At 55.1% G+C, this 136607-nt stretch overlaps 6 protein-coding genes across 12 annotated transcripts; 3 read left to right on the top strand and 3 right to left on the bottom strand.

Annotated features, from left to right (window-relative positions):
- The first annotated feature begins 53405 nt into the window (after positions 1-53405).
- On the top strand, positions 53406-59087 carry LOC128978057 (polymeric immunoglobulin receptor-like). Its single transcript, XM_054395805.1, has 8 exons — positions 53406-53448; positions 53841-54206; positions 54790-55280; positions 55430-55712; positions 57041-57113; positions 57854-57969; positions 58340-58389; positions 58881-59087. Exons 1-8 carry the CDS (start codon positions 53406-53408, stop codon positions 59085-59087), a joined length of 1629 nt encoding a protein of 542 aa, XP_054251780.1.
- Positions 59088-60208: 1121 nt separating this feature from the next.
- On the top strand, positions 60209-63209 carry LOC128978056 (triggering receptor expressed on myeloid cells 2-like). The gene is made up of 5 exons (XM_054395804.1): positions 60209-60251; positions 61516-61857; positions 62156-62210; positions 62525-62669; positions 63168-63209. The coding sequence occupies exons 1-5, from the start codon at positions 60209-60211 to the stop codon at positions 63207-63209; spliced, it is 627 nt and encodes a 208-aa protein (XP_054251779.1).
- A 2457-nt stretch (positions 63210-65666) lies between these two features.
- NFYA (nuclear transcription factor Y subunit alpha) lies at positions 65667-79424 on the bottom strand. Of its 7 annotated transcripts, none has more exons than XM_054396003.1 (10): positions 79401-79424; positions 77441-77549; positions 75682-75768; positions 73325-73471; positions 71879-72010; positions 71126-71231; positions 70224-70390; positions 68936-69109; positions 68236-68337; positions 65667-67983 (listed from the first exon to the last, which is right to left on the bottom strand). In XM_054396003.1, exons 2-10 carry the CDS (start codon positions 77513-77515, stop codon positions 67930-67932), a joined length of 1044 nt encoding a protein of 347 aa, XP_054251978.1. In that variant the 5' UTR covers positions 77516-77549; positions 79401-79424; the 3' UTR covers positions 65667-67929. The 7 variants fall into 7 exon arrangements, with proteins under 7 accessions (XP_054251978.1, XP_054251977.1, XP_054251979.1 ...); XM_054396002.1 differs by having other exon boundaries at positions 75682-75765; XM_054396004.1 differs by having other exon boundaries at positions 70224-70372; positions 75682-75765.
- A 448-nt stretch (positions 79425-79872) lies between these two features.
- OARD1 (O-acyl-ADP-ribose deacylase 1) lies at positions 79873-83886 on the top strand. Its single transcript, XM_054395829.1, has 6 exons — positions 79873-79982; positions 80287-80354; positions 80854-80998; positions 81157-81215; positions 82002-82114; positions 82473-83886. The coding sequence occupies exons 1-6, from the start codon at positions 79907-79909 to the stop codon at positions 82573-82575; spliced, it is 564 nt and encodes a 187-aa protein (XP_054251804.1). The 5' UTR covers positions 79873-79906; the 3' UTR covers positions 82576-83886.
- A 920-nt stretch (positions 83887-84806) lies between these two features.
- On the bottom strand, positions 84807-100350 carry APOBEC2 (apolipoprotein B mRNA editing enzyme catalytic subunit 2). The gene is made up of 6 exons (XM_054395757.1): positions 100299-100350; positions 98235-98441; positions 97044-97182; positions 88615-88775; positions 86630-87177; positions 84807-85725 (listed from the first exon to the last, which is right to left on the bottom strand). The coding sequence occupies exons 1-5, from the start codon at positions 100343-100345 to the stop codon at positions 86637-86639; spliced, it is 1095 nt and encodes a 364-aa protein (XP_054251732.1). The 5' UTR covers positions 100346-100350; the 3' UTR covers positions 84807-85725; positions 86630-86636.
- Positions 100351-110321: 9971 nt separating this feature from the next.
- On the bottom strand, positions 110322-120313 carry BAK1 (BCL2 antagonist/killer 1). The gene is made up of 5 exons (XM_054395935.1): positions 120226-120313; positions 113699-113837; positions 113480-113623; positions 110796-110976; positions 110322-110502 (listed from the first exon to the last, which is right to left on the bottom strand). Exons 1-5 carry the CDS (start codon positions 120311-120313, stop codon positions 110398-110400), a joined length of 657 nt encoding a protein of 218 aa, XP_054251910.1. The 3' UTR covers positions 110322-110397.
- Positions 120314-136607: the final 16294 nt, after the last annotated feature.

Raw genomic sequence — 136607 nt, 5'->3', positions numbered from 1 at the left:
AGAAGCTCCAATTAACTGCCTCAGCTCTCACAGAGCGAGAGCAGGCGGTAGTGGGAGAGAGGAGATGCCTTTTTGGGGGAAAAAAAGAGAGAGAGAGCAAGAAAGAGGAAAGAAGAACGAATTAGGAGACAGAAAGAAAGGAAGAAAGAAAAGCACAACCAACACGAACAGGAGTCCTGCACCACTCAGCCCATGGCAGATGACTTCCAAGGCCATGGAGTCCCAGCCCTGCCTCCTCCCACCCTTTAGATATTGATGAGAACCAGGGAGCTCCCCAGCCATAGAATCAGAGAATTGTTTTGGTTGGAAAAGACCTTTCAGAGTCCATCCCTTAATCCAGCACTGCCAGCTCACTGCTAACCTTCACCACCACATCTCCACAACTCTGAAACCTCTCCAAGGATGGGGACTCCACCACTGCCCTGGGCAGCCTGGGCCAGGAATTGACAACTCTGGGGGAAGAAATTGTGGCTCAAAATGAAGTAGTTTCTGCCTGCAGCCTGCAGAGCTGCTCCTCTGCCACTGCCACCCTTTGCTTTGCAGGTGCTGTGTTTGAACCCAACACTTCCAAGCTGATCCCTGAGGATCAGCCCTGAGGGTCAGAGGCTGCAGCAGTGCCCTGGACCAGGTGCTCCTCCCAGAAGGACAAGTTTTGACTTGCCAGGGAGCTTTGGGAGATGCAACTGGGGGATTTCTCAGCAGAGCCCGGGCTATGCCCCGGCCGGCTGGGTGAGAGGGTCAGATCCTGCCCCCAGGGCTCACGTTACACGGAGCTGAAGACAGGAAGATTTAGGAGTGGAGATGCCACACAGTGCAGAGCCTTGTTTGTCTGCCTTTGAAATCGGAGTTAGTGAGAGTGGGGAGGAGGGAGGCAGGGAGGGGGGCGCCAGCCTGTTCCCCTGCCCTGCAGTTCCTTTCTGGCATGGAGGGGATTTACATCGACTCTCTCCTGCCTCTGTTGCTTCAGGTGCAGCTCTGTTTTCTTACATGTTAATTTTTTCCTGTTTTATTATCCTGTCCCCCAGCTGCTACCAGAAACCCTCCACCAGCTCGGGGAGCGTTTCCCTCAGCCAGCAGCTGGGATGCATTTGGCCAGGGAGAGCCCTGGGTGCTCCTGGGGGTACAGGGCTGGGTGGTTCCTGCTCTCACCAGCCCTGAGACAAAGCAGATCCCTTCCCTGAGACGATCTGGCTTGGCTCTGCCCCCAGAGCACTGCTGTGAGGAGGGATTTCCCCTGAAGCCTGTGGTGCTCTCTGAGATGAGACCATCCCTTGGTGAGATGCCCTCCATGCTGGTGACCTGGCCAAGCTGCCACCAACCACAAGCAGGATGCTGCCACCTTGGGAGAGCCCTCACACCCTCAGGTATTTGTCCTGTCAGCTGCTTTGCACTGCCAGAACAGGTTGGGAGCTGTGCTTGGGGGAAGAGCTGGATGAGGCAGGAGCAGGTCCACTTGGGCTGCCCCTGCGTCCAGCCACTGACACAGCCAGGATGTCATTGTCCCCTAGACCCTCCATGTCACCCCTCTCCTGGCCCCCTGGGTGCTCTGCATTGCCTTTGGATAAAACCACCTCTCCCTGTTCATTGACTGCAGCAGGATCATAAGCAGATTAAAGTTGAGTGCTACCAATATCCCCCAGCGGGAACCTCCCTGCAATTTATTCCTTCCCTGCATGGCTCAGCTTCCCGGGAAGCAGGAGCCCTTTCCTTCCCCTCAGCCTTTCCTTCCCCTCAGCCTTTCCTTCCCCTCAGCCTTTCCTTCCCCTCAGCCTTTCCTTCCCCTCAGCCTTTCCTTCCCCTCAGCCTTTCCTTCCCCTCAGCCTTTCCTTCCCCTCAGCCTTTCCTTCCCCTCAGCCTTTCCTTCCCCTCAGCCTTTCCTTCCCCTCAGCCTTTCCTTCCCCTCAGCCTTTCCTTCCCCTCAGCCTTTCCTGCCCAGGCCACCAGCTTTCCAGGGCAGAGTCTCTGGGAGCAGATGGGGTAGCACAGGAAGGTGCTGTGGAGGAAGAGACAGATTGGGGGCAATTCCCAGAGGCAGGGCTGGATCTCTACCTGCTGCCACACAGGGATCCAGCTGGAGGCAGAGCTGGAGCGTGAGACAAATCTTCTGTTTACATTTTTATTTCAATAAAATTGTTTTATTTTGTGTTTTATTAGAGGGCTGCTGCCATAAAAGCATCCATTAGCCCCAGGGAGCCTCTCTTTACACTGGGAGGATTCTCAGTCAGGGTTGGGGCAGGACAGCCACACAGCCTCCTGCTTTATCACCCAACCTGCTCAGCACTCCTCAGGAGAGAGGTCTCCTTGGTGTGCACCCAGTGCATGAGGGCAGCTGCAAGCCCTGAAAGGCAGCTTGGGTTCCTTTATTTAAATAAACCACAAGGCTAAACCTCCTGCAGGTAAGCACTGGGTGTTCCCTGCCTGGTACAGCTCCCTGCCCTCCCTTAAGCATCCAAACCCATGAGTCAGATCCAGCCCAAACCCAGGCACTGTCTGTTGTAAAGTCTGAGCTGTTGATTCTGTAGGGTTTTTCTTTTTAATGTTCTCCTTTTTTTTTTCTTTTTAATAATGGGAAACTTCTGGCTGCACTTTTTCAAGCTTTCCTCTCTATTTTCATGGAAGATGTTCTCCTCCTGAGTCAATAAAGGCACCCAGGACACAGATTAGCATTTGGCCCTCTGCTTGTCTGCTGGATTAATTTCAACTAAATTACAGGTAAAGAATGATTGATTATTGTGATGATTAAGAATTTATCCTCATCTAATACCTTTCATCTGCAAGGCACACCAGGCATTACAGCAATAGGTGCAGGGGAAATTCAAGTGTTGATTCAAATCACAAGCCGTGGGGAAGGACATCATGGTTCTGCTTCAGAGGGGGCAAAGCCAGGGGCAGAGGACAAAGTGGTGGAAGGAGAAATGAATTTAGTAGGACTCAGTATCAAGGCAGCAATGCAGCAGGCACCACAGTCCCAACCAAGTCTTGGAGTCAGTTCTGAAGGTGTATAAAACCTCAACTTGATCATGCTCAGAGATAAAAGCTGTGATTCCTCCATGCTGCCCTTGCACACTCACCTTTGCCCAGCTGGGCCACGCACCCACACACCCCCAGACTACCCTTGCAGCCCCTCCAGACACAAATGGACCAAGCCATGGGATGGGTGAGGCAAGGAGCAGCTGATCTCTGGCCCTCCCTGGAGTGAGCTCTCTGGTGATGCCTGTCCTGGAAGGAGCCCACATGTGGACAGCTCTGATGGGTCCTGGCTATGCCTGCAACATTTCAATTCCTCCTCAGCATCTCTGCTGCCCACCTGGGGTCTGGCAGGGTTTTGGGAGGGGGGGGGTGGGGGGGGATAGTCCATCTTCCCCCCTCCCCTTTCTCATGCCTCCCCTTCCCGAGGTGATGGATTCGTCTCCCCAGCAGAGCAGGCTCCCAGTTTCCAGCTGGGCTTTCACAGACGCCTCTGAGAGCGGTGCAGTAGGACAGGAAGATCCCACCCGTGGGGCCACACTGCTCCCCGCAGCCCCCCCGAGCCACCCCCCCTATCCATCCCCAGCCCACCACCACCCCTTCCCCGGCCTCAGACAGTCCTCAAACAACAACTGTCTGCCTGCCCGGCTAATCCCTCACAGGTGACCTCAAGACAGCCGACGCCTCTCGCTAAACTCTCACATTCCTGCGCTCCGCGTTAACCCCTCCGGCACCGCAGCCTGAGCCCCGCAGCGCTGCTTCTGCTGGGGTCTCCTGCGGGGGACCCTTCCCCACTCTCTCGCCTTGCTCACAGAGCTGGGAGCTGCCCAGCGCTGCCTGGATCAGCCCCTTTGCAGAGCTGCTGGTCAGAGGTTAAAAGCCTAATGTAAGATGATAAAGCCCAAAAGAAAAAGCTGCGCCTTCTGCCCTATAAATCTTCCTAACAGACTCGGCACATGTGGGAGCCAGACGATGCCCCAGCCTCTCCCCACGACTTTGCTCCTGTACCCCCCCCCGTTGTGCTTCAGTTCATCACTGCAGCCCTGGGGCGGGAGTGAGGGGTGGGAGTGAGGGGTGGGAGTGAGGCATGGTCCCACCAGCACAGCAGGCACGGCTCTGCCCTCTGCCACCCTACTCCGTCCCCCACTGACAGAGAATCACAGAATGGTGAGGGGTGGAAGGAACCTCCGGAGAGCATCCAGTCCAACCCCCTGCCAGAGCAGGATCACCCAGGGCAGGGCACACAGGAACACATCCAGGTGGGTCTTGAAAGTCTCCAGAGAAGGAGGCTCTACAACCTCCCTGGGCAGCCTGTCCTCACATCTGCTCTTTGCCCCTCACCATGGAGAAGGGAATGAAGCTTTCACCTCTTTGACCACCACTGGGTCTCCCTCTGTGTCCTCAGCAGGATGTCCCAGGCCAGGCAGGTCCCTTGGCACAGGATGTCCCAGTGCCAGGGCAGTGGTGCTGTGGGAGTTGCCAGGCCGGGGACAACAAGGAAGCTGGATATTTTTGGGGTACCCACAGAGGAGGAAGCAGGGCAGGTACCTCCCAGGACCTCCCAGCACTGCACAGAGCTGCAGCCCTGCTCACAGCCTTCAGCCTGCCTGGCCAAAGCTGTCCTGGGCCAGGCCAGGTCCCCCCATGCTATCTGTGTGGGGACAGCATCTCTTCCATCTCTGCTTCCTGTCACTTTATGCTTTTATTTGATTTCTCTTTAACTCAGGCAAGACCTCAGGAACCAAATTATTTCTGGTGCAAATAACCAGGCTGCAGCAGGGCTGCACCGGTGCCGCCAGACCACCGGCTGCTGGATCAATGGTGAGCATTTAATACCTGTGTGGAGATCTGCTGCAGCATGACAACAGCTGTGGGGAACAAAGGCTCAGCTTTGCTCTTCTTCTCCTTTCTTCCCTCCCTTTCCCCCCCCCCCCCCCCCCCTTTTTTTTTCCTCATACACACATACAGTTTTTAGGAGTGATGCCAAAGTTTCCCGAGATCAAAGTGAACCCAGTGTCCAGAGATGATGGAGACAATAAAACGGAAGAAAGAGAAGGGGGAAGAGGAGAGCGTTGAGTCTGGAGAGCTGAGCTGGGAGCTGGGATGCTGCAGGCTGTACCGTGCCCTCTGCTGGCTGAGGGGATGGGGCCCGATCCGGATCTGACCCCATGGATCCTGGGGAAAGGGCCTCAGCCAGACCTCAGCACCCTGCACCTCATCCTGGTTTGGGTGGGAAGTGACCTTTAAAGCTCCTCCAGTCCAATCTCCCTGCAGTCAGCAGGGACAGATGCAGCTAGAGCAGGTTGCTCAGAGCCCCAACCAACCTGACCTGCAGTGGTTCCATAGATAGGGCATCTCCCACCTCTCTGGGCAACTTGGGCCAGGCTCTCCCCACCCTCAGATTAAAAGATATCTTCCTTCTCCAGTCTAAATCTCCCTCTTCTAGTTTCAAACCTGACTGTGTGGGCAAGGAGGATGAGGAACCTGGGAAGTTCACCTTGCAGCTGGGGACAGCCAGTGCTTTACAAGCTGCTGCCATGTCTATACTCAAAGCTAACCAAGCTTCCCAGGTGGCTTCCTGGGCAGCAATGCAGAGCAATGCTCCTTCCACCTGTGTGGGCAGCTTTCTAGGGTGGGGAGGAAAACAGCACCAAGAGTCAGTCCTGACACCCAGGGACCCCATAAAGGACCCACAGATGGAGCACATGGCTCTTGTCTAAACATCTCCATGGGTTTCAGACAGCTGGGGATTGGGTTTTCCTTTCCTTGGTTGCATCCTTCATGTCTCCCCCCAGACATCAAGCAAGCCTGAAACTCCAACTGCACAGAGCTGATAAATCATGGCCATTTCCCAAGCTTCTGCATCCTAGCCAAGAGAAGCCATTGATTTATTCTTATTTATGAAGCAAACCAATCCATGGGCCAACATTTGCTGGGAAGATGGGACAGACGCAGAGCAGAACAAACTGCTGTCACCCCCTTCAATGCCCAAACTCCAGATCCAAGAATCTGCCCTGGGTCATATTTTTGAGTGTCTAAGAGAGCAGGTGAAGACCTGGGGCGTGGATGGGGCTTTTACTCCACCACCCTGTTTGTGCTGGGGCTGCTCCATCATTACCTGAAGGAGCAATTTGCACCTTTTGCCTTTGCAAGCCCTATGGAAACAGCCCCTCCCGAGCCAAAGGGAGATGAGAGGAACCCTTCTTGTTCCAGCTCGGCTCTCCCCCTCCATCAGCTCTGCCTTTGACTCCCCAGCTTTAAATGCCCAGGGTGGTGTGAAAGCAGCTTTCTCACCTGGAGATGCTGAGCAGGCTCTTTGTGAGAAGAAAGGCCCCCAACAAACAAGCCAGCAGGATTTGTCTGTGAACAAACTGTGAACCGCGACGGGGATGGCTTTCAATCTCCAAATCCACCTAAGCACAGAGCGCCTGCTGCGGATCGATCAGCCTGATCAAAACCCTGGAACATTTGTTTCAAGGGCTCCCCAGCCAGCACCAAGACACTGGTTATTTGGTAACTTATTCTGTAAACATCCAAGGGTGGCTCACTCAACTTTCACAAGGTATTTGCTCTTGGCTCTGCTTTCTTAAAGCTGTTTTTGAGCATCGCCGTCCAGCTCTTTGCTCCCTGCCTTTGGCTTAGCTGAGCTCAGTGGCTGCAGCAGAGCAGATATTTGGGTTGGGACAGAGGTTTTTGTCCTGCCTGCTTGATCTGGGCAGAAGGAGGGCTTTAATCCTGACCACGAGGAAATCACAGCTCATGTCTCCCCCACCTGAGGCAGCCATCTTAAAAATCATCACGAAAACCCAGTGTTTATTTTCTGGGTTTCACGTTGCTCCGGTTCATAGTTTTGAGCTTTATCTCAGCCACAAGGACAAGAAAATATTTTTTTAAGGGGAAAAAAAAAAGGCAAGCAAGGAGATTTTCACATAACCACATGATTCCTGAGGCTTTAAACAGCTCCAGATTTTGGGAGCCTCACAATCTCAATCCCAAGGATTGGTAAAGTGGTGAGCTGCTTAGCTTGGCTGGTCCCTGTGGCCAGAGCTGCAAAAAGGCCACACGGAAAGGTCTGAGGCCAGGTTTGATCCAAGGCACAGGAGGTGTTTGCAGCTGGGGCTTTGGTGTTGGCTTGTTTCTCAGAAGAGCCAAACCCCACTGCTGCAGCAGCTCTGGGTTGGAGAAAAGCAATGCCCCAAGCTTTTGCTTAAACCATCTCAGGGCCTCTGAGGTTTTCCCTCCCAGCTCTTTCACATTGCGCCAAGCAGCACCCAGCGCACTGGAACCCCAGAAAGCAGGTCCCCAGCAGGTCAGGACAGCCTTGCCTGGGTGTCTGGGCTCCTGGTACCTGAGCTGGACTGCTCAAAGGCCCGGTGTAAGTGGGATCTTCAGCTCCAGAGACTCAAGCTCAGGCACATCTCCTTGCTTTTCCTCCTTGGCCTGCTGCTGCAAATGAGAGGTGATGGAAAGAAGTGATGCCTATGAGCTGCTCACCATCGGCTGCCAGCTGCCAAGCCACAGAATCACAGAATTGCCCAAAAGGCCTTTAAGATCATCAGCTCAAATCATTAACCCAACGCTGACAAGTCCTTGACTAAACCATGTCCCTAAGCACCACATCTACACCTCTGGGGATGGGGTCTCCACCACCTCCCTGGGCAAACCACTTCAATGGCTGGCACTGGTTTTGAGGGTCTGTGCATGACTCCTCTCGTCCCTTCAGCCACAGTGCCCAAGGGCAAAAGGCTTATTGCCCTGCAAGCCTGGCACCAGATCCATCGATATCAGTGTCTTGCCTTAGCCAATCTTGGGAGATAAGTGAATCCCCCGCGCCGTCTGACAGCCGGGTAGACATTAATAATTATGTACTATTTAAGGCTGATTGAAAATGAAGAGGTGGAGGTGTTGGGACAGATGTGGCAGTGCCAGATGGATTGTGATTAGATTAGCACCGTTCCATTTGACGGGATCTGAACCATGCTTTAATCATTTATTGTGAGAGCTCAGCTCCGTGCCGGCACGCGGCGCCCTCCCTGTGGCTCCCCTCCTGCACCGTTTGTTGGTTTGGATCACCCTGCTCCGAGTTGTCTTCCCTTGAAACGTGTTGTGTTTACAGCTGGTACTCCCAAGCCCAGTCCCTCCCCTCTGCCTCTCATCTCCTTGTTTGTACAAAGCCTCCTGCAATCGCCGAGCTGAGCCTCTTAGTCACCTCCGGCAAATAAACACCAGGGGCTCACAGGCAGCTCCTCTGCCACGGCACCAGGCACACAAGTGAGGAGTGGGACCCTGACCAAAGAAGGGCCCAGCAGGCAAGCCTCAAAGCAGAGCTGGATGTGCTCCTACAGCAGCGTTTTCAACCTTTGTTCTGCTTCTGCTCCTGACTGGGTTCACATCCCCAATGCCACCCAACAGCACTTGGCCTGTGGTGGGGATCCAGCTCCTCTGTGGCTGCTCCAGGGGCACCAAATCAATTCATAAACTGGTTTGGATGGGAAGGGATCTTCAAAGCTCATCCAGTCTAACCCCCTGCAGTCAGCAGGGACATCTGTAACTGGAGCAGGCTGCTCAGAGCCCCAAACAGCCTGAGTTGGAATGGTTCCAGGGATGGGGCATCTCCCACCTCTCTGGGCACAGTGCTTGTCCAGACCGTGCTGCGGGCCAGAAGCTGCCACCTGTGTTACAGAACAGCTCAGCAGTCCAGGAGGACAAGGGGAAAATAAAATAAAATGCCAGTATCCACTTGAGATCCCTGGAGCAATAAAGGGAGGCAGAGCAGGATTACCTGGGTAACTGGAAACTAGCTCAAGACCCTCACTGGCAGTGTCATGCAATTTTAATTATCATAAGTGGTCTGGATCTCAATGGATGGAAAAACTTATTATTGTTATTATTCCCTTCAAACATGATAGGTTTGAGTTAAACACACATCCCTATCTATTAATCATGCCACATTTAAGATGGAGCCAAAGTAATTAGCCAAGATTTAGACTGCAGGGATCACCTTAAAATAAAACATAATGCAGTTGCCTCCCTGTAGTCCTCAAGCAGCCATTCCTTTTAAGATTCCAGTGCTCCCTGGATGCTAAACTTGGGGGCAGGAGCCCTTCAGATCCTGAAGTCCAGCTTCCCTGCACCCTGGCAGGGACTTCTGGGTGGATGCTGCCCTGCTGATCCAAACAGAGATGCAACAGAGGTGGCTGCATCTCAATGGTGGTGAAAGAGAATTGTGCATCTCTGGGAGGTTTGTGAAGCACGTCCAGATGAAAGGCAGGCTCACTGCAGGCTGTTATTATGCTGTCTAATGCAGTTTAATGTGTGTGCATGACTTGCTACAGAGAGCAGCACAATCAAATCCACATCACTGCTCCGTGTGGGTACTTTGCCTGCACTTGACTTGTTTCCAAAACAGATGTGAATTCTTAGTGAGGTCTCCCCTCCCCTCTCCTTAAAGAGGATAAAATGTCATCTTTGCTTGTGCGTGCAAAACCCAAAGGCCCACAGGAACACCAACTTGCCCTTTCCAAGTAGGTCAGGGGCTTGTGCAGCCCAGGGTCCCACCCCAAAACCTCAGCTGTTCCCAAAATGGCTACAAAGAAGTCTCCTAATGAGAATGGGATCATTCATCCAGCTGATTGCCCTAACCTCAGCCCCTCAGGGCTGATGCATGCCCCAGGGTCAGAGCTAGAACTTGGTGTCCTCTCTAATGCTAGCTGAGAAGTTGTGAGGGCGTTTGGTAATGATTTCTGTGGCTTTCTAAGACCTCTTCCTAGCCTTGACCTCGAAACCTCAAATCCTGGCCGGCTCTGGGAGCTCTGGTCAAACAACCAGGATCCCTTTCAGAGCCACCCAGCATTTTCCATGGTTTGGAGACCATCACCCTGCCAGTCCTGCCCTGAGACACTCAGGTTAGGCTAAAGAGCCTTCCCCTGAAGGCTTAGGGCTGGTGTCCTGGTTTGGGACATCCCTCATCACACCCTGCTTCTTGCAGTGCCCACAGATGACTGCAACCATCCACAAAACATCACCAGAGCCCCCTGCCACTGGGGTCTGTGCCAGCCCCAAGGGGGCTCACTGGGTTGCTGTGCCTCATTTCAGCTGTGTCAGGGGAGGTGGGAAGCTGGGACAGCTCCAGCCTTGCCCCACTGTGGCTAACTGGCGCTTTTTCCCCTACCACCATCCCTGTGTGCCCTGGGATCAGGGTGGGACCCAGGAGGGCAGCTTTGCCAAGCAACCCAGCCCAAACCCACCACACATCCTCTATGGATGCTTCTGTTTCCACGCAGCCTGCAAGGGAATCTCCAGCAGGAAACGGCTGAGTTTCCGTCTAAGGGACACTCCCCTAAGGCTTCCAGGCTGGGTTGCTGTATGGCAGGTGAGGACTGGGCAGATCCTTGCGTAAGATTAGAGCGTCCCAAGACCTGAGCAGCTTCTGTGAGCTAGGAGTCAGCAGCAGGGCAAGCTGGGTTCGGAGAGCGGTGCCACAGAGGGAGGAGCTGGGACAACAGCAGTGGAAGACGTCGGCTGCTTTGGGAGAGGACAAGGGGATAGCCAAGCCCCGCATCTCCCCTTCCCAGCTCCCTCGGAGCAGGGAGGAGTCCAGCTAGGGGCAGGACTCGGCGGCTGCACCTTGCACCCGAGCTCCGTCCAGCTTCCCGGAGAGCCCCGCCGCGGGCGTGCTCCCCGCCGCACGCTGGCTGCCAGCCCGGCCCGGCGGCTGCGAGCGCTGCGCCTCGCTGCTCTCACTCCTGTTCACAGAGAGAGGGGAATTTGCATGATGAAAATAACCTGGGACGGATTTTGATTTTTTTACTGCCCTTGGCAGAAGGCTCGGAAAAAAACGGTGCATAGTCGATTACTGGAATTTTTAAACACAAATAATATTTTATGTGATCAGCAGGCTGGCGGAGGGCCCTGGGCACCGCGCTCCGCCGGCACTTGGGGAAGGAACAAGTCACCAATTGTGCTGCCGCGCTCCGGAGCCCGTGGGCAGGTGCAGTCTGTGTTGACCTTAGCGCACACGCAGCCCTCTCGGCTGCCTTAACCCGTGAGGGAAGGAACGGAGGTCCTCGAGGCTCACACTTGGCTCTCGTTGCCTTCGGCTGTCTGGAATTCTCTTCTTTCTCTCCCTTTCCTCGCCACATGCCCATCACCCTTGGGTACCCATGGAGAGGAGGGATGCACACGGCTGAGATACTCACTCCCGGCAGTGCAGAGCGAGGTGTCAAGCACTGCACTTCCCCACAGCCATCGTGGCGAGCTGAGAGCCATCCCTGTAGTGCCGCCGGAACCTGTCGCTGGTGGGGAAAGGGTTAACGAAAGCAGGGCCCCCTCCATTTCCCCCAAATCCCCACCATCCTGGCAGGCTCCCCAAACCAACAGCCCTGGGACCTCATTCCCAGAAACACTCGAGCCGGGAAGGCAGGTTCCGGGAAGGACCTGCAGAAGCCAGTGGAGCCATAACTTGGTGCAGGAACCTCCCTGGCAGCCACAGCCCCTCCCGGGACGTGTTACTGGGATCAAGGGAATTAGGGGAATTACACTCCTCTGGCTGTGAGGCAGCTGGGGTGAGGAGAAACAGAGAGGTAGCATCAGCCAGGCTGAGAGCTGTGTTTATCCACTGAGGCACTTCCATGGCTTCTGTCCCCAGCGAGATGACTTAGGGAGGCAGAACAATATTAATTCATTAATTTATCACAAATACTTTTTCTTTTAAGGCACTGGGCAGGGAAAGGGCTTTAAATTTCCAGGACGTTTGCCAGTTTCCTCCTCCTCTGCCGTCCCGGCTTTAAAATGTTGCCCCATGGGTCCCTTTGGCAAACACTTGCTGCGTGGTGCATTCAGAGAAACTGCCCAGAGCTCCAGAGCTCCACAGCCTGTAGGAGCTGCTGGCAGAGGCTGGAAGGTGCCATCCCTTGGCGAAGTGACCACTTCCGACTTCAAACAGCTGTAGGCAGTGATGATGAGGATGATGAGGGTGATAATTGGCTGCCTGCTTTGTTCAGAAATAGGCTTCAAGGGGAAAAAAAACCCCAACCAATTCTGCTATTGTTGTTGTTCCAGGGCCAAGGAGAAGAAAAATTCCTTCCCCGTTTAAGGATCTCTAACACCTGGGTAAAGTTTCACTTCTCTCAGCTGCCTGCTTCAAGGCTTGATAGCTGCTTCCTAATAACCCCGGGCTGGATCCAAAGCTCACTAAGTCAGCCGGATTCTTTCCATTCATCTCACGCTGACCAGACCTCTCTTGGCCAGCTCCAAACCATTTGACACCCTGAAGTGTGTGCGTGCATGTTAAAGCAAGAGAGTTTTGCAAGAGGCTTCTTGAATGGCTTTTTCATCTGCACTTAGCTGGGACAAAAACCGATCACAAAAACCTCCCTGGGAGCTTCCTTGCCTCAGTGGCACCCTGCAGGGGCCGTGGTGTTTGCCTCTCCCAGCAGAAGGCACACAGGAGCTTTCCCTGCCTGGCACAAGGGTGCTGCTTGCCCAGTCCCTGCCCTTGGGAAGCCTCTGCCATCAGCTGTCCGGGCTGTGGGGAGGAGGAGGAGGCTTTCTGGCACATCAGATGGGCTGTGCAATGCACTCATGGCCTCTCTCCAGCAGATTTCAGCTGTTTGTTCTCAGCTGGTGCAGGTGAAAGCTGCTGGGACTGAGAAGACAACTGGAGGCTCTGCAGGAAGTGGTCTGGGTGGCTGAGCTGGAAGCTCTTTGAGCCAGGGCCATCCCTGATGCACTCTGACCCTGCAAGCCCTGAGCTCACTGTGGCTTTCTCCACCCCAGCTGTGCTGAACCCATCCAAGTGTCACTGTTCCTTGGATGGGATCTCTTGGCTGGCTTCTGCTATTGCAGAAGCTGGAGAAGCATTTCAGGAAGAGCTGTGTGAGCCCCCTGGCCTGGCTGAAGCTTCATTCCTCTCTGTCCCTCCACCAAATTGTTATGCCTGGTTGCTATGAGCTGCTAAACAGATGCTGCAGTGCCCTCAGCAAGGGCTGCATCTCATTAGGGGAAGAAACGAACCCTTTCAACAGTGGTCACAATCTGCACAGGCTTTGGGATCCATCCAGACCTTGGTGGTGGTCAGCAAGGGCTGACTCTCCACCCATAAAAGAGGCTTTGGGTCCCAGAAATTCTACACAAGGCAGTCTTTGAGGGAGTATGGTGACATCTGAGCTGGGTTGGGAAAAACAGCTGGGAAGGAAGAAGGCTGAACAACAGGTCACAGCCAGCCCCTGCCCACCCCAGCAAGAGTCCAGGCCAAAGTGTGAGCCCTGCAGTGACTCTCCCAGCCTTGTTGAACTTTCAAACTGCAGATTAGGAAGGAATTCTTGACAGTGAGGGTGGGGAGACACTGGAACAGGTTGCCCAGGAAGGCTGCGGATGCCTCCTCCCTTGAAGTGTTCAGCGCCAGGCTGGATGAGGCCTTGAGCAACCTGGGCTGGTGTGAGGTGTCCCTGCCCATGGCAGGGAGGTGGAACTGGATGATCTTGAAGGTCCCTTCCACCCAACCCATTCTTGCATTCCAGGAATTGTCCACAGCACAACAGAGGTGACTACAGTCCCTGTGTGGCTGCCCTGTGCTGGGAGGAGAACATCAGCAGCCAAGGCTGTGATCAGTTATGTGCCTGACACACCTGATGAGTGTGCAAGGCCTTGGGTCCAGAGGGGCACAAACCACTGAGTGGCATTTGTCTCCTGCACCTTGGCAAGGTTTGGCATGAGCAGACCTGGCTGTGGCATGTAGAGTGCAGTGCCCATGCTGTGACAGTGCTGGCAGGGGCCTGTGCCTCCCTGTTGGGCACAGGGAGCAAGGTGCCACCTCTGTGTGCAGGCTGCCAAGCTCGTGCCCCCTGTGCGCAGGCTGTGCCTGAGGGCTGCCGGTGCCCACAGGTGTGTGTGTGCAGAGCCTCCCTGTGTAAACACAGCAGCAGGCAGAGCTCCTGCAGCCCCCAAACTTGGCGTTCCCACTGCAGTGCAGTTGCAAGGTTAAGTAAATAGCTGCCTGCAAGCTGAGGAAATGAGTCAAAAAACATTGAGAAAGAAGAAACCCAGATCCCTGGGGAGACAAACTCCATGCACAGCCCTGTCCTTGCTGGGACTGCCTCTTCCTGCCCTTCCTTCTCCCAACCAAACCTCCTTGACTCGCTGCTTTTCAAACCGCCACCACCTCTCCCTGCAAAGAGGGCAAGCAGAAGAGAAGAGCCCAGCCAGCTCCCTGGCCTTCTCTGCACCCAACCCACCAAAGCCCTGCCTGCTTCTTGCAGCCTCATGCACCAAACCTCCCTGCCCGGGTACAACGAGGGGGCTGCATCTCTTCCCTGAGCTGCACTTTCATCTGGAACATGTTACAGCACGAGGAGTTCCCTGCTTTACCTGGGGAAATCCCAGAGCTAGGAAAACGTGCCCAGGTGATGACAACCCCCCTCACACTCTCTGACAGCCCAACGGGAAGCTGGTGAGCACCGTTTGAATGGCATCCAGGAAACGAGATGCGGCGGCTCCAAGACAGGGGAAAAAAAAGGCTGAGAATAAAACAAAAACAGCAATCACGCCTGATAGGAGAGGAATTGGATTCTGGCCTCCCCTCTGCTTCTTCCCTCCTCCCCCAGCCTTCTGGAGGAGCAAGTTGAATGCAGCTGGCTTAGTTTGGCTAATTGGCTCTGTCAATCATGTGTCAATCAGGTGGCTCCTGCCCAAGCGAGAGAAGTGTTAAATGGGAGGGATGCAGGCTGGGGAAGCAAAGGTGACCTGCGGCTTCTGCTGGGTTTTTGGAGCAAAGCTGGTCCCCAGCACTGCTTTGCTGTATGATCCCAGACCATTTGGTGCCTCAGTTTCCCCTTTCCTAAGAGGGACCCCAGGGAAGCAGAGCTGGCTACCAAAGCTTGAAACACAGAGCTGAAGAGCTCCGGCTTTGCCTAGCCACACAGATTAAAGATTTCAGTCTTTGTTCCATGCAAGGTCCTGGGTTCACTGCCCCCTCCTCTGGCAATGTGTACTTAGACATTAGGTACCAGACAAGAAGGAAAGTTCCCCTTTCCCCTCTGGCCCAGCGAGTGAAGGGTTAATATGAGGAAGTTTTTCAGGAGGAGATGGCAAAGGTTGGCAGAGTTCCCCCTCCTGTGTCACAGGAAGGAAGCGGTTAAGCCGGAGATGCCACCTGGGAAGCAGAGACAGGTCTGAAGATGCTTTGCTGGTTACTTCACTGCATAACAGCTTTTCCTTCCTGTCCCCCAACACTCTCTCTCCATGATACACTAATTATCCAGAGCATGAACCAGACAAAAAGGAAAGAGAAAAGAAAAGAAAGGAAGAAAGGACAGATCCTGGTGTTGCTTTTCACCTCGTGTTGAGAGATCTGGCAGCCGTGCAGGGAGGGGACAGATGCTGCTGCTCTGTTTGCCCGAAAACAAAGGAGGAGAAGATTACTCTTGGATTCTGAGTTTATTTATGGTGAGATCAAACCCTCTGCAATCTCTTCTCTGGCTTTCAAGTGGCAAGAGCCTCAGGCTCCTGACCACGGGGATGCAGCCTCCTTGCTGCGCGCCTGTCAGGGAGCATGTGCCAGGTAGGTACCTGCCTGGACAGTGGTGGCTTTGTCTCTGGCCACCCCCCAAGGACTGATGCTGTGAGCTGGGATCTGCTTCCTGCCAGCACTTTCTCTGCTTTCTCCTTTTACAGAAGGGGAAACTGAGGCACACGGCAATTCGGTGCAGGGGTCCTGAGCAGTGGTTGTGGGAAAGAGACATGGGGGTACAGGGGAGGACACAGGGTAAGTGGGCAGGGTGGTGGGGACCTGCTGAAGGACCCCTGGGGGTTAATTTCTTGGTGCTGGGAAGGAAGAGGTGGGCTGAGGTGGCTCTGTGAAGAACAGTGTAGTGGAGATGCCACATCAGCTGTGGGGGTCCAAAGCTGTCCATGACCTGACTGGTACCTGCTTGGCCACACCCCAGATCCTTCCCCTTGGGGAAAGTCCTGAACCCCTCCTTCTATAAACCCCTTCCACTGGGCACCATTCAGGGTTCCCTACAGAGCCCTGGAGGAGCAACTGGCCCCAAGAGGGCCCTAAGGATCCCCTAAAGCATCTTGTGCAAAGATCCTGCCCTGCTCCCCAGACTGGAAGCTTCATCTCTCCGACAGCACTCAGGTACCCTCGCATCCCTCTTCCCACCTTAGGGAGGGAAGCAGGGAGCTGTATCCCAATCTCCAGTAAAACTCTGCTACCTTAAGCACCAACTCCAGCCAAACACATCTGGGGATGAAGGAGTTAAAAGCTGTGGGCCCAGCAGTTTTCTAGCCTGTGGCTTCTTCCCCCCCCCCCCCCCCCCCTTTCTCCCTCCCTGGTTTACAAAACCTCACATTATCAAAAACCTGCCTGGAATCCTCTGAGCCAATGACACAGAAAATTCACATTGCAGAGGCTGCCAGGGCGACAACAAACAGCAACAGTAAATACAGCTGCCGGCGGCTCCCGGCCGCTCCCGGCTGCTGCCCTGCCCGCGGCGTGGGGATGGGGAGCAGGGAGGCCACCACGCTCCAACACCAGCACAGCTCTGCTTCCTCCTGCCTCTCCTCTGGGCTCTGCTCAGCTGCCCGCAGCTCCCAGGCTTGCCCTTTGGAGGAGTCACTGTCCCAGCAAGTGCAGCCAGCTGGCTGCTTCCCTTTGAAGCACTTCAGTCTCCCTCCTTTTCTCTTTCATCCCTTTGCCTTCCATCTCTCCAGGGTTGTTTTCCTCTCCTGAGCCTGTGTGAGCCTGAGAAGGGTGCATGGCAGGCCTCACGCCCCCTGAGCAGTGCCAGCAGCTGCCCAGGGAAATTTCATCAAATCACAGAATTGCTTGGATTGGAAAAGTCCTCTGAGATCATCCAGTCCAACATCAACCCAACACCACACCACGGCCCCAAGTGCCATGGCCACAGGTTTCTTGAGCACCTCCTGGGATGGGGACTCCACCACCTCCCTGGGTAGCCTGTGCCAGTGCCTGAGAGCAGGCAGAGGTGCAGCACCAGGGTGGTGAGCAAAGCAATGCCTGAGCTGCTCCTTAGGACAGTGATTTCCCACTAAGCATGTCCCACCCTGGCCCCCCAGGGTCCTACTCAGAGCCTCCCCAAGGCCAAGCAGGTCTGCCAAGGCTCATCTCTGGGCAGGGGGCTGCACGGTATAGATGTGTGTGTGCCCTGCTGCTGCTGTGCCCACTTCGGGCTGTTCGTTGCTTTGCCTCTGGTGGGGTTTGTGGTGCTGGGTCAGTGGCTGGCCTGGATGATCTCAGAGGGCTTTCCAGCCAAAACAATTCTCTGATTCTATGGCTCTCTCCTCCGCACATTATCACCTTCTTCCCCTTCCTCCTTTTTGCACATCCCCTTTTTCCTTCCCCCTTCAGCCAGCACTCAGCACTTCACACATCTGCCACACTCAACAGGTAACCAGGCCATGGCTGCCCTAAACCTGGCAATGCTAAAGGATTTATTATTTTTTCCAGCATCACCTTTTTTCCCTGAGTCGTGCTGAGTTCCTGGCCTCACTCTGCATGTCTGATGTTTATTTTAAGTCAGTCGTTGGGTGGAAGTTGTATCCCTGCAGTCCCTGTTCTTAATCTCTGCTTTTTTTTTTTCTCCTCTTTTGCTTTCTTTCCTCTCCCCCCACCCCTTCTCCCCACCTCGTTTACAAAGCTTAATTTGTCACTGGAGTCACGGAGGCAGCTGCAGGAGGAGGTACAGGGGGAGTGAGACCATCCTGCTGCTAGAGCCCCAGAGAGCAAGAGAAGGGTGACCAGAGGGCAGGAACTTCAGAGAAAGTTTGCTGGCAGCTCTCAGCAAGCTCTAGGCTGGGCTCCTGCTGTTCCCCATCGCTTTGGTGCAGCCCAGGCCCAGAAGATGCCCATGGTGGAGCACAGTTCTTCAATGCACAGCTCTAAATGAACCTCATCTGAAGGGATGAGCCCAGCTCCATGGAAAACCAGCACCACAAACCCCTCCATTAAGTCAAAGCAATGAACAGAGAGGTAGAATTAAAAGGCAATTGCCTAAAAGATGAGAAAGGTTCCTTTTGTCTTAGCAGCAGGGCATGCAGCAAGCCTGGGCACCCACTCAGACCACTGCCTCCACCAAACCACTACCAGCTGCCACCCAAAAGGGAATCCAGTGGATGGCTGCACTGGTTCCAGAGGGCCTGGTTGCTGTTAATCGTTTGTATTACAGTAGCCCCAGGAAGATGCAGGACAGCTCCTCTAAGCCCCACTGCTCCCAGCAGGACACCCCACAACACTAGGGAGGGAGAGAGGCATAGTCAGATGCCACCAAGGTGGCACAGCAGGGACAGGAGACTGGGGGCCCCTGCCTCCCACCTCAAGCTCTTGGCACTATCCCTCTGCCTCCCACTGCCTCGTGGTGGGGAAATGAAGATGGAGAGGTTGTAGACAACAGGCCGCCGGAGGGCTTGGGAGGTGAGATTTATGAGGCTCTGTCTTGGAGAAGCTTCCAGGAAGGGATAAAAAAAAAAAAAAAAGATAAAAAAGCCCTTCAGGTGGCTGGGGATCTGTCTTGCTGGTGACAGCAGAGATCTTGTCCTGCCAGTCTGCACAGAGGAGGGTCTCAGCTCCAAGGGATGTTGCAGAGACCTTGGAAGGTGAAATTTGCTGCTGAAGGTGGCTTAGTGCCAGGACTTTCCTTGCTTGTGGGGAAAAATCTCTCTCAGGCTTTGCTTTCCTGCCTGGGACACTGCTGCTGCTGTGGCTGCTGCTGTGCTGGGCAGTGGTGATGCTCTAAGGGGGACAACCCCAGGGCTACTCAAGGCACAGTCATAGCATCACAGAATGGGTTGGATTGGAAGGGGCCTCAAAGCTCATTCAGTTCTGACCCCCTGCCAGGGACAGGGACCCCTCCCACCAGCCCAGGCTGCTCAAGGCCTCATCCAACCTGGCCTTGAACACTTCCAGGGAGGAGGCAGCCACAACCTCCCTGGGCAACCTGTTCCAGTGTGTCTCCATCCTCCCAAGGGATCATCTACAGCACATCCTGTGTCTTCAAGGGTTCTGTGTGTCCTGCTCTGAGGGGTTTGCAGGGCAACAGCTCTTCCTGAAAGCTCAGGACAGGAGGAGGATTGCAGGGAGGTGAGGGCAGGGCTGTGTGTCCCAGCTCTCCCCACTCCCTCCTTGGCCAAGCAAGGGCTGAGCACAGCAGAAGGAAGAAAGAGCAAAGCCAGGCAAACTCCTTCCCCATCATATTTACTGAACTGCTCTGAGTTATGACTGGAGGCCAAGATCTGGCTTCAGGCGATTGCCTAAATCATTTAGGAGCTGACAAGGTAGGGAGGGGGGAAAATGTTCTTGTAATTCTTCAGTCTGAGGTACATTAAGGAGCCATAAGCCATGTCGAGAGCTTGAATTACATTAGAGAGATTATCCTGTTACAGTTCATAATCCTGGATAATAAACCATCCCACAGCACACCTGCCAATGATAAATCTCAACCCATAATGGGGCAGTCGTGACCCTGCCGGTCCTGTAGCCCCCTTGGCATGGAGAGGGAGCACCACGCAGACAGATGGAGTCAGGAGGGAGAGCATGGAGGAATAACAGCTTGGCACTGGTGTCTGCACCCAGGGAAATTCATGGCTGGGTGGCTCCTGGTGGTTCAGGTTGCTTCCATTCGCTGAGTCCCAGAAGGTCCTCCTTGACCTGCAGAAAGCACAGGGATGGGACGAGAGGAATCCATGGGAAGGACACCTGAGGATGTGCAGGAAGGACAGGTGAGGATCTGTGGAAAGGACACCTGAGGTCACCTGTCTCCATAGGAAGCCATATGGGGCCTCAGTAAGCATTCTGGCTTCCACTGATGGGCTTGAGGATGTGTCCCACGCCAAAGCTCTCCACACAAGCTGTGGAGCTCTGGCAGCACCCCAAGGCAGAGCAGGAGATCTCCTCCAAAAGAGAGTTCTGGCATGAAGCACCAAGCATCATCCAGTGAGCAATGGGCAGGGATGGGGCTGAGGGCAAAGAGCAGCCCTAGGAAGCAGCCTCTCTCCTGGGAGCAGGTTACCAAAAGGAGTTAAGCTGCCCTGATCCCTCTGGGAAAGTGGATCAACAGGTGGGATCTGCAGCATGGAGGTCCTAGGGCTGGTGGTGTCTCCTGGCAGCACAAGGCAGAGCACTGCCTCCAAGCTTTTAACCCTTGACATCAGTGGCATTTGGCCACAGGTGGATCTGTGGCAGGGGACAGCTGCTGCAAAGTGCATCTTTGAAACCCTCAGGCTGCAGGTGCAGGGGTGGAGGCACTGCAGGTTCTCTCTGCTGCAAGGTGTTCTGCAGCATCTCTTCCCTTCCCCTTTCTGCTAGGACACAACTCAGAGCCTCCTCCTGCCCTCCTCATGGCACAACCCTGCTGTAATCTTTTACAAGGCCTCCTCAGGTCTCCTCTCTAACTCCTTGGCTCCTACAGCCTATGTTCCCCCACACAGGAAACTGGAACTGATCCATATAAGTTTCCCAGAGCATCCCAGGGGAGAATTCCTGTGCCCGAGGCCAGGCTGGCTCCTGATTTTGCAGAGGGCTGCTCCTCTCGATTCCATCAAGGCACCGACTGCAGAGGGCTGACTCTGATCTACACTAACACCCCAAAGGAAGGGAATGGGATGGCATCCACCCACTCCTGACTGTCTCCTTGTCTCCTCTTCCCTCCTGCCTCTCTCCAGACCTGCATCCTGCTCCCTCTGCCCTTGATCTTTTCTCTAACAGCCGCTCACTTCCAGGCTGCTCCCCTCCGATCTGTGGTTAAGCAGCTCCCATGAATTACTGCTGCTGTCTCTGCGGTGACTGCTAGCCTCCAGCCCAGGTAAATCCCTCCTGCCCTACCCTTCCTTCCCCATCACCTGCAGCAGCCCCAGCTCCAGGCTCTGCACAGTGTAAAGAAAGAGCCCCTGGATCCCGCAGGGATTTGCAGTCTCCCCTATGGCCCTGGCTGACACTTGACAGAGCCTCTTCTCTCAGGCTGTGTGTTTTGTTTAAGTGCTTGGAGATAAAGCCCTTTTATCACGTTAAGAGCTTGGTTGCCCTGGTTTCTTCCTCTGGCCTGAAGGCCATTCTTCTCCTCCCTCATGTTTTTGACCTCAGGTTCAAGAGTGCTGGACCTCCCTGGTTTAGAGGAGACCTTGGCAGCCAGCTCAACAGCCAGTGTGGGAAAAGGCAGGGCAAGGGTTGCAAAGGGCTGCCAAAGGCACAGGCTCACTCAGGGAACAGCTTCCAAACCCTTTAGGAAAGTAGGAAGGAAGGAAACCCAAGCTCAGGACAGACTGCTGCACTTTCCCAAGCCTCTCCTTCTCTCCCTTCCCTTCATCTTCCTTCTTCTCTCTGTCGCATCACTTATTTACACCTCCATCCTTTCACACACCTTCTCCCTCTTTCCCTTCCCTCTTTTTCCCTGCCTGTGCCTCCCCCCCCCCCTTTTTTTTTTCCTCACCCTTGTTTTGCTTTCCTTCCCTCCTTCTCTCCCTCTCTCTCTGCCTTCCCCTGCGGCTTGCCAACTGCCAGCAGCTGACATCTCCTTTCATGTTTGGGGCTGAGCGGAGGCTCTGAATGTTCGTTTGATTCCGTTAAGATAATAGCTGGTTCACTGTCAGACGCAGACTGATCAGTTAAAACCTTAATCACTGCCTGTCTACTCACATGGCACTTATTTTTTAAGAGATTAATCCCCTAAGCACTGCACCAGCATACATTCAGCCTCAAAGAAAAGGCTAGGGTGGCTTTTTATTATTACTATTTGATGCCTTTGCTGTTTCTTTTTTCCCCCTCTTTTTCTTTTTCTCCCCCTATCTTTCTCTCTCTCTCTCTCTCTCTTTTTAAATAATAATAGAAAAAACATCTTCCATCCTAACCCCCCAAATCATTTTGGATCTGCTACTCAGAAGACATCTGACCTCCACCACCCCAGCACAGTGCTGCTCCCCTCACACCAGGCACACATGGAGTTGGGGGAGATGGAGGTGGTGCTACTCAAACTTAGGAAGCTGAGGTTTGCAGACTGGCACGGTGGGCTGTGGGTTAAGCCTAATGGGGGACTCAGGAGAGCTTGGCTTCATCCCTGCTTCTCCACTCAGTGCCTGCTCCTTTCCCTTCCCAACTGGGATGCAGGAAGCAGCTCTGGATAAACACCGCCAAGCAGCAGCGCAAGGGAGAGGCCTCAGTGAGCACACCAAAGCTGGCAGGGGAGTGAGGTGTCCAGCTCTGACTAGGTTTTAGACAAAGCTCCTTTAAAGCAGCTCAGCTTAGCACCTGCCTGCATTAGAGCAGCACCTCTGTAGGCAGGCTCTGCTGGTACCCAGCTCATCCCTGGGGTTCCCAGCCACAGGGCAACTGCAGCCCCAAACCACTGCCAGCACCACACTGCTACTTCCAGCACCTAACCACTCAATACCAAGATAACAACAAGCTTTGGTCTCCTCCTGAGCTAGGGTTTCAATTAGTGCAGACCACATCCCCCTCAACCTGTTAGATGCTGCAGTAGGTGCAGAGAAAGAGGTAGGACCATGGTACAGAGCCTGGCTCCCTGCCTACCCTAGGACAGCAGCAGCAACCTGTTCTTGGGCAGCAGTTTGCATTCAGAGAGTTGCAAGCATTTCAAAGAGGAAGCTGCCAGCTGCACCTCCATCTGCACCTCTGCCTTTGGAGGGAAAAAGGGGCTGGAAGCTCAGTTGCCCCAAACAAACCCTGCAGGTGAGGGCAGAGCTGCCAGCCAGCATTTCCCCACTGCAGCAATTCCTCTTCCCTGTGAGCCTCAGCCCTGGAGTTGAATGGGGCTGGTCAGGGAGGCAGGAGCTGCTTCTCACTCCTTCAGCACCACCAGAGAAACGAGGCAATGATTTCTGAATGCTAAAAGCTTGTGAAAATTTTTCTTGCCATTTGACTTGTGACCCAAGAAGGAAGAAAAGTCACCCCAAGGCCAAGGTTTGCTTCAGCACTGGGAAAGCAAGTTCAGGACAAGCAAATCTTTTTCTCCCATTCCCAGGTAATGTTTCCAGACTTCCATTCCCTATAACATCCACGAGGAATGACTGATTTCTGTGGCCTCCATGCTCCTGAGTGCCCACAGTTCTGACCTGCCTCTGCCTGGGGTCAGGATGTTATTTGCATGATGCACAGCACCAGGGACACAGCAGCCCCGGCACACGCAAGGGGTCCCTGGGGTCAGTGCTCAGCTCAGAGGCTCCCCACACCCTGACCAGCACAGCAAGAGCAGCTCAGCCATGGGATAGCACAAAAGGGCTTCTCTCTCTGGCACCCTGGAGCTGGGGAACCTCCAACAAGCTCTGCAAAAGGTGCTCTTGTGACACAGCAGCTTCCAGAGAGAACTTCTCAGCAGCTCCCTGGGGTTTTGCAGCCCTGGAGCCTGCATGTCCAGCTTCTTCTCCTAACCCTACACCTGCACCTCCATCAGAACAGCAACAGCAGTGTCACCAGCTCCTGGGTAACAGAGGTGGGATTGCCAGCAGCAAATGATGACTCAGAGTTTGGTAAAATAAAGTTGGAAGGATATAAGAAGAGGTTTTTGTCAGCTGCTGTCTGTTGAAAAAGAAAATGTAGAGAGAGAAAAGGCTGGGAGTGAATCTGGGCAGGTTTTGGTTATGTAAAACAAAGCTGTCCAAGGCATCTGTGCTTAAAAATCAAAGGGGAGTTCACCTGCAGACCTTATACCGCTTATTCCCCAAGATATTCCTGAGGCTGGGGTTCATTGGAGTCGGGAAAAAACATAAAGGGAAAAAAAAAAACAGGAAAACTGAAACAAAGAATGGCAGGGATGAAGTTTAAGAAAAGAAAGGTGGCAGAGGAAAAGGATGAAGAATTCCTGACTGCGAAGGAGAAAGCAACCTCTAACTAATGGAGATTAGGAAGAGACTCTCCCAAAGGATTGGTTATCCCATAAATTAATGGAATCAATAGTCCCATAAATTAATAGAATCAATAGTGACACAGACCTCAGCCACAGGGTCCCAAATCATTGTGCTAAGTGCCAGCAGTCTGTGAGGATCCTCCCCTGAAGCAGCTGGGGCTGGCCACTACTGGAGATTACAGCATGGGCAGAGCCCAGGCTGGATTTGACCCTTCAGAGGTTTGAGAGCAATGCCAAAAAAAGCCTGGAGTAGGGAATGAGTAAAAACCACATGGATCCCTTCTGGGGAAAAGGGTGCTGGCTCTGACTCAAGGCTGGGATGACTTTGATCTTGTGTGTTAAACCTGGCAAGAGATTCCCTGGGATGTGTACAAGGCTTCAGGCACAGCAGATGCAACCTCCAACGTCCACTGAGGCGAGAAGGAGTTCCTGCTTCCCCTGCCCCTGTTTGTCAGGGCCCAGGTAGCTGTGATCACAGCTGCACCTTCATTCAGAGAGCTCTGCTCTGCCAGGCTGAGGCTGTTGTATAGCTACAGAGATCTTTCATCTACCCTGGGAAGCAGATTGAACTTCCTCCTCTCTTATCGAACTGCAAAAGGATCCTCCTCTTCCTAACCCTAAATTTCAGAGGCTGTGCACCACACTGAATCACAGAATGGGTTGGGAGGGACCTCAAAGATCATCCAGTACCAACTCCCTGCCATGGGCGGGGACACCTCCCACCAGCCCAGGTTGCTCAAGGCCTCATCCAGCCTGGCCTTGAGCACCTCCAGGCTTGGATCCTCCACAGCTTCTCTGGACAACCTCTTCCAGTGCCTCAGCTGACCCTTCCCCAGCACCACCTGAGCTTTTCCATGCTTGCTGACTTCTGAGCCTCTCCCTTTACCCTGCCAGGTTCTTCACCTCCACACTCAACCATTTAACCCCAAACCTCCTCTTGCACTTTTCAGATCCCCAGGAAACAATTCCCCAATCACTTTGTTGGTTGCTCACTATTGTTGCTCTGGCTGCTCCATGGCTAGAGCTGAGCTCTGCACTTAGGGCTGATGTTAATGAACAAGAGCCATGAATTAGCAATATGCCTCTTGCCACCTTAAATACAGTGGTGGTCCCCATTGCAGAGCCTTTACCTGCCTCTGTGCTCACCCCACTGCTGGGCAGGGTTACCAGAGGGGAAATTGCTGCACGTGGAGCTTGTAGCCAAGCCTTCCAGGGCTGTTGAGGAGTTTAACTCCCACTGAAACTGCAAACTGTTCCAAGGCTCCCAGCCTGAGAGGCTTGCCCAAGCCTGTGGTGGATCTGGGAGTACAACAGCATTTCCTTCAGGTTCACACCCTGTGAGCTCCTCCCTTTGGTATCTCAGGATCTCCAGACTGTTTAAAAGCAGGTTAATAAAGCAAGGTAGGGAATCAGCTCCTCCAAGGAGCACCAAGGCACAGAGCCAGAGCAGGGAACTCAGACGAGATCGCATTAAGCTTTTGCTGGAAGCTCTGAAATTTGAGTGCCTGTCTCCTTGTTCTCATCCCAGTGTCTTGACCTCCAGGACCATCTCTGCTCTCTCAGCAAATGAAAACAGGCAGGGTATGACAGATTGAGCGGCCAAGCTTCCTGGAGGTATTTCCCACAGATTGTTGCTGAGACATACAATGAAAGCGATAAATATCCCAGTGGGAAATGGATGGCACCGCATCTCCCACTTGTGCTGCTGTGAAGAGCTGGGGATAAATTTTAAAAAGGCCTTTTCCCTCTTAGGGGATAAATCCTTCAGGACTAGTCCTCTGGTGGGAAGCAGAGAACAACTAGAAACCCCCTCCCTTGACCCTGCCTGAAACCATGGAGTCAACAAGTGGTCAAGCGGAGGTCAAGAGGCCAGAGCGGGGCCAGCAAGGATGCTTTCTGCTGTGCCCATCTGCTGGCAAACAGACAGCAACCACCCAAAAGGTGCAGCACGGAGCAGGCTCCAGGACTCGACTGTTTCTTCCCCCAGACAGTAGCAATTATCATAATCAAGCAGTTGACTCCAATTATGCCTTCCTCTCATTACAGCCGAGGGGACAGAGGCAGCGGCGGCAGCCCAGGGAAAGTTCGCAGCTGTGTCGCCTTTGCATATCTTAATCTGAAATGACAGGGGGTGACACGGGGGGCCGGTGACCCTGCCAGCCTTCAGCTGTTCGTGTGGCAACAATTTCCAGCACCAAATTACTCCCAGGCAGGCCTTGATTGGGAGGTTCAAGGCAGCAGGAGAGAGAAGCCATTTAGGGGACTGCAGCATCCTTCACAGCCCTATTTAAATACAATTTACATTCCGGGCTCTGCTGTTTGTGCCTTGTTAATTGCACCTTGCACCTCGCTTTGCTTTGGAGCTGAAGGGCTTTCTGCTTGCCTGGTGGCTTTTCAAAGGCAGCCTCACTTTGCTTTCTTCTTGGTTTGTGTTTGTCTTTTTTTTTCCTTTTTTCTTTTTTTTTTTTTTTTTCCCTCTCCTAAGGGGCTGTTGTTGTTCTCAGAATGCAGCTCTGTTTCCTGGAAGGGAAAAAGGGAAAATGGATTAGTGGATTGAAAGGCCAGGAGGGACAAACAGATCAGCTAGATGACCTCCTGGAGAAGACAGTCCAGGACATTTTGCTCAGTAATTCCTGTGTCTCCATTTGTCCAGACCAATTCCCTACCCTGACTGAAATGCCCCTTCAGAAAGGTAACCTCCATCCAAACTGCCAAGAAACAGGAATCACTACTTCAGGAGACAGCCCTGACCAGGGCAGGGGAATCCAGCACCTCTCTTGGGAGATGATCCCAGTGGCTAATGGAGATGATTCCAGTGGGAGATGATTCCAATGTCTAATGGAGATGATTCCAAAATGTCCAATGGGAGATGATTCCAATGTCCATGGGAGATGATTCCAATGACTAATGGAGATGAATCCAATATCCAATGGGAGATGATTCCAATGCCTAATGGGAGATGATTCCAATGTCCAATGGAAGATGCTGGGACCTTGTATCTGCTTTCCAGTAGAAGAGCTGCAGGAATGCACCAAGGGCTGACTCCTACCTTGGTGCTAATCTAAAGTAAAAGCTTCTCCAAGTCTCTTTTCCTCAGCTATGCAGAAAAAGTGATTGCCAAAGTGGAGAATGGGTTTTGTGTTTCCCAGCTTGGGTGGAATGTCAAAGCTCAGCCCTGCCTGCAAAATACAAACCAAACCAGCAAAACCCACCCCAAAGTAAACATCTGCTGGGGAAGCACAGGGGGAAACACTGCAAACTTTTCACTCCTCTCTTTCCAACTTGCTCAGCTGCTGGCTTTGAAGAGCCAAAGTCTTTGGTGCTGTGTTGTTTGTGACCCTGGGCTTCCCGGCAGCTTCAGAGCCAACTCTGGATGCTCAGAGGCTGGAGCTGGGACCTGTTACTGGGTCTCAGGGCTCTCTTGCTTCAGCAAAGCCCTGAGAACTTCAGCTTAGCTGTGCAAGTCTGAAACCACTGAACCACCATCCAGGAGCAGGGCAAAGCCACTCCTGCCACATCCTGCCCCATGGGGGAGGTCGGATTCTGCCCTGGGTGACACCAGGCAGTGGCAGTTTGCAGCTCTTTTGGCATCCTTTTCTTTGAGCCCCATCTGCTGGAGTCCTGTGATTTCCTGGCACATTTTAGCTTTTGCTCATTTATTCAGGTTTTTCAAAACACTTCTGCAGCTTCTGCAGCCAAGGAGAGAAGCTGCAAGCCCCAGGAAACAAATGGGAGGAAAAGGATCAAACCTGAGGAGTTTCAGGTTAAGTCCCACAGTGGCTGGCTGCTGGTGGCTGGGGCTATCTGGTGCTGCCACCAGTGAAACAGCCTGGTTCTCATTTACATGAAGGTCCCTCCACACCAGTCTGGCAGTGCTGGAAGCTGGTGCAACATAAAGGGAGGTGTTGGTGTAAATGACAGCTAAGCCCACTTGACCCCAGTCAGCCTACTCCTAATTTACTCCAGCTCTGGGGAGGTCTGAGTCAGACATCAGCTCAGTAAAACTCACCAGAGAGACAGACAAATGTACTCCACAACCTGCTGCTGCTCCAGAGGCCTCCCAGCCAATTATTTTGGTGATCTCACTCCTCCTTTGCCTTCTCCTTGCTCTCTCCCCATTTTTCCCATCACGTGCTGGCTTCCAGCACACGCAGGTCCTGCTGCAAGCAAGAGCTGGTGCTGCAGCAGCGGAATGTGGAGGGCTGGGAAGCCCCCTGGGAGCAGGTAGAGCCATCTGAGCAGTGCCTGCCTCCTCCCAGGCAGCAGCAGATCAGTTTACATAAGTGCTTTGCCAGATGAAGAAATAATTTAGTGGTATTAATAGAGGTTAAAGTTTCCCAGGAATCCAAAGCAGGCCTCACAGACACAGGTGGGTTCCTTCACTCACAGGGATGGGGAGAGAAACCTGACTCCTTCCACTGGAGGGGAGAGCAGAGAGGGTGATGGGGGGCAGAGGCTCTGCCATGGGCTGTGTGTGGACAGTGTGGTAGGTCCTGCTGCCTGCTGGATGATTTACTGCTGGGGGTGGTGGGCTGAGGGACAGAGATTTGCTGGGGGATGTGGTCACCATGCTGCTAACCCTTCCATGCTGCTAACCCTTCCATGCTGCCAAATGCTCTGTGCTGCCAACCCCTCTGTGCTGCCAACCCCTCTGTGCTGCCAACCCCTCTGTGCTGCCTGCCTGAGGACAGGAGTTGTGAGGACAGGAGGTGCTGGTCCTTTAGGAGGCTATTGGAGCATCCCTGTGAGGAGCAAAGGTTGAGAGCCCTGGGGTTGAGAGCTTGGAGAAGATCAGCCCCAGAGGGGATCTGATCAATGCTCAGCACTGATCAGCACCTCTGCTGTGGGGCAGAGAGAGCACAAGGCCCTGCAGACCTCAGGTGCTGCCCCTCAGCTGCAGTGTTGCTGTGCTGTGAGTCTGTGCAGTGTCTGTGCTGGGAGTTCCTACCTCAGCTACAGCAGAGCCACCTGCAACCACCTCCCACTTCAGTGCAGAGCCCCAACTGATGCTCAGCTCTGATTCATCTCCAGGATCTCCTGGAGAGGAGGACTTCATCCCCACTAGATGGATAAACTGGCATGGAGCAGAGGGAAGGGGCTGAGGGGGGTGCTCCAAGCAAGGAAACAGGAAGCCTAAATCCTCCTTTGCTTAGATTAGGATCTGAGATAGTGATGCTGATTGTCAAACATGAAGCTTCTTGCAGCCCAGGGAGTTTTACACCACCCCAGAAATAATGCCCTCCCAAAGCTCTGCTGATTATGGGGCTCTCACCCCACAAACCACACAGGACCCCAAGCTGCAGCCCACCCTACGTGGGGCTGTGCTGCCTTGCACTGATCTGGGATTTGGAGCACAGCCTCCAGATCAAACCTTCCCAGACCACGTGGCTGCTGCTGCTCTGCTCTGGAAGGGACTAAGAAAGAAATAAGAAAAATTGTTAATATTTTTTTTCCACTGCAAAGCAGTTAAACCTTCTAAGACACTTTTTCCAGACATCTAAATCCTTTAAAAATATTCTCTAGACTCCATAAAACTTACATTTTCCCTGGGTTCTCCTGTGAGTTATTAAAAAACTCAAGTCCCTACCTTAAGAGCTTTAGAGTTTGGTCATGATCAGAAAACCAACTCTGCAGAGTGGCAACTCTTTGTGCATGCAGAGACACAGCTGCTGGCTTGGGAAACAGCAGAGGCAGCTGCAGGAGCAGCACAGCCAAAGGACAGCAGCCAAGGTGCTGCACAGAGATAAGGGATTTGGGGGTACCCAGGCTCAGAGGGATGGCTTTGAGGTGACAGAGGCTTGGCACACTCTGAAGAAACAGGGGAGGGTCCTTTGATGGATGTCCCAGCGCAAAGATGTTGTGGTTAGGTCAGAAGAGAACCACAGGATCCCAGTATGGTGTGGCTGGAAAGGACCTCTGGAGCTCATCCAGTCCAACCCCCTGCTCCAGAACGACACTCACAGCAGCTTGCCCAGGAGCACAACGGCCAGGGGGGGGTTGGAAGCTGTCCAGAGAAGAGACTCCACAACCTCTCTGGGCAGCCTGCTCCAGGCCTCCAGCACCCTCACACCACAGAAGGTTCTCCTCCTGGGCTCCAGTTTGTGCCCATTGCCCCTTGTCCTGTCCCTGGGCACCACTGAGCAGAGTCTGGCCCCAGCCTCTTGCCCCCCACAGCTCCTTTATCTCTTGTTGAGCATTGCTCAGATCCCCTCTGGGGCTGCTCTTCTCCAGGCTCTCAGTCCCAGGGCCTTTGCTCCTCACAGAGCTGCTCCAGGACCCCTCAGCATCTTCAATGCCTCCACTGCTCTCTCTCTAGTAGCTCTCTGCCTCTCTTGACCTGGGAAAGCCCAGAACTGGAGCCAGTCCTCCAGCTGTGGCCTCACCATGGCCAAATCCATGTCTCCAGTCATCCGTCTCTCCCTCAGAGCACTGCTGTCACCAGCACAGTGCCAGGCTGAGTCTCAGCAGGGACACCTGAACAGTCCTGTGTGGGCAGCAGGATCCTGGCAGTGAGCTGTGATGGGCACAAAGCTTCCCCTCTGCATCAGGACAAGCAAAGCATTGGTCCAAGAGACACTCATCCCAGAGGGGCTTCAGACAGTCAGAGGGGGGTGGGGGTTTTCTGTAGCTGCTTTTCTAGCCCAGAACTGTGCTCCAACACTGCTGGAATCAAAGGGATCCTAACACCCTCCCTGCTCACTTGAACACCAGGCTGTCTGGGGCATGAACTCTGCCAGCAGCAGCTCCTGCAAAGTGCTTGGCTCCTTCTTTCCCCCCTTGTCAAGCTGCTTTCTGGGGGGGTGGGGTTTTTTGTTTGGTTTTTGGGGTTTTTTGTTTTTTGTGGGTGGGTTTTTTGTGTTTTGTTTTTTCCCCCTCAGCTCTTCCCTGGCTCCCTCTCTACCTCCCCACAGCCTCCCAGAAGAACTGGCATGATTTTAACCCAGGCATGAAACAACCCCACGGCCACAGATTTGTGATGTTTCAGATAACAGACGGAGAATGTAAATTCTGTCAGCAAGTGCAACAGCCATAAAAGGCCAGAATGGATTCCTGTGGATTAGAAATAAAACACAGAAAGGGTCCTGTTCTCTCACTTCCCTCATCTCCCAACCTCTCTTCCACCTCCCCTTCAAAATTAAAAAAAAAAAAAGAAAAAAAAAGTCAAACTGCCTGGAAATGCAAGGGGTGGGTTCTGGTGGGGTTTGTATTTTGTTTTATTTTCTTTCTTTTTTATTTTTTTTTTCTTCTTCTTCATCCACTTGAAAGAAAACTCAAATACATTCCAGGAAAAGGACTGCTGCTAAGCAAACTAAACCCAAGAAAATGCTTAAAGATCTTTTTAATGACTTAAACACAGGGCTGGGATTGTGTCTAAAAGTTTCCACATTAAGGGGGGAAAAAAAACGAAAAAAAAAAAAGGAAAGAAAGAGAAAGAAAGAAAAAAAAATCCCCAACAAATTCACTGTGAAATGTGTGCCCCCCACACACACTCTACCATTGCTGCTGCATTTCTTTCTCCATCTGATTTAAGCAGCCTGTTATTAACAGAGCCAGCATGAACAGGCAGCAGCCCAGCAAAAGTTTCTGCTGCAGAGTAGAAGTGCAAAGGCACAACTCAAAATGCTCCTGAAAAAAAAAAAAAACTACTGAAGGCCACCTGAGCCTGGGTCCGAGGGGTTGTTAACAAGCAGCTGACAAATTCCTGCTCGAGGAATTAGAGCCTCATTTAGAGGTAGATTAGCAGAAATCTTCCTTCTAATTACAGATCAAGCCTGGGCCATCGCCAGGCTGGAGGCAGGCAGTGGCTCTGCAGACAAAGAGCCTTCTCCAGCCAGAGGTGGGCTGCCAGGGCTGCTTCAAAGCCCCGGGGTGAGCCCAGGGGGGTCAGCACTCAGCTCCGCTCCTGAAGCCAGTCCATGTAATTTGTCACGACCGGTAGCTTGTGTTGTGGAGAGGCCTGGCTGCTGATCTGGCATGAAGAGCTGAATCCAAGCCTTTCACGGGGCAGCCACTGTGGTTCTTCTAGGTCATGGCAGAGGTTAGGGCAGGGCAGGGCAGGGTGCTGCAGCTGCCTGCGGTGCGCTCGGCCTTCGGACACCTTCAGAGGGAGGTGTGGGGAAAGCTCTGTGCTGAAGGGCTGGCTGTGTGCAGCAGCATGAGAGAAAACCTCCTGCTAAAGCCAGCAGCTGAGGAGCTGACAGCAGATCTGGCCTGAAACGCAGGGTCAGGAGCTTTGTCCTGAGTGAGCATGGGCAGAGGGAGAGGTCCAAGTCTGAGCTGCTGCTTCGAGGCTGTGTAGGGGGCAGACAAAGCAGGCAGGCTGGGCTCTGCCTGCTGGATGTCCCCTGCCTGCTGCCAGAGGTGCAGACACACAGCTGGAGTAAGGATGGACAGATCCAGCTGCTCTTCTCACAGCCCTGAACGGGTCTTGCAGGGATCCTCTGGGGAAATAAACCTGTGTGGGACCAGGGCCAAACCCTGTGAGACCAAACTTCAGCTGAAAGCCATCCCCCGGCTCTCTACACCACCTCCCCACTGCAGGAAGGACCTGCTGGGACTCAGGACCAAACCAACCCTTCAGCAGCCAGCACCTCTCCATCTCCATCCAGAAGCTCATTCCTCTTCTCCAGGCAGCAACTGGGGAGAGGGGGCTGTGTGCTTTCTGGCTTATTGAGAACGTGCAAGGGTGGTTCAGAGCCAGATTTCCACCCAGAAGAGTAGGAGAACAGAGTCAGACTTCCCAGCCCGCAAAGATGCAGAGCTCAAGCTCTTTCCAGCCAGAGTTTCCATTGTGTTCTTCCCAGATGGACCTTCCAGAGCCATGTGTGTGTGTGTTTGGCTGTGTTAATGTGTGTCAGTGGCTGCACAACTGGGGTTTGGTTGGGTTGGGGTTTTTTTGCTTCTTTAACACCAAAAAAAGGAGAGAATGGTAAAAAGGTGAGGGAGGCTTTTAGGAGGTTAATAAAGCGACCCGTGGCCAAGTTGGATATGTGGATGGAAGGGGGGAGCTGAGGGTTTTAATCCCAGTTTTTGATAAATAGAAGACATTCTAGTCATAATAAAACGTGTTTTACACTTGAGGGGAGGAACAAGGGGGAGAAAAAAAGGAAAGTTCTGGCCAGGCACTGCCAGCTCCCAAGCCCAAACAATGAGGTTAAGAAACATAACTGTAACGCATTAGTAAATTGACAATGAAATTGCAGTTACTTCACTGGCTCTTTATTAAATAAACACAGCCTGAAATGGACCTGTCTGCCCCGGAGGTATTTGTGGAGGGTTCATGTTACTAACTCAACACTGCTGCTAACACACTCCCCAGCACTGCACACCCTGCAGAGCAAACACATTCCAGAGCAGACCCTGCAAGGTGGGGCCGACCTTGCCTTTCCCCTTGGCACTTCTCCCCTGCTGGGCAGACCCCAGGTTTTACCCCAGCCACTGCCTGCTCCCAGGACATCTCCTCCCCAGCCACAGCTCCTCACAGAGCTGTGTGTGAACACTGCAAGCATAGACACACCTCTGCCCCGCTCTCACTGCTGCAAGAGGTCCTCCTCTCCCCCATGCTCTGCTCCACTCTCACTGCTGCAAGAGGTCCTCCTCTCCCAGGACTCCTTCACAGGGTAGCTGCTCACCCCCAGTTCACTCAGTTCTGTTCCTCACCAGCAGTCAGTCCTGCCCATCCAGTCACAACCCCAACAAACTACCCCTGTGACAGCACAGACAGTTCAGCCAACAACCATTTACCCCTGCCAGCTACCAGCCCCAGCATCAGACATCTGCAGTTGCCCCTCACTGGCTGTTAGACCTCTCCCCACAAGGGGTTTCCAACAACCTGCCTCCATCCCTGTCCTCACAGACACCAATCTCATCAGCTGTCCTGACTCTTGGGCTGTAGCCTCCTCTGCAGCTACCCAGTGCTGCAGCTGCAAGTGGCAACTGCCACAGAGTCATTCCTTGGGTTGGAAGAGACCTCAAAGCTCATCCAGTTCCAACCACCTGCCATGGGCAGGGACACGTCCCACCAGCCCAGGTGGCTCAAGACCTCATCCAACCTGGCCTTGAACACCTCCAGGCTTGGAGCCTCCACAACTTCCCTGGACAACCTCTTCCAGTGCCTCAACACCTTCATGGGGAAGAATTTCTTCCTAATGTCTCATCTCAATCCAGCTCCCTCCAGTTTGAAGCCTCCCGCCCTGGTCCTGTCACTCCATGCCTTTGGAACAAGTCCCTCTCCAGCTCTCCTGCAGGCCCAGTTGTCATCAACAAGAAGAAGCCATTTGATCTGGAAATACAGCTGGGACTCAGATGCAAGGTGAAAAGCCTTCACCTGTAGCTTTCCCTCACCACTGCTACCTCCCAGCCCAGCCAGGTCCCCAGGCAAGCAGGGATAATCCATCCCTGCACACACAACACATGTTGGAGACACTGGGAACTTCAGCTTGTTCAGCACCTTGCAAGGCCTTGAACAGCTGCCAGTGTCCCTTGGAGGTGGGCCAAGGCAGCTCCTAAGATGTGAATGATAGAGATCCTCAGCAGCCCATGGGGTCTGCTGCAGGCTGTGCTACTGTTAGCTCACATGGCCAGGACAGGCTTCCCCCTTGTTCTGAGGCATCCCTCCCGTGGAGGCAGCTTTCCTCAGCAAGGAATTCTGCTGCTGTCTGCAGGCAGAGTGCAAGCTCTCTGCTCTTCCACATGTGACCAAAGCACACACAGGAGCAGTGGGATGAGTGCTTGCTTGCTCCCACTGTCAGCAAGAGCTTCGTGGGGAAACACCAAGGCTCTTAGTGAGGTAAAACACAGAGCCTGGCCCTGATGAGAATTTCCTGTCCTTAATTCCAGCCAGCCAGGCTGCTCCTAGACTTGACCCAAGGCTCACCTTGCCAGCCTCCCTGCAGAAGAAAAGTCTGAGGTGAGCAATATTTGGAACATCTTCTACACAGAGCTGAGGGCTGGAGCAAGAGCAAGGCCACCCAGCCCTCAGCCAGGCTCCTGCAGAGCACAGGCAAAGGCAGGTGGGCTCCCAAGTGGAGCCTCAACCCAAACACCCCAGCAAACCCCCCTTGGACTGTACTGGGCTGAGCCTTCACCCCCTGCCTTGCACAGAATCCACACCTGCCTGGAATGGAAGAAGGTTTCCAGATCAAGCCCAGTCATGAGCCCAACGCTGGCAAGTCCCTGACTCAGCTGTAGCCCTTAGCAAGTCACAAGATTATTGCAAGACGCTTTCCAGTGAGTTCCACCTTTCCAGCAGTTCCACTGCTTGGAGTTTCCCTCCTTCCCCATCCACCCAGGTGGCTGCACATCTCCTGTCTCTCAGAGAGCCTCACCTTCCCCTTTCCCATTTTCCATGCCTTCCCTTGCCATCTGGTGAGGAAGGATATGACCCACCCTGCAATGAAACCTTACCCTGCCTCTTTTTCCAGCCTGTCTGAGGAACACAAGTCAGCTGTGGGCCTCCCCAGCCCTTCCCAAGAACCCCCCCCAGCTCCAGCAGGTCAGGCTCTTTTAGCATATGTACCTTTTATTTGTAGCAGACTGTTAATAATTAAGTGATGCCTTTCATACAGACATTTACAATAATTTAACCTTGCCCTGGCTGTGTAATTTATTCCTTGCAGAAGCCAATAAAAACAAAGGCCCCAGATTTTGTCTGCCTCTCCTTCTCTCCACGTGTATATAAATATATAGAAATATCTATAGGCACCCAGGGCCAGAACACTCTAATAGGTTTCACATATTGTTCCATAGGTATCATTAGGGCAGCAGAGCCAAGTGTCTCAGTTCATATGACTCTCTTTATAGGTGCCTCATAATCCACATCAAATTGATTTTATGTTTCCTTCTCCATCCACTGACTCTAAAACAAGATGAGGAAGGGTTCTCTCTTTTGCTCTTTTTCCCTTCTCACTTCCAGCCCTCACTGCCCCAAAGTCCAAATTTGCCACTGGTGACAAAGACCAGTCTTAAAAGAACCAAACTGGACATCATAGAATCCCAGAATGGCTCAGGTTGGAAGGGACCTCAGAGCTCATCTGCTCCAACCTCCCCACCATGGCCAGAGACACTTCTCAGCTGGACTCAGCTGCTCAAGACCTCATCCAGCCTGGCCCTGAACATCCCCAGGCAGAAGGCAGCCACAACCCATTCCAGATTCTCACCATCCTCCTACTGAAGAGCTTCTTCCTCAGCTCCACTCTAACCCTGCTCTGCCTCAGCTTCAAACCATTCCCCCTTGGCCTGTCTCAGACACCCTCAGCAAAAGTCTCTCTGCAGCCTTCCTGCAGAGTCCCTTCAGGTCCTGGCAGGCAGCTCTGAGGTCCCCCTGGAGCCTTCTCCTCTTCATGCTGAACCCCCTCAGCTCCCTCAGGGTGTCCTCACAGCAGAGCTGCTCCAGCCCTTACAAACCATCTCTTGTAATATCTTCCTCTGACCATGACAAGTATGAAAGGCTCCAGGAAAAAGGTTTGAGTAATGCCCACAGCAGACAAGGATCAAATCACCTACCCAGAGAGGAAAACCCTGCCCAGGTCTGTGAGTCATTACTCCTGCTTCTAAAGCGACAGAACACAAAACCCAGCAGGTAAGGGGAATAGGAGCAAGGGAGGGAACTAAAACCAGAGATTTATTTCCTTAAAAAAAAAAAAAAAAAGAAAAAGAAAAAAGAGAGGGGAAAAAAGCACAGGACAGGGGGAAAAAAAAGTCCAAGCTTGTTGGCATGGCTTCCACAGAGGTTCTAAAGAGGCTACACAGGGAAACAAAGGACAAATATTTTCCTCTAAAGAAACATCAGTACCAACATATTTATTAAAACACAAAACCTTCCATACCACAGCAGACCTGGTGCTCTGGAAAGTGTGGAGCTGCCCTCTGGGTGTGAGCCAGGCTGAGGGGAGGTCCCCGTGCAGGCTGCTTCCTCCAGCAAGGAACTCTGCCCGCTGCACACACAGTCACAGACTGCACTAGGGTGGAAGGGAGCCTCAAAGGGCATCTTGTACAATGGCCCTGCAGGCAGCAGGGACATCTCCAGCCACAGCAGGCTGCCCAGGACCACATCCAGTCTGATCTTGAACATATCCAGGGATGGAGCCTCAGCCACCTCCCTGGGCAGCCTGTTCCAGTGCCTCCCCACCCTCACTGTGCAGAACTTACTCCTGATGTCCAACCTAACTCTGCCCTGCTCCAGTTCCAAACTGTGTGGATGTGCTCAGAGCCACATCCAGTCTGGCCTTAAAATCCTCCAGGGATGGAGCAGGTCAGGCAGGGAACACTCTCCCTCTGTGTCCCATATCCATGGCAAAGCTGCAAAGCACTTCCAGCCAGCCTCAGCCACAGCTTTTTCCCAGGGCCCTGCAGAGCAACAGCTCCTCAGAGCCATCAGGAGGTGTCTGTCTCTCTCCTGTTATCATTCACTGGTGTGGCAGGGGGGAGAAGGGGCTGGGGGTGGTGGCTACTGGGACGTGGTGGCTACTGGTCCCTGGTGGGCTCCTGGTGCACGGCTGCTGGCTCCATATGAGGTGATGGAAAACTTCTCCTAGCATCAGGTGTTGGTGCTGAGTGTGAGCTGCTCCAGCCCCACTCCAGGCAAGTGTTATAAACACACAGGCACAAGCTAAATATTTATGGCACATGAAACCTGCCGTCTGCTGTTCCTCAGCAGAGAGGGAGGGGAGAGGGGAGGGAGGGTGAATTAAGAGGTGATTATTGTGCAGGGCCTGTAAAACCAAACTGTGGAATCAAGATGGATTCAGCCTGCAGGAATGGTCAGCACAGAGAGGAGCCACAGGTGGCAGCTCCCTCCCCTCCATCTCGGGGGTGTGCCACAGCCTGGGGCCAGCCCAAGCCACGGCTTGGAAAGCAGCCAGGGTCCACCAGCTGGCTTTCAGCAGCTGGAGGACATGGTGCTGGTTACATGGTCTCCCTTTTCCTCTCAAGCACCTCCTGAGAGACCGATTGCTTCAGCTCATAAAGCCTTCCTGGAGTTAGGAAGGAGTAGAGCAGGCTGGGAAAGGATTTCCATGCCCTGGACAAAAATGAGGATAGATTTTTTTTTTCCTTCTTTTTTTTTTTTTTTTTTTTTGCTCAGATCTCCAAGGGCTTTGGTAAAGGGTGAGAAAAACTTAAAAAATAAAAGAGAGCTAGGCTGGGGATGGTCAATGTGATTCTGGAACAGCTGAAGGTGGCAGAACCACCTCACCAGAAAGCAGAGGTGGAGATGCTGGAGGAGAGACATGCAGCAGAGCTTGGGGACTCAGGACTGACCAGAAAGGCTCCACCAAGAGATCTCCTGTGTGCACTGGGCTCTGCTGCTAGCACACGTCCTTCCAGCCCATTCCACTGCCCTGGGGCAGCCAAGGGTGAGGGGCACACAGATGTGGTTGGGTCGATGGGCAGCTCTCCAATGACCTCCTCCAGCTCATCACAGAGGCCTGATGAGAAGAGGCTGCAGAGAAGTTTTCAGGACCACAGCATCCTGCAGTTCCCAAGGATGTGTCTGCCTATGGATGAGGGAGCTGGAGGGTGAGAACATCATCCCCTCTGATCACCTGCATTCAGCCAGGAGCCCTGAGCCATGCTTGGCTGGAGCAGACAACCTCAGCAGAAGAGGAGGCAGAGGAGCTCTCAAGGTGCTGCCCAGGCTCCTAGTTCAGAGTTCAGACTCACAGAATCACTTTGGGTTGGCAAAGCCCTTTAAGCTCCCCCAGCCCAACCTTTCCCTAACCCTACCAAGGCTGGGGCTAAGCCATGGCCCTCACCACCACAGCTCTGTGGCTTTGCAAGTGTCCAGCTGGAGCTAAAGCAAGTCCTGCCTCCAGGTGTTGGAGCTGCCACTTCCTGTGCTCCAGCAGCCTCAGCAACACCTCCCAGAAGGGTGACACCATGAGGAGTTTTCTGCCTCCTGAGGGCTTTGGTTCATGGCAGGCAGAAGCCCAAGAGCAGCAGTGCCTGGGCCCTTGTCTGCTGCTCTCTTTGCAAGGGAGTGTGTTCAGTCAAGGTGGGGCCCCCAAAGTTATTTTTAGCTCAGCACAAATAACAGAGCAGGAGGCTTTGACGTTTTTCCTGAACGAGTCCCAGGACCAAATGAAAAAAAAAAAGTTAACAAAAAATAAAATGGAGGCAATTTAAGCTCTGATCACAAATTTCTACAACTTCCCCCCCCTGCTTTCTGCTGGCTTGGGGCAGTTTGAGCACAGGCTGGGGACAGCCAGGGGAGGGTCAGCAGGATGAAATTCCTGGGGCAGGGCAGGGGTGAGCCCTGCCCATGGAGATCTCTGAACGTGGTCTCAGTTTCCTCTCAGCCCTGCTCTGCAGAGCTGCTCAACAGCCACTCTTGACTTCAAGGAAGCTCTCCAGAGCCTCAAAGGGCTGGGGGCTGGCTGCTGCCAGAGCAGAGCAAACAAGGCAAGTCCATGGCCCCCGGAACCGCAGGCAGGTCAATAACCACTCGGGAGAGAGCTGAAGTGGAGCTGGGCCTCAGAGCCAACAAAGCCAGGGCAGGTTCTGCCTGGCACACCCAGGGGCATGTTTGCTCTCACACCCACTGAGGCGCCAGCCCCAGCCTCCTGCCATGGCAGGGACAGGCCTGGCTCTGCAGGGTTGCCACAGCCACAGCACCTCCTGCCCTGCAGAGGAATTCCACTCCCAGAAGGTTCAGAGAACCTTTTCCACAGGGATCTGCAGCTGAGAAGGGCACCACGTGCTGGGTTGGGGTCACAGAGCCACAGAATCAGAGTCACAGAGTCACAGTCACAGAGTCACAGTCACAGAATCGCAGTCACAGAATCACAGTCACAGAGTCACAGTCACAGAATTAGAGTCACAGAGTCACAGTCACAGAGTCACAGTCACAGAATCACAGTCACAGAATCACAATCACAGTCACAGTCACAGAGTCACAGTCACAGAGTCACAGTCACAGAATCACAATCACAGTCACAGTCACAGAGTCACAGTCACAGAATCACAGTCACAGAATCACAGTCACAGAGTCACAGTCACAGAGTCACAATCACAGTCACAGTCACAGAGTCACAGTCACAGAGTCACAGTCACAGAATCACAGTCACAGAGTCACAGTCACAGAGTCACAGTCACAGAATCACAGTCACAGAGTCACAATCACAGTCACAGTCACAGAGTCACAGTCACAGAGTCACAGTCACAGAATCACAGTCACAGAGTCACAGTCACAGAGTCACAGTCACAGAATCACAGTCACAGAATCACAGTCACAGAGTCACAGTCACAGAATCACAGTCACAGAGTCACAGTCACAGAATCACAGTCACAGAGTCACAGTCACAGAATCACAGTCACAGAATCACAGTCACAGAGTCACAGTCACAGAATCACAATCACAGTCACAGTCACAGAGTCACAGTCACAGAGTCACAGTCACAGAATCACAGTCACAGAGTCACAGTCACAGAGTCACAGTCACAGAATCACAATCACAGTCACAGTCACAGAATCACAGTCACAGAGTCACACAAACACAGTCACAGAGTCACAGTCACAGAATCACAGTCACAGAATCACAGTCACAGAGTCACACAAACACAGTCACAGAGTCACAGTCACAGAATCACAGTCACAGAATCACAGTCACAGAGTCACACAAACACAGTCACAGAGTCACAGTCACAGAATCGCAGTCACAGAGTCACAGTCACAGAGTCACACAAACACAGTCACAGAGTCACAGCCACAGAGTCACAGAATCAGACTCACAGAGCCACAGAGCCACAGTCAGAGAGTCACAAAATGCATGGGGCTGGGAGGGATCCCTGAGGCTCACCTTGCTCAGCCCCCCCAAAGAGCAGGTGACACACAGCACCTTGTCCAGCCATGGCACACACCCAGCCCCCTTCATGCCCCAGCCCTCAGAGCCATCCTTATCCCTTCAGACAGCTAAGGTAAGACCTCATCTGCTGCTCCTCTCCTGCTCACACTCCACACACCTCTGCCAGAAGCTGCAGCAAAGGGACTGACTCCAGGGGACTTCTTCTGGACTCAGTGGGGGTCACTTGTCAGCAAGCCAAGGGGCAGCTTTTGAACTCCTCTTACCCATTTCCAGGGCCTCTCCTTTAAACTTCTCCTGTGCCTCTCTGCAACTGACCCAAGGAAACAAAGAACCTTCCTCCAGGGAGCTCAGCTGGCTGCAGCCAGAGGTGAAGCTACTGTGGACATTAAGAAGCCTCCACACTAGCCTGTGACTGCACTTAGACCTCAGCAAAGCCCCAGATCTCCAGCTCAAGCTAATAGACACATCTGCCAACAACTCCTGCTTGTGTTTTGGAACTGCTCTATAGATTATCTCATTGCCAAGAAAAAGAAGAGATATTTATGATGGTGACTGAAAAGCCTTGAAATTCCAGCTCAGATCCTCAGTGGTGTGAGCTGGAGCTGCTTCAGTGAGACCAGGGGACACTGCCAGCTGACACAGGTTGGACTGTCTGGTTTCACCTGCCAGGCCTCCTAGCACACATGGACCATGCAAGGGGCAAATATCTGCCACTCTTTCCTCCTCTCATCTGGGTGGAAAAGAAATGAAGGCACAAATGCAGAAGTAAAACCATTTGCTCCTGCCTTGAACACAGAGGTCACTGGAGCTGCAGCTTCAACATGAAAATGGGAACTGAGACAGGGCCAGGGAGATTCCTCCAAGGCACCAGGGTCTGTCCTGCAAACCAGGGGAGAAAACCATCTTGAGTTTGTGAAAGGGCTGTATTAAAGCCATAAGACAGGGAGGTGTTCCAATAGCAAAGCAGCAGGAGCAGGGGGGAGGCTGGGAGCTGCAGAAGATATGTGCTGAGGGGTCAGCAGGTGCTCAGCTTTATAGAAAGTGCAGCTCAAGTTCCTGAACTCTTCTGTGCTGAGGTTCTTCAGGAACAGGTCCCCAGGTGAGCCTCACTCAGAGCTGGAGCCTTATTTGACACCAGGGAGGTTCTTTTGATCTGTCAGAGTTTTGTAAGAACTGAGAATCACAGAAGCACACAGAATGGTAGGGGCTGGAAGGGACCTCCAGAGATCACCCAGTCCAACCCCTGCCAGGGTAGGATCCTCCAGGGAAGGTCACACAGAACACATCCAGGTGGGTTTGGAAAGTCTCCACAACCTCTCTGGGCAGCCTGCTCCAGGCTCTGTCACCCTCACAGGGACAAAGTTTTGCCTTCTGTTCCCCTGGCACCTCCTCTGCTCCAGCTTGCCCCCAGTGCCCCTTGTGCTGTCCTTGGCCATCCCTGAGCAGAGCCTGGCTCCAGCCCTGCACATCTTTATCCCCAGCACTGAGGGCAGCCCTCAGGCTCCTCTGCTCCAAGCTCCAGCTCTCAGCCTGTGCTCACAGGGAGATGTTCCACTGCCTGCAGCAGCTCTGGGGCTCTGTGCTGAGCTCTTTTAAGCAGTTCCCTGAGATCCTTCTTGAACTAGGATCTTCTTGAGAAGGTTCAGGAAATGTGCACTAAGCAGTGGCCTTTCTTGCCTGTCTGTGGAGCTCAGGCAGTGCAAAGCCAACACAGACACAGGTGCTTCATGGCAGCCTGCCCTGGAAGCCCTTCCTGAGGGTCTGCAGCAGACACAATCCCAGACTGTGCTGCTATCAAACACCCTCCCAGGAGCAGCTTTCCTTGTGGCAACAGAGGCATCACCACTCACCCTGGGGAGGGGACTGAGTGAGAGCACTGCAGGATCAGGCCCCCTGCTCTCTGCAGAGCATTTCAAACATTTCAATGTGTCTAATCCCTTCCAAAAAATGTAAACCAGTTGTGACCTCCTGGCATCCTGCAGCTCCAATGGGGAGTCCTGGCTGCGAGGGGTAGTGGTGCCTTGGTTGGATGGGAAAATGCTGAATTTAATCTCAGAATGGATTTTTATGGCCAAGACACAACCCACCCTTGGAAAAAAAAAAAAGAGAGAGAGAGTTTCTAATGGCAAGGCTGCCACAGGGTGAATTATAGAGCTGTAAATGACAGCACTTTCATCAGCTGATGAGGGTGACCAACCCCTTCCAACAAAGGGGAGCTTGAGCCAGAGCTCTGGCAGCAGGTGGAAGGATCCTCTGGTGACTCCAGAGGTCTTGGGATCAGGCCCAGGTTGTTCCTGGATTTCCACTATTTTTCTCTTCATCTCAATCGTTATTCAGCTGAAGATTTAAACCCAGGCCAAACATTTATTGTTTGTGTAAGTTGGAACTCATCTCAGCTTTCAAACCAGGGTTGGGTGGAACTATTTTGCCAACTTTTCTCCAGAGGCTCTCTTCGAGAGGCTCCTTCTTGACTCTGAGCTCAGATTTTCCTCAGCTTGTTGGTGTTACCCTCCTGGCTTTAATGCCTTTTGTTAAGGGCACACATTGACACTGCCCTGCAGTCACTTTAATTCTGTGTGGGCTCAAAAGCTAACAGGAAGAAAAGAATTAACCCAAACCTCTCTGGTTATTTGGGGTTGCATTAATTAATTTGGTTTTTCTTTTCATGTTTGGTGAAGAAGGAAAGAAAAAGGAAAAAACAATAGGAAAAGAAAAGGAAGGATGAAAAAAAGGAAGGATGAAAAAAAGGAAGGATGAAAAAAGGAAGGATAAAAAAGGAAGAATAAAAAAAGGATGAGAAAAAGGAAAAATTAATAAAAGATAGGATAAAAAAAGGAATGATGAAAAAAGGAAGGATGAAAAAAAGGAAGGATAAAAAAAGAAAGGATAAAAAAGGAAGAATAAAGAAAAGGATGAGAAAAAGGAAAAATTAATTAAAGGAAGGATGAAAAAAGGAAGGATAAAAAAGGAAGAATAAAGAAAAGGATGAGAAAAAGGAAAAATTAATTAAAGGAAGGATGAAAAAAGGAAGGATAAAAAAAGGAAGGATAAAAAAGGAAGAATGAAAAAAAGGAAGGATAAAAAAAGGATGAGAAAAAGGAAAAATTAATAAAAGGAAGGATGAAAAAAGGAAGGATGAAAAAAGGAAGGATAACAAAAGGAAGGATAAAAAAAGGAAGGATAAAGAAAGGATGAGAAAAAGGAAAAATTAATAAAAGGAAAGTTAAAAAAAAGAAGGATGAAAAATGGAAGGATGAAAACAGGAAGAATGAGAAAATGGAAGGGTGAAAAAATGGAAGGACAAAAAAAGGAAGGATGAAAATATGGAAGGATGAAAAAAAGGAAGAATGTAAAAAAAAGGAAGAATGTAAAAAAAAGGAAGAATGTAAAAATGGAAGTATGAAAATGATTGGGGAGGGGGAAAGTTTGGCAATGAAATCAGGAAAAGCAGAAGGGATGTGAATAGTGAAGCTCACCAAGTAACCCAGGGGGGAAAGGGGAAATAGAAAGGAACTGAGCTCTGAAACTTTACCTTCCTTTAATTATCCAGGTGACATTTCAGACATTCAGTCTGATTTTTCCCTCCTCCCCCCACATCTGCATGTTGCAAACAGCCTTTTAAAAACACTTAAAATAAAATAAAATAAAACAGCTGCTCCAGGAGATTATTTAGTGAAAAGTAAACCTTACACAAATTCAATTGCAAAGTAGTTAAAGGTATTTGAATTTTTCCTTCTTATTTTCTTTTTCTTTTTTTTCCCCCCTTCCCATGTTAAAGAAGAAGAATCCCAAGAAAGAAAGTATTTGATGGCTAATAATCTCATTTCAATATAATAGGACCTTTCTTTTGCAAAGAGCAAGACAGGTTAAAAGATATAATTATGACTTTGCAAACTCTCCCAAGTGCTAGGAGATCATCTGACAGTTCTGATCCCGGGCTCAGCTCTCAAAGGGGAAAAGTCTTTGTCTAGTTAGAGAGTTAAAGAGACAGGATCCCTATTCCACCCTCTGCCTACATTGCAATTTAACTGTCAAAAAAAATCCAAGCTGTGAAATTGTCTTATTCCAACACAGCACAAGAAGAGAGAGAGAGGTTTGAAACTGACCTGTCAAAAGCACCCTGTTTAAAAATGGATAATATACTTTAAATATATATTTTTTTCCCCTTTCCTGCAGCTACTTAAAGGTTAAAGATGTGCCAAAGAAGTAGGATGAATTTTTTTTTTTATCCCTCCCCCACCCCCTCTCATTAAAGCTTTTAAAAACAATTAAACAAAATTTTCATTTCAAAATTAAGGATCATCAGTGTGAAAAAACAAAAACACAAAAAACAAACCCCACAACTCCTCTGAAGATCAAAAGGAGCACATCAGAATCACATTAATTCTGATTAAAAAAAAAAAAAAAAAAAGGAGGGGGGGAAGAGAGAGAGCATAAATTCCCCCCCTCCCTCCTTTTTTTTTTTCTCAATGGGAAGAGAAACTTGGAGGACATTTCAACAGGGTTTGCATTGTCAGAATGTACAAGAAGGTGGAGCAGAGTGTCTGGAGGAGCTGAAGCCCAAGGCAAGCACTGAGCCATGAGGGCAGATGCAGAGGCTGCTGCTGACAGCCCATGCTGATGCTCTTGGGCTCTTTAAAGCTTTTACTTCTTTTAATGTTTCCAAACACTCAAAGAAGGAGGGGGAAATATTTTTTTTCCCAAGTAACCAAACAAAAGAAGCTGTTTCTTAAAAGGGGTTTCCAAGGAGCCACAAACAAACAGCTCCAAATCATTTCTTTACCAAATATAGATGGCAAACAGACAGCTGGACAGCATCAGAGGGGCATCCTGCAATATCCTGGCACATGGCATGGCACCAGAGCAGCACCTTCCTCACCCAGCACTGCCTCAGCAGAATCAGGACCCCAGAGCATTGTTGGCAAAGCCTGGGGGCTGCAGCAAGCCCAGGGCTGGGAGCTGTAAGCATGGGAGCTGAGTGTTCACCCCTCAGAGCAGGCAATGCTCTCCCCTAAGCAGGGAGCTGGGGCCAGATTTGCCTCTTCTTCATCTTACTGCAGGTTAAGAGTGAGCTCCCCATAAATCTAGAGCCCATTGCTGTGTAACAGCATCCCCCCCCTCACAGAGACCAGAGCAGAGTGTTCAGGTCCATTGATACCCCTCCAGGAAGACTCAAACACCTCACACTGGAGCAGCCAAGAGGGTTGCTGGCTCAGCAGCCTCTTTATAGCCTTTATTTGCTGCAGGGGTCTCGGGGACAAGGAGCTTGCTGGGCCTCCCTCCCTCCTAATCAGCAAATTGTGCCCTGCTCCTTCCCATCTGTGGCTTGACTAAAGGTCCTGCCAAAGGTCTGGTGGGGCACAGGCTGTGTCACACAGAACTGCACACAGCCAGCACCAAGGGACACCCAAGGGCCACACAGAGCCATGGCTGATAGATTTGTAGCTTTGGGACAAAAGGGTTGCAAAATAATGTCCCTCCCTAGCCCTCTCTGGCATTTTAGGTCTCTCTCACAAATGAGTCCTCCTGCCCTCTCTGACTCACCAGGTTCCTGCTCTCAAGCCTTTGGGATGCTGCTTTTCTAACTGGGCCAAAGCAGGGCAAGGTTGGGCTAAGAGCTCCTCATTAATGGCTCCAGTCCTGCTTCCTGTAAATGTGGAGGGAAGTTTTCTTCTCAGAGCAAGGACAGAACCCAGCAGTAAGACAAAGGCTTCCTCCTGGCAGCCCAAATGCAAGAGCAAAGAGCTTTGCTCTTCAAAAGGCAACAAGAAAGCCTTCCCTGTCCTTTCCACTGAGCTGTCTGGTCCCCAGTTCTCACCAGTTTGCCTCAGCCTTTCAAGGGATCAGATGCTGAAGAGGTTCCCTGGAGCATCCCAAAGCAGGCTCTGGGTCTCCTTGGTAGACAGCAGGTGCTAAAGTTGCCTTCCTCGTGCCCCTGGGAAGCTGCCATGGTTCTGCCCACAGAAGAGCCCAAACTCATCTGCTTTGCATTTCCCCCTCTGAATTCAACCTGCTCTGCAGCTCTGCTTCTCTCCTTTGTCATTGCCTCAGAAGGATTCCTGCCCTGGTGTCAGGCAAAGTCTGCTCCTTGCTTGTGACAGCACCAAGAGGGCTGCAGGTGTCAGGAGGGAATTCCTGCAGTGAAAATCATGGATGCAGCTCTGAGGAGCCATGGGCAGTCAGCAGGCAGCCTGAGTGTCACCTGGTGAGGAAAGAGCAGTGTGGCACAGAGCCATGGCACTGCCTGGATGTGTTAAGTGCCACAGGAGCAGAAACAAAAGGGGAGAGGAAGTCAGGAGCTGTAACCCCCTGGAATTACACCACAAGACCTGTGCTTGGCTGCACCATTTTCACCTCATCACTTCCCTTCCCTCCTAGTGCTGCAGAAACCTCCCTCACCTGAATCTCCCCAGTGCCCTGCTCCAGCTGGCAGCCCCTTACGACCAGCTCAGCCCAGGGGCCATGGTTAATGCCCACAGCTCTGCCAAGGCTTGCTCAGAGGGGGCAGTTCTCAGGCGGTGTGAAGCTGCCACTGCTGCCCTTACACAGCAATGTGACCCTGGAGGAGCTGTCCCCAGAGCAGCATCTCCCCACCAAGCCCCAGCCAATGTGAGCAGAGCTGTGAGCTGAGCTGCCTCCAGGCTGGGACAGGCTCAGGCAATGTCCCTGCTTGGCTGTGGGTCCCCCCCCCCAGTGCACAGCACACGTTTGGCTTTGATTGATTTTGTAATTGCTGCTTTAATTGAACAGTTACAGCAACACCAGCAGGAAAAGGTTTCAGGGCTGGGGAAGGGGGAGGTGGGAGGGTGTGGAGGTGGAAAGGGAATTGGAGCTGGGGAAAGAGCAAAATGGGTTTTCCCTTTTTCTTTAGATGAAAACAGAGAAGAGAGGGCAAGGAGATGAGTTCCCTTCTGCAGGCACTGAGGAGGAGGAGGAGAGCTGAAAACAATGAATTACAAAAAGAGGAGAAAAATGAGAAGTGAGTTGAAAAAAAGTGGCAGGGCCAAGGGGGTCTTGGGGACTCCTTAGCCTCTAACTGACATCCTCTTGCTGCCGGCTGGGAATGTTGGCATGAGGAAAATAGGCCACAGAGAAGGAAAACTGGGAAGCTGTGCGAGCTGGAAGGGGAGGAAGCAGCAGGACATGGTAGGAGAAGATGCCTCTGTGCCTAAATGAAAGGTGCATGAGCAACATGGAGAGGTGGAGAAGGACACAGCTGAGTCAGAGAAGCTGCAGAGTGTCTGAAAGCAAACCTGATGTGTACAGCAAGGTCTGAGCTGCAAGCACAAGTGGCTTGTATAGCATGAGGGAAACCTCAAGAAAGGGGAGGATGGAGCAGGGGAAAGCTGGGATGTGTGGGAGTGACGGGAGAGCACAACATGTGTGAGTGGGAAAGCAGTGAGAGATGGAGGGATGGAGGATGGATGGAGGGAGGGAGGAGGAAGGTAGGGAGGGATGGACAGGCAGACACCTTTGCAACAGCTGAGTGAGAAATGAGGCCATGGTTGCTGGGGTGGCACTGTGGGGCATCCTCTGTTGCCATGCTGTGATGTGAGGTTGCCCTTTCAGAGCAGATCTGGTGCCATGCTGCTGTTCATGCCTGGGGCTGTGTCTATGAACTTTCTAGACCATTCCTGCCCCTGCTCTGTGTCCACCTCTGCCTCCAGATGTTGGGAGTTTGCACCACTTCCCAGCCTGTTTGTGTACACCCCTGTGAGGGGGTGGGCATGGAGATGTCTTTCCCTGTTCTGTGCCCATCTGTGCAGTGGGCACAAGCACCTCTGCCTCCAGGATTGCAGATGTGTGCCCCTGTATGGGGGCATGTGTCTGAGCCAGGAGCCTGTGCTCGGGGTGTGTGTGTCAGGAAGAGGACAGGCGAATCCAGACAGGGTCAGGGGGGAAGGTGCACACAGAGGCCATGGAGCAGCTCCACAGCAAAGCAGATCAGGTTTCAGGAGAGCCTGGAGCTGGGGCTGGAGGGGGACAGGAGGAAGGCTCTGCTGATTGCATTCCCTGGCAGGCAGCACAAGGCAGGTTTAAAGAGTATCCTTACATTTAGGAGTTTGTTTATTATTCTTAACTAAGCAGCTCAGACAGGCAAGCCAGCAGCACCACATCCACGCTGGCTTCCCAGGAAGGCAGGGAAGGGAGGGACAGGAAGGCAGATTTCCAGACTAGGGGACAAAGGGATTTATGTACAGCTGGGCTAGGAAAAGGGGCAAAGCAGCTTTGCCAGCTACTTAAGCTGAGTGTCTTCCACACTCTCTGGGCTGTCAGAGAGGAGTCTGGCTGGGGGGGAGACTGGAGGGTGGCAAACAGGATCACAGCAAACTGGCTGCTCCCAAACCCAGCAGCACCTTCTGGCTGGCTGCTTCTCTCACACTGAAGGACTTCAGACTCTCCTCTGAAATTCCTCAGAAGCAGGAGCAGAGACTCAGCTCTGTGTTTCCTAGGGAGGAGGGAAGAGATCTCTTCTCTCTCCTGTTAAAATCCACTTACTCCATCAGGGGTCCCAGGGCACCTGGATATTTGTGGCAATAGAAACTCTCACCCCTTGACCCCCTGCTCTGGGCACCCTGGCATGGCACACTCCCAGCTCTGGCTCTTGCCTTGCCTGGCTCAGCAAATTTTCAGCTACTTCAGTGACCAAGAATCTGGCAACCTAGATAGGAAGGAGGGGAAGCATCAGTGTGCATCCCTCCCAGGGACAGAGCAGAGGCCTCTGTGGGCTCCCTCAGACCACATCTGTCCTTGGGCTCTCCTGGAGCACAGCTGATGGAGAAGGGAAGGGTTCTGCACATCCACACAGAGTGAAACCCACAGAGGAGCATTTTCCTGCACACTGCTTGTGTGCTGCACACCAAGTGAGCACTGCCCAGATCGGCAAAGATAGCCAGAGCAGCATTTTCCCACCAGCAACCTTCCACACCTCTGGGGTCTGGTGTGCAAAGGGAGTGCCAGGTCCTGGCAGCTCAGAGGGCAGCGCTGCAGGGGAGGGACTGCCTTGGCCATTCGCTGAGTGCTGATGGCTGTGCTCACACTGTTGTGAAAAGGAGGTCAAGGAAGGTCACTCAGTTCAAGAGCATAAATCAAGCAGGAAAGCAGAGTGGAAGGCTGGGAATGCTCAGGAGAGCCACCGGTGGGGGGTGGCTGGGGGGGAGCAGAGGAAGGGCTAAGGAGACCAAGAATGCCACATGTGGGTGAAGCAGAACACACCAGGGAAGGGAAGCAGCCAAACAGTGGCAGCCAGAACAGGAGGCAGGAAAGCCCAGGCTGGGGTCCTTTATCCTGTGCTGTAAGCAAGGCTCTGTGTTAACTGGCAGGATTATGCTGCCAGAGCAGGCAGGGAGGCTCCACACCCTCCGCTCCCAACCCGCTGACAGGAAGCCTTGCGCTGGAAACTCACTTGTGTGCGGTGCAAAATGTCTCACTTCTGGTAGCAATTTGTTCCCCATCACAAACATTCCTGGCAGAAGCTTGAGGGGGTAGGAAACAGGCCAGGAGGGCTGGGGGGCAGCGGGGTCCCACCTGGTGACCTGGCTAATAACACAATGGAGCAGACAGGAGACCTTTCACCACCTCTCCCCTTCCTCTGTGTCCCTCATTCCACCTTTCACCACCTCTCCCTCTATTTCTCTCCTTTCTCCTGCTTTTTGCCAGCCTCCTCTTTCCCCTTCTCCACTTCCCCTCTTCTTTCATCCCTTTAGTGCTCTCCTGCTATGTGCTCTTAGCACACTTGGGTCTCCCAAATGCATTACACCTGTGCCCCTCCACACTCAGCAGAGCTCAACTTGATCTGAGCCTCCAAAAGGCCTTTTGTGATCAGCCTTCCCCCCAGCACTCTCTGGACAGAAGTCTCCCTCTCTCCCTCTTCCCTTCCCCCTTCTTTCTCTCCCCCACATAATATTTTCCATATGAAGAAGCCTTCCTGCAGCCGAGCTGCCCTCTCGGCGAGGCTGAGAGGAGACCCTGGGAGCCTTTAATCCTCTCTCTCTCTCTTGCTTTCATCCCCAGCCACAGCTGGACGCCCCATTGATGTGGAACAGACCAAACACCAGGCCCCTCGCTAAGCTGCTGCTCTGGGGCCTCTCCTCCTTTAGAGCTGAGCTGAGCCCATGGCCCCTGTCCTGCGTGGCAGGCAGCCCCTGCACCACACAGCCAGAGCCCCCCAGCCACACTGCTCTGCTGCTCACTGAAGTGCTGCTTCCCTCAGCCATCTTCTGCCACTTCACTCTAAGGCAAGCCCCCACCCTCTCCCCTGCACCAGCACCCCCCTTTCTCAGCATTATTTAGCATCAGTTCCTCATTGCCTCTCACCCCTGCAGAGCATCAGGCCTGGAGGAGGGTGAAGGACAGGTTTGTGCTGCTCTGCTGAGGAAGCAACTGATGGTGATGCCTGCAGGAAGGGCCTGGCAGGCTCCATCAGCTGATGGCTAAGGTTCTATGACTGGAGGCTGCTTAGGGAAGAAGGGTCTCTGGCTAAGATCTCTCTCAGTCATAGAATTATGAAGGCTGGAAAAGACCTCTAAGATCTTTGGGGTTGGATTGGGTTAGACTCCAAGATCTCCAGAGGTCCCTCCCAACCCCTAGCATCCTGTGATCATCAAGCCCAACCTTTTTGAGGCACACTGCACGGTAAAGCAAGGATCTACAGCTTCTCAAAACCCTTTGCAGCCTGCACAAGATGGGCTCAGAGGGGCACCTGCCTCCCAGAGCCAGGGGACACAGAAGTGCCACTCCTGTGCAGCCAGCAGCTGGCACCCTGACTTTGGAGCCAGATGAGCAGAGTGTTTCACTTCCAGGCAAAACACAGGGAATATGGTGAGCCACAGAACTGTTTGGTTGGAAAAGACCTCTAAGATCATCCAGTCCAACATCAACCCAGCACCACCATGGCCACCAAACTATGACCCCAGATGCCATGGCCACAGCTTTCTTGAACACCTCCAGGGATGGGGACTTCACCACCTCCATGGGTAGCCTCTTCCAGTCCCTGACCACTCTTGCAGCAAAGAAATTGTTCCTCATCTCCAACCTAAGCCTCCCCTGGCACAATTTCAGGCCATTGCCTTTACTTCTATCACCTGAGACTACGGAGAAGAGATCAAGCCCCAGCTGGCTCCAGCCTCCTTTCAGGGAGCTGTAGAGAGCAAAGAGGTCTCCCTCAGCAAAGCCCAGCGAAGCCCAGCACCGCCCCTGGGGGTCCCAGGCTGCTTTCAAGCACAGCCGGGACCCCGCTGCCGGCCAACCCCCTGCAGAGCCTGTCCCAGCCTCGCACCCCCATTCCTGATCTTCCTCTGCCCCCTAGCGGCCTCGCACCGCAACACCAGCCGCGGCCGAGGCTCCGCGCAGCATTAGTCTCTCATTGAAAGCATTATTGATCCTCTGCCAGAGGCGCAGCCAAGGGACCAACTTCATTACTACTGCTCCTCCTCAGTCACCACCATGCTGGGTCCTGGGCAGAGGTCTCTTCAAGGCTTGGCCTACCCCAAAAGGCTTCTCCAAGACAGGACCTCCAATGGACATGGCACATGTGGATCCTGGAACCATAGCATGCCAGTGTGGAAGGGACCCCAAGGATCATCTGGTCCAATCTCTCTAGGTGATGTTGGAATGGAAATGAGCTGGCACAGCAGCCTGTCAAGCTGCCCAATGTATGGGATTCCACCTCTTCCCTTGGGAGATGATTCCAGTGTCCAGCTGTGCTCATGGTCAAACATTTTCTTCTGGAGCCCAGTGGGAATCTCCCCAGCAGTAGCTTTTCCCCATCACCCCTTGTCTTCTCCGTGGGACTCCTTGTACAAAAGGAGTCACCATCCTCTTCGTGGCCACCCTTGATGTCCTGGTCCACGGTGATAAGGTCTCTTCTCCAGGCTGAACAGCCTCAGCTCTCTCAGACTTCCCTCCCATGTCAGGGCTTCCAGTGCCCTGCTGACTGCTGTGGCCATGGGCAGGGATGAGGACTGCAGTGCAGCATGGCCCTGGGCTCACTCTGCAGGCAGCCAGTGGCAGGAGCTGAGCTAATTGCAGGCTCCTGGGGTTTGTCCGTAGGAGGACGAGCGAGATCCCCCTGCTTGTTACCCAGCATCAAGTGCCTGATGAGAGAGGGATTTGGGGACAAGACAAAGCGAAGCTATCTGCCACAAGATGATTAGGCAGAGGGTGTTGTTAATAAGCTGCTTATGCCTATAATTGGAAATGATTTGCAGCCAGGGTGTCAGTGCAGCCTTCCTGCACTGCTCTGCTGGAGCGAGACAGGTAGGTGCCAGCCCAGGGGAGACCACCAGGAGCAGAGCTGCTGGCAGGGGGGCAGCAGAGGAGTCTGCTGCTGTTAGGCTTCTGTGCTGTCACTGCCTGGAAAGGTAGAGAGAGGCACAAGGGTCTCAAGGGGAGGCAGAGGGGAATCTACCAAACCTTAGTGACTAAGGGTATGCTTGGCAGTACAGCAGGGACAGACCTTCTGCTGTGTCCTTCCAGCAGCCAGAACATGAGTGAGGCCAAGAGAGCAAGGAGGAGATAAGGCCTGCCACAGCCTGTCCTCTGCCAGCAGGGCAGGCTGAGCTCTGCTCTCAGCCACTTCCCCATACACTGCAATCCGTATCAGGCTTGTTGCAAAGCCTGGTGAAGGGTTTCCGCTGGAGCAGACCTCAGGCACTTCCTCCAGCAGCTGCACTGCTGTGGGAGGGCTCTCAAGGCAGACACTCCTGAGCAGGGCACACTGGGCACCCCCCAGCAATGCCCCTTCCTTGGCACCAAGGACAGCCATGGGGCTGAGCATCCTCCTCCTGCTGCCACTCTGCTTCCCAGGTAAGAGAAAGGCTGGGGATGGGAGTGGGAGACCCTTCCCTCCCTCCTGCTGCCTGGGGAGCTCCACAGTGCAGGGGGACCCAGCACTGGCAGGGCTCTGAGCTGGGCAGATTGCTGCAGGAGTAGGGAGGGAAGGGGCAGCCCAGTCCTCACCATTGCTCCATTTAGCACCCCTAGCACCCACAGGTCTGTGGTTTCAGAGACACTGGATGCTAAATCACAGCTGCAGTCCCAGCTCAGATCTCAGCACTGTCCACCAGAGACCAACCTTCCCCTCCCCAGGCAGCTGAACTGAGCAGCAGGAATGGATCTTGGCTTTCTGAGTTCCTTCAGCCACAGGCACCCCCGGGGGCTGTGGGCAGCCCTGCACCAGCTCCCCTTTCCCTCCCCAGGTCTGATATTTCCAGGACTGCAAGGCCAAGCTCCTGCTGCTGAGGAGAGCCGGAGGGAGGGAAGCACTTTGCTCCTCAGGTGTCCCTACACAGTGCAGCAGAGGCAGCAGCTGAAGGGCTGGGGACACCTCAGGGAGGGGCAATGGAAAATCCTGGTGGAGATCAACTCTTCTCAGAGCTCAACCACGAACCAGATCACAAAGGGGAGAGTTTCTGTAAGGGACAACAGCACCTCCAGGCTGCTGACCATCGTCATGACCAACCTCCAGGGAGAGGACTCAGGCATCTACTGCTGCAGCCTCCGCTCCCCCCAGCATGGCAGCAGACCCCTGCCACTGAAGATAATCTCCCTCAATGTGTTCAAGGGTGAGTCCCTCCCCCCAGCCCCAAACCCAAGTCCTGTCAGCAAGCAGCAGCATTCCTGTCCCACCTCACCCACACAGCTGAGCATCTTCCCACAGCTCCTCCTCCTGCCCAGCCCTGCTCGCTGCTGTCCCCTCTCCCAGGCACTGTGTGGTGGAGCCCCAGACCCAGCTGGCCCTGCAGGCTCTTGGCTCCCTCCTGTCCTGCCCTACCTGCCCTGACTGCTGGGTCCCTGAGGGACAGAGTTTGGGCCAGATGCCCAGCTCAGGCCAGGAGGATGCATTTGTGCCCACCACTTGTGGGTCAGTAACCTCCTCTGCTATTTGGGACAGAGGGCAATGGTTTGAAGCTAGAGCAGGGCAGATTTAGAGCAGACATGAGGAAGAAATTCTTCACTATGAGGCTGAGGAGACACTGGAACAGGTTGCCCAGAGAAGTTACGGATGCCTCATTCCTGGAGGTGTTCAAGGCCAGGCTGGATGAGACTCTGAGCGACCTGGGCTGGTGGGAGGTGTCCCTGCCCAAGGCAGGGGGATGGAGCTGGATGAGCTTTAAGGTCCCTTCCAACCCATCCTGTGATTTGCAGAGCTGCACAGGTGGGAGCTGGACACCATCTCTGTGCAGTGCAAATACAGAGCCTTGGAGCATAGAACCACTCCCAAAGTCTGGTGTCAAAGAGATTCAAGTGGGTGCCACATCTGGCTGAGGACAAACTCCACTTGGGAAGACAGCAGAGCCTTGATTCAAGATGACACTGAGGGAGGGATTCTCACTGTCACCATGAGGAAGCTGCAGGCCCAGGATGCTGGCACCTACTGGTGTGCACTCCACAGAGACTGGCAGCCTGCCAGGATCATGGAGCTCAGGCTCTTTGTGTCCAAGAGTAAGTACCCTGCAGCCAGCTGTGTAACCCCTGCAGCCAGCTGTGTACCCCCCGCAGCCAGCTGTGGTACCTCCTGCAGCCAGCTGTGTACCCCCTGCAGCCAGCTGTGTACCCCCCGCAGCCAGCTGTGGTACCTCCTGCAGCCAGCTGTGTACCCCCTGCAGCCAGCTGTGTACCCCCCGCAGCCAGCTGTGGTACCTCCTGCAGCCAGCTGTGTACCCCCCCGCAGCCAGCTGTGGCAGCTGCTGGCGCTGTGCTGGCTCCGGGACGCGCCCCAGGCTCTGGCTGTTTTCCAGGGAGCAGCCGGTGCACAGCCCAGCAGTCCGGCAGCCTCTCCGTGCAGTGTCTGTACAAACCCTCCGACTACAGACCCGTGAGCAAAGCCTGGTGCAGAGAGGCCGCTGGGGAGCCTTGCACCCTGCTGCTCAGCACGGAGGTGGCGCCCCCAGGCTTCCTCAGGACGTCTCAGCGCGGTAGAGTGGCGATCCAGGACGACAGCCTGCAGGGCGTTGTCACTGTCACCATGAGCAGCCTGCAGGCACAGGACGCTGGGGTGTACTGGTGTGCCCTCCAGGAACGGGATCGGCTCCTGCGGATGGCAGAGGTGGTGCTGAGCGTGGCTGGGGGTGAGTGCTGCTCACCTGTGGGGGAAGGGCTTGGCTCCAGGCTCACTTTCCTCCTCCCTCCCTCTTGTCTCTGCACTGCCCAGCTGGATGCATTTCCCTGCCCCAGCCCTGCCTGACTGAACCTCCCAGGGTGACCATGCTGTGGAAGGCACAACCACATTGTTTAGGTTGGAAGAGACCTCCAAGATCATCCAGGCCAACTTTCAGCCCATCCCCACCATGGCCCCAGGTGCCATGGGCACACATTGCTCAAACACCTCCAGCACTTCCCTGGGCAGAGCCTTGCAGCACCTGAAGGAAAGCTGCAGAGGGACTTTTCTCAGGGACAAGAGGCCATGGTTTAAGCTAGAGCAGGCAGATTTAGACTGGACATTAGAAGAAGTTCTTCACTGTGAGGGTGGTGAGACACTGGAACAGGCTGCCAAGGGAGGCTGTGGATACCTCATCCAGGTGGAAAGGGACCTGGGGGTACTGGTTGACAGCCGCCTGAACATGAGCCAGCAGTGTGCCCAGGTGGCCAAGAGAGCCAATGGCATCCTGGCCTGCATCAGGCATAGTTTGGCCAGCAGGAGCAGGGAGGTCATTGTACCCCTGTACACAGCACTGGTTAGGCCACACCTTGAGTACTGTGTCCAGTTCTGGGCCCCTCAGTTTAGGAAAGATGTTGAATTGCTGGAGCATGTCCAGAGAAGGGCAACAAGGCTGGGGAGAGGCCTTGAGCACAAGCCCTATGAGGAGAGGCTGAGGGAGCTGGGACTGTTTAGCCTGGAGAAGAGGAGGCTCAGGGGAGACCTCATTGCTGTCTACAACTACCTGAAGGGAGGTTGTAGCCAGGAGGGGGTTGGTCTCTTCTCCCAGGCAACCAGCACCAGAACAAGAGGACACAGTCTCAAGCTGCGCCAGGGGAGGTTTAGGCTGGAGGTGAGGAGAAAGTTCTTCACAGAGAGAGTGGTTGGCCACTGGAATGTGCTGCCCAGGGAGGTGGTGGAGTCACCATCCCTGGAGGTGTTCAAGAGGGGATTGGACGTGGCACTTGGTGCCATGGTTTAGATAGGCATGAGGTGTAGGGTGACAGGTTGGACTCGATGATCCTTGAGGTCTCTTCCAACCTTCTTGATTCTTGATTCTTGAAAGCAACCATCCCTGGAAGTGTTTAAGCCCAGGCTGGATGAGGCTCTGAGCAACCTGGGCTGGTGGGAGGTGTCCCTGGCCATGGCAGGGGATTGGAGCTGGATGAGCTTTAAGATCCCTCCAACCCAACCCATGCTGTGGCTCTGTGCAAGGCAGCCCAGCAGTGATTCTTCTTCTCTTCATGTCTGTGATTGCAGCATGGAATGGAACCACTTTGTCACCTGCAGACTCCAGCCAGGCAGCTCCTGCTGCCACCCCCCCAGCACCGAGGTAAGGCCTGAAGAGAGTTCCCTGAGCCTGAGCCCAGGCAGGAGCTGTGACATCTCCCCCCAGTGTGCTCCATCTCCTGGGCCAGGCTGGCTCTGGGTGTCCTGAAGACTCCTGCTAACAGGAACTGGGTCTGGCAGGGATCCTTCCCAAGGTGGCCTCTGCTCCCAGCTCCTGCCCAGGATGTAACTACAAAGGAAGCAGCAGATTGCTAGAGTCTAGGCACAGGTTCCTGGACTGCAGATGCTTTATACACTTTCAAATCCTTTTCTCTCTGGACTGTGCTCTCTGCAGAAACTCCCTGATCCTGCCCCTAAGCCTTTCTCACTCCTGCCCATAAATGTTTAACAGTGAAATGGTCCCTGGCTGCTGCTTGGTCCTTCCTTTACCAGGCTGTGTAAGGCAGAGGATTTTCCTCCCCTCTGGACCTCTGCTGCCATCAGCACTGCAGCAGAACAAAGGAGTACAACCAGACACCAGCTCCAGTGCAGCAGGGCAGCAAAAGACAGGAGGAGAAGGCAGCTCCTGCTTGAGGGAGCCTGGAACTGTGCTTCTGGAGAAGGGGCTTGGGTTTAAAGCCCAGAGAGTAGTTTAGGAGAAGCTCAAAAGGCACAGGAGGTAGCACAGTGATGCTGCAGGAGGAGTCAGCCCTCCCTTCCCTGTGCCTGTTGGGTAATGGCTGTGCCAGCATCCTGCTGTGCTCCCACCTAATGCTGGAAACTCCTCTGCTCTCCTGGCTTCAGCTCGAGTGTGAACATCTTCCTGCGGCTCTCTGTGGTCCTGAGCATCCTGCTCACACTGGCACTCATCTGCTCAGCGGTGCTGTGTGTCTGGTGGTGCAAGCAGCTGAGGAGGAGAGGTATGTGGGGGCTGCTGCTGCCTCATGTCCTGCTCTGTGCTGAGCAGGACCTTCCCTGGCCACCACTCTGCCACTTCCCCATCCCCCCAGAGCAGGTGCAGGCTCCTTGCTGTGCTCTCCTCTCACACCAAGTCAGGCTCCAGCTCCTCCAGGCTCTGCACAGGACCCCTCCTGGCATGGCAGAGAAGAAGCAGAGCCTGAGCAATGTGTTCAGCAGGACCAAGGTGGCTGAGTGCCCCTGGCTCACCCCCAGCTCCTCTCACTGGCCAGCTCCATAGCCTTCCCCTAAACTGCTGCAGCACAGGCACTGCCCCAAGCCTTCCCTGGGCTCCTCTGCCTCTAAACCTTCTGCTTTTGGCTCCTTCCAAAGGTAACAGACAAGGGGAGAGCAGCTGTGGCAAACCAGAGGACGTGGCACAGGTGAGGCAAGCCAGAGATTCCCCTCAGCAATGGTCTGTGAGGAGCTGCCTGATGAGGACCTTGGTGCTCAGCTTTGGTTGTGAGCAGGATTTAATGACACCAGGAGAGGAGTGGTCCCTGCTGGAGAGAGAGGGGAGGCAGTAGTGCAAGGGAAGCCCCACAGGAAGACAAAGCAGAGGGCAACAAGGCTGGGCAGGGAGGATGTGAGCTGTACCAGGGAGAGGTGGTGAAGGGAAGAGTTTTCTGTTCCTTCACCTCTGCCATGACTGAAGGTTAGGTTTTCACAGGGCTTCTCCTCTCCTCCTGGGAAAATGCTGTTCTTTGGGCAGCAGCTGTGGCCTGGCACTGAATCATGCTAAGAGTTCAAGAAACCTGTGCCAGGACACCTGGGGCCATGGTGGTGCTGGGTTGATGGTTGGTCTGGGTGACCTTAGAGGTCTTCCAAGCCAAACAGTTCTGTGACTCTATCAGTTTTTGCTTTCTGTCCCTAGGTTGGCAGCAGTGAAAGAATGAAAAGTCTCAAGGAGGACAGCAAAGACCTAAAATATGCTACCCTGAAATTTGAAGCCCAGCCCAGCCCTGAGGATGCTCTCTACTGCAACCTGGAACCAAGGCAGGCTCACAGGAGGCCCAAGGATGCAGATGTGCAATATGCCATCATTGGACTCCAGCAACTGCCAGCCAGTGACAAAGGATGAAACACAGAATCCCCAAACAACCCAGAAACAGGAGAAAAGAACTGGAATACAGAATGGGAATGGGGAGCAGAGCTGGGAACTACGGAAAGAGCCAAGTTTGTGCTGCTGTCTGTGTCTTGCCTGTGCATTTTGTGACCAGCAGGGAACTGAGCCATCAGTGTCCAGAGCCTCCTGGGGCAGAGGGAGGTGCTGGGTGGTTCTCAGGACCCCTTGCACATCTGCTTTCTTCAGTTGCATTAAAATGCAGACTCTTGTGGACTGATCCTGTGATCCACCTGCACATGGAAGGGTTTGGCTGCAGCCAGCTCTGCAGACAGGGGACAAATGGAAGGGGCCTGAACCATTCCCTGTTCACAAGGCAGTCCCTTCCAGGCAGCTGCTTTGGCTGCAGCCTGAAGCCTTCAGCCCCTGTCCTGGAACCCCATCATTCCCTGTCCTGGCACCCCACCAGCCCCTGTCCTGGCACCCCACCAGCCCCTGTCCTGGTGCCCCATCATTCCCTGTCCTGGCACCCCATCATTCCCTGTCCTGGCACCCCATCAGCCCCTGTCCTGGTACCCCACCAGCCCCTGTCCTGGCACCCCATCAGTCCCTGCCCTCCAGGCCTCTGCAAAAAGTCCCTCTCCAGCTCTCCTGTAGGAGAACTACTGGAAGGCTGCTCTAAGACCTCCCTGGAGCCTTCTCTTCTTCAGGCTGAATCCTTCTTTCACCCTCATGGTGCTGCCTGGGCTTCCTGCAGAGCTCTCGTGGGAGCCACTGTTCCATCCTGGCTCTCCAGCTGTGTCCCATGCCAAGGCTGCTCCTGGGGCCAGGCAGTGCTGAGCTGAGAGCAGCTCCCAGTGCCATGGTTTCAGGCCATCACATGATGCCCTCTTTCAGGCTGTCTGGACTAAATCTGGGCTGTGAGCTGTGAGTGGGCACTGCTGATGCCTGAGGTTTCAGCCCATGAGATAAATGCCAGTCCCTGGTGGATTGCTCAACGTGCAGGACAAAACTGATGCCAAGTTCCTGTCCTCATTCCTTCTGGCCAGCAAGCAGGAAGGAAAGCAAAGCTGCTCTTGGGCAAGAGCCCTTTGCACCTTTCTCCAGACTCCTCTCATCCCCTTTGCTGCCCCACAGACATGGAGAGGTTTGTGCACCTCCTCTTCTTGGTCTTCTCCTCAGGTAAGGAAGTCTCCACGGCCTTGGGTTTTGGTTAGCAGGGTAAAAGATTGGTGCAAAACCTCCTCCTGATAAAGCTCTGGGGAAGGAGAGCAGAGGTCTGGAAGTCCAGTGGCCCTCCCAGGTGCTGAGGGCCATGGCTCAGCCCCAGCCTTGGTCAAGTCAGAGAGGGGTTGGACTGGATGAGCTCAAAGGGCTTTGCCAACCCAAAGGATTCTGTGATTCTACAACCCCCAGACCCTTGGGGCTGTGCCAGGAACCAAAAGGGCAGAGCTGAGGGGGAGGAGAGAAAGAGGAGGGGGAGTTGACTGCACAGGACTGGGCTGGGCATGCAGTGAGGGAAGGCTTGACTGGAAGAAGTGAGCAAAGTGCCAGGGCAGGGTCTCGAAGGTGCTGGGGGCTTGGATCTATTTTCGTGCCACCTTCTAGTCAGGCCTGGAGAGATCTTCAGAGTTTGTGGCTGCCAATTTGCTTGGAAAGGTTGAAGTCATTGTAGGAAAAGTTACTGCAAGGCTCAGGCAGCACCAAGCCCTCCCAAGAGCCTGGTGTTTGATTTGCTCTGAGCTCTCTCACTAGGAGCACAGAGCTCCCCACAAGCACCGCACTGCACTTCTCTCTGCACTTCTGCAGAGCTCAGCTGAGCTCCTCTGCCTCTGCCTCCCATAAAGAGGAATGGAAATCAGAAATGAGGAACCAAGGCAAAGCCAAAGGCCAGCAGCCAAGACAAGCTGTCAGCTTGGTTAAAATTAGCAGGACACGAAAAGATAGGGTGAAAAAAAAATTATAAACGCTTGGGGTGCCAGCTCAGTCCCCCTGAGTGCCCAGCTTCATGCTCCCTGGGAGCAGAGGAAGCTGCAAGGCACCGACAAACTGCAGGAGCTGTGAGGTGGTTGAGCTTCAGGCTGCAGCCCAGAGCAGGCAGCACAGGGCCAGAAGGGAAGGCAAGCACCAAAATTTCCTGAGCTTCAGAAGCAGGCAGCTCCTCCTCCTCCTCCTCCTCCTCCCCTCAGTCCCCAGGCTCCAGCCCCAGGGCCAAGTGGCAGCAGTCAGAGGGCTCACCACAGATATATCCCAGAGGGGTCTGAGGAAAGACTGAATCTGAGCCCTCTGTATCCTCCCTGGGGGCAGCAGGCAGGTGGCAGCCCTGCAGCTGGCAGCAGCCCCCTCCAGAGGGCTGAAAGGTTCCAGGGACACTTGGCAGAAGCACAGTGGCAAGGGATAGATGGAGGGAGCCTTGGCTCACCACTTCCTCCTCCTCTCCTAGCAGGCTGTGCTGCAGAGAACATCACTGTGGTGTATGGGATGGAGGGGGGCAGCATCTCTGTCCACTGCAGCTACAAGCCCTGGCAGCAGCGCTGGAGGGAGAAGAGTTGGTGCAGGCAGCTGGGGGAGAGCCACTGCCAGCAGGTGGTGAGTGCCAGGCGCCTCTGGCTGCCCTTCCTGAGCAGCTGGAACGGCACCACCTCCATCAGGGACAACATCCACGATGGGGTCCTGACAGTCACCATGAGGAGGCTCAGGAAGCAGGACTCTGGCTTGTACCAGTGCAGAACTCACTACCTGGGGGAAGCAGAGAGCTTGGGCAAGGTGCGAGTGGAAGTGCTGCCAGGTAGGTCCTGTGCTGGGGAGGGCTGGGGAGGCTCCTGAGCTCCTGCTGAAACTTCCTCTGTCTGCAGAGGCCAAGGCTTCACTTCAGCCATCTCCTGCTGCAGCCCTGCTCTCAGGTGACTTTCACTGCCTCTTAGCTGCTGATTCACTGCAGGACCTCCCTGTTGCAGGACATCCACAGCACCCCCAGACCCATCCTCCAGCACAGCCCAAGCTCACCTTGGTTGTCTCTGCCTGGCTGGGGCACTGCTGACACTCAGAGACAGCTGCAGGCTGAGCTGTTCTGTTTCTGCCACCAGATGTCCTGGAGACCCAAATGCCAGAGGAGCCTCGGGCAGTGCAGAGCATCTCCAGGTGAGCCATGAAGGTCCTCGTGCTGGGATCTCTGCTGTTCCCAGGACTGAGGTGGGTTTGAAGCTGCATGGATACCACCAGGGGCATATCCTCAACCTCTTCCCACTTTATGACAACTCCCAGAGCTGCTGTAGGGTTTCTCAGCAGCACCTTTCTCCTAACTCAGGCAGCAGAGCACTCCAGTGCCAAGCACAACCCCTCCTGCAGACCCCAACCCCTCCTGCAGACCCCTGTGCTCTGCTGTGCACAGCCAGGTCCTGCCCCCTGCACAGAAGGCCCCAGCCTCACGTTGCTGCATTTCTGCTTCCCCACAGCCTCCCTCCAGGAGCTGATCTCACTGCCTGCTACATCACTGCTGGGTTCCTGGTGGCTAAGCTCGTGGTGGCTGTGCTGATCTTTGTCACTGTCAACAGCAGGAAGCAGAGGGAGCAGAGGGAGCCAAGCCTGCAGGAGCAGCAGGTCCTGCCTTTTGCTGCTGAGCCTGCAGCTGATGGGTTCAGCCCCTGCTGGGAGAGCACTGCCTAGAGCCAGGCCAAGGGCAATTCACAGAGCAATGAAGAGCAGGCACAGCTTTGCCACCTGCATGAGAAAAGGATCTCCTAAACACAGCTGTTCATGAAGCACCACTCCAGAGAGGGCATCTCACCTTCTGCCACTTCTCAGCCCTCTCTCCTCTGGACCAAACAGCCCCAGGTCCCTCAGTCTCTCTTCACAGCAGAGATGTTCAGATCCCTGCATCACCCTGGTAGCCTCCATTGGACTCTCTCCAGCAGATCTCTGTCTCTCCTGAACTGGGGAGTCCAACACTGGGCACAGTGTTGCAGGTTGGTCTCACCAGGCCAGAGCAGAGGCTGTCTTTAGAACTTCTAAAGCTACTGGCAGGGAATTCCCTGTCCCCCATCCCTCCTGCCCTGTGGCAGCCACCACGAGGACCCTCTGGCACCTGGTCTGGTGCAGAATGGTGTCCCAGGTGAGATGTCAGCCTCTGAGCAGAAGTAACTCTGATCAAAATGCTGTGAAAGCAGGAGAGGCTGAGATGATGAATGAGTCCTGGTGGGAAATGATTGGAGTGTGGCTGGAAAAGCTCTGCCTGAGTGACTCAGGAGAATACCATCCCCAGAGCCATTTGCAGGGGAGCCACAAACCCCTGCAAGTTTGGGGTGAGTTAATCAAAGAATGAATGATCTAAAAGTCAGCAATTTCTCACCACTTGACAGGAAGGATTGCAGGTTGATGTTCAAGAGCTCTGCTTCCAGCCTCAGGCACAGCTAAGCCCTGAATCTCCTTTTTTTAAAATTATTTTTGGGGGTCTAAACAAATTGCAGCCACCTGGGGAGGGGAGGAGGCCTGGCTGGGCTTCAGTGACTGAGGAGAGCTTCCACTGCCAGCAGCAGCTGGAGCAGGCTCCAAGCCACCTGCCTGAGGTTCCACCTGAGTTCATCTCTTTGCCACTGCTCATTAGTGAACTTCTGCATTTTCTTTAACACTTCCTGCACAGGAGCAGAAAAATTACAGCTGCTCAGAGGAAACTCTTCTGATGGGACTGAAAAGTGTGCCTGGGAACCAGAGGGTGCGTCTGAGCCGAGATGTTTCCTTTCTGACAGTTTTCCAGTGCCCAAATAAAGCACTCAGCCTGCACATTGCTCACTGCAGCGCCACAAAGCTTCTTGGCTGCCCTCCATCTGCTGCAGTGGCACTGGGGGCCATGGTTTGGTGGCCATGGGGGTGTTGGGTTGATGGTTGGACTGGAGGACCTTAGAGAGCTTTTCCAGCCAAGGGACATCCTCCAGCTAGAGAAGATTGCTCAGGGCCTTGTCATACCTGACCTTGAATACCTTCAGGCTTGTGTCCCCCACTCCCTCCCTGGGCAGCCTGTTGCAGTGTTCCAGCAGCCTCCTAGTGCAGATCTTGCTCCTCACATCCAACCTACATCTGCTCTGCTCTAACTCCAAACCACTGCCCCTGGTCCTATGCCCACAGCTCTTCTGAACAGTCCCTCCCCAGCCATCCTGTAGCCCCCTTCAGATATTGAAACACAGCTCTAAGGGCTCCCTGGAGCCTTCTCTTCTGCAGGCTGAACACCCCCAGCTCCCTCAGCCTGGCCCCACAGCAGAGGAGCTCCAGCCCCCTGATCACTTTCATGGCCTCCTCTGGAGCTGGTCCACAGGGTCCACATCCTTCCTGTGCTGAGGGCTCCAGAGTGGTACCTTTGCCTGTTCCAAAAAGCCCTATTCTTAAACAACAGGCAAAAAATAACCCCCACAGAAAGCCAAAGGCAGGAAGCTGATGTGCTCTGGTAGGAAGTGATAGTGCCACAAGCACCAAGGGGCTGGGAGATGTGGGACCTGCTGCTTCCTGTTAGACTTTCTCCAGAAGCTCACTTCAGGAACTTCCAGAAGCTCCACTCTGGGCTTGCACAACTCTGAAAGGTGGAGGAGAGAAACTCTGCTGCCTGGTCTGATGGAGCTGACAGCAGCTTCTTGCCCTCACACCTGAGCTGTTTGTCCCTCTATGGCCAATCCTCTGAGAACAAAGTTGGGGAAACCTCCTCAAAACAGTGAGGAAATCCACTTCTGGCTCCCCACAGAGGGATGCACAACTGCATCCTTCACTTCCTGCCCCAGCTTCCTCTTTTCTGTTCTTGCCTGCTGTTAATTCTTTCCTTCATCCTTCTCTTTTTGACCATCACAGCTCTGGGAAGCATTCAGGAGGGACAGCCCTGTGCTTTGGGAGATGCCTACTGCTGGTGTAGGGACCATGGCACTGAGGGGTCCCTCTCCAGAGGCCTGGAGCAGCTCTGCTATGGGGACAGGCTGAAAGGGTTGGGGCTGCTCAGCCTGGAGAAGGCTGCAGGGAGACCTTAGAGCTGCATGTCAGTATCTGCAGGGGACCTGCAGGAAGGCTGAGGAGGGACTGTTCAGAAGGGCTTGGGCTGATAGGATGAGGAGCAATGGCTTGAGCCTGGAGCAGGGCAGGGTTAGGCTGGACATCAGGAGGAAGTTCTGCACAGTGAGGGTGGGGAGAGACTAGCACAGGCTGCCCAGGGGTTGAGGCCTCATCCTTAGAGACATTCAAGGTCAGCCTGGATGTGGCCCTGGGCAGCCTAATCCTGCTGCCTACAGGGGCTTGGCCAAGAGGACCTTTGGGGCTCCCTCCCAAACCAGAGCAGAGAGGCTGCCCTGGGTCTAAACCTGGTGCTCCCCAGCAGTGCTGCAGCCACTGCAGGCCCTCAGTGCTCTGAGGAGCAGGAGGCTGAAGAGCAGAGCCCAAGCCTGGTGCTGGTTTAGAAATGTTTATTAGCTGTACACAGTACTTACAATTGCATCTGTTAAAGACCAAAATACACCTGAAAAAATGCATCAGTTAAAAAAAAAAAAAAGAAACTTTAACCTCTGTACAACCTCTGCCTGCCAGCACCTCAGTGCCCCCACCCCCCTTCACAAAGACTTTCTTGGTTCCCCCTCCCCTTTTTGTGAGCAGCTGCTGGGTTCCTGATACCATTTGAGAAGGAAATTGCAGCAAGATTAATTTGCACATCAAGAACCAGGCCACCTCCTCCCACAGCTGCAAGGGGTTGAAGAGTTTCTTGCTCAGCTTCAGCTCACTTCAGCTGTGGAAGGGGAACTCAAACTGCAGAAGGATGAAGTGAACTCTGCTTGGGCCTCACCACAAACCCCCAGTGGGCATCTTCCCTCTGCTCTGCCAGCTGCTGACCCAAGCACTGCACTACTGCCTTTCAGGGGGCTGCACTGAGGACCTCTGCAGCTCCCTTCCAACCCTCAGCACTCTGTGACCTCTAGCACCCAGCCAGGCACATTCCTCCTGATGCCCATGTAGAGTGGAACCTTCCTCCACACTTCTCTGCCTCCTCCTGCCTTCCTCCCCCTCTTCTCACCTTCTCAGCACTGCTGTTTTTCATCCAAAGCAAACAGAATTTCCAAGGCTCTGTCTTTCTGCATCCTCCCAGTCTTTACCTTGCTGCCCTCTCCTCTGTTTTGCACCAAGTCAGAAGCTCTCAGGGGATGCAAACCCAGCAGGCAGACAACAGGAGGGTGGTTTTCAACTTGCCTTTCCTTTTTTTTGTCACTTGCAAACGTGGTTCACTGAATTTAAACCTCTCCTGTCCCTCCTTGGCTGCCTTCCTCACAGACAGCTCACCCTCTGCACCCTGCCCTGCTCAGGTTCTCCATCACCTCCCTCCTGCCAAACCCTGGCAGTTTCCCACCCCATGGCTCAGCTGCCAAGATGCAGTTTGACGTTTCAGTGCAGAACACAAAAGCTGCCAGAGGTGGGGACTGGAGCAGGCAGGGGATGCACAAAGTGTCTGCAAAGCTCCTTCCAGATGAAGCAGGCAGGGCAAGCTGCAGGGACAGCTGCTCAGATGCTTCTGAACTGCAGCTTCCTTGGCCACATTTCCAACTGGTAAGAATGGAGCAAGGCAGAAGTCAGTAGTGAGCTCCAGAGTGAACTGCAAACAAGCTCCAGGGTGAAAGCTAAGGGAAGAGCTGTGGAGATGCTGGAGCAGAGGTCAGCTGCAGGTCACAAAAAAAACCCTTTCTGAAAAAGAACTGAAGTCCCCCTCCTGAAGTGCCACTTTGTCCTTCATTATTGCAAGAGGATGGTCTACAAAATGCTGCCACTCAGCAACCTGCCCCCAGCCCTTGAAGAGTCCTTGAGCTGCAGCAGGATGAGCTGAGCTGAGCTGCCCTGGAGCAATCCCACCTTGGTGTCTTCTACACCACTTCCACAGTTCTCTCTTCACTGCACAGGCACAGAGATGATCACAGGTGCTGTCTGCTTTCTGTCTTCTGGAGGAGCCAGGCACTGCCCTGGCAGCTTAGAAGGAAGATTTGAACCAATGATATCCAAGAATATCCTTTGGAAGGGACTCACTGAACAGTTTCAATCCTTTCTCTACTGGCATTCACTTCTCTCCCAAAGCAACAACTACTGGCAACAAACAAGTCAAAAACCCACCCAGGGATTGCTTTTACTTATCAAATCCTAATTAATTTTACTAATTAAATCCTTATCCCCACCTCACCCTCTCCCATTTCACTTCTTGCTACAGACACACAAGGTACCAAGCCCTGGAATAATCTTGAAATGTTCCCAGCACTGGGTCTGGATGGCTCAGCTCTGCCCAGAGAGAAATTTGCTGCTCATGGATTTCACAAGGTGGGACTTAAAAAAGGACCCTTCCAGTTCCTGCCAGTGTCAGAGGTGCGAATGAACAACAGGGCACAGCTCAGCTGGCAGAGGAGTCCAGAGATGCCAAGAAGCAGATGTAAAGATCAAGTCTGTGCTGGGCAAACAAAGGGCTGTGGTGCAGCCACCTCAGTCCTGGCTGCTGTCCACTGGAGGAGGTCTCTGTACCACAGGGCTGTGACTGCAGGAGGTGTCTGCTGGCCCTGCAGCAGCATGGCTCTCACTGCTGGTCTGGGAGGCACTGGCAGACTCTCACTCACGACCAATCTTAGTGCAGGAGATGGTTAAAAGAGGGAAGGGGGAGGCAGAGGCTGGAATCCTTGTGCTGGGCCAGAGGAGCAAACCAAGGAAGTAGTGAAGATTGTTTGAGTCAGCTGCAGTTCAGCTCTCCAGCACCCACTGCAAGGTGAGGACAGTCTGGGTGTGCTGATTGTCCCACTGAGACTCACTGGATGCACTGGAAGGCAGGGCAGAAGGGATGGGAATTCCATCAGCTGCTGTTTCCTTCAGGTTAGGAGACTCTGATCATCTGTGTCATGGCTTCCTCATTGGCCTGAGTGGGATCCTGTGGATACAAAACACATCCCCCACATTGCCACTGCAGTGAGACAGCCACCCACACCACAGCCACCCCTCAGGCACAGCCACCCCTCAGGCACAGCCACCCCTCAGGCACAGCCACACACCTCCAGGGAGGGGGCAGAGAGGGACAAAGCTCAGGGGCTGAGCCACAACCCCCCAAACTAGTCCAAAGGAACCCCTGAGGCTTGTTCTGAGGGGGTGAGAGTGAGAGCTGGGCAGGCCCCACTCTGCTCACCTGCATGTGGGGACTGTCCTTCTCCTTGGGGGAGAAGAAGCGTCCCCCCTCGCCCCTCTTGCGGGCCATGGCGTGGCGGTGCCTGGACTCGTGCAGGTACTTCTGCAGGGACAGGAGGAGGCAGTCAGAGCCCAGCCCAGCCCTGCTCTGCTGCAGCACCTCCAGCAGGGCAAACTCCTGTCTGCTGCCAAACCCCACCCAGTCCCCACCCTCACCCAAAGAACCCTTCCAGGAAAGTTTCATGAAGTTTCACCTCATGTCCAACCTAAGCCTCCCCTGGCGCAGCCTCAGGCCATCTCCTCTGGTCCATCACTTGTTGTAGGGAGCAGAGCCCAACCCCCCCTGGCTCCAGCCTCCTCTCAGGGAGCTGCAGAGAGCAATGAGCTCTCCCCTCAGCCTCCTCTTCTCCAGACTGAACACCCACAGGACCCTCAGCTACTTCTCAGCATCTTTCTTCTCCAGACCCTTCCCCAGCTTTGTTGCCCTCCTCTGGCCCTGCTCCAGCTCCTCAATGTCCTTCTTGGAGTGAGTGGCCCAGGCCTGCCCCCAGCACTCAAGCTGCCCCTCCTGTCACTTGGTCTTGGAGAAGAGCCTGACCCCAGCCTGGCTCCAACCTCCTTCAGGAGGCTGTAGAGGAGAGGAGGTCTCCTCTCCCTTTCTAATCAAGCATCCTTCCATCAGACCCAAGCTGGATTCTCACCCTTCTTTCTTTGGGGATCTTCCCCTCAGCCTCCAGCTTGGCCCTGGCCTGCCTCCTCTTGAGGATCCTGTGGTACTGCTTGGCATTGACATAGAGAGGCTCCTCCTCCAGCATCTCTGCCCCAGGCAAAGGGATCCTCTGGATAGCTGGCACTGACCCAGCTCCAGGCACCATCTGCAGGGAGAAGCTGTCAGTGCCTGCAGCTCAGGACACAGAAGTCAAACACATTCACATGGGAGGTGTCTGGGGCTTGTCCTGCCCCCACTCCAGTTAGGAGCAGCAATGAATTTGTTCTCTAGCAGCAGAATAGATTCAAACAAATCCCTTTCCCTGAGAATGGTAAAGGCTCCAACACAATCCCATGGCCATGCTCCTGCTTCTGGGCAACTGAAGCACACAGCCCATGGCCACTGCTGCCCTTCCTTTCTACCTCTTTGATGAGAGCTGCAGAGCAGTCCTTAGGCAAAAGTCCCTTGGAGAGCTGCTGACATCTAGTTGGGGCTAAGAAGGGAACTCTAGAGCAGAGCCTCCCCCTGCACAGCAATGGGAACTGGCAGCAGCAGTAAGACCAGGCCCCCTCCAGGGCAGCAGGAGCTTTATTAACCTCTGCTGAGCACTCAGCAGCTTCTCTGGATTTCATTTCCTAGATTCCTGAGCTCAATAACCTGCTCTGGGAGAAAGAAAAGTACAGAATCTGGAGCCTGCCACAGGCCACTGGAATGAAACATTTTGATTGTTTAAACTTTAAGCTAATGGTGGCCACTGAGAACACATCACTGAGAGTAAGGGAATGGGTTGGGTTGGAAGGGATCTTAAAAGCTCATCCAGTTCCAATCCCCTGCCATGGGCAGGGACACCTCCCACCAGCCCGGGGTGCTCAAGGCCTCACCCAGCCTGAGCTTGAATATCTTTGAACATCTCCAGGGAGGAGGCATCCACAGCCTCCCTGGGCAACCCCTCCTAGTGCCTCCCCACCCTCACTGTCAAGAATTTCTTCCTCACCTCCAGTCTCAATCTCCCCTCTCCCAGCTCAAAGCATCACCCTGGCCCTTGTCAAAAAGTCCCTCCCCAGCTCTCCTGCATCCCCTTCAGGTGCTGGAAGGCTGCTCTGAGGCCTCCCTGGAGCCTTTTCCTCTCCAAGCTGAACAGCAAAACCCCTGAGCAGAATTGATTCTGTTCTAACTCAAAGCAGGACCCCAGACCAAGGTGCCAAGACTCTGACAACCCTTTGTGCACAGACACACAGAGGCCCAAGCCTGCCAGGAGAGCTGTGGAGTTCAGTACCCACCATGACCATGCCACCTGAGTTCACCACATTCCCAGCCACTGGCAGTGTCACTGTCACTGTCCCTTGCCCACTGCTGGTGGTGTTGGTGCTGGCTCCTGTCTGGACAATCTGTGCTCCAGCCAGGCTGGCTGCTGGGATGGTGATCATGCCTGTAACAGGGACTGTGACTTTAAGGAAATAAAAAACAAAACCAAAGCAAAGCAAAAACATGCACACAGAGAGGAGGGAACACCATTAGTCCCACTGCTGCTTTGGACTCCTTCAGCCTTCCACAGCATGCAACAGGATTCACAACAGAGAACCAGCCAGGCTGGGAAAGGCCTTTGAGACCATTGAGACCAAGCATTAACCCAACCCCACCAGACCCTGCTAACCCATGGCCCTCAGCACCACATCTCCATGGCCTCAGTTCCCTCAGCTGCTCCTCCCCAGCCTTCTTCTCCAGGCCCTTCCCAGGCTTTGTTGCCCTTTTCTCTGGACCTGCTCCAGCCCCCCCATGTCCCTCTTGGGAGTGAAGGGCCCAAAACTGAGCCAGTACTGGAGGAGAGGCCTTGCCAGTGCCATCCTTCACCTGTTCCTCAGACTTGCTGTGCTTTGCAGCTCCACCTGCCCAGTGATCCCAGTGTCAGGTAGCAGCTCAGGTACTGAGGTGTAAAAGTCAAACCTCAGCACTTCTACCCTGACAGCCCTTCAGAATGGGGCCACTTCTCACCTTTCTGGGGAGCCCCCCCAGCCTGAACCCCTGTCCTACACCATCAGCCCCTCTGCTTCCATCCCCCCAGCTTGCACCACAGCACTCACAGCACCCCCAGCACACCTCAGCTCCCTCTCTTCCTCACCACCCATCCCAAGGCAACCAAACCCTCCCCAGGAGCCCTGCCTCTCCCCAGCACAGCTCATACCTTGTTGGAGAATGGTTCCATCAGCATTAACTGGCTGATAGACTATGGTCTGGCCTTCAGCTGCTTGTGCTACCTGCTGTCCTTGAACTGCTATTTGCTGCTGGGTCTAAACACAAAGAAAGAACACAGGAACTTTACAAACTGGTTGTGACTCCAGTGTGACAATTCCTGAACTAACAGCAGGTGCTGAAGGTGTTTCAGGCTTTGATTTCTTTTGCTTTGTTACCAGCAGCAAGCAAGAGGCTGGAGCACAAAGCAACTGGAGATAACACACCCAAAGCACCTCCAACACTTTTTACTTTTCCTAGCAGTGTAATAATTAATATTGAAAGGAACAAGTTCTGGGTTCTTTCTGTCTCATCTCACTATGAATATGGCCAAAGAATTATTCTGCTCAGGAATTGAATTTGGCTCCTAAAGCACCAAATTCAGCAGATAAAGCCAGAAAAGTGGAATTAGCAACACTTCATCTCTCCAAAATGTCCACAGAACCAACCATGAGCCAATCAAATACAGAAAGACAATGGATAAAAAACATGCAAGCAGTTATTCTGCCCCAGTGATGGATGAAAGACTACAAACCCATCACATTTAGTCTCAGGTTCTCAGCATTAATAACAATTCCTCTTTTTTTTTTTGTTGTACTTTTTTTTTCTGCCTTGTTATTGTTTTAACTTAACCACAGCTTAAGTCATTTGTCAAGTTTCTCTTCCTGTTTCTCTCAAGAAAAGCCTTTCATGCTGGTGCAGTTACCTGTGTCTGGCCAGCAGTAACTGCAGTCTGTGGCTGCTGTATAATGATCTGCTGGGTCTGGCCCTGCTGCCCCTGTACCTGCACAGCCTGCCCACCTTGAATCTGAATCTGACCTGGCTGGACCAACTGAATCTGTGGAAGAAAGAGTCAGAAAGGAACATTAACTATGCCTCTTGTTTCTCCCTCCTTAGCCTCAGCATTACCAAAATCATCTCTGAGGATGATTTACTGTTGAGAAAAAAAAAAAAAAGACAACAAAGCAGTGATTCTTCTCATTTATTGCTCCCTGGGACACAGGAGTCACAACCATACAGGACAGAGGAAACACAGCATGTTGGTGACATTGTACCCTGGCAGTTCTCCACTGCTCACACAAGAGAATGGTCAAAAGAAATCAATTGTGCCCATGAAATTGTTGTTCAGGTGAAAGGAAACAAGAGGACTAAGATTTAGGGTACCTGGAGAGTGCTAATTACCCAGCACACTCCTGTTGGGTAGAGAGAAAAGTTGGCTTTAGAGCTGCAGAGAATTCTTTGCTCCAAGATGGAACAGTTCTTAGATTAAAAATAAAAGAGGAACTGGAAGAGGGTTCACAGCTTGTGCTTAGATACCCAGGGCTGGATTTCTCTCCACCAACCAGGCTGGAAAGAACCTACCACAAAACAACAGATTGTAGCCCAAAATAGAGAGGGCACCCTACACCAGATTGGCTTCCAACAAAAGATGCTTTAAAGAAGCCCTGAATAAACCTCTCATATCCCCAAGCACTCCTGGGTCTCCCTGGGCTGATTCCTGAATCAGTGCTGCACTTGATTCCTGAATCCCATTCTCCAATCACTATCCCTCTGTTCCAGCTCTTCCCCTTGCTTTCCAGGAGCACTCTTGGAGCATTTCAGAGCTTTGTCTTTTAGACAAACCTCCCAAAAGAATGGCTTCTAATAAAATCCAGCTTCTAACCTCCTACAGTGCTGCCTCCTCCGCAGTGCAAGAGTTTCAATTCACCTTCAGCCATTGTGCATTAGATGAACTCAAGCACAAGAATTATTCTCAAGAAGCTTTCTTAAATAAGTAAAAAAAAAAAAAAAAAAAAGGCAAAATCCTCTGAGCCCTGAATTGAGCAGCAGCAGATCCCCAACTCGACTGCAAGGGCCACTGAAAAGAAGCATTTTGAAAAGAACACAACCAGGAAGCCCAAACCCAGCTCCAGCTGTCTTCCAGAATAACAGAAGCACAGAATGTGAGGGGCTGGAAAGATTGAACTTCACTGAAAAGCTTTGCACACCCCCAGGAAAACCAATTCAAACACAGAGCTCCCTGCCAGCTCTGGAGCTGGAGGACATCAATCTCTGCCCAGGGCATGGGAGGAGAGCTGAGGCAAAGGTGCTCTCTGAGCAGGTGAGGGCAGCCCAGCTCCTTCTCTCTCCAATAAAGTCAAGATCATCTCACCTGCTGCAGGCCCTGTGTTCCAGAAACTGGGACTTGCATGATGGTCTGGCCCTGCCCCCCAGGCACAGCCTGCACCATGATGGGCTGCCCAGTGGATGTGATCAGTTGGCCTCCGCTGACCTGGACCATCAGCGGCTGCCCCTGCACCTGGGGAAGGAGAGAAGCCCAAAGAGAACAATGAAAAGCTCTGCAAGTTCCCCTCCACAGAGGCTGAAGTGGCTGCCCTGTGGCTAGATGCTTACCTCAGGGAACCTGAGCAGCAGCCACTAAGCTGAGCTCAGCAGCAGTCAAACTCTTTAGTTCCTAAAGCTTCTGCCCTGATGTGCTGCTGCAGATTCCCCCTCTCCTGCTGCAACCTAAGCAGAGCTCCCAAGCCTCACTGCACTGCAGCAGGAGCTGCACAGCTCCTTTGCCCAGACACAGGAACTGGCTTTATGCACAGCCCAAGAGCAAAGTGTTAGCAATGAAACTTCATTACCCACATGGCTACTGCTGCTAGCCTTTAACTGGGGTTCCAAAGCTGCTGCTCTGGCAGAGAGGTTCTGCAGGAGCTTCAGCTCTCTCCCATTAGATGCTCACAACATTGCCACCTCCCCCTGAGCAGGCCATGCTCCTGCAGAGTCCTTGCATGGCTAAGTGAAATTAGAAATGGAACACCACCAAATGTGGCTCAGTAAGGAGCCAGTAAGGAGTGGGGGAGCAAAAATGAGCGGCAGCTACTTCTTGGCCCAAAAAGGCTTAGAGTGGATTTGTAAACTTGGTATAAGAGTCTCAGGATAAAGAATCCCAAAATGGGTTGGGTTGGAAGGGAGCTGCAAGATCATCTAGTTCCAACCCCCTGCCTTGCTCCTGTCAGGTCCCCAGCACAAATCAGCAGCAGCTGTTTTCAGTTACAACACAGGGAAGCATGCTGGGGTCAGCCACAGAGAGCACAATCAGCAGGACAACATCCAGGAAGCAGAAAGAAAAAGGACACATTCCAGGGCTCTTGTTAATGGATTAGAGCAAGAAAAAAATAAAGAAAGAAGAGGGGACACAGAGTGACAACCAGGAGGCCACAGTGACCCAAGCAGTTCAAGTCAGGCAGCTTTGCATCTTTTGACTGTGGACATAAAAAATGCTGTGTTCAGCTTTACACCTGGCCAGACCATTCTGGCCTCTTGGAGCTGCCCTCCTATGAAGGACTGAAAAGCAAACAACCCCAGAAGGGAGTGAAATATCCACTGCTCAGCTGCAAGGGCCAGCCAGGACTCAGCAGCCCCTTCAACAGCCTCCTGCCTGAGCTGATGAAATGGAATTTGCAAGACAAAGCACTTCACACAGGAAGGAGCCAGGGAGTGCAATAACCCAGCCTCACTTCCCCAGCTGTCAGCTATTTACTCTCAGGGTCAGACTTCTCCCCTGTGCTGTTCACAGGTAAATAAGAAATTGGCTCTCCCAGTCCCAGGGGAGGTAGCATTGTCCCCAGGTGCCCTCTTGAATCACAGAAGTTTAACTCTTCAAGCTCAGGGGCCATGCACCACCTCTTGCTGTCACCTGCTGAAGACAGAACTGCTCACAGCTGAGAGAAGAAATCTTTGGGCTCTATCTCCTCACTGCTGTTTCCTCATGCTGGTGGTTTAGGTTTTTTTCCTTCTAAGTCCCATTCCAACCACTTTTCACCTTCAGAAGTACAGCAACAGCAGTTCATAGAATCCCAGACTGTCTCAGGTTGGAAGGGATCTCAGAGCTCATCTCCTCCAACCTCCTCACCATGCCCAGGGACACCTCTCAGCCAGACTCAGCTGCTCAAGACCTCATCCAGCCTTGAACACCCCCAGGGAGCAGCCATCCACAGTCTCCCTGGGCAGCCTGTGCCAGGCTCTCACCACCCTCACACTCAAGAACTTCTTCCTCAGCTCCACTCTAACCCTGCTCTGCCTCAGTTTCAAACCATTCCCCCTTGGCCTGTCTCAGACACCCTCAGCAAAAGTCTCTCTGCAGCCTTCCTGGAGGCTTCCTTCAAGTACTGGCAGGCAGCTCTAAGGTGCCCCTGAAGCCTTCTCTTCTCCAGGCTGCACACCCCCAGCTCCCTCTGCCTGTGCTCACAGCTGAGCTGCTCCAGCCCCTGGATCATCTTTGTGGCCTCCTCTGGACTTTCTCACAAATGCTGCAGGGCTGCTGGCCTGCACCTGAGCCCCATGGAAAGCCCTGAAGCCACACTCTTGGTGGAAACCCCTACAGCTAGCAGAGAGGGCAGACCCCACAGCTAAGAAGTCTTCCTGCTCCCATTCCAAACCCTGTGGAACACAGCATTAGATATGTGGCCATGGTGAGAGTCATGCAGTGCTCACAGACACGATCAGAGAGGTCACCACTACCTGGAGGGTCTGGACTTGCTGGCCTGAGGCAGATGCCACCTGGGCCTCAGTCTGCAGCTGGACAGCAGTGACACCACCCTGCTGCTGGGAACAGGAACAGGAAGAGCTTGAAACATGGCAATGCACAGCTCTGACAAGAGACAATGACACTTGGCTGGAAGAGGCTGGGTGTCAAACCCACCCAGGCTGCTCCTGCAGCAGGAGGGGTGTGAGGATGCTCAGCCAGCCTCAGGGTGGAATGAGCAACACAACTGCACAGTGCTGCCAGGCTGCCATCTCCCAGGCAAAGATCCCTTGGCAAAGAACATCAGAGGCTGTTCTGCAGAACTGAAAACCTCAGCCCCATTGCTCTGCACTGCTGTCTTTCTGCTTGATGGCTGCTCTCAGTGCCCAGGCCTCCTCCTCCTAAGGGCTTGCAGAGTTTTGTCAGGCTTGTTAATTACAATCCAGGCTATCAATTCCTTTCTGCACACTGCAGAACAGATGACTACAGCCTAAGCTTCATCAATGTCACCCCTGCATCATTGTCTTTCCACCACTGACCTTGAAGGACAATCTTGAGAGGCTGCAAGAAAAGGCATTTGCTATCTTTAGCCTCTTTAGTGACTCCCAAAATAATGAGAGTTAAGTGTGTGAGCAGCCTGGGAGATGAAGGACATCTCTCTACCAGAAGCTGTGCCACAATAGGCTATGAAAAATACTGCTGGGGAGAAAAGATCTTGTGTCAAACATCCCAGACAGGCTTGGAGAGAAGGCACTAGAACCACCACAAAACAAGCTGGGTTTTAACCTTCTCTTTGCTTACAAAATAGCCAGAAACCAAATCAGGGTTTGGATCTGTCAGAGGCTGGGACTTTGTGCATTCTTAGTATCTGATTTTTAACATCCAGCACAATCTTGTTTGTACTGAAAAAGTCAACTAAATGCAGTGGGAGAAGCTGAGTTCTGCTGTCAGATGAGCTGATGACAAAGCAAAGCCTCTCTCACTGAATTCTTAATCCTCAATCATTTGTATGCCTCTTGTCTTCAACTGGAACAGAAGATGCAACAAAAATTCAGCAGCAGCTAGAGCTCATCTGAAAATGTGTTACTGTAGCTGAATGGGGGAGGCTTAACCACACTCCCAATCTGTCAAGTCCTTAAAAACCCCCAGCTCTCCTCAGCTAAACCTTCAGAACATGAAGCAGAAACTTCTGGAATGGACAAACTCATCCAAAGCTGCACATTTGGTTGCAATTCCTCTACTTTGTCTGTTTTGACCCAGCTGTAGATGTAAAACAAAAACTTCTCTTGAGACAGCCTCTGTGGACTTGAACAAAACCTGCTGCAATTTGGGGAGGGGGGAAATCTGCATTGCTCACTCTGGGAAGCTGCCTGCTTCTGATGATGTTCTGCTTCCTCCTTTTTCAGAGAGGATTTCTCACTTCCTTCACACAACTACCAGAGCATTTATTACTTTCCTTACATTACTAGCAGAGCATTTATTACTTTCTTCACATTACTCCCATTTTGCAAACTCCTGGCTACACAGAAATTTCCTGTCTATCTGCAATGTTATTAATCTAATTACACAACAATAATTAAGCAAACATTTACTCTGCCTTCAGGCCAAGCCTGCTGTGACAAAAGCCAGGCAAATAACATCCAGACAGTGCCATGGAGCACCTTGCTGGTTCTGCAGAACTCTGAGCTGCACACAGAGGGATCTGTAACCCAGCAGTGGCAACAGCAGTTCACCCAGGACCCCTCTGCATACCTGCTGCTGGATCTGCCCAGCCTGCACCACGATCTGCTCTGTGGAGCTGTTGCTGTTGGCTGTGTACTGCTCCATCGCTGTGCTCCGGCACAGGGCTCAGCCTCCAGCTCTGGCAAGAGAGGTTACAAAAGCAGCTGATTGTTGTGCCAGGGTTTGAAGATCAGGATTAGCTTACAGTAGCTGCAAAACAAACCATCTGCTGAGGTCAGGATCACACAGGGAGAGCTGCTGTTTAATCACCAACCTCCCTCTTTCATGATGTCACCTTGCTTGAGCTGAGTAGCAAAGCTCAGCTGAGAGCACAAAACCTGCCTGAGAAGCAAGAAGTGTCTCAGCTCTGGCATCCACCTGTTCACTGTGAGGGTGACAGAGCCCTGGAGCAGGCTGCCCACAGAGGCTGTGGAGTCTCCTTCTCTGGAGTAATTCCAAACCCACCTGGATGTGTTCTGTGGGACCTGCCCTGGGTGCTCCTGCTCTGGCAGGGGGTTGGACTGGATGATCTCTGGAGGTCCCTTCCAACCCCTAACATTCTGTGACTACATTCAGCCAGTCAAACAGCAGCCATGAACTTGTTTGTCTTCCCGTTTTACCCCTCAAACCTGCCTGTTCTGTGGTGCAGACAGCTGCCTGCACTGCCTGTTGGTGGAGGAGAGGATGGGGTCATTGCTAAAACCCCTCAAAGTTTAGGTATAAGAGCACAGGTTCAGAGCTGGGGGCTGTGCTCCTCCCACAGCTGACCTCACCAGCAGCCCCTCCTCACTGGGCTGCACTCAGAATCACTCCAGTGTCCCAGTTCTATCAGCACAGCTTTGTGCACACAAGGACAGAGGAGCCTGTAGGAGCTGTACCACCAGCAGCAGCTCTCTCAATACAAAAAACTACACCAAGTACAGAGCAGGCTGAGAAACCTGAGCTAGGAACTAAACCAGCTCCAGAGCATCATCTTCATTACCAAATTGGGCTTTCTAGGGCAGCCCCTGGATGATCCCTGTGCTCTAGGGACCCCAGCAGACATCCCTGTGAAGCCAGACAGGATTTAACTGACACCACAGAGAGGCCTCAGTCTCCTCTTCTGCCGTTCAGCAGAATAAATCACGCAGCTCCCGACCTCCTCCTCAAGCTTCCAAGACAGGGATTCCACCTAAGGACGTCTTCATTGCAGAGCCTCAGAGCTGGGCATCTTCTCTGTGCTCAGGCAGATGAAGCAATGCCCTGCAGCTCACGAAGCAGAGAGCAAGGTGGCCCCGGGCCTCTCGCTGGGGCAGCAGGGGCAGCTTCGCCTCCCGACGGCGCACGTGGCTGGCGACATTTGGCATCCAGGTGCGGCTAGGGGAGGCGGAAGGGCACGGGTCCGCTTCACCGGCAGCCCCGGGGAGGAGGAAGGAAGCGGAGGCCGCGACCTGCTCTAGGCGCACACTCGCCGGCTTCTCCCCCACCTCCCCCGGGCAAGGCGGAGATAAGGAGGGGGAGGAGGAGGAGGGGCAGCCCGGGCTGCCCGCGGCCCATCTGTCAGCAGTGCCGGCGGGAAGGCTCTCCCGCTCCGCTCCCCCCGCCCGGCGGAGGGCGGGGCCCTGCCGGCTCCCGTCCCAGCGGCCCGCACGGGCAAGGCCTGTCCGCGCCGAGGGAGGCCGGGCCCGCCGCGTACCTCCCTTCAAAGGCCCAAGCCGCAGCCTCGCCTCCTCCTCCACCGCTCCCGCCATCTGCCCTACACCCGCACCTCCCGGTACGCTGCGCCCGCCCCCGTCTTGGGCCCTCTCCTCCCAGAGGCCCCAGCCCCTCTCCTCCCGGTGCACCCCCCAGCCCCGGCGGAGTCAGGCCCGGGCCGCGTCCCCTCGCCTTCCCCAGCGCCTGGCCGGCCGGCCCCGGCCCTGTGAGCGGCCTCCTGACTGGTCACTCGGCCCCGCCAATCCCGGCGCTGGGGCCGGCGCTCGGGGGCTCCATATTGGCTGCTCGCACTCACCGTGCCTCGCTCCCCCGGTTCGGGTCCCGCGCTGATTGGCTCCGCTACTGGCCCCCAAAACCCAATCAGCGCCTCCACTCAGCCGCCGCGCAAAATGGCGCCCAACCCCGAACAAAGGCGAGGGGAGGGGGCGGGCAGGGGCGGCGCAGGCGCACGGCGGAGCCGGCTCCGGCCTGCTCCGCCTCCCTCCGCGCGGCCCTTAGCGCCAGGCACCGCCCACCCGCGTCCTGCCCACCCGCGGCTACTGCGCCTGCGCCGCGGGCGGTGCGAGGGTGTCGCAGCCAGCAGTGCGCAAGCGCCGCCCAAGCCACACCCCCCACTTCCTGGTCCTGCCCCAGCTCCGCTTTGCGCGCCGCGGACGAGGGGTGGTCTCTGGAATGTTCTGGGAGGCTACCATAGAGAGGCAGCCTCCAGTTGCCTAGAGGGGCGGCAGCCAGGCCGCGGCCGCCATCTTGGCGTGAGGGCAGCGCCGCTGGGGCAGCAGGGGCAGGGCTGTGTTGGTGCTGATGTGGGGAGCGCTCGGGAGGTTCTTCGTGGCTCCTGCCCCGGCCCGCTGGATCCTTCTTCGCAGCGTGCCCGCGGGTCTGGCCTGCTGAAGGGTTTCCTGACGGGACAGGGGTGACTTGAAGACCAGTGGGTGCCAATGGTGCGGTGGTCCTGGAGTGGGGCCTCCTTGTGCCTCGTGGGCTGGAGCCGTGGGGCTGCCGTGGGAACACTTGCACCACACTCGGGGGGGGCATCCCCTTTGCTGTTTTAGGGGGTGTCTACATTGTCCCATCAGTCCTCCAGATAGAGTAGGCTCAGGCTTGCATTTTCTGTCTCACCACCTTACTGCCTCATTCGGGGTTCCTAATAACTCTATTTTTTCTCTCTGTCATCCTTGCAGCCACAGGAGCCTTCACCACAGCCCACGTTACCATGGCCACCCACTTCTCCAAGGATCAGGAGGAGAGAGTGCGTAGAAAAATGTTTTTTTCTGGCCTGCTGCTGTGCTGTGTGTCTGTGGAAAGAGACTTTGCTGTCCCCCTGATAAGGTGGCAGCTGGCTGCACTGTGTGGCTCTGAAGGGAAGTGGCTGATGCTGCTGAATTCCATGTACCTGTGTGTGTCAGTGAGGCAGAGGCTGTACAGCAGCACAGAGGTGCCTCAGATAAGCCTCTGGGGACATCCTGGCATGCTGCTGGCATGCTGGAGATGTGCACTAACCACTTGTGCTCTCCATTAAATCATTTTAAGCACTGATTTTGTCAAGCTCCCTGCTGGGCTGGTGTCTCAGCTTGTAGCCAGTGCAGGTAGCTGTGGGTTGCGCTGGTGATGGCTGCCAGCTCTGAACTGCACCTCACTGCCTGGCGCTCGCTGCTGCCCCGGCTCACAGGCTCCCTGTTTGCTCAACAGCGATCCCAGCTGCACTCTGAGCTTGGCTGTGCTTCCCCTGTGTTGGGGGTGTTTTGCAGATCAAGTCAGTGAAGGGAGACCTCTTCTCATGCCCAGCCACGGACGCCCTGGCTCACTGCATCAGCGAGGACTGCCGCATGGGCGCCGGCATCGCTGTGCTCTTCAAGAAGAAGTTTGGAGGCGTGCAGGAGCTCTTGGATCAACGTGAGTGCTGCACTCACAGCTGGGCTGGGCGTGCAGGAGCTGAAGGGAGAGCCCTGACTGCCAGCAGGAAGGGTGTTCCAAGCTACTTGGGATGCAGGAGGAGTCAGGGAGTGGAATGAAGTTGATGTGAAAATCCCTTCTGGATTTTTTCTCTTCAGAAAAGAAAACTGGGGAGGTAGCAGTGCTGCAGAGGGAGGATCGCTACATCTACTACCTGGTAAGAGGGGAGTGTGGTAGAGTCACAGAATGGCTCAGGTTGGAAGGGACCTCAGAGCTCATTTCCTCCAACCTCCTGCCGTGGGCAGGGACACCTCTCAGCTAGACTCAGCTGCTCAAGGCTCACCCAGCCTGGCCTTGAACACCTCCCTGGGCAGCCTGTTCCAGAGTCTCACCACCTTCCTACTGAAGAACTTCTTCCTCAGCTCCACTCTAACCCTGCTCTGCCTCAACTTCAAACCATTCCCCCTTGGCCTGTCTCAGACACCCTCAGGAAAAGTCTTTCTGCAGCCTTCCTGCAGGATTCCTTCAGGTACTGGAAGGCTGCTCTAAGGTCCCCCTGGAATCTTCTCCTCTCCAGGCTCAACACCCCCAGCTCCCTCAGCTTGGCCTCACAGCAAAAGTCCCTTCCAACCCAAACCATTTTGTGATGCCATGGTGAGGGCTGGAACACCCATGGAGATGTTTTGTTGGGTTTCTTTTGGTTTTGTTTTGTGGGTGTTTTTTTTTTTTTTTGTTTGGTTTTTTTTTTTTTTTTTTGAGTGTGGCTCTTCTAAATAAAGAGATGTGAGATGTGTTTCTCCAGTGCTGCTGTCTGAGGAGCAGCCAAGCTCCTCAAGCCAAGCTGTGTTGCTATCTAAACTTTGAATGGACAGCCTCAGCTGCAGGACCCTCCTGTGGCACACAGTTCCTTTTCTAAGTCTTTGTTTATTCTGTCCACAGTAGCAGAAAGCAGTTTGTGGGGATCAGACCAAAGCACAACTGAACTCTTAACGTTTGTGTTTAGATCACAAAGAAGAAAGTTTCTCACAAGCCAACATATGACAGCATGAGGCAGAGCTTAGAGGCCATGAAGGCTCACTGCTTGAACAATGGAGTCACTGACATCTCCATGCCCAGGTGAGAGCATGAGGTGCTGCAGGGGAAGAGCTTCAGGTTCACAGAAGGGGTTGGGTTGGAAGGGACCTTAAAGATGATCCAGGTCCAACTCCCTGCCATGGGCAGGGACACCTCCCACCAGCCCACCTCTCATCCAGCCTGGCCTTGAACACCTCCAGGGAGGTTGTTGCCTTTCTTTGGATCTTCTCCAGCACCTCAGTGTCCTTGTAGTGAGGGGCCCAAAACTGACCCCAGTATTGAAGGTGCTGATGGTGAGCTGGCTTAGTGCCACACAGAGCTGCAGCTCCCTGAGGCCTTGGCTGCTGGTGGCAGGCTTCAGAAGAGGCCCTGACAGCTGCTTTGGTGTCTCATTTTCCAGGATTGGATGTGGACTTGATGGCCTGGAGTGGAGCAAAGTCTCAGCAATCCTCGAGGAGGTGTTTGAGGACACAGATATCAACATCACAGTGTACACTCTGTGAGCCAGAGAGCTAGGAGGGCCTCCTCTGCCTTGCCTCCAGGAGTGGAGACCTGTCAAGGATGAGGAATAAACTGCATGCTGAGCACACTGCACCTGGGTGCAGCTCTCTCTTGTGCTGCCAGTGCCAGTGGCTTGCAACAGCAAAACCAACCCTCCAGAGCAGCTTAGTTGGGCTGTAGTGTTCAAGAAGCCTGTGAGGAAGGCAGGAGAGCTGTGGCAACCCTCAGGGACTCCCCAGCCTGCCCCAGCAAGCCACCAGATGTCACTGCTCCTCCACGAAGCAGCTGTGTGGCTCCAGAGCTGTCAGTTCTGTGCTGGCTGGAACTGGAGCTGCCTGCTGCTTGGCTTTGCTGCTCTGTGCTTAGGGTTGGTGATGCTCTGGAGCCCTCTCACTGACCTGCCTCAAGCTCTGCACTGCTCAGCTCTGACCTGCAGTTTGCTGCCTCTGCTCTTTACAGGATTCAAGTTGAATTTCTCTCTTCTGGCCACAAATGCAGTGTTCTGCTGGGACATTGTCCTCCCTGCCACCACTGGGAGATGCTGTGCTGGTAGGGGAGAGCTTGGCACACCTGTGGCTGTGGCCCAGAGCAGAGCTGGGCTTGAAGGGGAATGCTGCAGGTGTCTCCGTACACCTTGGGGTACGCTTTGTCCCAGAGAATTGGTCTGAGAATGCACAGGTGGGGATGGCCAAGGTGCTGGATAAAGTCATGGGAAAGGGTCTGAGGCCTGGGTTTCACATTGCTCTGTTGTGCTGTGTTTGTAATTTAGCTGTAGGCTGATGTCTGTCACCAACAGCAATCAGTGGCAGCTCCTCAGAGGTGGACACTGAGTTGTGAAGGGTTTGCTCCACAGCTGACAAATTCTCCCCTCCTCCTCATTCGCTTCCTGTTTTTTTCCACCCTCCCTTAACACCAAATATTTTTGCCCTCTCTCACCCAATGCCAGAGGAGAGTTGCTGTGTTGGGTGAACTAAAGGATGGGACAGAGGAGTTGAGGAGCTTGTGCCCATTCCTGAGTGCTGTTCCCTGACTGGCAGGGGTGGAGTGGTTTCTGCTCTTAGCATTGGGGGTTCCTCTCTATTGTTGTAGTTTCTTTGATCTGCAAATCCTCTGTGTCTTCAAGAGCTTCAGCGTTGCTGCTCTCCTGTCCTATGACTGTCTCTTGTCACCTTGGTTTTGGGGGGAGTTGTAGCTAAATACACCACCGGAAGAGAAATAAACTCAGTGAGACAAAAAGGAGCTTGGAGTGTTGAGCTCTCAGGGGGAGAGAGGCTGGCTGCAGAGTGGGTTGGGAGTAGCTCTGAAGAAAGAGTTTTGGGGGGGTTGGGTGCTGAGCAGCTCCCCAGGAGCCAGCAGTGCCCTCATGCAGCCCAGCAGGCAGCTGTGTGCTGGGCTGCAGCCAGAGGAGTGTGGGCAGAGGGCAGGAGAGGGGGTTCTGCCCCTTGGCTCTGCCCTGCTGAGACCTCACCTCCAATCCTGCCTCCTGGTGTCCCCAGCAGGAGAAGGACACAGAGCTGCTGGAGAGAGTCTGGAGGAGGCCACAGAGATGATCCAAGGGCTGGAGCAGCTCTGCTGGGGGGGAGCTGGGGGTGTGCAGCCTGGAGAGAAGGCTCCAGGGGGGGCATTAGAGCTGCCTGCCAACAGCTGAAGGGATCCTCCAGGAAGGCTGCAGAGGGACTTCTCATGAGGGTGTCTGGAGACAGGAAAAGGGGGAAGGGTTTGAGGCTGAGGGAGAGTTTAAGCTGAAAGGAAGCTGTAGCCAGGGGGGGTTGGGCTCTTCTCCCAAGGAACAAGTGACAGGATGAGAGGAAATGGCCTTAGGTAGCACCAGGGGAGCTTTAGGTTGGACATGAGAAGAAACTGCTTCCCTGAAAGGGTTCTCCAAGCCTGGCACAGGCTGCCCAGGGAGGTGACTGAATCCCCATCCCTGGAGGGGTTTCAAAGCCTCACAGCTGTGGTGCTGAGGGCCAGGGCTTAGCCCCAGCCATGGCAGGGTTAGATAATGGTTGGACTGGGTGAGCTTCAAGGGCTCCAAACAATTCAAGGGTTCTCTGATCTGCCCCTATCCCCACTCTTGGAATTCTTTAGGCATACCCTGATTCTCCTTTCTGACCCACCAAATATTTCATCCCTGGCTGTGCCAGGGTGTGTCACTTGTCAGCTGAAATTTAGGAGCTCTGGCAAATAGAGAAGCAGCAATAAACACTGCTGGAGCTTTTTGCAGTGACTTCCAATTTTATTCCACTTTGCTTTTCTCAGTTTTCCATCACAAACATCACTGATCAGGGGAAGAGGGTGTTTGATGTCTTTGAAATCAAGTACTTAAGGCTCCCATCATGATTTAGAACAGAGAAGTTAGCCCCAATTTGAATCACAGCTCTGAGCATTGAGGAGGATGGAGGAAGAAAAACTTTGGGTTTTTTGTTTTCATCATCCAAAATCTCTTTCTTTTCCCCATTTCTGCAGCCTGTACTTTCTAACTGCACTCAGCTAGTTGGCAGCTCTCTTCTAAAGCCCTTCCCCATCCAATAGTGCCAGCAGGTGAGGCCTTCAGCCCTCCCTGCAGACCACTGCAATCCAGCTCCTTCAGGACTTTAGCCACACAGCATGGTGCCAACAGGCCGGGGGGATGGTGTGAAGGTGAGGGAGAACAGGGTCAGACTGGAGCTGGGGGAGAATTCTTCAGTCCAGGGTGGGGAGGCTCTGGCACAGGCTTCCCAGGGAGGCTGTGGCTGCCTTCTCCCTGGGGGTGTTCAAGGCCAGGCTGGATGAGGCCTTGAGCTGCAACCTGGGCTGGTGGGAGGTGTCCCTGCCCATGGCAGGGGGTTGGAGGACATGAGTTCTGAGGTCCCTTCCAACCTCTGTGGTGCTATGATCAGAGCTGGGCAATGCAGGGACCACTTCCATCATCTGTGATCTTTCTTCCCATCAGCAGAGGCAGCAGGGGTTGGTTTGGGGCAGGGGAGGAACAAAAGAAACCAAAACAATCCCAAAGGACACAGGTCTGTGCTGTCCATGTATTTGCAGGCCAGCAGGGCTTAGTCTTCCAGAAGTTGGTTATTGCCTCCTGCTGAAATGAGGGCTTTGGGAAGCAGGAGTGCCCCAGGGGAGTGAGGCTGTTAATCTCTTCAGAGATCAGCTCTGAAGTGGTCCTGAGGATGGAAAAAGAGAGACAAGTTAGGAGCTTTAAATGCTTTCATGTTTTCTGTCATGTTTTAGTACCTCTAGCAGAAGGAGTTCTGGGGTTTTCCTTTCTTGTTCCTAGAGGGTAGACTTTGGGGGGTGGGAGGAATCCCCTTTTCCCTACATCCCTCTTGCTGCTTCCATGTGTCCTCAACATCTGTGATGGGTCACAGAGTGGCTCAGGTTGGAAGGGACCTCAGAGCTCATCTCCAACCCTCCCCACCATGGGCAGGGACACCTCTCAGCTAGACTCAGCTGCTCAAGGTCTCATCCAGCCTTGAACACCCCCAGGCAGAAGGCAGCCACAGCCTCCCTGGGCAGCCTGTGCCAGGCTCTCACCACCCTCCTACTGAAGAACTTCTTCCTCAGCTCCACTCTAACCCTGCTCTGCCTCAGCTTCAAACCATTCCCCCTTGGCCTTTCTCAGACACCCTCAGGAAAAGTCCCTCTGCAGCCTTCCTGCAGGATCCCTTCAGGTCCTGGCAGGCAGCTCTAAGGTCCCCTGGAGCCTTCCCTAGGTGTGTGGGGAACAAAGAGCTGCTTTTGTTGCACCTGGTGCCCTTTCATTCTTTATTCCTGGAAAGTTTAATCTAAGGAGAAAATAAAACAGCTCAAAATCCCTCTTGTGTGTGCTGTGGAGGACCCAGGGAGTGTTAGTGCCTCTCCCACTGTGGAGTTCCCACCCCTGAAGGGCTGAGGTCCTGCTCGGGGTTGTTTTCAGTGTTCAGGTCCAGGCAAGCCCAGCTCGGAAGGTGTGAAGGTAACAGCAGCTGAGCTGGGCTCTGGATTATGCCTTGAAGGACCTGAAGGAAAGCCAGGAGCCTGCAGTGCTAACAGCAGGAGCTGGGAGGCCAGGTGGAAGCCCTCACTCACGTGAGCCTCACTGCAGGATCTCCGCCAGCTTCTCCTCGTAGTAGTTGAAGTTCTCCTGGATGTCCTCCCAGGGCACAAAGGCTTTGGCTTCCTCCCCTTCCTCCTGCTCCACAAAGTTCTGCCAGACATACTCAAAGTCTTGAGGCTTCATAATCCTCAGCTTGCAGCCAGCTGCCTTCATCCTCTTGAGGGCTGCCTGCATCTCCGGCTCCTCCCACATGAAGAGCCTGCCCACCATGATGGTGAGGCGCAGGTTGCTGTGGCGCCGCAGGGTCTCGCTGATGCGGTCGGCGCAGGCCACACAGGGGCTGGAGGACACATACCAGGTGAGGCTGTAGCGCAGGCTGGCATCAGGGCTGGGCAGGATGGTGTTGAAGAAAGCCATCTCTGCGTGGGCAGCAGCGTGCTCGTCCTCCAGGTAGCCTCGGGAGGTGGCTGCCTCCTTGCCCTGCGTCTCTAGCACGTAGCACAGGAAGGTTTTGTTCCTGCCCGAGCTGTACTCCACGTTCCTGAACTGGAACTTGAAGAAGATGGCTGGGAGGCGCTCCCTGAGGACGGTGGGGAGGGGAGAAGTGTCTCAGAGGCAGGCAGCAAAGGGTTAAAGCATTGGGTAGGCTCTGGCTGGGACCTTGGGCAGGGGGCTGCATCTCTGGGGGTTCTGTTTCTCCATGGATTCAAAGCAGTTGCTGGTAACAGGAGGATCCAAATCCCTCAGGCCTCATCCAGCCTGGCCTTGAACAGCCCCAGGCGGGAGGCAGCCACAGCCTCCCTGGGCAGCTTGTGCCAGACTCTCACCACCTCCTGCTGAGGAACTTCTTCCTTAGCTCCACTCTAACCCTGCTCTGCCTCAGCTTCAAACCATTCCCCCTTGGCCTGCCTCAGACACCCTCAGGCAAAATCCTTCTATAGTCTTCCTGCAGGATCCCTTCAGGTCCTGGAAGGCAGCTCAGGACCCTGGCCTGAGCTTTGCATTCAAATAGCTGGAAGAAATGCTGGGTTGGGTTTGCAGGCTGGGAGCAACTGCTGTGGTGACTCCTAAGGGAGAGCAGAGGGAGGAAGGACAGAGAGCATCTTGCTGCCACTACAAGGAATGTTTTGGGATGCTCAGACAGCAGATTAGAGATTTCTTTCTAGTTGCAGCTGTCAGTTGTGTCTGGCAGGGTTCAGCTTGTAGGAAACCCTTTCCAGCTTTCCTTCCTCATGGGCCAGGCTCACTGGAGCACCAGGAGCTCCTCTCTGCCTTGCTGCCTCATGGTTTGCTGTCTTTCTGCAAGCTTGGCTGCTTTGAAAGCCAGGTTCTAGCTGGGGGTGTGGAGCCCTTGAAACTGTGGACTTTGAGCTCTCTTGAAGAATCTGCCCCTCAGGTGCGTAAAGCAAATCAGCCATAGCAGAGGGATCTTTCCTAATCCACAGACAGAGAAACCGTCAGACAAGAGCCATTGATCAGGGCAAGGAATCAATACTCAGTGCTCATCAAGAGCCAGCACCTTCCAGCCCCACATCAGCAGGCACTGGGACTGCTTGCACTGGGAGGGAATCAATCAGCACTACAGAAAGAGCTCTGCTTGGACAGAACCAAGAGACTGCCTGCCTGCCCCCTGCCTGCTGGGATTCCTTCCTCTGGAAAACTCCGGGAAGCTTTTCACAGCAAGCAAAGCCACAGCACAGAATCCCAGCATGGCAGGGGCTGGAAGGGACCTCCAGAGATCACCCAGTCCAAACCCCCTGCCAGAGCAGGAGCACCCAGGGCAGGGCACCCAGAGCACATCCAGGTGGGCCTTGAAGGTCTGCAGAGAAGGAGACTCCACAATCTCCCTGGGCAGCCTGCTCCAGAGTCCTCCCCCACAGGGAAAAAGTTCTCCTTCTGTTCCTGTACTTGCAGCCTTTAAGAGTACTCAGCAGTGCATCTTCAGTCACCCAGCTCTGGACTTCTGGACATGCCCAGCTCACCCTCAGCCCCTCACCTCAGCACCTGGAGCTCTTACCCTGTTACAATCTCAAATGGAGGCAGATCTTCCCTCTTCACCTTCTTCTTCTTCTTCTCCTCACCCTCCTCAGTGTTGTCTGGTTCCCCGTTCTGGGTGTTGCTGGGCTCCTCCTGCTTCTCTGCCATCTTCTTGGCTCTAGGGGTATTAAGTTCTGGCCTCTGGGAAAAAGAAAGAGCAATTTCTGAGAGCCCTGAGGGAGAGAAGCAAAGGGAGGAGGGAAAAAACAGCACTGGGAGTTCCTGCAGTAGGCACAGTTGTCAGGAGCTAAATATGGAACAAAGCGACAGGGGCTGGGGGCAGGGTGAGCCAAGGCTCTCAGATGTCTCTTCTGCCCCTTGCTTTCTCGAGGGCTTTTTTAACAATCCCTCTTGCTCCCCTTTTAATTTCAAACGAGTGACGACTGTGCTGTGGGCGGGCTGGGGAAGGGCTGAGCCGGGAAGCCCTGCAGCAGCCGGAGCTGCTCGTCCAGCAGTCTGACACATAGCTGGCAAGCTGTGGAGCTGGCAGCCCTGCTGGCTACCTTCTTGAGCCTCCTGATGACATTGCTGACCTTGAGGAACCACTGCTCTGGCTCAGGCAGGAAGGGAAGGAGCAACCTTCCTTTGGGTTGCTGAAAAACCCTCCCTGCTGCTGGACTTCGCCTCCTGGGCCAGCTGAGCATCACAGCAGGAGCCCCCAGGGCAGCAGGGGTCCTGCTTTTCTTTGCCCCCTGCTCAGCCATGCAGGGACTTTGCAAACAGGAGGTGCTGCCAGCAGGATTTGGGTACAGAGGAAAGATTCAGCTCTGTTTGGTTGAGTCCTTGCTCTGCTCTTAGTGGAAAACCTGCTCCTGCTCTGAGGAGGATAAACTGCTCAGGAGAAACCCAGGAGGTGTGGAGCTCTGCTTCCAGCCACACTCAGTCTGCAGGATTCACAGAGTCACAGCGTGGGTTGGGTTGGAAGGGACCTCAAAGCTCATCCAGTTCCAGCCCCCTGCCATGGGCAGGGACACCTCTCACCAGCCCAGGCTGCTCAGGGCCTCATCCAGCCTGGTCCTGAACACCTCCAGGGAGAGGGCATCCACAGCCTCCCTGGGCAACCTGTGCCAGAGTCTCCCAACCCTCATTCTAAAGAGTTTCCTCCTAATCTCCACTCTCAACCTGCCCTCTCCCAGCTTCATTCCTTCCCTCTCAGTTCTGCTGCACTCAGCTCTGCAGAGACCTCAGAAGGATCTGCCCTGTCCCCAGTCAGCTCAGTGGAGCCCCTTGGGCAGATCATTCACTCTGGCTGCTCTCTGGCTGGCACCAGCCTGTGCCTTGCTGTGCTCCAAGGTCCTTTGTAGCTTTTCCTTACCAACATCACTGAACCACAGTCGTTGGGGACACAGAACCTCACACCACCACCACCCCCCTTTTCCACCAGCATCACTCTGTTTGCTAGTGATGGGAAGTTGTTTATTTGCCATCTGACACAGCTGGCATGGGGACTGTTGTGCCAACAGCTCATCAAGGCTTTGACAAGTTGCAAGCCATCCTATCCATGGAAACTACATCTGCAGGACATCCTATCCATGGGACACTTCTTCCATTCTCCTGGTGCAGAGTTTGATTCATTTTTAAGCTTGAGTTCCTTCCCGGGGGGGTAGAGGTGTGGGGTTTCCCCTCAAATTCCAGCTCCCTTCTCCAGCTCCTCTCACCTTTGGCATTTCAGGCAGGGGGCTTTGGGGGGTGGGAATCCTCTCTGAGTGACTGACAGCTTGCTTCTGCCTTACCCTTCCACTCTGAAGCAGCATTTCAGTCCCTCTGACCCACTCCCCTTTATTTTTGGAAGCTCTGGGTGGCTGCACTCCATCCTTGCAGCCTTTAGCTCTCACTGGCCTGGCCCCCCTGCAGGCTTCAGTGCTGAGCACTAATCTAATCTCAGGAATGTGGCACTAAGACTCTTTCCCTCTCTGCAGCCCTTCCCCAGCTGCTTTCACAGCTCCATCTAGGGCAATGCACTAAATAGTCCTCAGCCCCCCCTGCAGCGTCCACCTGTGCCAAAAGTATAAAAGGAGAGCACAGAACTGCTGTCAGTCTGAGAGCTGGAGCCCAGGGAAGCTTTGAGCACTCTGCTGGGGCTGCCTTTGAGTCACCCTGACTCCCCCAGGGGCTCATTCTGCAGGGGCTTAAGGACTGCAGCCAGGGATGGAAATTGTTTTTCCATCAGCCAGCTCAGAGCTGGAGCTGGAGTGTGGGTGCTGAGAGGTGCCAGGGGTGTGGGTGCTGAGAGGTGCCAGGGACGTGGCTACCCCCACGTAGGAGCCTCCCAGTGGCACCTGGGTTAACTGAACCCAGCCAACCAGCATTTCTCTTGAGGCTCCCCTCCACCCTGGCCTCTCCCCACAGCTTTGAGGAGTCTTTAGTTGATTGGATCCTGCTCTGCAGCCAGGAGGAGGCACAAGTGATCTCCACACACACACCAAGCCTCACACAGGACGGAGCATCAGCCCAGTGCCACCCCAAGGCAAGGGCTGCCCCATGCTCATGCCCAGCAGAGCCCTGTGGCCTCTGCCCATTCCCAGCCCCCTGGGTGCAGGCTCTTCCCTCCCAGATGGGAAACCTCTGCCAGGGTGACCACAATCCTGCCCTGCACAGCTTGGCTCCTGAGCCAGCTCCACCTCAGTGGCACAAACCCAAGCCCATGCCTGCTCTCCACCCCCTGACAGATGTGTCCTGCAACATCTGGCAGTGCATCTCCCTCTGTTCTGGGTTCACTGTGCTGGGTCCCCAGAGCCAGAATGCCTGAGCAGGGCCAGGTGAAGTGAAGGGGAGGAGCAGACCTTGGGGACACCAAATGTGCAGCAAGGTCTGAAGAGCAAAGGTGGCTTCTGGCAGGGCAAGGCTGAGATGCCACCCCCTGGGAGAAGCTCTCTGCCTTTGCTGGGCTGTTGGATATTGAGGCCTGATCCTGCATCCATCCAAGGCCAGAACAGTTTCCCCACTGGCTTCAGAGGCATCTTTTTTCCCCACCTGGAGTGGACATCTCACAGGGAGCAGTGCACTCCCTTGACCTGGCTCCCAGGGGGGTCACCTGCTGGTCCTCTAATTGCAGCAGGAGTTCCTGACCTGAGGACAGAGTGGTTCTTTCCTTTCCTGACCACAAAGCTGCAGCAGAAGAGACCTGGCTGTGAAAGCCCTCTCCAGGAGCAGCCTTTTTGTTGCACTCTCAGGCTGGAGGAACATTTTTGGCTAGATGCAAGGAGTGAAATAAGACCCTGGCTGTGTGAGTCATGGCTCAGCCCTGCTCTCTATGCCAAGGGGACAGCTGGTGGCACTGACAAAGCAGCTCCCTGGATACATTGTCTGGCAGCAGTCCCCAGCCTGGTTTTTCCAGCTGTAGCTACCGTGAGAGACAAATAAATAAACACTGGCAGAGATGTGCAGGGGCAGCTGCCCTGCCCCCACCCCTATAGCTCCTCACCTGCCCCTCAGCTCCTGCTGCAGACCACACTGCCAGGCTCTAACAGAAGGGGCAGGAAGCACTGGTGCTGGATGCTGCAGGGTTTGACCCACCTCCTGGGTTTCACCTGGACGATGCCCACACAGAATGGTTTGGGTTGGAAAAGCCTCCTGAGATTACTGAGACATCCTCCCAACAGCTCCATGGCCACCAAGCCATGTCCTGATCAGGCACTGAAATGCACTGCCCAGGGAGGTGCTGGAGTCACCAAACCTGGAGGGGTTTGAAAGCCACCTGGGTGTGGTGCTGAGGGATGTGGAAGTGGTGCTGAGGAACGTGGTTTAGTGCTGTGCTGGTGGCTGGGCAGTGCTGGTGGGGCTGTGAGCTCTGGAGGAGTGGCTGGACTTGATCTCAAAGGTCTCTCCCAGCCTCCACAGTTCCATGGCTCCTGACCACCACTCCACGGTGCTGGGCTGCAGCTGCCCAGGGAGGGCACCAGGGCAGAGCTGCAGGGAGCAGGCAGAGAGCAGCCAAGCTCTGGCCTCTGTGCCTGCCTTATCTTCACAGCTGGAGCCTGGCCCTCCCTGGCCACTGCTCCCCAGCCCTCTGACACCCCTCAGTGCCCTGCTGCAGAGCTGGGATGGAGCCTGGCTGGTCCCAGGCTCTGTCCCATGGACTCAAAGCCTGACTGGAAGTTAGTGACAGCTCCCAGCAGCACAACCTCCCTCCTGCTGAGATTCTGCTGGGGGCAGCTGAGGGGAAAAGTCAGCCCCAGCCTGCTGCAGGTGCTCAGAGCCAGAGGATTTGGTATTCTGCAGCAGCCTGAGCTGTGGGGGGGGGGGGGCATGAGGATCGCTGCTGGGCTGCAGTCAGCTCTCTGAAGCCTGGCTGCAGGCAGCAGCAAATCCTGGCTGGTGTTTGTCTCTGTGTTTTAACACAGCTCCAGACATCAGCAAATCAATTAAAGCTGCCCACTGCTGAAGCCAGAGTGCTTCTGGAACAGCTGGGAAACAACTGAAGGAGACAAAGCTGAGGGCAGGAGGCTGCACTGAAAGGCAGAAAGGTTTTGTCTCTGCACAGAGGCTGAGCCTGCAGCGGGCAGGGCTGTGCTCTTTGGGCTAAGCTGAAGTGCAGCCATCAGTGGGATAGCAAAGAGGCCTTTCTGGAAAGCCTGGCTGCAGTTTGGAGAGAGGGATCAGCCCCAGCCATGGTGATCTGAGAGGTGGCTCCTCTCGAAATGCCACGACCCCGTGGAAGCTGTCCCCAGTGCATGGCCCCTGCCTGAGTCACTGCTTCAGCCATGCAGAGCCCTGAGGCTGTCCCTGACACAGAGTGGGACATGGAGAACCATTCCAGCAGCTCCTGGACCTTGCATGCCTGCTGAGGTCACCTGCTTCATGCTGCCAGGGGCAGGACACCCCAGGGCTCCTTCTGCAGCCCCTGGGAGAAGGGACCCCTCAGAAGGATGCTGTGTGGCAGGGAGGAGAGTCCTAACTCAGGCACCTGAAATCCTCCTGCTCACCTGCAGGCAGCACCTCCCTGACTTCACCAAGCTCCCAGCTCTGCTTTGGGTCCCTAGCAGCTGTTTTGCCTCTCTCCCTTGGTCTGTGGCACAGGGATGGATCCAGGCAAGGGCTGCACAGCCAGCAGCTTCTTCAGGCCAGCCCAGAGAAGGGCAACAGAGCTGGGGAAGGGTCTGGAGAACAGGGCTGGTGAGGAGCAGCTGAGGGAGCTGGGGCTGATTAGTGAGGAAAAGAGGAGGCTGAGGGAGACCTCATTGCTCTCCTCAGCTCCCTGAGAGGAGGCTGGAGCCAGGTGGGGATTAGCCTCTGCTCCCAGGGAACAAGCTCTCAGCCTTTGCTCCTCACAGAGCTGCTCCAGGTCCCTCAGCATCTTTGGAGCCTCCTCTGCACTCTCTCCAGCAGTTCTCTGTCCCTCTTGAACTGGGGAGCCCAGAACTGGACCCAGTTCTCCAGCTGTGGCCTCACTAGGGCAGAGTAGAGGTGGAGAAGAACCTCCCTGGACCTGCTGGCCACACTCTTTATGTCCCCCAGGATACCACTGGGGCCTTCTGTGTGCATCCAGATGTTGGGTTTGGAGATGCTGCTAAGAGGTTGCAGGTTTGCAGCAGCTCTCTTGTCCCTCCCCAGGGGGATGTGCTGTCAGGGACGAGCTTGCCCTGCCCCAGAGCAGAGGTCTCCGGCAGGGGTGGCTCTATCCCTGCTGCCTTCAGCAGGTGGCTCTGCTGGTCTCTGTTCCATGCTGCCTGGGGAAGGACAGGGCACAATGAGCTCCAGGCTCTCTAAACCATCCTTAACTTCACGAAGTGAACCTTCATCTCCAGCCCAGATATTAGCTGCTGCTTTTATTTTTTTGAGGCAGAGGTGATTTACAGCTCCCTGTCCTGTGGCATGAGGCTTCCTGGCAGACATAGCCAAGGCATCACTGTAAAGAAGCTCAGTGGTAACTTAGTGGTTTGGAGAGCCCTGAGATATTGGAGCTTTTGTTGGCTCAGCCCCATGCTGCCTGCTCCTCCATGCTTTACAGCTCTGCTCCTGCTCACAGCCAGCAGTGGCCTCTGCTCAGGCAGCTTTTGCTGGGGAGGTTGCAGCAACCTCCTGCCAGAGGCAGCAGCTCTGTGTCCTGTGGCCAGAGGGGATAATAATGGCTGGGATCAAGCTCCAGCACATGATCTGTGGCCATGGGTTTAGAAAGGAATCACAAATCTCAGCTGCTGGGGATTGCTGCTCTTGGCCCCAGCTCCCAGCACCCAGCTCTGCTCTTGACACAAGCTGCACCTGGGAGCATTCAGCATCTCCCCAGCCCAGGCTTGGGGTGACCCAGGAAGGATTCCAGAGCCAAGCTTCCTTACCTTGCTGCTGGGGGGGAGGAGGAGCCTCTCATGGGGATGCATCCCCAGGTGAGTGTCTGTGCTGTGCAGGGGCTGAGGGAACCCTTGGGATTGAATCCCACCTAGCCCGCCCCTGGGAATGAGCCTCCCTGCTGCTCCACTTCCTTCTGGAGCCAGAGCACAAACCATGGACCCCAGAGAGAGTCACAACAGAACCACAGAACACCAGGTTGGAGGAGACCCCAAGGACCCCCTGGTCCAACCTTTCAAGGTCATGGATGGATCCTCTGAGCTTTTGCAAACCCAGGGATCACTTGGATTGGTTTCTTCTCCAGACAAAAGTGGCTTGGGTTTATTAAAAGCAAATACAATTTATTTTACAGCCCCAGCTAAGCCCTCCCACCCCCACCCTCCCCCCCCCTAAATCTACAGCCAGCTCCAGGAAGGCAAATTCCCATCACATGAATTGCTTCTGTCAATGAAAACTTGCAGCAAACGTTCTCTGTAGGCAGCAAGAGCTAAGGTCCAGGTCTGCCAGAGGCAAAGACCAGAGCAAAGGAAGGCCAAGGGCTTACTAATGAACCTCTGAAGCCTGATTCTGTCATGGCTTGGGGTCCCATCCTGGGGTCCCATCCCTCTGCAGCTGCTTGAAACTTTCCTGAGTAATACTATTCAGGACTGGGAAGCCTCCGGGATGAGAGCCCTCTGCTGGGCACAGACTTAGCACAGGGTTGTTTGCCAATCATAACTGCAGCTTTGGAAGCAGGGTGAGCAACTCCTTCCATTTGGCAAAGGCTTTTGTGTTGCTTTTGGTTTTTTGTTACTTTAAACCCCCTCCCCCTGTAAGGATGATTTGCAAGGCACTGGTGTTAGCTTTCCTTCCCTGATGAGGACGAGCACACAGAGAGAGGAGGAGGAGAGAAATTTCCTCTTGGGAGCAGCATTTGCATTCTGATCATTGCTGCTTTATCTTGGAGCATGAAGCCCAAGCAGAGAGATGTGCCTCAAATAGAAGGCAGAGGGCCCAGGCTCTTCTCCCCAGCAGAAGACAGATTGCTGCCTGCTCAGGAGCTGACAGATCAAAAGCTAATGGTGGAAAGCACAAAGCAGGTGACAGAGGCAGCAGCACAGAGAGCAAAACAAACCTCAGGCTCTCACAAATGGCTGTGCATGAGCAGGGGGGGTGGGGGTCAGCCCCGTGGGAATGAATTCTGCTCCCTGGGGGAAGGGCAGCAGTCTGAGGGCTGCTCTGGGTGGTGCTGGGATCTGACCTAACAGCACCAAGGTCACCATGCAGCTGTAGCCCCCAGCCCTCAGCAGTGCTGCAGAACACAGTTCCCAGGTGAAGGCTGAGGGCAGTGTGGAGGAGCAGGCAAGGTGCATGGTGCTGACCTTGCTGTGGCACAGCCACCATAAGGGTGGGAGGAGCAGGAGCAGGAGGCAGGCTCTGATGCCTGTCCCAGAGTGAATCCCCCAGGTTGTTAGGTCTTGGCTCACACCAGCATGGCTTAGTTTCTCCAAATGCCTTCTTCTCATTCACTCTTGGGTGGTGCCTGCTCAGGGTTGTCCTTCCAGATGCGGATGGTCAGGCAGGAGGCCATCCCCAGCCAGCACAGGTAGGGCAGCAGCAGCAGTGCTGCCACCTTGTTGATGTGGTACCAGGAGCAGGCTGTGCCTATGGCCAGGCAGTCCAAGCACAGGATGTCAATCAGGGCCTGGGGCAGAGAGGAGACAGTGACCCTGCTGCCCCCTTCTGCCAGGCTGTGCCATGCCCAGAGCCTGGGGTCTGCTGGAGAAGCTGCTGGCAGCCCACAGCCCCCCGGGGATGCTCCCTGTGCCTCCTGCCTGCTCAGGGTGTGACTGCCACAGGGACTTATCTCTCACCACCAAACCTTAACTGTGAGGTGCAGCAGCAGTACCGCTGGGTGCCTGCTTTCCCACCCTGCTCTGCCCAGGGCAGCTATCTGCAGGGCAAGAGGCATGGAGGGGGCTGATACCATTGTCTGCAGCAGGTGCAGGCTCTGAGCAAGACCTCTTCTTGCAGCTCTTTCCCATCACATGATGCCAGTCAGCAAAGCTCCCCACACCCCAGCACCCCCTGGCAGGGCCAGCAGCAAGCAGCCTGCAGCAGTGAATGGGTGCCCAGGTGCCTTACCAGCTTCAGGCTGCGTGCTCTGAAGAACAAGGGAGGCCAGGCCCAGTTCAAGGCCAGCTGAGCCCCATAGAGGCCAAGAGGGACAATGGCTTTGCTGCCACAGCCTCCCAGGTCGTTCCAGATCAGGTAGGAGGCATAGCTGTGGAGAGGGAAGCACACTGGTGGTGTCCAATGAAGACAGACAGAGCCTTGCCCTGCAAGGCTGCCTCACAACAGGGGCTTGCAGCACAGCTGCAGCTGTGTCCCCTCTGCTCTCAGCCCCAGCTCCTGCCTCATTCCTGTGCACTGCAAAGGAATGGTCCAGAGAGTCATGGGATCATGGAATGGAAGGGACCTCTGCAGATCATCCAGACCAAGCCCCCTGCCAGAGCAGGGTCACCCAGGGCAGGGCACACAGGAGACTCCACAACCTCTCTGGGCAGCCTGCTCCAGGGCTCACAGGTGAGGAGGGCACAGGAGGGGCAGAGCAGGAGCTGGAGCAGGGGAGGCTGAGGTTGGACATTAGGAAGAAGTTCTTCAGGACAAGGCTGGGGAGACACTGGCACAGGTTGCCCAGGGAGGCTGTGGATGCCCTCTCCCTGGGGCTGCTCAAGGCCAGGCTGGATGAGACCTTGAGCAACCTGGGCTGGTGGGAGGTGTCCCTGCCCATGGCAGGGGGTTGGAACTGGATGAGCTTTGAGGTCTTTCCCAGCCCAACCCACTCTGTGATTCTGTTTCCATATTTATTTTCTCACTTCCCCTGTTCCCAAGGGCTTGGGTTTAGGCTCCTCTGGTGCTGTTTGCCAGCTTCTGGCCATTCATCCTCCAGCTCCTGCAGAGCAGCCTGGAGAAGTGAATCAGGCAGGGCTGGCTTTGAGGCTCATACCCATGGTACCTGGGGACATGGTTTGGTGGCCATGGTGGTGCTGGGCTGACGTCTGGACTGGGTGATCTTGGAGAGCTTTTCCATCCCAGACAATTCCATGATAATCCATAGCTGTTTACAAGGGCAGGCATGGGCTGTGTGCATCTGAGCAGCTCAGCTCAGGGCTGGCTCCAGCTGCACTGCAGCTGCTGGGAACAAGGGTCCCTGGCCTGCCCTGCCTGCAGGTGCAGGACACATCCCAAAAGCAAAGGAGAGCTGTTGAAGGACCTCCTCCTCTGTGCATCAGGTACAGGAGGATGAAAGGGGCAGCAGGACCCAGAACTTACCCCATGCCAGTGTAGAGGACAGTCCAGGCTAAAAGGAAGATCCTGGGGGGAGGGCACCAGGAAGGCTTCTTCAGCCTCTCGGACCAGGCAGGGATTTCTCTGCGGCTAAGGAACCAACCGAGGAAGCCTCCCAGGTGAGGCAGGAGAGTGAAGCCCACAGTGTAAGCCCACATCCTGCCCTGCTGCCTTGGGGTAGCCTCTTGCCTGCTGCAAGTTAAAAACCAGGTTTGCTCAGCACTTTAAAAGGACTTTTGGATGGTTTGGGTTTTTTCCCCTCTCTACTTTGATCTTTCAAAGCTTCTTCTCTAGCTGCTGTGCTCACCTCAGGCTCTGCAGCAGCAGCCAAGTGTTTAATGCTGTGTTCAGCTCTGCTGCTGCCTGCCAGCTGCCCACCTCCCCTCCTCAGCAGCCAAGGGAATGACTTCTGTCGTGGTTGCATTTCACCCAGCTGAGTGACTGCCCCCTGCTATGTGGTGGCCTCTGACAGCACCCCTGGGGCTAGGTTCAGCCAGGGGGTTGTGTTCTGAGGAGCCAAGCCTACAGCTCCTGCTCTCATTCCTCCTCCAGCACAACTCCTCCCAGGCTCTGCCTCAGCAGAGCTTCTCCCTCTCCTCTGCAGGCTCCTCTATGATTCTGTGATTCTGTTCTGAGCAGGAAAACACAGAGAGATCCTACCCAGAAAGCCCCCTCCCTGCTGGCCTCCTCTCACCTTCCACTGTGGCTTTGATTTCAAAGGAGGTCTCTGACAAAGCAACATCACAGAATGGGTTGAGTTGGAAGGGACTTTACAGATCACCCAGTCCCAGCCCCCTGCCATGGACAGGGACACCTCCCACTAGCCCAGACTGCCCAAAGCCTCATCTAGTCTGGGCTTAAACTCTTCCAGGCATCCACAACCTCCTTGGGCAACCCCTCCCAGTGTCTCACCACCCTCAGAGTGAAGAACTTCTTCCTATTTCCAACCTAAATCTGCCTTGCTCTAGTTTCAAACCTCTGCCCCTCACCCTTCACCACAGGCCCTTATCAAAAGTCCCTCCCCAGCTCTCCTGTGGCCCCCTCTCCATCCTTAGGGCATGCTTGCAGGGCTTGGTGTGCACCCCAGGCAGGTAGAGGTGGATGCTGCCCTCTGTAAGAGGAGAGCTGAGGCACAGCAGTAGGTTTTCAGTTTGCTCACAGACTTCCTCTGGCATAAAGGGAAGGGAGATTGACTTTCATAATGACATCCTGCTCCCACACAAGGCAGCTGTGATAAGGACAGCACCCAGCACTGCATTCTCTGTCCCAGATCTTCCCTGCCATTATCCTCTCCAGGGCTCTGGACCTGCCAGCCTCCTGTCCTCCTTCCTTTGCTGCCTGTCCTTTGGATCCACGGAGGAATTCCACCCCAATTAGCATTCAGCAGGAGCAACAGGTGAGGCTGGGCAGGAGCACGACAGGTTTGTGCTGTCAGCATGAGCACCAACCGCACCTGAGCAAAGCACACCGGGGAAGGATGAGGTTCAGTGGTGCAGGCAGAGAGCAGCAGGCACAGGCAGCTCCCTGGCACTCGAGCTCTGCTCAGAGCAGCTGGGGGCCTGGGCAGGGGTCTGGTCTGCACAGACAGCTCTGCTAAGTCACAATTAAGGCTTGTCTGTCTCCCGTGCTAATTGTTGTGATGCTCATCGTGCTGCAGAGCATTCAGCTCGGCTAGCAGGAGCCGATTTACACAACAGTGAGCAGCAAATCCCCCAGCCCCCAGCCTAGCTGAGAATTCCTTCAGCAGACAGCTTATGGAGCTGGTAAAGTCTCTGTGGAAGCAGAAAAATCAACCCAAGGCTGAGGGAAAGAAGAGCTGCAGGTCCTGATCCCAAAGTGTGAGCCAGCACCAGCTGAGCTCTGCTTCCCCCCAGCACTGCACAAAGGCACCAGGGCAGAAGTTGGGGTTTGCCTCCTCCCAGCTCCTTTGGAGCTGCCAGAGAGAGCTGAGAAGAAGGGAGGGCTGAAAACAAACAGCAGAGTCAGAAAACCTTCCCTTTGCCTCACTTCTGCTGGCACTTGGCAGGGTAGGAGCTGGAGGGACCTTACCTTCTCTTGCTGCCTGGCTCTGCCTTGCCCAGGAGCAGGTTGGACATCCAAGGCTGTGCACTGCTGCTGCTCTGCACTGGGGGCGTTGGCTTCGGGGGTTTGGCTAAATAGCAGAGCCCAGGGCTGGGTGTGTGCTGGTGGCTGCAGCAGATTACGGCAGGGAGCACAGCCTGGCAAGAGTTAAGGAGTTCAGTGGTGGTTGAGCAGCTGTGGGGAGGGCAGGGCTGGCTCCTGAGCCCAGACCCCGCTGAGATCTGGCACCTGAGGCTCTCGGCTTGCTTTGAGGACAAGCTCCTGGCTTGGGGGTCAGAGGCTGTGCAGGGCAGGGCAGAGCAGCTGCCTCCTGTCAGGCTGGGACTGCACTGCTGGTGTGAGAGTCACAACTGGAGGTGGGGATTGCAGCCCTGGTTTGTTGAAGACCTTTAAGATCATCAAGTCCAGCCATGAACCCAGCACTGCCAGAGCACCACCAAGCCATGGCCCTCAGCACCACATCTCCACAGCTTTGAAACCCCTCCAGGGATGGAGACCACCACTGCCCTAGACAGCCCTGGCCAGGACTTGACAACCCTTTGGGAGAAGAAATTGTTCCTCATGACCAAGCTGAAGCTCCCATGGGGCAGCTTGAGGCAGTTTCCTCCTCCTGTCACTTGCTCCCTGGGAGAGGAGACCAAGCCCTACCTTGTTGCAGCCTCCTCTGAGGGAGCTGCAGAGAGCAATGAGGTCTCCCCTCAGCCTCCTCTTCTCCAGGCTGAACACCCCCAGCTCCCTCAGCTGCTACTCACACCACCTGTGCTTCAGACCTTCCCCAGCTTCATTGTCCTCCTTTCTTGTGCCAAAGGGATGAGGACTGTGCCAGCAGGAGCTCTGTGTATGGCACATGGATGTGAGCTCTGCTGTTTTGCTCCACCTGAGGATCCATCCCATGGATGTGAGCTCAGGACAGCAGCAGGAGGCTGTCCCTGCTGTGCCAGTGCCTCCTGTGCTGCTGAGCACAAGCAGCTGGGTTTGGTGGTGCCCTGCACACCATCCTGTGGCTAAAGCTCCCTGGCAGCCACCTGAATCCCAAATAAAGACATTGCACAAGCATGAGAGATGCAGGAGAAAAAAAGGCAGAAATCAATTTCCATTAGCAGGCTGTCTGCAAGGGGTGGGAAATGAAACACTAATTCACTTCAGTCACAGATCATTACCTGCACTGCCTGGCCAGGAGCAGAGCTGCTGGCTCCTGGCAGAATGTGATGCTCCACAGCACCAGTGGGATCTCCTCTTTGAGCAGGATGAGAGGGAAATTGTAGTTTGTAGGAGGGGAGAGGAAGAAAAATACCACCCCCAGTGCTGTGCAGGGGCAGAGTTGCAGGCATCATCCTGAGGTCCCTTCCAACCCTTCCATTCTGGGATTCTGTGGTGATGAAGATGAAGACGCTGGCAGGTGACAGGGGGCTGCTGGGCAAGCAGACAGAAGAGACAGAAAGTGGAAGCACAGATGGACCAGGACTGGGAAAAACCTCTGGTGGCACCAAGCAGGGATCTGTGTGGGCACACAGAATGATTTTTAAAGAGAGCAGGAGCAGCTGCATGGACACCCAGGCACAAAGCCTTGTGCATGGCCCAGGCCTCCTCACCTGCCCTGAGCACACCCCGAGGGAGGGAAGAGCCTTCAGCACCCTGGGCAGGCTTCCTCCAGCCCCATCTTGGTTTTCCTCTTACCACAGGTTGGTGTCTCAATATTTCTGCTTCCCATCACTGCACAGCAGCACAGTCCTGGCCCTCCCCTCTGTACCATGCCCTGGTGTGCTCCTGGTGATGGAGGTCAGGTCCTTGCTGGCTCTCAGCTCCCTGCCCTTTGGGGAGTCCTGGTGGCAGAGCAGGCACTGGGGGGACACCTTGAGTTCCACAACTCTGTTTGCCTCTTCTTAGCAACCTTTGCAGGTTGTCCCAAGGGGGTCTGAGTCTCTGCAAGATTAATTGCTCCAATCTCAAAGCTCTGTTAACCTGAATATATGATTGCAAAGCAGAATATTTCAGCCTGCCCTGCTTCTGGAGCTGGAGGTGCCAGGGCAGCTCCTGGCATAAATCTGCAGCCAGCAGAGCTGCTGTGATTTACCTCTGCCATAAACTTCTGCTCTGCCTGCTGCTGAGGAAAGCCTGAGCCTGCTCAGCAGGCAGGCACAAAGGCTGAGGGATGGCCAGGGAGGAGTCACCATCCTCTGAGCCTCCACCCTGCCAGCTGCAGGCTGCAGAACCTTTCCATTTTCAGCCACTCAACAAAGACAACTCTCTGGGTTTGTCTCAGAGGATTATGGAGGCACAGAAGGGTTTGGGCTGGCAAAGCCCTTTGAGCTCATTCAGTCCAACCAGTCCCTAACTCTGCCAAGGCTGGGGTTAAACCCTGGCCCTCAGGACTACATCTCTGCTGCTTTGAAACACCTCCAGGGATGGGGATTCATCCATGGGGAGTCCGTACCAGGCTTGGAGAACCCTTTCAGGAAAGAAGTTTCCTCTAGTGTCCAACCTAAACCTCCCCTGGTGCAGCCTGAGGCTGTTTCCTCTCCTCCTGTCACTTGTCACTAGAGAGAAAAGGCTGCCCCCCCCCCCCGGCTCCAGCCTCCTTTCACATCTCTCTGCCCAGAGGGAGCCCCAGGTGCACCCCAGCTCCTGCTGCCACCCATGGCTGGAGCTCTGCATCCTGCAGGGCTGTTCCTGGCCAGGCATGAGCTGAAGGGGTAGGAAAGTTCCCCCATCCTTGGCACCACTGCAGGTCAGGTTGGTTGTGGCTCTGAGCAGCCTGCTCTGGTTGGAGAGTCCCTGCTGACCTCAGGGGAGCTGGGCAGGATGAGCTTGGAAGGTCTCTTCCCACCCAACCCTTTTTCTGATGCTTCCACGATGCCATTCTGCCTGCTGGGGCTTCCCCCAGCACTGCCTTCCTGTCAGGAGCAGAGCTGGGGAGGGCTGGTGGCCAGAGCTGCCTGGGGGTGATAAGCAGAGGGCAAAGCCTTGCTCTTATCTGCACCCAGAGGCTGCTGCTCAGCCACCAGCAGCAGCAGTTCTGAGGGACACCTCCCACCCCTGGGGGTCGATTGCTGTGGGGCCAGCAGAGGGCTGCAAGCCCTCAGCCCCTCAGAGGGTCAGAGAGTGCACTGCTGCAGGGGTGCTCAGCTGCATTTCCCCAGCCAGCAGCTGCTCCAGGGGGTGCCACGGATGGGCATGGAGCAGGAGCAGCCCTGCCTGCAGGCAGCAGCAGGAGCAGCCTGGAGCTGCTTCAAAGGCAAGGCTCAAAGTGTGAACAAGATGCAGGGGGTCAGAACTTTGCTGTCTTTCTGGGGCTGCCTTTTCCTCAGCCAGCTGCTCAAAACGACTCAGTGCTTCTTAGAGAGCTGCCCTGGCAGAGCCTTGCTGCCTGCTGCCTTGCTGGTGGGGCTGCTTCACTGGCCAGGAGGTGCAGCTGAGCCATGCTCATTGCACTGCCATGGTTTAGCCACAGATTTCTGCCTGATCACAAGGTAAGAAGGGCTATGAAACATCTCCTGCTGCTTGTGCTGCTGCCCTGGGGCTCAGAGTGTCAGCTGAGACATGGAGACCTCATCCAGTTTCAGCCTTCTGACCTTTGGTGCAGGTTCTGCAGAGTGAGTGTAGGACAGCCCCAGGTGTAAATCCCCCCAGAGGAGCACACTCAGCACATGGCAAATGCCAGGGCTCTGCCCTGCACTGTCCTGGTGACCAGGCTGAGGGGCAGAGGCTTGGGTCAAGCAAATGTGAGGGTGCCTGGCGAGCCCTGAGCTGGAAGTGCCACTCTTGTAAAGGCAGTGCCAGGCTCTGGTCTCCTTCAAGGCCTGGTGTAAGCAGGAAATTGGATTTGTTGCTTGCTTTGTGCTGACTCAGCTCTTCTATCTCTAATGGGGGAGGTCCTCCCTTCACAGAGACCCTTCCAAGGGCACTGCAGAATTCCCCACAGCCCTCTGCTGACCAGGGGATGTCTAACTGGGATATTGGACATGGAATTGCTCTGCCAGAGCTCCTGATGCCTGCACAGACTCCAGCTCTGGTCTGGCTGCCAGGGGAGCAGAGCAGAGCCCAGCTCAGATGAGGCAGAGCAGTCAAAATTCTTTAGAGTGAGGGTGGGGAGACACTGGCACAGGTTGCCCAGGGAGGCTGTGGCTGCCTGGAGGTGTTCAGCACCAGGCTGGATGAGGCCTTGAGCAGCCTGGGCTGGTGGAAGATGTCCCTGCCCATGGCAGGGGGCTGGAACTGGATGAGCTTTGAGGTCCCTCCCAACCCAACCCACTCTGTGGTTCTGTGATCTGAGAATAAGGAACCAGCTGGAGAAGACTCCACATGCGTGGGTTGCCAGCTCACAGGGTGGAGGAATCCAGTGGCTTTCTGAACTCTTTGCTGCCAGCTCTCCTGGCAGCTCTGCCACCAAGGCACTCCTGCTGCTGGAGGGGCTGGTGCCAGGTCCTGCCAGCCCTGGGGCTTTGCTGCTGCAGGTGTTCCCCTCCCAGCAGGGAGATCCAAGCCTGCTGCCTTTGGCTCCTTTGGGTGCAGCCAGGTCCTGTGTGGCACCCCAGGAAGCAGCACCTGCAATGCTGGGTGAGGTGAATGGACCTGCAGGAGCCCTGGGAGGGAGTCTGCCCCTGCCATGGCACTGCCAGCCTGCTGAGCCTGAGCCAGGGGCTGGCAGGCTTCATGCCAGAAGAAGGAAACCTGCCTGGGAGCAAAGGATTTTAACTTCAAAACTGAAGATGCTATCCCCAGAGTGGCTGCCCAGCTCCTGCCCACTCTCCTTCCACAGCCTGCAGCTTAGCTGCAGACCCTCCACTGCCACAGCCCCCTGGCTGCTCCTGCCCTGCCCCACTTGGAGGCAACAAGGCTCCTGTCTCCAGTTCTGGAGTGCTACCAGAGCTGAGTCCTGCTTTAAGGAGAGCTCTGATCCAATGGCCAAAGGCAAATACTCCAACAGCAGTGCCCTTAATTTTTATGTGAAACTTAATTAGGAGGGAGCTCTGGTTTTGGGGCAGGACACAAAGTGGATTACAGGAGCAGGTGGCTCTTTAATTAGGGTCATTCATCTTTTGGTGATGTTCAACCTTTCCTTGCAGGGAGAGGCAGTGGCAGCTGGGGACAGAGCCACAGCAGCCTCTGTGTGTGTGCAGTGCAGCTCAGCCAAGTCCCTGCAAGGCTTAGTGCCTGAGAATGCTCTCTGAGCACTGGGAATGCTCTCTGAGCACTGGGATTGTTCTCTTGAGCACTGGGAATGCTCTCTTGGGCACTGGGATTGTTCTCTTGAACACTGGGAATGCTCTCTGAGCACTGGGATTGTTCTCTTGAGCACTGGGAATGCTCTCTTGAGCACTGGGATTGTTCTCTTGAGCACTGGGAATGCTCTCTTGGGCACTGGGATTGTTCTCTTGAGCACTGGGAATGCTCTCTGAGCACTGGGATTGTTCTCTTGAGCACTGGGAATGCTCTCTTGGGCACTGGGATTGTTCTCTTGAGCACTGGGAATGCTCTCTTGAGCACTGGGATTGTTCTCTTGAGCACTGGGAATGCTCTCTTGGGCACTGGGATTGTTCTCTTGAGCACTGGGAATGCTCTCTTGAGCACTGGGATTGTTCTCTTGAGCACTGGGAATGCTCTCTTGGGCACTGGGATTGTTCTCTTGAACACTGGGAATGCTCTCTTGAGCACTGGGATTGTTCTCTTGAGCACTGGGAATGCTCTCTTGGGCACTGGGATTGTTCTCTTGAACACTGGGAATGCTCTCTGAGCACTGGGATTGTTCTCTTGAGCACTGGGAATGCTCTCTTGAGCACTGGGATTGTTCTCTTGAGCACTGGGAATGTTCTTGTCTTGCTTGAATCCCACTGCATGATCCCAAAGAACCAACTGGCAGCTCTGTCATCAGCTATTCATAGAGCCCAGGAGCCAGAGGGTAAATATTTATTTGGATTCTGAGGCTTAATCTGCTCCTGGCTGATTGTGTGGAAAGCCTGAGCCCCCCTCCCCTTGCAGCAGGTTGTAACCAGAGCCAGCAGCTCCTCTCCTCCTCCCAGACACATCCCCCAGGCTTTATTCTGCAGCAAATGGGCAGGGCCTGGGTTCAGACCCTGCAGCACCTTCTGCTCCCAGCCCATCAAGGGCTGCACCTGAGAGCTGCCTAAAGCACCCTGCAAAGGAAGCCCAGAAGCACAACCATGGGATGGGTTTGGGTGGAAGAGATCTCTAAGGTCATCAACCCAGCACTGCCAGGGCACCACTGAACCATGGCCCTCAGCACCACATCGCCACTGGGAGATGAGACCAACCCCCACCTGGCTCCAGCCTCCTTCCAGGGAGCTGTGGAGAGTGAGGAGGAGTCCAGCTTCTGGAAGGAAACCCTCAGCACAGCCAGGGAAGGAGTTTGCACTGCAAGTGGCACTTTTGTTCTCACAGGGACATATTCCATCATTTCAAACCAGGATGTTTGTGAAAGCAAAGGGGTTTAGATGGAAACAACCTCCCCATGCCCCACACAGCTCTCCTCTGCTGCCCTTTGATGGTGACCTGCACTGGGCAGTGCCTGGCCCACAGGCACAGCTCCTTCCCCTCCTCCCTGCTGCTGCTGGGACTGCTGTGGTCTTCCAGAATCACAGAATCATTAAAGCTGGAAAAGACCTTGAAGGTCCAACCATGAACCATCTTCCTCTCTTCCTCCCTCTGGAAAGAAAAGCTGTGGGCCAAATGCTTGCCCTCCAGAGTCAGTGCAAAGCTTTACTGCTCCATCCTGTGCCCTGTCCCCTCCTGCAGTGCTGGGGTGGGCCTGGGGCTTCCTGGAGAGAGGGGAAGGAGCTGAGTGGAGCACCAGGCAGGCTGAGACAGTGAGAAAGGCAAGGAAGGAGCAGAGGAGTAGTGACAGTGTGGGCTCAAGTGCAGGTGTAAACCCCAGCACAGGAGCTCCACAGGAGGCTGTCACCAGCCCCAGCCAGTTCCTGGGGTCAGGGTTTGGCTCACAGCATGAGGAAAGGCCAGAGGGCAGAGGTGCTCCTGACAAGCAAACAGTGCAGGCAGATTCTTCCATCCAGCAGTAAGGAGCTGGGAGAGGTGGGAAGAGAAAATGCTCTCAGATGGATTCAGCAAATGAGACCCTTCAGACTCCCAGCCCTGTGCCATGCACCCATCACAACCTCCTGAATGGAACTCTTCTGCCCACCCCCCAAACACAGATGGCTCTGCTTGAACCAAGAGGTTTGTGCCTGCACATCTCCCTGTGCTGCCTTCCCTCAGCAGCTCTCCTGGGGCAGGCTCCTGCACAAAGAAATCCTCCCCCCAGTGGTGGATGGCACTGGAGCCCTGCTTTGCTCCAGCTCCTCTTGGAAAGGTTCCCTCTGCCCTGCAGCTAAGGCAGGACCATGAAGCTGAGGAATGGTCTTCATCTCGAGGCTGCTGGCCATGCAGCTGGGTCTGGCTTGCAAGGGGAAATGCTTGGTGTGGAAGGTGAGAATCAGTCCCAAGCAGCACAGCTCTTGGTATGAGCAGAGCTCTCTGCAGCCTGCTAGAGTTCTTGGAGTGTGGAGGGGAAGGAGTGAACAGAAGCTGATGTTCTGCTCCCCTCCCAAGGTCCCCTGGAAAGGTCCTGCTGGGGACACAACCAAGGCAGAGGAGTGGCCTGGAGGTATACCAGAATGGAGCTGATGAAAAGGAAACCCTCAGAAGTTCATTTACACTGTGGCCAGAAGGCTCCAGGGTGGTGCTGTGACCCAGAAGAGAGGGTGAGGAGTGGGGATGGGAACCCTCAGGGAATGCCAAGCTGGTCAGACTGGCTGACACCAAAGGGTCTGGAGATCAGGAGGGACTCTCCTCAGTGACATGATGGCAGGCTCAGGAGGTGACATGATGGCAAATGAAGTTGTGTGGATAAAGGCAGAGACCACAGGGAGGGGACAGAGGAGCTAAAGGGACACTTCAGCTGCTTGGAGACAGGCAGCACAGCCACAAAACCTGAGTGTGGAGCATCCCCTGGAGATCTGTGCTGCTCAGCACAGGCAGGACAGGCAAAGCAATGAAACCACAGACCTGGAGCAGAGGAAAAGTCCAGCAAATATTTTAATGCTTGTCTGTGAAGCACAGCCCAGGGCACCTCAGAATAAAGAGGGCAAAGGACAAGCTCAGGAGGACCCTGACCTGGGCAAGAGCTGCAGGGTTTGCTGTGTGTGAGGAGAGGCAGGGGCATGAGGGATGTGCTGGGAGAAGGTCCTGCTAAGCCTCTGCAGCTGTGAGGAGCAAGGCTGTGGGGGTGTCCTGCCTGAGTGCTGGGCCAGGACATGCAGCAGGCAGCTTACACTGCAGCAAGGGATGGGAACTGAGGAGGCAAAAGTCCACCTGAAGGTGAAGATTAAGGTAGGACCTGGTGATATGGGGAGGCAATACTGGAGGGGTTCACAACCAGCTCAGACAGGTGCCAGGAACACCTCAGCCAGAGCAGGGCAGAGGGGCTGCTCCCAGGGGCTCTCACGGTGCCACCACAGCTGGTGGCACCAGGCAAGGCTGCAGGGGAGCTGGGCCCTGTCCCAGCCTGGCAATCCCCATGCTGCAGAGCTGAGTGTCAGTCGTGGTCACTCAGCCCCTTCTGTGGCAGCAACACAAAGTTCCCTGCTCCAGCCACTGTGGAGAGGCCCCAGAGGGCAGGAGGCTCAGGGGGTCAGGGCCGTGCTACTGTGGCTGCAGCTGTCCCAGCCTCCAGCCCAGAGGAAGGAGAGCAGAGGAGCACAGACACAGGAGCACTGCTCATTCCCTGCCTCTGGGGTCTCTCCAGCTCCCCCCCTGAGCTGCCTGACCTGCTCTAGATGTGTGATGCTGGGCAGGGGGAGTTTGGCTCAGACAGGGCCAGTCACAGTTTCAAGAGCTACAGAGTCACCTGAAGTGAAAAGCAGAGAGCTGAACCCTGTGGGCCACGCTGGGAGGCTCTGCCTGGTTTGGAAAGAGATTTGGGATGGGAGTGTGGAGCCTCCTTCCCTCCCTCCCTTCCCCCAGAATGCTGCTGGAGCATCAGTCATGGAAGGAACCAGGTCAAGGCACTTCCCCAAGGCACTGAGCCCAGAAGGGGCTGGGCTCTGCTCTCTGGGCAGCTCCAAAACTCTGCAGCCCTAGGCTTAGCCAGGGTGTGCCAGCACCATCCTGCCCTGCTGAGCCTGGAAGGCAAAGCCCCCCATGAGCTCCAGTGCCTCCCACCTAGAGCAAGGGAGACCAACTGGCCACAAATGTGCTGCTCTGCTGGCAGCATCCAGCTCTGCTGCCTGGAAGCCCCCAGCAGAAGTGGGGGGAGGGAGGGCAGGAAGGTGCCTGCAGCCACCACTGCTTTGTAGTGTTTGGAAACCTGCTGCTGCTTCCTTGGTCTGCCACAAGAGCCCTGGAGCTCATGGAGGGCAGTGGGGCTGCATCAGCCATGAAGGGCTGCAGGTCTCCAGGTTCAGGCTGTGGCAGGGCAGCCTGGCAGTGCTGCCCAGTGTGGGCAGAGGCTGTCAGAGGGCAGGGGCTGCCAGAGGGTTTCATTACAACAGGGTCAGGATTCTTCTTAAAAGGAAGGAGGAGGCTCAAGTACTTAGGCTCAGGAACAGAGGGAGGTGAAAGCCAGCCCCACACAGGCTGGTGCTGGCCCCTCCAGACCACAGCTGCAGCAGCCAGGGCTGCAATCCCTCTTCAGATGTGGTCATGGTCTAGGCTAGAGCCATGAGCAAGTGGGGAGCTCTGCACCTCCCTGGGGAGTGGACAGGACCCCCACACACATTATCACAACAAGTTTGTTCCTTCAGATGTTTGGTTCCAGAGCAACCTGCTCTGGCTTGCTGCTGGCTGCTGGGAGTGTCACAGCCCTGCTGTCCCCAGCAGCTAAGGCATAAAACAGACAAAGTTGAACCTTCTCCCACACTGCTGCTCTCCATAGCTCCTGGTGGTGTCTGTGTAGATGGCAGAGACTCTGGGCCTTGTGGTGGGATGGTCACAGGTCCAAGCTGTGCTCTCTCTCTCAGAGGTTCCTTGAGCCTTCTCTCTCTTGGGAAGTGTCAATGGAGAGCAGAGATCTGAGAGCTTGGCCAGACCCCCCCAGCCTCTGCCTACACCTCAGTCAGGGCCTGAAGAAGCGTCGTACCACCAGCTGCCCCACCAGCACCAGGACCACCACCACCAGCATGTAGTTCACGTAAACATTGTCCAGCTTGAGCGCAGCCACCTGGCAGGAGACACAGAACAACCTCAGCACAGTTAGACCTGCGGGGGCCAGGCTGGCCCAGCTGACCCCCACCCACCTCAGCACCATGGTGCCCCAGCTGCACCTTCCACGGGCTAGGCCTCCCCTGCCACAGAACCACAGAATCATCAGGGCTGGAAGGGACCTCAAGGCTCATCCAGTTCCAACGCCCCTGCACGGGCAGGGACACCTCCCATCAGATCAGGTTGCTCAGAGCTTCATCCAGCCCGGCCTTAAAAACCCTCCAGGCCCCAGACGCCCTCCCCGCGGCTCACCCATCCTCCCTGCTGGGCGATCCACCGGGCGATGTGGTTGTGCAGCATGAACTCGGCCACGTATCTGGCGATGCGGCGCAGGAAGCCGGGGATGCCCTGCTGGTACACGTGCAGCGCCATGCGGTACCCGAAGCCCAGCAGCGCCACCACGCGGCCCCAGTTGATGCCGCTCTCGAACAAGCTGCAAGGAAGCCAGCGCCGGGTGAGAGCTCAGCTCTGCTCCCGAGCCCCGGGGCTCAGAGCATGGAATCAGGGAATTGTCAGGGCTGGAAGGGACCTCAAGGCTCAGCCAGTTCCAGCCCCCTGCCATGGGCAGGGACACCTCACACCAGAGCAGGTTGCTCAGAGCCTCCTCCAGCCTGGCCTTACACAGCTCCAGGGGTGAGGCTTCCACCACCTCCCTGGGCAACCTGTTCCAGTCTCTCACCACCCTCATGGGGAAGAACTTCTTCCTAACATCCAAACTGAATCTTCCTGTATCTACTTTTTTTCCATCCCCCCAGTCCTATCACTCCCTGACACCCTACAAAGTCCCTCCCCAGCTTTCTTGGAGCCCCCTTCAGATACTGGAAGGCCACAAGAAGGTCTCCTCAGAGCCTTCTCCTCTCCAGACTGAAAGCTGTGCTGGGCCCTGGGATGTATCCTAGAGTCATTTTGCTTTGCTTGGGAAAGGTCTCTGAGGTCACCCTTCAGTGCTGGGTTGGAGGTGGGACTGGATGATCTTTGAGGTCTCTTCCAAAGGGATGTTTGCTGGGATGCTGTGGTCACAGAGCCCAGCTGGCAGCCCAAGATCACCATGGCCATGACAGCCACCTGGTTGTACAGTCATGGTCACTCTGTGGCTGAGTGGCACTTTGGGCCACCCACAAGCACAGAAAGGTTTGGGTTGGAAAAGGCCTCTGAGATCATCCAGTCCAGCCATCAGCCCAGCACCAGCATGACCACAAAAGCATCTCCCCAAGTGCCATGGCCACAGGTTTCCTGAACACCACCAGGGAGGGAGCATCCACAACCTCCCTGGGCAGCCTGTCCCAGTGTCTCAACACCCTCCCTGTAAATGGCTGTTGCTGACCTGCCACCATCCTGCCCTTCCCTCAAGTCTCCATCCCAGTGCAGGCCACAGCAGCTACCTGCAGCTCCTGGGTTTTCATGGCCAGTGAAGGAGGTAAGCTGGAACTGGCGGTGGTCTAAGCTGTCCTTAGGCTGCAGCAAGGTCAGTAGCTGCTACACAGACAGCCAAGAGCAGGAACCACCACCCAAAGCATCCCTGACTTGTGCAGTCACACCGGAGTCCAGGAATTTTAACTCTAAGGACATCAGAGCAGGATTTTTCCTTTTCCTGCACAGACAAATCCCTCCAAGACCAAACCCTGCTCTTTCCTCAGACTGATGCTCCCAAGGGCTGCAGGAGCTTCAGGAGGTCCCTACTCAACACCTGCTGCTCCAGGGTTTGGTTGCTCTAGGTGAGTTTGGCACTGATTCATCTAGACCAGGCTTTGGAGGTGTTTTTTCCTGGTTTCCAGCAAGGCAAGCAAGGAGGCAAGAAAGGAAAGAAATGAGGACAGCAGACTCAGGCCCTGCATTTCATCCTGGTGGCCCTGCACAAAGGGAACTGTCTCCTCTGCAGAGCCTTGGCACGGAGCTGTCACCACACAGGTGACAGAGGGAGAAGGGAGTTAGAGCCTGGGAGGGAAGAGCAGGAGACAGGCAGCAGGAGGAGAGGCAGAGAGGTTGATTTACCTGCTCGCGGCGAGCTACCCGCCCCAGGCTGGTGAGGAGAGCCCAGCGTGGCTTCCCGAGGACAGGGGAGCAGCAGGGGACAGAAGAGAGGCAGTTAGACAACAAACACTGAGCAGAGGCATGGGGCTGTGCCGGGAGCAATGGGAGCCTGGCAACTAGAGCCCCCAGCTTCTCTCCTGGCTCTGCCAGAGGTCTTCTGCTTGACCCTGGGCAAACCAAGTGCCTTGGTTTGCCTCCAGACACAGAGGGGTGGCTGAACCCCTTCATGGCCACCTCCATCCAAGCCTGCACCTCAGGCAATCAGGGCCATAGGTTGTCCAGGTCTTTGTTTTCACTCTTCACCCTGCTTCTATGCTTTGAGTGGGAGAGTGTCACCTGCAGGAGATAGCTGCAGGCTCTGGAAGCCTGTGGAGCATCCCCAGCCTGAGTGGCTCCAGTCCTGTTCTGAGGGGACCATGCCAGGGACAGCCTGCAGCTGTGTTTGCTTTGTGCCTCTGAGAGCCTGACCCATTAGGACTTCTCAGCCACCAGGCAAGTGGCAGTGGGACCAGCAGCAGGTCTGCCTCGGTCCAGGGCTGGTCATATCCCTGAAGGGGAGCTGGGACATTCACTTGGCAGCTGGTGCCCAGGCCACGCTTCCCAGGCACATCTCCCAGACTGCCTGAGCCCAGCCTGCTTGTGCAGGGGCTGTGAGATGATTGTCAGGTGAAGGTTGTCCAAACACTGTGCAGGAGGAAGAGGAGACAGGCAAGAAACACAGGAACCATCCCAGGGAGCTTGCTGGGAACTCAGCCCAGGGACAGAGGCGAAGCTTGGATGGACACAGCTGGGGAGGCAGCCGCCCCAGGCTGGGGTTTAACCAAGTGCATCGCACCCCACCTGCCCTTTCCTCCCCTGTCCTCCTCCAGGAGGAGGCACCCAGCTAAGGCAGCTGCTGGGCTTACCTGGAGGCTATCTTGGTGAAGTACTCATAGGCATTGTCCTTGTTGGGCTGCAGGGACTTCAGCATGCAGCGGAACTCTTCGTCGTAGCGCTCATTGATGTCATCCCCGATGATGGCCAAGCGCCTCCCCACCTGGCTCCCCGTGCTGCCCAGGGGACAGGGCAGTCAGCCTGGGGGGGTCTGGGATGGAGCCTGGCTTGGGATGGGGGCAGAGCCTTACCTGGAGACCTCCTCCTGCTGGAACTCCTCAATCTCAGGGTCCAGGGGCACCTCCTCCCCTCCCTCCTCCCTCTCCTGCCGGTAGCGGTAGAAGGCATAGCTCCGGAACACCTCCTCCGTCTCCTCCACCACCTGGGTTTCTGAGGGACAGCAGGAAAGACAGTCACAGGGAGGAGCAGAGAATGGTTTGGGTTGGGAGGCACCTCCAGAGGTCATCCAGTCCCAATCCCTGCAGTGAGCACGGACACCTTCCCCCTTTTTCATGCTGGTAAGAGACCACTCCCTGGTTTGCAGCCTGAATTCATCCTGTCTGTACCAACACTGCATTAGCAGGCACCCAACAGAAATTCCTCCTCAGAGGAGCAAGTCTGAGGCCACTCTTCAGTCTTAGGGGCACAGACCTACGTTCTGAGCCCACCTTTGGCAGGAGGCAGCTGCAGGACTGCCACAACACAAACCAGATGCTCCTCTGCTCCTGCCTGGCACCTCTCCCTTACCCCTCCATAAGGGCATTGCTCAGCACAAACCACTGCAAGAATCTCAGCTCCAAACCCAGATTGGAGGCAAAGCTCAGGCTGGTGCTGCCCATCAAGCCTCACTCTTTATCAGTGTCACCAAGCATCAGGCCCTGGCAGGGCACAGCAGGGAGGTGGGGAGCCAGAGTCATTCCTTGGTGGTTCCTTCACACATGGCTGCTCTCACCTACACCCAGCAGCCTGGCAGTGCCAGGGCAGGGCTGACAGCATCTGTGTGGGCTGCTGGAAGGGACATAGAGGAGAGGAGATTTTGAAGAACTTGCCAGCTTAGGGCCTGAGAAGTGACTCTGTGTCCAGAGAATGGCCACAAAGCTGGGGAAGGGTATGGAGAACAGGGCTGGGGAGGAGCAGCTGAGGGAGCTGGAGAAGAGGAAGCTGAGGGGAGACCTCATTGCTCTCTACAGCTCCCTGAGAGGAGGCTGGAGCCAGGTGGGGGTTTGGGCTCTGCTCCCAAGGAACAAATGACAGGACAAGAGGAGGTGGCCTGGAGGGGTCTCAAAGGTGTGGAGATGTGGTGCTGAGGTTAGTGGTGACCTGGCAGTGCTGGCTTCATGCTTGGACTTGATGACCTCAAGGCTCTTTTCCACCCAAAACCATTCAGTGATCCCCTGACTCCCCATCCTGTGCTTAAAGCAGCAAGCAGCCTGGAAAGGAGTCTGAAGGGAAAATCTGCTCCTGCCCCAGCACTGCCCCAGCACTGCCAGGGTGCAGGAGCAGATCCCCAGCCCTCTGCTTTACTGCCAGAGACCTGTGGCAGCAATAAACTCACTGCCCAGGCAGGGGGGGAGCCAGGGCTGGTTTTGGAGTGAGCTGAGGCTGGGCTCAAGCTCCTCAGCTTCCTTTCCCTGCTCTGGTAAACAAGCAGGGCCTAGCACGCCAGGCACTCAGGGCTTAGCAGGAGGAGGCCAGCCCTGCAGCAGCGTCACAGCAGCACCAAGACTGCCCAGAAACCAGCCAGGAAGAGCAACAGCCTGCAAGCTGCACCCCCACACCTGTGCCCACACTGCTCACAGAGGAGCAAGGGGCAGGACATGGGCAGGATCTGCCCCTTCTGGGGCAGGGAGCCCCTGGGGAGGTGCTTGTGTCACCATGGGCACTCTTATCACAGGCTGGGGAAAGCACCTGGCTGCTGCCTGGTTTCGGCTGGCTGGAGAAGCAACCTGGGTGACAGCACCCAGGCAGGTGGCACCCCAGGCAGGTGGCACCCCAGGCAGGTCCCCCCTGGGCTCAGGAGAGCTGCCCAGGAGGGCCCGATGGCACCATTCCCCCCAGCTGCAGGATTTGCCTGGCACAGAAATGGCAGAGATGGACCTGGAGCAGGGCAGGCCTGGGGTGGCCATCAGGAGGAAGTTCTGTACAGTGAGGGTGGTGAGACACTGGTACAGGCTGCCCAGAGAGGTGGTGGAGGCTCCATCTCTGGGGACAGTCAAGGTCAGACCTGATGTGGCCCTGAGCAACCTGATGGAGCTGGAGGGGTCCCTGCTGCCTGCAGGGGTTGGACAAGATGAGCTTTGAGTTCCTCTGGCTGGCCACAGCCACATGGCCCTAGGAGCCCCTGGGGAGATGTGCCCAGCCCTGGCCAGGGTGTGGAGAGGGCAGAGGAGCTGCCCTGGGTTACATCAAGCTGAGGCTGGGTAAATAAAGGGGAAGGGCCATGCCAAGCCCCGGGGGCTGTGCTCAGGAGGTTGTTTCCTGGCTTTCAGGACTGGGTTTATTTGGTGGCAAACAAAGCCCAGCTCAGCGTGGAGCCAGCCACAAAACGAAACTGACTGACTCACAGTTTCAGTGGGAGGCTGGGCAGAGGCTGCCAGAACAGAAGAGGAAATGAGAGCACAAAAACCTCCCCGGGTTTTAATTACCCCAGGCACTATTTTTAGCACCACCAGGGCAGCAGGACTCCAGCTTTGCCCCCCAAGTGCTAACCCACAGCACCTGCTGAGGCCATCTCTGAGGCTCTCCCACTCAAAGGAACAGGATCTGGATCAGGATTTGCTTTGTGGACTCCCAATAACCATGGAATCATGGAATGGATTGGTTGGAAGGGACCTTAAAGATCATCCAGCGCAAATTCCCCTGCCATGGGCAGGGACACCTCCCACCAGCCCAGGCTGCTCAAAGCCTAATCCAACCTGGGTTTAAACCCTCCCAGGGATAAAGCATCCACAGCCTCTCTGGACAACCCATTCCAGTACCAGCAGCAGGTTTGGAGCTCCTCTGGTGCCTTTGGGCTCCATGTGGGATCACTGGGGCTGTGTCAGGGGCTTGGGAGCTATGAACCCACACACAGCAATGGAGGACCTGCTCCACCTCTGCTTCATGTCATCCTTGGTCTCTAGCCCAGCATCTAGACCAGACCTACCCCAGCCACAGCCTGGATCCACACCATGGACAGCACTGAGCAGACCCCAGGCAGTTCCAAACATGCAAGGTCTGCACTTCTGTGCAAGAAGCTTCATTCCTCACTGCTCCATCTCCTGGGGAGCAGCTGCTCTACAGTGCAAACTGGCAGCTCTCACCCAGTTATCCATCAGCCCTTGTTTAGCCCTGCCACAGGCTCTGATTGTGACAGATGCAACCTGGCAGCATCCCTCTGGAGCTCAGGAGATGGGCAGTGACTGCACTGAGAGCTGCAGCTATTGGCACAAAGGGAGAGTCCCAGCCTGGAGAGTCCCAGCTGGCCGCAAAGGGAGCTCCAGGGAAACAAAAATAGTCTCTGGAGATTTCTACCTCAAGGGGAAGCTCAGCTCCACCTCCTGGGAGCTGCAGTTCAGGTGTGACTCTGCATCATGCTGGCACAATCCTGCACTGCTCACAGCTGGGAGCAGAGCTTTGACTCAGGGAAATGGGAAACTGCTTTCCCCAGAGGCATTTGGGGAGCACAGAGCCCTTCCCCTTCTGCTGCTGGTTCAGAGCCAGCCTCTTCCCACACAGCAGAGAACAACATTCCCCAGCAGCCTCTCTGCAGAGCTGAGGGGCAAACAGGCTTGGCTCAGGGGCAGGAATTAATCTCTCTAAGTGATCTGGTCAGTGAGGGAGATACTGAGGTCCAGATTCTGGAGAAGACTCAAGAACTCTGCTTTACCTCTCCTGTTGGTGTCCCACCAGCACACCCTGAGTTAGAGGCCTGCAGCTGGGGCTGCAGCAAGGTCTTGCTCTGGTACTTTGCTGCTCAGGCTGAAGCCTGGCCCAGATTTGCTCCCCTGCTGAAGTGGGAGGCTGTGCCCAGTGCTCAGCAGGGTGCTCAAGGTTGGGACACCTCAGCTCTGGCAGGATGTTTCCCTCTGCCCCATGAAGTTTTTCATTAAAGAGTTTTTTGGGGGCATCCTTTGCAGCCCAGAAGAAAGGAGTGAGGAGGCAATCCCAGGGCAGAGCTTTCCCAGCACAGCCATCAGGAGGACTCCTAAACAGCTGAAGCCAGACACTGGCAGGAGGTGCAGCTGAAGGGGAAGCCCAGCACTGGCTGTGTGCTGGAGCTGGGAACTGCTTGGGCACCAGAGGAGAAGACCAGGTCTGAATGGCTTCAGTTGCTGTGCAGAATGGATGAGGAGCCAGGCTTGAGCAGGCAGCTCACATCTTTCCTACTCATTTTGCAGGAGTTCTGGAGATGAAGACACACAGCTGCTCACAGATGCATGACTGAAGTCCCTCAGCAGCTATTCATCACAGGACTTGCTTCACATGCAGTGGGCAGCCCAGAGCTGAGCAGACAACTCAGGAGCAAAGCCCCAGCTCTCCAGGCATGGCACCTGAGTGCTGAAGCAGACAGCCCAGCAGGCACAGGAAGGGAGCAGTGCAGAGTGAGCCAGGGAAACACAGCGGCTGGAAGGGACCTCTGAAGATCACCTAAGCCAAGCTCCTGCTGAGGCAGGGTCACCTGGGTCAGATGGCACAGGAAGACTTCCAGATGGGCTTTGAAAGTCTGCAGACAAGGAGACTCCACAACCTCTCTGTGCAGCCTGGTCACCCTCAGAGTTCTGCTCCACAGAATCAGAGAATCTGGATTGAGCCCTTTAGGCTCATCCAACCCAACCATTCTCTAACTCTGCCCAGTCTGGTGCTCAGCCATGGCCCTCAGCACCACAGCTCTGCCTCTTTCAAACACCTCCAGGGATGGGGATTCCACCACCTCCCTGGGCAGCCTGTGCCGGGCTTTCAGAATCCTTTCAGGGAAGAAGTTTCTTCTAATGTCCAACCTATGCCTCCCCTGGTGCTACCTGAGGCCATCTCCTCTTGTCCATCACTTGTTCCTTGTGAGAAGGGCCCAACCCCCCTGGCTCCAGCCTCCTCTCAGGGAGCTGCAGAGAGCAATGAGGTCTCCCTCACCCTCCTCTTCTCCAGGCTGAACACCCCCAGCCCCCTCAGCCTCCCCTCACCAGCCCTGTTCTCCAGACCTTCCATGAGGCTTCTGCCTCAGAGGTGTGTGGAGATCCCACCTCCATTTTCCAGCTGGACCCCCTGGGTGCTGGGAAGCAGAGGGATGCCAGCACTGGCAGTCAGTGTTGGTGAGCACCCAGGAAGTGTGGCTGCTGGGCAGGCAGCTGAGAGCTCAGGGCCTGACCCTTTGGTGGGTTTCTCACAGCAGCAGCTCGTTGGCCTCAACAGGAAATCAGCAGATGGGGAAAGCTTCTGCTCTTCATTTCTCTTCACAGCCTGCAGGCTCTGGCAGGGCAGGGGCAGGGGCAGGGTGGTTGTTCTGGCAGTGCATTCAGGTAGGCTCCAGCATCACTGCTGCTCTGTGATGGAGGGAGCCTGGACAGCAGCAGAGCACAAATAACAGCAGCAGGGCCACTAAAGCAGCCTGGAGCTGGCTCTGAGCTCAGACATCAACAGTTTGGCTTAGCTCCTAATCTCCACTATTGACAAAGCTGCAGTGACTCAACCTTACACCTGCAAACAGGGTAAGAAGTGTCCCATGTGTCACAACTTTCCCTGCATTCTGTCACCTGGGACCAAACAGGAGCTGAGGCTTCCCCTGGGATCCTCCTGGCCTCACACCCAGTTTCAGCCCTCAGTGTGAGAGAGGCTGAGGCACAAGGGATGGACTCTGAACTGCTGCTGAGTGCTGGGGAGCTCCAACTCCTCACAACTGCTCTGCCTGGGCACACACAGACCTGAGCTCCTCCAGCCACTGATGTGATAAGACAGAAACCAAGAGCCCAGGTGCTGCCCAGGAGGAGTTTCCCTCTGCTTCCAACATCAGGAACCTCCTGTGCTCAGGGAAAGTAAATGCCAGCAGGCCCCAGCTGTGCATCTCCCTGCCAGCTGGGCTGAGCTGCCCCATGCCACCCAGCTGTGAATCCCAGCATGGTGTGGTTGGAAGGGACCTCTGGAGATCACCCAGCCCAAGCCCCTGCTCCAGCAGGGCACCCACAGCAGCTTGCCCAGGCTCACGGTGGTCAGGGGAGGTTTGGAAGCTCTCCAGAGGAGACTCCACAACCTCTCTGGGCAGCCTGCTCCAGGCCTCCAGCACCCTCACACCAGAGAAGTTTCTCCTCCTGTTCAGATGGACCCTCCTGGGTTGCAGTTTGTGCCCAGTGCCCCTTGCCCTGTCTCTGGGCACCACTGAGCAAAGCCTGGTCCCAGCCTCTTGCCCCTCACCCTTTAGCTCTTGCTGAGCATTGCTCAGATCGTCTCTGGGGCTGCTCTTCTCCAGACTCTCAGCCCCAGGGCTCTCAGCCTCTGCTCCTCACAGAGCTGCTCCAGGCACTTCAGCATCTTTGTGGAGCCTCCACTGGACTCTCTCCAGCAGTTCCCAGTGTCAGCCTCAGCCTTCTTGCACACAGCTGCCAGTGTGCCCCAGCCCAGCAGCTGCCTTCATGCCCCCTTGCTGCACTAATCCCATGCCAAGCAGCTCCTCAGACCAGTCTGGCTCAGCACAGCTCTGTGATTTGTTGTCCCAGCCTTGCACAGGGCCCTGGGGGTATGCAAACCTCTCCTGTCAGACACAGCAGCATTGGGAATGCTTCCCCTGCACATCCCAGCAGCCTTTTACCTGAGTTGAGCTCCTGTGCCCGCCGGTGCCTGGCACTGCCCTGGCGTCCCTGTGCCCCGGGTGGGTCACCCTCGCTCCCTGAGGCCATTGCAGAGAGCTGCTTGGCAATATCAGCTTCACCTGGAAGGATGAGAGCCTGTCAGTGACCTGGGTTATGAGCAGCCAGTGAGGACCCTCCCAGCCCCTTGTTCCCTCAGCCACCTCTCTCCCTGCAGCCTTTGGCAGCAGCAGTGCTGCCTGCTTTTATCTGTGCCAGCAGCCTGGCTCCTCCCTCTTTCCCGCCTGTTTTCCTGGTTCTTGGCCAAGCCAGGAAGCCTTGGTTGGGTTTCTCCTCTTCTTGACTCCTCTCAGTACCATATTTGCAGATGGCTGTGTCACAAGAGGGAAGTTACCAACTTCCTACCCCACTTCACCACCTCCCCACCCTTGCCAGCTCTCCTCTGCCCCACTGGCTGAGTGCTGTGGGCTGCACCAGCCCAGCCCAAGCACCTGCACTGGCTCCATGCTGGGATGGAGCCCAAAGGGCTCCTCAGCTCCCTGGCTGCACCCAGAACATGTCTGGGAGCTGAGCTGCGACCCTGACCTGCAGCCATGATGGCTCAGAGTGTGGGCAGCAGCTGCACCCAAAGGCCTGAGAGGTCTTTCCCAACCTTACCAAATCCATGGCTCTACAAGAGCAAAGCAAAGCACAACCTCCCCAAGCTGCTGCAGCTCCTGTGGTGCTGATCTCTTCTGGCAAGCACCTTCCTTCCACTTGTTTTCTACAGCTCCTACCAGAGATGAGCTCTCAGTTTCCTCTACCCAGAGGCTCTAATCCCTTTGTTCTTTATGTTTGGTACCCTGAGCTCCTCTCAGAACACGCAAATTACATGAGAACAAAATGCAGAGCTCCTGAGCTTTACAGGTGCCCTAACCCCAGATCTGGAGCTCTCACCCAGCTCCTTTGTTCCTGTGCTTGTGGCACTGAGCTCTCCGCTGGGTTCTGCAGGGAAGGAAGGGAGCCCATGCAGCTACCATCAGGGTTAGAGGAGATGACAGCTCCCTCGCTGCTCTGTGGCAGGCCAGCACATGCTCCCTGGCCAGGCTTCCCCAGGGCTAGGCTGCTGGAGGTTCTGGTTTGCAGCAGGTCTACACTGCTGGAGACACCAGCAAGACCCAGAGGTTCCAACTGCATTTGGGGCAAGAGCCATGGACAGCCCAGCAGCTGCTGCAAGAGGAGGAGGGCCACACGTGGGCCAAGCTTGCAGCCTCCCAGTGAAGAGTATTCAGAATTAAAGCCACTCTGAGGCCAGAAGCAGTATGGTGAAGTGCAGCCTGCAGCCAGGTTGGGGCTGGGGGGGTGGAAATGCAAAGCACATCAGCCCAGCTTCCAAAGCCACCACACATTTGCATAGCTGCAGTCAGGGAGCCTGAGCCACAGTGGCACACAGAGGGGGGAGGCTTTTTCCTATGTGCCTCCAAGGACAGGAGTTCCCTTTTCCTCCCCAGCCTCAACCATCTCGATCCCAGGAAAAGCTGCAGACATGCTGAGGGGACAGAGGGTAATGCTGGGAGCAGAGCTGAACCCCACTTGCCCTGATGAGCAGAGACCCAGGCCCAGAGCTGCTCCTCTCCTCGCTCTTCCCTGCTCTGGGGCAGAGTGGACACAGCTCAGGGAGTGCTTGGAGAAGCTGCTCATGCCCCCAGACCCTTCCTCCACAGAGGAAATCTTCCCTTGCACCCTCACTGCCATTCCCAGCCCCTCCTTGGGCACTTGGAAGCCCTCTGTGCACAGGGAGGAGGCCCTGGGGAGGATGTTGGTCTCTAGGTGCAGCCAGCTGTGATTGACACCAACCCCTGCCTCAGGCCCACGCTTGAGCCATGAAGGAGAGTGGCCTGGAAGGTGTGAGGAGTGGCTGGTGAGCAGAGGAAGCCAGTGCCCAGGAGCAGCTGAGTCACAGCACGTTCAGGGCTGCCTTTGGCAAACCCTTCGGAAGCGGCAGGTTGGGGCTGGCCTTCGCTGGGGAGCAACTTTCATTTTCATTTTCCTTCTCAATGCAGCTTCCTGCAGTGCTTTCTTCTCTTGCAGCACAGGGCACTGCAGCCCCTTGGCACACAGGCACAGCTGGGGCTGGCACTCAACAGGCTGCTGGACCCCAGGCTGCTCCCCGGGCAGCCCCTGAACCCCTGCTCCTGCAGACCAAGTGAGTGCCCAAGAGAGCTCAGTGCCAGTCTCTGCTGGGGTCAAAGCACCCCAGGCCATCTTCTCCAGTACCCAGAGTGCTGCTGCCCACATTCCTCCTGCTTCCCAGCCCAATGCCCCCTCAATTTGCCCTATTGCCCCTTTGTAGTAAGAATGCCATGCTGGAAGAGAGCCTGGAGGGCTGTGAGGGAGGAAATGACACCCAGCACACAGAGACAGCCCCAGGCTGCAGCAGACGAAGGCTCTCCAGCACAGGAGGCAATGGAGGCTCTGAGGGAAGCTGCAGGTCACTGGGAGCAGTGTGTGATCCTCAGCAGCTGCTAAAAGATACAGCTCCACCCTCCTGGAGTGGGGCACAAAGCAGCAGCAGCCAGCACCCAGGCTGTGGATTCAGCAACACTTCCAGAAGACACAGGAATCTTATCTTTGCCAAAGAGCATGTGCCAGGCATAGGTCTCTAATCAGCCTCCCTGGAGCCTGCCAGCCTGCCCTAATAAAGCAAAAAAGAGAGACCTTTGCCTCCCCTCTTTCTCACTTCAGCCTCAAAGGTATCTAGCACCTTTCCTCTGTGCCTCCAGGACGTGCTCACCACTTCTCCCAACCTTCTCCACAGGATGCTGCCTGGCTGCAGGGACCAGCAGTCTGCAAGCTGCAGCAGGGCAGAGGATGTGCAGGAGCAGCCAGAATTCCCCATCCACAGGCCTGGCTGTGGGCTCTGAGGTCACCCCTGACACGTTACGAAGATCCTGTTCCAGGAAACACGTGGAGCATCCTGTGGGACCAGCAGAGCCCAGGGCCTATGCCTGGGCATGGTCCCATCATGGACATGCAGGGCAGCCAACCCTCTCCAGGACAGGGATCCTGCAGGATTCCTGTGCCCCTCTGCCAGCCCTGCTCCTCGCAGGAGGAAGGTAAGTTTGCCCAGTTCAGTTTTACTCCTCCAGCACAGCACCAGGGTCCGGCTGTCCTGCAAGCCCTGGCAGACAGGGACACCACAGCCGGGGTGCCCCCACAAGCCCCTGTGCCCTCCTCCTGGAGGTGCCCAGCGCTGGGTGGGAAGCTTGTGCAGGGCAGCCCCCAAGGCCACGCTTGCCGTGCCCGTGTCTGAGATCACCGCCCAGGGCAGGGCAAGGCGGATGCCACCCTGGTCCTCAGCGTGGCACAACTCTTCCCACCAACAACCTGTGGACTACCCCCGAGTCTCCCATCCCCCACGCCGAGCGCTGGCCAGGGGGTGGCTGTCACCATGACCTTGCCAGAGAGAAAAACCCAACCCGCTCGGAGGCGACCCTGTCAGAAGGGGCGACATCCCCTCCTGGGGACAACGATCAGCTCGGAGCAGGACCCTCCAGCCCTGGCCCAGCCACTGCGCCCACCGGAGAGCTGCTTGCGGAGGTACCCCCATGTACTGCAGCCTTCTTCACCGCGTGGTGCAGGATGAGACCCTGCTGGGCTTGCTGGGCTCCCCCCAGAGCCCTCCGGCATTCCGGGGGCCCCGGGACGTCCCTCTCCTGGTTCCAGGTGCATCCCTCCCCGGGGGTCCCGGAACATCTCTCCCCCCGCTCCCGGTACCCCGCTCCGGGACATGCCTCCTCCGGTTCCCGGCAGCCCCGGCACCACCCGGCCGGGCCCGGTGAGTAAAGATAACCCATCCCGATGGAGGTCTGGGGAGGGCTGTGGAGTGGGGGGACCCCAGTTACTCACCGAGGACCAGGCAGGTCGGGGTGCCCGGAGGGGTTAACGCATCCCGGCGGGCAGCTGCTCCTCCATCGCCTTCCTGCCTCCTCCCCGGAGCGCGACGCGGGGTAAGAAAGCAAGCAGGGCCGGGGAGGAGGAGGGAAAAGAAGAGAGGAAGAAGAAAAAAAAAAAAAAAAAACCACAACCAACCCAACTAGAAACCCAACCCCACACCATAGACGCGGCCGGCGCCGGGCAGCGCCCGGGCTCAGCTCCCTCTAGAGGCTCCTTGCCCCGGGCCGGGCGTGGAACAGCGGCCGGGGGCTGCGGGCCGGCAGGCAGTGGGGATCCGGGAGAGCTCCTTTGAGGGTCCTCTGAGTTCCCCAGCGAGGTGGTGGGGACCCCGTTCCCGCAGATATTCAAGGCCAAACTTCATCGGGCTCTGAGCAGCCTGATCTAGCTGGAGGTGTCCCTGCTGACTGCACGGTGTGGGGACAAGGTGGGCTTCGAGGGTCCCTTCCCACCCAAACCATTCCATGATTCTCCAGAGATCATCCAGTCCAACCCCCCTGCCAGAGCAGGGTCACCCAGGGCAGGTCACAGGAACACATCCAGGTGGGTTTTGAATGTGTCCGTTCAAAGGAGACTCCACAACCTCTCTGGGCAGCCTGCTCCAGGGCTCCAGCAGCCTCACACCAAAGAAGTTTCTCCTCATGTTGAGGTGGAACCTCCTGGGTTCCAGCTTGTATCTGTTGGTCCTTGTCCTATCACTGAGCACCACTAAACAGACCCTGGCCCCTTCACCCTGACACCCAGCCCTCACCTTGATCAGATCCCCTCTCAGCTTCTCTTCTCCAGGCTAAACAGCCCCAGGGCTCTCTCAGCCTTTCTTCCTGTCACCAACCCAAAGAACACCAACCGAGCAGGTTTGCAGAAGAGGAAATAATCTGCAGCAGAGCACAGACTGCTGGGTCAGGGCTGTGAGAGGGGCTGACAGAGGCAGAGGAGCTGGCAGGGCTGCAGGAAGTGGCTGTGGTGGTGGAGTGGCTGGGGGGCTGGTGGTGCTCTGTGGAGCAGGGGTGTGGGGTGTGAGCAGTGCAGCAGAAGGAGCAGAATGCAGCCCCTGTGCTGAATGGTGCAGTGCTGTAAATCAGCTCTTGGAGGAATGGTCAACGTTTCACTGCAGACAGCAGAGAGGGACCCCAGGGCAGTGTTTTAAAAGTCGTCCTGGGGAGCTGCCTGAAGCTGTTTTGAAAAGTTGGGGCTGGAATAGATTTCCTTTCTGCATGGCACAGCCCTGCCACAAATCCTGCCCCTGCCTGGCAAACCACAGCAGCCAACAGCCAGGGCACGGCTCAGGGCATGGCAGGCTGGAGACCAAATGTCTGCTGGGGTTTGTCCCTTGCTCCTGATGTGACCCTGAGCCAGTCTTGGCCCTTGCTTGCCTCGGTTTCCCCTTTGTGCCAGTGGACATGAAGTGCCTGAAGGTCTCCAGAGGATGGCATGGCAGAGGCTGGGGTGGGGGGAAAAGAAGAGGAAGAGGTTGTTGAAGATCAGCTCCGGGGATCAGTGTTACACCAGCAGCAGGGGCACTTTGGCAACTCTGGCATCACCTCTTTGGGTTTTTTCCACTCTAGCCTCAGGTCCTGGGAATCCTGATGGAGCTGGAAAGCAAAGAGGAGCCTGCAGCACTGCTCCTGCTGCCTGGACACCCCTCGGATGTGGTCCTGGGTGAGAGGTGAGTTCCTCAACCAAGGATGGGAGCAGAATTGCCCCCCCTGATCCCCCCCAGCCCTTCAGCAGAGCTGCTGGAAGCTGCCGGGGATGAAATGTCCTCGGAGCAGCAGGTGGCAGCCTCCGACTGCCAACCGAGCCGAGCCGAGCCGAGCCGGGCGGGACAGCCCTGGAGGGAGGAAAAGTCACTTCCTTCAGTCCGTGCCCAGGGAGGTGCTGGGAGGCTGCCTACCCTTGCTGCCCGCTGGGCACTGTGAGTTGCGGAGGTCGCTTCGCAGCACCCCACCTGCCTGGGGCTGTTCTCTTGTCTTCAGAAGCTGCAGGAAGGGGGTGGGAATCTCCCAACCACCGCTGGAAAGCAGAGCGTGGAGGGGGTTTCTTTGTCTGCTGCCTGTGGGACATGAGTTTTACTGCCTTGTTTGCCTGGTTAATATTTCCCCTTCCCTGCTCAGCTCTCCCTGCAGCCGCCTCGCTCTGCAGTGCGTGGGCAGGCGCAGACTTGGAGAATTTAGAACTCCCCCCCCCCCCGAGTTTAGTAGAGCTGCCTCTGTCTGAACCCATCTGCCATGAGCTCCAGGGTGCAGAGCTGGTCCCCAGAGCCTCCCCAGCAGCTCCCTGCAGCCTCTGCAGACAGATGCCAATTCATGAGCCTGGTTTTCCCAGGCAGAAAAAGGCAGGGGATGCCTGTCACGGCTGCCAGAGCTGCAGTCGGGGGGGGAGCTGCTGGTGTGCTGCTTCCCTCAGGCAGTGACTGGGGCTGGGGCTGGAGGTGGAGGGCTGCAAGCAGCTGGGCACCACTGGGGTGCTGGGTCAACCTTGCTTCATGCTGATGGTTGCAATGTGGTGGCACAGGTCCAGCTCTTGCAGTGAGAGATGCTGAAGGTGTCCAGAGCTCTGTGCCCCAGGGGCTGCCCAGTAGCTGTGGGTAACAGGAGGGACAAGCCTGTCTGGGGCATGGGACAGCACTGGGAGGTGGGAGTGGGCAGCAAGGCTGGAGGGGGGCAGTGCTGCTCTGTCAGCTGCTTCCACCCCTGAGGTGCCTTCTTTTCCCTCCGTAGATCCAGCTCCAAGGAGAGAGCCCCCAGTGGATCCCTGTCTCCCAAAGGAGACATCAATGCTGCCTCTTCGCTCCCCATCCTGGGACTGGCTGTGCTCAGGTTTGTCCCAAAGAGCTGCTCAGCTCCAGCTTTCTCTTCTTCTTTCCTCTCTGTTTCTCTTTAATGAACATTCCACATTTCCCTTTTGGCTTCCTGCTTTCCTGCTGCTTGGGAAGGACCCATGAGTCTCACCCCCTGGGCTGACAGGGCCTGGCTTGGGTTGGGATTACTTAATTTTTTTTCAAATGAAGCATTTAATGTGAATAAATTGCTCTCACTTCTCCCTCTGATTATTCACTTTCCTTTATTAAACACTTCTGTGCTGAGTTTCTTTTCCTCCTTTCCCAGCCCTTCCACCCTGCAGCTTTCTCTCCACATTAGTTATGCTCTGTGGCTTCTCAGGGGTTTATTTATTAATTTTGGGGTAAGCAGAGACAGGTCCCAGGACTGCTGAGATTGCTGTGACCACTGCTGATCTCCATCCCCTGGGTCTAAAGCCAACCTCTGCCCACTTCTGGCCGCTGCTGCTTTGGATGCAGCCCAGGCTGCCCTTGGGCTTCTGTGCTGCCAGTGCCCATTTCCAGCTCCTGTCCAGCTTCTCCCCCACCAGCACCCCCAAGTCCTTCTCTGCAGGTCTGCTCTCAGCCTCATCACTCCCAGCCTGGACTGATAACAAGCGTTGCCCCAACCCCAGTGCAGGACCTTCTGCTGGCCTTACTGAACCTGATGAGGTTCTCCTCAGCCCCCTGGGGAGGAGATGTCCTATCCCTGCATCCCAGGGCTGGGTGTTTGAACCAGTGACCTCAGCAGCAGTTCCCAGCCCTGAGCAGCTCATTCACAGCAGGCTGGAGGAGCTGCTGGCAGCTTGGCTCCTGCTAATCTGGGAATTGTATGGCAGGAAGCTCACACCCAGCCGACCTGCCCGGCACAAAGCCTGCAGTGTGTGCAGCAGCCCTCCCCAGCCTCCCTCTGCACGGCTCAGGGCTGTCCTCAGCAGTCCCCAGCCTGTCGGGCCCTGCTGGGTCCTTCCCTGGACCTGCCCGAGGGTCAGGCACCTGCTCTGGCTGCAGGGGCAGAGCTCAGCCCTCCCGTAAGAGGAAGGGGCTCCCAGCCTGGGATGCTGTCACAGCCAGCCCCTGCTCCTGACAGTCCCTGGGGCACACCACAAAAGGGGGTTCTGAAGCCAGGGCTGTGAAGGAGAGGAGCTCCCTGGTCAGCTCTGGGCTGCTTGCTCTGCATCCTGTCAATGGCAAAGCAACCACAGCCAGTAGCACTTCCACAGCAGATCTGTCCTGGCAACAGCCCCTTCCCAGGCTGCCTTCCTGGGTACCAAACCTCCCTGTCCTTGCCACATCCTCAGAAGCCTTGAGCTCCAACTAGAGCTGTGTGAGAAGCTGAGCTGGCCCCAGCCAGGCTCTCCAGAACATGGAGGTATTATTAGGCAGCTGCCTCTGCCAGGCCATGTGTCACACGCCAGCCCAAGGAGGTGTCAGGAGGAAGGGTTTGCCTTGGCTGAGTCATTTCAGAGCTGCTTGTTTCAGGGCTGTGTGCACCTCTGTGGGAAGCAGCTGCTGTCCTCTGCTGAATCAGGTCTGGCAGCAGCAGGTCACTTCCACAGCATCCCTGCTCTGCGTGGGGCTGGTCCCTCTGCTGCTCCCCTGTGCTCCTGGGAAGTGGACACCCACCCTGAGCTGGCCTTGGTGATGCTGGGGGCAGGCTGGTTGGCAGGAGCTGAGGGCAGAGTCGGGCCCATTGCCTTGCCAAGGAGCTGCAGGTTCCTGTGATGCTCTCACATCCTGCTGGAGGTATTTTAAGAAGGTTATTTACAAACACCAAGGTAGTGCTAGAAGCAGGAGAGGCCACTCAGACCCTGTGAGCTGCAGCAGGCTCTGCAGACCTCTTTGTCTTGCCATGGCCAGCAGGAGGTGATGATCCAGCGCTGGAGTGCTCTAATGCTGCAGCTTTTCCACTCATGGAGATCGCTGTGCCAGTGGGAGCAGCCTGGCACTGGGATGCTCAATCCAGCTCCCTGCATCGTCCTGTGCTTGGCTGTGACCTTGTCCTGATGTGTGTGGCTTGGCTCTTGCTCTACAGATCTGCTTAGCTGGTGGATGAGGTGCTTGGCATGGGTTAGGGGGCTCCAGGAGAGCTGGGGAGGGACTTTTGAAAAGGGCTGGGAGTGCCAGGGGGAGAGGGAAAGGTCTGAAACTAGAGCAGGACAGATTTAGATTGGACATTAGGAAGAAGCTCTGTAGTATGAGGGTGGTGAGGCACTGGAAAAGGCTGCCCAGAGAAGCTGTGGATGCCTCATCCTTGGAGGCGTTCAAGGCCAGGTTGGATGAGGCTCTGAGCAACTTGGGCTGGTGGGAGGTGTCCCTGCCCACGGCAGGAGGGTTGGAACTGGCTGATCTCCCTTCCAGCACAAACCATTCCATGGTTCTATGATTCTGCACCTTCAGCAGCACCAGCCCTGGACTCCTTTGTGGAGGAGGCTGCACCACCAGGAAGTCAAATAGATGCCCAGTGCCTGAAATGATTTCCAGCCTGGGATTTGCAGGGCTCACCAAGCTGCTGTAAAGCTGCACTACAAATGTGAGACACTAGGATGTGAGAATGATTCTGAGCCAACATAAAAGAAGACCTTTTAAATGAGACACTCATCTCTTTCAAATGAGATACTCATCTGGATCCTCAGCCTGTGGAAGGCAGAGAGCTCTGCTGGCTTCTGTGGACTCACACTAATTTATTTTTCATCATGACCCACTTGCAGGGTGATGGTGCTTGGGAGGTTCTAGGAGATCGCCTCCAGCTTGAGGTCCCATTTATTACAGGTGCTCTAAAATCCCTGAGCAAGCTCCACAACCTGTGCCCCACATTTGAAACCACTGAGGATGTAGCCTGGTATTGTTCAGCCCCAGGGCTGCTCCCTCACACACAGAACTTCCTCTGTGCAGGGTGTTTGACGGGCACGGACCCTGGCAGCTCGGATGAGCCTCCAGAGTGCTGCCCTTGTGCTGATGCTCTCACACTGGCTGAGGACCAGGCTGGCCTTCAACCAACAAAGAGCTCTCACAGCCCAGGCACGGGAGGGAGAAGCATTGCCCAGACAAAGACTTCATTTTCAGGGCAATCCTTTGCCTTCTGCGTCGAAGGAGGGAAGTGGTTCAAGGTCTGGAGGGGGCGAGGCAGCTGTGGGCAGGACATTCCCATGCCATGGCTGAGCATCCCCTGCCCATCCACCATGGCAGCTGGAATCCTGCCTTGCATCCACAGAATCACAGAATAAGAGGGGCTGGAAGGGACCTCCAGCACTCATCCAGACCAACCTCTTGCCAGAGCAGGGGCACCCAGGGCAGGACACCCAGGAACACATCCAGGTGGGGTTGGAAGCTCTCCAGAGGAGACTCCACGACCTCCCTGGGCAGCCTGCTCCAGGGCTGCAGCACCTTCACCAGAAAGATGCCTTCAGAACTTGTGGCCCAACTGCTGCTCTGCCTCAGGCAGGAGGAGGCTGCATCTGCTGCAGCATCTAAAGAAGATTTGGGGTCTGTTGGTGGCCTATAAAATGCAACCTAATATTCCCTGTAACTTTTACAGCCAGCTCCAGCCCTGCAAATAAAAGACCTGGATGGTTCCTTTTTTCTTCTCTCTAAACTCTGCCCAGCCCTTCCTTGTCCCTCTCCTGGCTTATGGCATCCCCACCACCTCCTGCTTCATTTACATGTCCAGCCAGTCCGCAGCAGCTCCCACCCTCCCCAGCCGTTGCTCCCGGGGCTCGGTGGCTCCGGGTGACTCAGCAGCGTGCGGCACAGCCCTGACTAACTCTTCCCTGCAGAAGGGACTGGGCTTGGGTCTTTGTTCAGTGCATTCCTCTGGAAGCTGCCTCACCAACCGCCCTGGCACAGCAGCGTGACTCATCCCGAGGAGGTGCAGGCTGATCTCCAGGACCTGAGGACATCCGGCTGCTCCAGCACCACTTCAGCACATATCCTGCTGCAGGAGGTGTTGGGACAGAGCAGGGCAGAGCAGCCAACCCTCTCCTGCCCTCCCCGAGCCTGGTGCTGCCCTGATCACACCCAGCAGGGGCTGTTGTCAGAACTGGATGTGACCAGTCCCTTGAAATCAGATCGGAGTCTGCTTATTATCAATCCTCCCAGGGCTGTTTCCTCCCCAGCACTCGCTGGGGGGATGGAGGTATCTACCACACAGCTGATGGCTGCTGAGGGTCACATCCAGCCACTCTTCATGCTCCAGCACCATGAGATGGGTTTGGGAGTGAGGATGTTCCTCACCTGGGGACATCCATCAGTGTGAGGGTAGAAATGTGCCCCAGGAGGCACTGTTATCCCCACCCCATCTTCCCTTTCCCTCTTTGCTGAGCAAATTTCAGCAAGAAAGAAGCTGAGAACACAATTCTCTGATCCAGCACCACCCAAGGGAGCCCACCCCTGCCCTTTAACTGCAGCTGTGGGGGTCTCCCTGTGCTGCTGGTAGGCTTCCTGCTGTGGTAAGAGCACCCCTCTTGCAGCAGGGAGATGGGGGCACAGTGAAGTCCCATGCTCAGTACCCTTCAGCCTGTGCTGGGAGCTGACGAACCCCTGCAGAACCACCCAGCAGAGTGTTTCCTTTCATGGGCTCATGGAGGGAGCCCAGAAACCCTCCCAGCAATCAGGGGCTCAGGCAGGGCTGCCCCCATCTCCCCCACGCTCAGCACACCCTTTCTGGAGGGGAGCAGCAGCTGTCTGTCCCCCCCCAGTGCCTTGGGCATGCGATGGAGGCAGTGGCTGGGCCCAGACAGGGTGGCAGCTGCTGCTGGCCCTGAGCCACATGGTAACCCAGGCTGTCATTCAGCAGGAAGGCTGTGGTTATCTCAGCCAGGGCTGTAATTAGCCTGATTGGCACTAACTTGTCTCAAAAAGCTGGAGAGGAGGAGGGATGAGCCTCAGATCAGCCATTTTAAATGAAACTTCCCAGGGAGAAATGGAGGCTGGGGCAGGACAGGTCTGCAGCAGGCAGGCAGCTCCTCAGTGCTCTGTCCCTTCTCTTTGTGACATTCCCACACATCTCTGAACCCTTCACACCAGAACCACTCCAGGAGGAGCTGGACTGGGTGCAGAGCTGCTCCCTGTGTAAAACCAGCCCAGCAGAGCAGCCCCAGCCCCAGCTGGAAGGGGGTGGGATGGACCTTGAGCCCATCCTGCACCCCAGCAGCACGTGGAGGTGGGCACTGTGCCCGTCCCGGGCTGCAGCTGCAGAGCACTTCCCATCTGCTCCCTGATAAGTTTTGTTGTTCATTCACTGCTGCCTGCTGACCACAAGCCAGGCAAGAGGCTTGCGTGATCCACTTGGAAGCAGAGGAAGTGCTGCCTGGGCTGGCAATCCATCTCCCAAAGAGCTCTTGAGAGCAGAGGCTCTGCTGCTTGCTCCTCCAGGCTGGAGCGTGGCTTGAAGCAGATCCCTCTGAAGTTCCTCAGGGGCTGAGACATGCTGGTGTGAAGTGATTCCAGCAGTGCTCAGGGCTGAAAAGCTGATGGGGACCATGCAGGGCACTCCAGCCTGGGTCCCTGCCCTGAGCTGCAGGAGCAAGGAGGACTTGAGAGGGCTTTGCCCAGGCTGTCACCAGTGTGCCCTTGGGGCTAAGCCAGCAAAGCTGTGAGTGATGCTCCCACAAGAGCATGATTCCAGTGGGCAAGGAACCAGCAGCTCTGGGGCAGAAGGGTTGTGCAAGTGTGGAGCAGCCTGCTGGTAGCTGCACACAGGCGGGGAGCAAGGTGCAGGACAGCGGCCGGCAGAGCCAGCCAGGGTTGTGCAACACAAAACCTCTCGGGCAAGGCACCAGCAGCCACAGGAAATGGGGAGCAGAGCTCTTCCCTCGCCCCTCTGGCCCTGCCCTGCCGGCTGACCCTGTCGGCCCGTGGCTGGCAGCCCCAGCCCCAGCCCCAGCCCCAGCCCCAGCCCCTGCCCCTGCTCCTGCTCCTGCTCCACCCCACAAATAACCTCTGTTTGCTTATTAGGGGAGCTCCAAGCCTGAGCAAACACTGCCATTTGCTCCTGATAAAGTGAAGGTAGGGACCGAATCCTGCCCCTGAGGTGTGGCCAGCCCAGGCAGGCTGCCGCTCCGGGTCTGGGTCGTGCTGGGTCCTGGCTCCCGAGGGCCATCTGCCAAGGACCAGGAGTCCCTCCCTGCCCCAGGCAGCTTCCTGTGTCCCCAGCCCTGCTGCTCTCCAGACAACCACAGCGTTTGTCCCAAACTTGGCCTGGTGTCGCTCCTGGCAGCTGCTAATTGTCCTCTGCCTTGTACTATATTTAATTCTCCACTATTATTTTTTCCCCTTTTAATCATAAAAAGCCTAAATTTCCCTCTGGGAAGGTTATTGGCTCAAGTGTGGAAATCTACCTGTGCCTTGCAGGGAGCTGAGCCACAGGGGCATTGGCTGTATTTTTAAACCCAAGTACAAAGTGTCTTCCAGCTGAGCATCACTTAACCCTTCTGGGGAAGGAGGCTGGGTGGCAGCAGGGGGGTCCTGCCCCTCTTCCCGCCCTGCAGGATGCAGCCACCTTCAGGTTTGGATGTGTAGGCAGGAGGGTGTGAAAGCAGCAGGTGGTAGGGCTGGAGGAATTGCTCTGTTTCGTCTTTTCCCCTAGGGCATCCTCTTCTCTCTGCCCAGGGGGAGAGCAGTGTGTGGGCATCCACCTGTGCACAGCGAGGGCAGCCTGAGCAGGACCAGGCCATCTCCTGCCACCCTGCAGGGAAGGCTCCTGTTCTGTGAGGTAACCTGGAGCCTCCATACCTTTGAGGATGTGGGCCAAAGTCATCCAGTCTGAGAGCTATTCTGGGAGAGTGTGGCTGCTCCCCAGGGATGCTCCACGCAGCCACCGCCGGAGACAGCCGGGCACCAGCGGAGGCACAGATGGGACAGGCAGGAGGGAAGTGCTCCTCATCTCTGCTGGTTAATGAACTCACCTGAAGGGGGTTCAGTCCTGCCCTGGCAGACCTTGGGTTGCCTTTCAAACAGTTGCTGGGGGTGGAGGTTTGGGTTTGGAGCAGATTTGGGATCTAAGCCTCATCACTGCAGGTGCAGGAAGCATCTTCGGCACCCCAGGATGAGGGGTGGGCAGTGGTAGCTACTCTAGGCTCTGAAATCGTCACCCAGGAGGAGAAATAAGGCTGAACCAACCCTTTTTCACCTTTTCTTTGGTGGCTGGAGCCTGGAGCCAGTCCTGGCCCAACTCTGCTGCTCTGTGTGGGGTGGGCAGGGTGGGAGGATGGTGCAGCAGTGTGAAAGGGACCACAAAGAGCCTGGACAGCCTCTGTATTGCATCTGTAGGCAGCAGCAGGGTCAGGGCACACCCAGGGCCAGCAGGACCAGGGGGCAAATGCCTGCAGGCAGAAGAATCCCCTCCTTGTGCAGGGCTGCCAGCAGAGCCTTCCTGCTCCCCACTCTGCACAAGGGACTGAGTGTCTCCCTTCCTCCTCCTCCCACAAAGGAGGCTGCAGTTATTTTTCACATTCTTTTTCCAAATGGCTTCACCCTTGAGCTCCCAGCCTTGATTTGGGATGCCCAAGGAGAGCCATGCACAAGGCAGATGGGGACCTGGCAGGGCACTGAGGCACTACATGGGTGCCACTAACCCACCTGGCTCCCCAGCCAGCATCCCTGCTCCCCATCCTCTCTATCAGTGATGTGTTTGCTCCTAAAGCATCTGGGCAAAGTCAAGCTCCAGCTGACTCCTGTCCAGCCCTAGGGGGGCTACAATCCTGGCTGAGCATTGGTGGCATGGCTGGGAAGCCAACAGCACCCAGGTAAGGAAGTGCTGGCTGCCAGGGGCCGTCACTGGCAGGGGGGGTGCAGGTAAAGGGGAGCTATGGGCAAAGGAGCATCCTGTGGGCAGGGCTGAGGGGGCAAGGAGAGGGAGGTGGCCCTGAAAGTTTGCTGAGCTGCAAAGGAGCAATTTCAGCATGTGAAAGGAATGTGGCTCCAGCCCTGCCAGCGATGGAGGCTGTGCCTTAGGGCTGGGGATGGCTGCTGCTGGCCTGACTCACCGGCCGCTGCTCCGCAGCAGCTTCCTCTGCAGGAGCCAGCAAGCAGCTCCCAGCTTTTCGTTACCACGTGGCTTCAGGCAGGGGGTAAGGAAGGAAATGCTTCTTATTTTTAACTCTTTATCGCCTCGGGGCCTGGGGGAACGAGCCCTGCCACAGGGAGGTGCCCAGCCCACTGTGTGTGCCCTTGAGCATCCCCACGGCCCGGGTTCCTCAGGCAGCTGAGGGCTGCAGGCTCCCCACAGTGTGTTGGGGTTTGAACCTACTCACAAAATGTCCTGGAAGCTTAGGAAGAGCCCAGAGGCCTTGTGCAGAGTGGGGACATTCAGGGTGGGCAGCCAGATGGCTCTAAGCTGCATTGAGGGCAGCTGCCTGTGGCAAAGCTTGGCTGGGACATGCTGAGGGTCCCTTACTGTGTCCAGCACAGGCACGGAGCTGCTCTGTCCCAGCTGCTTGGCCAAGGAGCTGTTGATCTCCCAGGGCTGGAGGATGGGAAGGGTTTCATCCATCCCAGCTCCATCCAAGAGGGATTTGGAAATGTAATGTGACCAGCCCCAGGGTGCAGGGGAGGTGCAGGTGCACCCTGAAGCCTTCGGAGTTGCCCGTCCTGGACTGAGCTGGGCTGGGCTGGGCTGGTGAGCATCGAGCATGAGGAAGGGGCTGCCTCCTGCCATGGGATGGGAAGGGGACTTCAAGAGGCTTCATCTTGCTGCTCCCTGTTCTGCTGGTGGGAGGAAGGAGGCAGCTGCCTGCCTGGTTACTGTGCTGGGCTCCTCTGAACTGCCAGATGACTTCCATTGCTCACCCTCTGCAAACACAACTCATCCCTGGGGTGCAGGGAGGATGGCTGTGGGGAGCCCTGTTTGGGCCAGACTGGGAGAGGTGGTGTCTGGCTCAGTGGGACTGGTGTGGGCACCTGGCTGGGCATGGCATGGTGCTCCTCAGCTGAGCTGCCACTTGTGCCTCTGATCAAAGCAGCTGTTTTGGGGCTTTGGTTCCTTGGGGGCTCTCTCTGAGCTCCTGCTGTGAGCCCTTCATTTGCTTTTAACAGCAGCAAGGTTGCTTTTATTTTTTCACATTTTTTTTCCCTTATGATCTTCTCTTTTCCCCCTTCTGTTGCCCTGAGATAAAGGCTTCTAAATTTGTCCTGTACCGAAATGCAGCTGCTCCTAATGGACCTGGATTCACATCTCCCTCAGAGGAATTGCACTAATTTTTTTTCCCCTTTGTTCTGCCAGGGGACCTGTCCGTTTCCTCGTGTTAAAAAATATAAACCACTATTTAGGGCAAGGTTTATATCCCTGAGACCTGGCTGTTTGTTTGTGAGAAAAGAGGACAGGAGGGAAATCACTGAGAAAAGCATCATGCTGCCTTTTTTTTCCCCTTTCCTTTCCCCCTCCTGATATTGTTTTTACAGCAGGCAAGTTTTAATTAAAGTGAGGAACTAGGCCACTTGTGCTGTCCAGAAGATGCTGGGAAGATGTGGTCCTTTACCACCAGTGTTATATTGGGAGCCTGGAGCTGCTCACCCAGCCCTGTGGTGTTGGGTTGATTGTGGGAAAGTTCCTTACAGGCTGCAGGGACTAGGGTGGGCTTTGGAGGGGTGGGAGAACTTCTTTGTGCTCCCAGCTCCTGGTGGGTAGGCTTTGGA

Source organism: Indicator indicator, chromosome 35, assembly GCF_027791375.1.
Source record: "Indicator indicator isolate 239-I01 chromosome 35, UM_Iind_1.1, whole genome shotgun sequence".
Lineage (NCBI taxonomy): Eukaryota > Metazoa > Chordata > Aves > Piciformes > Indicatoridae > Indicator > Indicator indicator.
Note: the sequence above shows the minus strand (reverse complement) of the source record. Positions and strands in the feature narration are given on the sequence as shown.

Bases quoted from the DNA above. Each gene is read 5' to 3' on its own strand.
- NFYA (XM_054396003.1), bottom strand. From the start codon at position 77,515: ATGGAGCAGTACACAGCCAACAGCAACAGCTCCACAGAGCAGATCGTG. The intron at 72,011-73,324 runs GTGAGATGATCT...TTTCTTCCACAG, and splicing joins GAACACAGGGCCTGCAGCAG to ATTCAGTTGGTCCAGCCAGG. The intron at 69,110-70,223 runs GTGGGTACTGAA...TTCTCCCTGCAG, and splicing joins ACTCAGGTGGCATGGTCATG to ATGGTGCCTGGAGCTGGGTC.
- APOBEC2 (XM_054395757.1), bottom strand. From the start codon at position 100,345: ATGTCCAACCTGCTCCTGGGCAAGGCAGAGCCAGGCAGCAAGAGAAG. The intron at 98,442-100,298 runs GTAAGGTCCCTC...TTTAACTTGCAG, and splicing joins GAGCCAGGCAGCAAGAGAAG to CAGGCAAGAGGCTACCCCAA. The intron at 97,183-98,234 runs GTAAGTTCTGGG...CCCTCTCCACAG, and splicing joins GTCCTCTACACTGGCATGGG to CTATGCCTCCTACCTGATCT.
- LOC128978057 (XM_054395805.1), top strand. From the start codon at position 53,406: ATGGGGCTGAGCATCCTCCTCCTGCTGCCACTCTGCTTCCCAG. The intron at 55,713-57,040 runs GTGAGTGCTGCT...CTGTGATTGCAG, and splicing joins GGTGCTGAGCGTGGCTGGGG to CATGGAATGGAACCACTTTG. The intron at 57,970-58,339 runs GTATGTGGGGGC...CTCCTTCCAAAG, and splicing joins CAAGCAGCTGAGGAGGAGAG to GTAACAGACAAGGGGAGAGC.
- LOC128978056 (XM_054395804.1), top strand. From the start codon at position 60,209: ATGGAGAGGTTTGTGCACCTCCTCTTCTTGGTCTTCTCCTCAG. The intron at 61,858-62,155 runs GTAGGTCCTGTG...TTCTGCCACCAG, and splicing joins GCGAGTGGAAGTGCTGCCAG to ATGTCCTGGAGACCCAAATG. The intron at 62,211-62,524 runs GTGAGCCATGAA...GCTTCCCCACAG, and splicing joins GCAGTGCAGAGCATCTCCAG to CCTCCCTCCAGGAGCTGATC.
- BAK1 (XM_054395935.1), bottom strand. From the start codon at position 120,313: ATGGCCTCAGGGAGCGAGGGTGACCCACCCGGGGCACAGGGACGCCAG. The intron at 113,624-113,698 runs GTAAGGCTCTGC...TCCCCTGGGCAG, and splicing joins CAGCAGGAGGAGGTCTCCAG to CACGGGGAGCCAGGTGGGGA. The intron at 110,977-113,479 runs GTAAGCCCAGCA...GCTTCCTTGCAG, and splicing joins TTCACCAAGATAGCCTCCAG to CTTGTTCGAGAGCGGCATCA.
- OARD1 (XM_054395829.1), top strand. From the start codon at position 79,907: ATGTGGGGAGCGCTCGGGAGGTTCTTCGTGGCTCCTGCCCCGGCCCGC. The intron at 80,999-81,156 runs GTGAGTGCTGCA...TTTTCTCTTCAG, and splicing joins GCAGGAGCTCTTGGATCAAC to AAAAGAAAACTGGGGAGGTA. The intron at 81,216-82,001 runs GTAAGAGGGGAG...GTTTGTGTTTAG, and splicing joins ATCGCTACATCTACTACCTG to ATCACAAAGAAGAAAGTTTC.